Genomic DNA, 144,179 nt, shown 5'->3' on the forward strand with positions numbered 1-144,179 from the left:
CGACACCAACAACCTGGTTCTATAAGAGTTTGAGCATAGAATGACAGTTCCTACCAGGTGGAGTACAGTGCCACACAACACAGTGCAGATGTAGGCCTCAGGACAACCTGTCCACTATTTTATAGAAAGCATCTCAGAATATAACCCACCACAAAGCAATTTACTTGCTCTTTGCTTTCAGCCTCTTTACGGTGCTGCCTTGTAGAATCCATATCAAGCAGCATTGTACAGGGCTATGACAGCAGGGAGACCCACTCCTCTGTGATGTCATTCTTGAGGCCTGTCCCCTCTGTGACATCATCATTGATGATCATGATTTACCTTTGTAAAACCAGAGCCGCAGCCGAGTACGTTTTCCACGTATAAAAATGCCAAGTTACTAACACAGACAAACCACTATCTATAAGTCATTACTTCAAATCTAGGCCTGCCATTAAAAGTTTTGATATCAAAATTGTGCCAGGTTACATGAAACAATATTGGCTATTTTAGCTCACAAACATTAAACAAGCTGTATTCCACAGCGATGCTGCCAATGTTTCCTAAATTCTTTCAAGTAATTTCACCCAGTGTTTTCTTAATCTTACCATTTCAACACAATGGGCATCATTCACCAACCGTTCTTAAGAAGAATTTTCTTCTTAAAACCCACTTACGCAGTTTTCACGAAGATTTTGACATTCACCAATGTTTTCTTATTTGGGATTTGTTCTTAGGTAAGAACAGAATCTACGCACACTGAAGAGCACACTTACGCACATTTGAGTGCTGACATGTTTGTGCAAAATAATTGGTTATTGCGTTTTCTTCACAGTTGTATAATATAGGATTTTAATTACAATCATATTTTTATAATTTATAATATTTTTTAATAATTATTTTCATTATTTTACAAAGCATTAAGGTGCCAGGTTCCGCCTCAGAGGGTGGTTGCCTCAGCAGGAGTTAATCTGTAAATAAATCATAAAAATCAAACCATTGTAGTGACCTTTTATTTTTGGGGTTTCAATTATACAATGTTTGGTCTATACTGCAAAAGCAAATGTTTAAATTTTGAATACAAACTAAGCACTTAGGTAACACTTTTTAAACACATGGACATGTTGAAGAAGAGAACACCGCACCGGGTGACACCATCAGAGGGGGGTGACAGCAAAATGACTGGCAATAAATTTTTTGTTCAGCGACGAGTTGAAACAGCTAGTTTCTCCGATGCAGTTTACTGCCGGTTGATTTAATTAGCGGTATTAATGTGAGGAGAAGCGCTTTGTCGTTTGAATGCATAACACGCAATTCCTTGCGCCCAATCCCACCTTTTTTTTTGCCTCAGATTTGACATAAAACCTTTTTTTTTTTTTACTTCATCAGTTGTGCGCCCTTCTCTGGATACAGCGTTCACTGAATGAGTAATAGCATCCCATGCATCTTTTTTTGGTGTTATTTTATATCCACTACTGACGCTACTAAATATGACAGGTCGTTTGCTGTTCACTTCCTGCAGCAGTACCTCCACTTCAGAACTACTGAAGTTTTTCTTACATTTGGAATCCGGTGCTCCGCCATCTTTAGATTTTTGTTTGGGCATTCTTGACTTCTCTTTTAGGAGGACAATGGGATTCATCATTATAAGAACACGGGTGCGAACAATTCTGCGGTTTAAGAACACGTCATGAATCTGACGTAGACTTTTCTTAGGACCTTACGCAAGAACAAATTTAAGAAAAAACTTAGGAAGATATTGGTGAATGAGGCCCACTGTTCTCATTCAAACTTTGTGTCACATCAAATTGTCTAATAACAAAAGTTGCCTCATGCATGACACTTACATGACTATATGAAACTTCTGGCCAATACCTATAGAAGGGATATTCCTCCAGAAAGATATGTTTATACTTTGTTGTCAAGTTCATTTTACAAAATGTATGAGTCCTTGTATGCTTGTGATTTCAAATAAATACTGAATTTATATTCTAATCTTAATTCATCACATCAACAGAAGAGATTACTGCTCGCGGGTCTAAAAAGATGCTTGTAAATTGGTGGAATCCCCCACACTCTGTGTCCCGACAACAGTGGATCCTCACTTATCTTGATATTATTTCTATGGAGGTATCAACAGCTCGCATTCATGGAGCTAAAGGGAATACAATTGAGGCTTGGAAGGAAGCCTATCTAGCTGTCAAATCATTGGTACAACCTACAGAGTGAGACGGTTATATATTTAGCAATGCACCTTTGTTCATGTATACTAATGTACACCACTCTATACTGTTTATTGTATGCATTTAGTTTTATTATCATTGTTTTATATGCCACCATTTCAGGAGGAGGGGGCTTGTCCTCCTCTTTTTATTTTTTTTTGTTTGGGGTGTTACGGGGTGGGGGAGAGGCACAGACATGTTATCCTATTATGAACGATTTTCTCTGTAATGTATGCCCTACCCACTCATACATATATACACACATATTCAATACACTGGCGGACTGGGGGGGGGGGTTGCCCCCCTTGCTGCCCCCATGGTTGAAAAAGCGTCGCAAGAAAATTTGATAACGTGTCTTAATGAGTGCCCTTCTAATGGAGAAAACGTGATGCAGTGCCCTATAACGGGCCATTACAATGGTCTACACTTGACGTTCCCTATGGGTACCCTGCCAAAGGAAAAGGGTGCCGTTATAAAGTGCCCTCTATGCCGCCCCTACATGACAGTGTCCCAAAGGGTGCCCTTTCCAGTAGAGAAAATGGGATGCAGTGATGTATAGGGTACTCCTCAGGTGAGAAAACATCATGAAGTGCCCAATTAGGTGCTCCTCTAATGGAGAAGTGCCCCTCCAGTGGATAAAATGTGATGCAGTGCTGTAAAGGGTGTCCCTACATGCGTGAGAATGTGGGGAAGTTTCCTAATGGATGCCCCTCCAGTGGAGAAAACGTGATGTGGTGGCATATAGGTGCCCTTACAATGGGATAAACTTGAGGTTCCCTACAGGTGCCTTTTTGATGAAAAAAACTCATAAAGTGCCCTCTTAGATGCCCTTCCAAGTGAGAAAACATGATTCATCATAGATTTTTGCACGCTGGTGGGCCCCATGTCGTGCAGTAGGTGCCCTTTTTATTTTTTCGCCCCTGCCCTTCAAACGGCCAGAGTCAGCCACTGATTCAATACTTAATTATCCCCCTGGGGACATTTCCCTAGCAGCACGTAACGTTCACATTTATAAACAGACTTTTATACCAATACACATACGATCATTCTTAAATTACATGAAAGAATTTAGGAAACATTGGGCAGCATCACTTTGGAATACAGTTTGTTTAATGTGTTTGATGCTAAGATAGCCAACATTGTTTTATGTAACTTGGCACAATTTTGATATCAATTCTTTTAATGGCAGGCCTTTAACTTAACTGGGCATTTTTGTATGTTGAAAACGGGGTTTTATGTGTTTTACTCAGCGTTGCCTGTCGCTACCGTTGCTAAATATATCGCTTGGCTGGTTGTATGGCGTGTTTTGTTGGCTCAATTAATCACAGGACACATAAAAGCGCGTTACAGTCATACGTATTATCTACTATTCAGTAACGTGTTTGCTGTAAGTGGGGAGTGGGTAGTTACATGCCAGGGTCTGAAATCGTGTGGCGCACCGCTGTACACAGTTTGGTTAGCCGAAAGGCATCGGTCAGAACAACCACAGATGAAACCAGTGGCTACTTTAAAGGGACCCCGACGAGTAGCAGTTGCACGTTAAGGCTATACATTCAAGGATCATTTCAATAGTTCATAACTGAGAAATGCGTTGCGAAAGCGTTTGGTCTCGCTACTCATGAAGATTAAATAATACATCCCCTTCTGAGCGCGAAATGGAGAGAGGATGTTGATACATATCAACAGTTCTCTGTCATTGATGATAGTTTCGCTACTGAAAATAATGCGCAGGTTGAGGTACGCGTTCTGAGTCATTTATCCTTTTTATGGTTACAATAAAAATTGTAATACGGAATTATACTGCTAAAGACGATATTATTCTACAGAACGAGCGCACGGCCTTCCGGATTCATCACAAGATTATGAATGGGTTCGTTTTTTCACGAGTATCCAACAGACTTTAATGTCGGATGTTTATTTACACTGTGAAGGTTGTGTGCAGTACGGTGATATAAATTAATACGTATCAGTGTTGGGAAGATCATGTTATAAATTATTTTATATGTTGAATAGTTCTAGACATGCTGCCCTGTGAAATAGGCGTGCCACATTAAACGCAGTTCCGCTCTTCTGCTACAGCGGTGCGTAAAAGACACTGAGACAGTAATTTGCAACGAGAAGAATATTTCTTCGGTACATGCACATTCATTCATAATTCTTTTGGTGAAGCCGAAGTACAAGCAGGGCAACCATAGATTAAATCAGTTCTTAGTTTAATGCGATGTACACAAGTACAAGCTGTGATGAATGGAGTGTACCTGCCACGCCCACGTAGTTTACCTGCCATGCCCACATAGCCTAATTTAGCGCACCTGGATGGACGCCTAACTGAGTGCACCTGACTGGACGAATTGCCCTGCAAGAGAACAGGACTGAATTAATAAAAGAGGGACTCTTTCATGAGGTGAGGGTGCGCTAAAACTGAAGAAAGCTAGGGGCTCTGCCGTTTTTGAAAAGGGGTTGCAAAGATCGTAGACTTGCACGGAGACCAAATTCCTCGAACTGCACAGATAAGTGTTCTGCGTTACCTGCCTTGAGTCGCTCAGATTGCTCTCTTCTGTTTTAATCTATTATTATGATGTTTTAGCTTAATAAACTGTATTAGCAATATCCTTATTTTAGCATTTTATTGGTCATGGTACAGCTTAGCCCTTTGGCCAGGGTTAACGGCCAGTCCCCACCCCTAGCTGCTCAACGAGGCCCATAGTTGAGGCAAAGAGGAGGAATAATTTAAACCACCTTGATCTGCGTGTTGTGTGTGTACCAAGTTGCCATCTTATAATAATACATTATTTTGTGTATTTACTAAACTGATTGCCTGGACCTTGTATTGTTGTTCGCATCTCTCCATTGTCATAAAAGAAACGGCTCGTTGCAAAGCTTAACATTAGGACTATATACTTTCAGGGATCGTTTCTTTCGACTAGCTTATAGTTTATTACTGAGAAATGCAATTCGAAAGTGTTTGGTCTCGCTATGTGCGATGACTAAATTATGCATCCCCTTCTGAGCGCGAAGCGGATGGAGAATATGAATATATAGGCTATCAATCGTTCTCCATCATTGATGAAGGTTCCGCTTCTGTGAAGTAGGCGGAGGAAGATGATGCGTTTTGATTGGTCAGCTTATTTATGGTTACAATGAGAAAATCATAATAGGAATAAACGAACAGATCTTTTAACAAACCGTGTTTATGAGAAAAACATACTGACTGTCAAGGCCCTTTGATTCGACTACATGGGATACATTTTTTGTGTAAATCTACTACAGCTGTGTATCGAAATCAATGTCACCTCCCCAAGTTATGATATTTACCTACAGAATATTAATTCCAAATTAATCATAAGATTATGAATGGATACTCGTGGGGAAAAAACGAGCCAAGAGACTTCGGAGTGTAGGTAGCCAATGTCCGTTATAAAATATTTAGGCTAGATTATGGACGTTGTGTGTAGTACGGTGATACCAGCTAATAAGTACCAGCGCTGGGAAGATCGTGTTTTGAATTACTTTATATGTTAAATAGAGTTTTAGATATGCTCTGTGAAATAGGCCTGTCGAATTGCATGCAGTCTCTCTTCTACCACGGAGGTGCGTAAAAGGCACTGAGCTTTGCAACGGGAAGAATATTTCTGCGGTACATTCACATTAATTCAAAATTCGTCGAAGTCCATCGTGCAGGGCAACCATAAATTAAATCTGTTCTGAGATTAATGGCGGGACGTACACAAGTACAAGCTTAACATTAAGATTATGCTTTCGGGGATCGTTTCTATAGTTTGTAACTGAGAAATGCGTTTTGAAAGCGTTTTGCCTCGCTACCCACGACGACGAGGTCAAGCATCTCCTGTGCGCGATGTGGGTGGAGAATATTGATTTTTTTCAGCGGTTTTCTATCATTGATGACCGTTCCGCTTCTGTAAAAGAATGCGGAAGAATGGGATGCGTCCTGAGTGGTTAGGCTGTTCACGATTTAAATTAAAAAGCGAACAAGACGGGGAATATATGATCTGATGAAAAACACATTTTCAACGTACAAAAATGCCAAGTTACTAACACATACAAACCACTATCTTTAAGTCATTACTTCAAATCTAGACCTGCCATTAAAAGTGTTCATATCAAAATTGTTCCAAATTACATGAAACAATCGTGCTGGTTTATCCAGGCCTTGAACTTCCCAGGTAGCCCTGATTTGTCCACTCCCGTCAGCCATGACTCCAACTCCTTGCTGGTTCTCTAGAGTGATGTGGTGTCCTTCATGGTGCAGTCAAAGACCTTGCATAGGCTCTTGATCTCGTTTACAACCTCATCACATCAACTGGAGCCACTCTCTCTCCTTGTTAGCTGCAGGACATCGTAGATAGAATCTACGCACACTAAAGAGCACACTTACGCACATTTGAGTCCTGACATGTTTGTGCAAAATAATTGGTTATTGCGTTTTATTCAATTCTACAGTTGTATAATATTATAGGTTTTAATTACAATAATATTTTGTATCATTTATAATAATTTTCATTATTTTACAGAGCATTAAGGTGCCAGGTTCTGCCTCAGAGGGTGGTTGCCTCAGCGGGAGTAAATGATAAAAATCAAACCATTGTAGTGACCTTTTATTTTGGGGGGTTTCAATTATGAAATGTTTGGTCTATACTGCAAAAGCAAATGTTTAAATTTTGAATACAAACTAAGCACTTAAGTAACACTTTTTAAACACATGGACATGTTGAAGAAGGGAACGTCACTAGGGGGTGACACCAAAATGACTGGCAAAATGCAGCGACGGGTGTACTCCGATGCAGTTTACTGCCGGTTGATTTAATTAGCGGTATTAGTGTGACGAGAAGCGCTTTGTCGTTTGAATGCATAACACGCAATCCCTTGCGCCCACTCCCACCAGTATTTTTTTTTTTTTTTTTTTGCCTCCGATTTGACATCAAACCATTTTTTTTTACTTCATCAGTTGTGCGCCCTTCTCCGGATACAGCGTTCACTGAACGAGTAATATCATCCCATGCATTTTTTTGTGTTATTTTATATCCACTACTGACGCTACTAAATATGACGGGTCGTTTGTTCACTTCCCGCAGCAAAACCTCCACTTCAGAACTACTGAAGTTTTTCTTACGTTTGGAGTCTGGTGCTCCACCGTCTTTAGATTTTCGTTTGAGCATTATTGACTTCGTTCGCTCAACTTTTCTTTTCGATTGATGTGTGTGCACACGGCCTGCAGTCCAATGCCCTTTTATGGGGATTGGCGGGGCGTTTACCTATGCTAATTAGGAACAACTGGCACACGCTTTACACTTACGAGGACAATGGGATTCATAATTTTAAGAACACGTGCGAACAATTCTGCGGTTTAAGAACACGTCGTGAATCTGACGTAGACTTTTCTTAGGAATTTTATCAAGAACAAATTTAAGAAAAAACTTAGGAAGATATTGGTGAATGAGGCCCAATGTTCTGACTCTGTGCTTGGGGTGGAGCCTGAGGTTCCCGGCACTGTGAGGTGACTCCAGGTCTGGCTCCTCCTGCATCTCACCAGGTATTGCTCCTGTGCGTTGCACCACTTTCTCTCCACTCAAGCATCTCATCTTGTCCAGGTGGATCTTCAGATCACGTGGGTTTTTTTCAAACTATGCCACATAAACATACGGCACTCATGGTCCATACTCTGTTATCTTGGGTCGTTGCCTGAGTGTCTGTCCAGTTGGGATGCTCATCCTCCCCCCCTCTCAGGCACCCCTGGGGGCATTTCTCTAAGGGTTTCCATAGCTTGTTTGTTGTCCTTCTCGGGAGCTGTAGTTTCTGATGCTAACCCTCCCTGCCCCGGGTGCCGTCTCTCCGAGCTGTCCGCTGTCACTCCAGCTGTCACCACATTATTCGTGGTAGTCAACCAGCCTGTTCCTGGACATCACTGGCTAAGCCAGACTGGACTAGTTCATTTCACACATCTTGCAATGCACTTGGACACATCATCAGTGATGCAACCTGGGGTCATGGGGTGTTTCAGGTCTTTCAACAATTATGCACCCTCACCCAGGTGACCCAGCCAGAGTTGATCAGGCCCAAGCTTGTGTCCATGTAGCATGTATTGTCCACGAATCCCCCCTCTTGATCCACAGCCATTTGACGCCCTCTCTGCGGCCTCAGTGGTGTTCTTGATGGCTTTCCTGCTGTGCAGTCCTGTAATGCTAAAGTGTTTGAGGGCCCTGTGGAGAGACTGGCCTGCAAAGCCTCTGCAGCCCACCTCTATGGAAACACATTGTGCCCTCCATCCCTTCCTCCGGCACACGCCAACCAGGTCCTCATACTTGGCCCTTTTCCTCTCATAGACCTCCTCCATCCGGTCTGCCCAGGGAACAGTCAGCTCCAGCAGGACCACATGTCTTGATATTTCAGACATCAGGACCATGTCTGGCCTGAGTGTGGTCACTGCGATGGTGTCTGGGAATAAGTGCACTGATATGTCATTTTGCATGTGCATCCGATGTATTGATTGGCTGATGTACCTGAAATGTTCAATGGGGGGACATGTGGGCTTGAAGCATTGATGATATAATCAGGCAGGAAAATAAGAATAAAATGCGAAATCCCCTAAGTTTGCATCTTTATTGTGTGGACGTGTGAAGGAGTTTGTGAATTCTGTCTGTTGAAATGCGGTCAGAAGGTACAGACATTCATGTTCTTAAGGGCTGAGTGTCTGTGGCTGTTGCAGTTATTTCTGTGGGGAACCCTGAGAAGGGCCAAATTATCGGTGCTGTATGGGGCATGCTGTCCCACCAAGGTATAACTTAGCGGGATGGCTTACCTGCCACCCCAATCTATGGCTCTGGGTAAAACAACATGGAAAACAGCACCCCTCAGTGATGTCATAAGTAATCAAGCCCCGTTGTGTAGGATGATTTAGCTTGGAAATCTTTCACATTAGTTATGTTTCTAATGTAGCATTGTATCAGGCTATGATTTGTCAATACAGTGGTCTATCCTCCATATAACTTCACCATTAGTCAAGAACAGTTATTGTTTTTACAGACAGGACCAATGGAACGCAGCGCTTGATGTAAGGACAGGATGTGAAAGTTACATTGAAGCTGCTTGGATGCCTAGACACGCATTCACCTCATTGTCTTCTGCTTGTATTCCCCTCCACGATTCTGCTTTCCAGCTCCACATCTCTGACCATAGGTGAAATCATGCCTGAAAATTATTTTATTGATATGTATTGTATTATAGAAACTATTTTCTCATTCGGTTAGCAAGCGCATACGGATTCTGTTAATAATCAAGGCTGAGCAGGAAAAACGGATTGTCAGAAGGTCCACTCCGGGATCTTCACTTCACCTTATTCACTTTAAATTCCCCTAGAGGGCGATGCAAGCACAGCCCTCACTTCAAGGGTGTGGGCATTGTGACATACGACAATTAATGCTAATTTATCTAAAACGTATGCTACATCTGCAAACATATGGTCAAAGAAATGCATTTTGAATTGGATGATGAAGCTGCTGAACGATTTTTATTTTATTTATTGTGCATACGAATGGTTTTATCAATTATTGGAACAATAAATGTAAGAACAAATGTGACCATTTATTTCTCAGGCAAATTAAGTTATGCATCAAATTGCGGCTACGAGAAAAAAAACTGTTGGGAATGTCGCAGAGGTTCACCCACACGATGAAAAGGGTAGTGTTCCTCCGGAATGCCTGCCCTTTTTATAAATCGTGCAGAAGTGTACGCATCCAGTTCCGCACCCGACGCACTGAAACACCAGAGGAATTCCTTTCCAGTTGGAGCTGAATCCACGCTGCATAGCGGGTCGTCCTAGGGAGATTCGCACATCAATAAGCTACCTCAACTCCAACAACCAGTCTGAAAATTACTCGACATATGCACCGTGTTTTTATTTTATTTATTTTATTTTATTTTTTTGCTAGGTCATTGAATTTTTTTCCCCCAGAAATCTTAAGAAGAAAGAATCCGTCGTGACGGTAAGTGTTTTAGTGGTCATACAATAAACAATTGGCATAGGCTAATATGATAAAAGTGTAGGCTACTTTAAAGTAGCCTCGTTTAGTCTAAAGAAAGTCTTGTTACGAAAAGGTAATAATTAAATGTAATACGTTTAATGGCAAGACCGCTGCACCACAATGTTACGGAATGACACACGTGACAAATTAGTTTTCGAGAAATTATTCTCAGTTATACACGATAAATTTCTTTCTCGCTATGCAAAACTCGCTGCTATACACAGGCGACTAAACTTTGGGAAGTTTAACAGACGGTCTTAATTATTTTGCCACAATCTGGTAAAGTTGTTCAAGTTTAGTGTGCACTTCTTGCTTAGGGCGTCGTAAGCTCTAATTACTTTTAATTACGTTGAACATCGTTCTCAAGTAACACGTATCACGTTTGGCTATTGTGCTTGAAATTATGATTGGGAGGTCACGTTCCTGCACTTCCTGGTATCTAGTAGTGTTCATTATTAGTACCACATGTTATAGGCCTACTTACAATATTCTCACTGTTCTCCCATTCTACTTACATAGGCTACAGTTCGACGGAAAATGTGCCAGTTTTTCTCTAGCTTTAACACACGTTATTTCTGAAATTTCAGCGTGCATAAGTGCGTTTGGTTTTGAGAAGCATTTTCCCCCAAACAACTTTACTAAAAAAATTCTTAATCTGATTCAGCTTAAATACTTAATGCTATTATGATCTAGAAGGGAAAAAAAATGTTCTAATGTTGACATTATAATCTTTGAAGAAGCCTTAAACAGGAATTCATTGATCAAACAGATCATCCCAGAGTTGATTTCAGCACATAATACAACCACAATTTGCCTTTGAGACCTTGCATGAACAGTATATTTGGGCCATATCAAATTACATCTGGAGGAGGCTTGAGGTTTATGAGCTCAAATATGAGGCATATTTGAGGCATCAAAAATTCTCTCTTGTTTCCGATTACTTTTTTGTTGCCATTGTTTTTGTAATGTTGAAGAATTAAATTCTTTTGTTCTGGAAAAGTGAGACATTTGCCAGGGGTAATTGTATTAAATTTAGATTACTGCATGGATTCCATATGGAGCTATAGTCAAAGGTGACAAATGATTCTTTGTTTCAGCTGGATAGCATAATGCTTATGGTATTCCATAAGATCCAGAGATTCCAAAAATCATCAGACTATGTTTCCCACCTCCCAATATGGCCCAATTCCACTGTAGGATTAAATCCACACTAGCTTTCTTATGCCCCCTTTTCTCTGGTAGTCTGTAAACAGATTAATTCATTATACCCTTTTTTCACTATAGATCTGGAACCAGGCTGACTCATTATCAACAATTTCAATAGTAAAAACTGAACTAGACCAAAATCAATGTACCATTTTTTTTTTACTGCATTTCTATTACAGCCGAGTTAATTCCTTTTACACCTGTTCCATTATAGAGCTATTTTGCATTGAACTACATACTTGATTCCCTCTCTTGTACTTCTGCTGTACAATCATACTATTTATATACCACTACAATGTACACCTATGTTTTAATTATTAATTTTTCACATACAAGTATGTGCTGTCAGAATTTTGTTTTATATCAGTTATGGCATTTAAATATGTTTCCTCATATGTAATTATGAGAGATTACTGTTCTTATTTGGGGAAGAAGTAGCTCTGATATAGACTTATATTGATTATTATTGCCAGACAGCTGATGTCACTTCTCCATAGCGGTTATTGCTCTTCCCAGTCTTAATCAGCTGCTGATGTTCTCCTGGTACCAAGGGATGCATGTGATTCGACCTCTGTGGCATGGTGGTACAGGGGTGTAAATTAAACCCTCCTCCATTGAATCCTGCCAAAGTAGCATCGTGCTCCAGCTCAATTCAGCTATCCAACACTAATTTCCAGTTGAAACATTACATTCTCACAATTGCAGTAACACTGTTGTGGAGCCATGTTTATGGGCACATCATCATCACATCATAATATTGGTCAAGTATTTTGTCTCATTTGTCTTATTTTTAAATTAAAGCCAAGCTGCTTGGTATACACACGGTCTGTTTTTTATTTTTAGTATTAATATGTGAATAACAGACATCAGTAAGCTGCTCATTTCTATGTACAGTGGTCTTGATATATACATTTTTATCATCACTGGTCCATCCGCTGTATCAAAAGTCCCTCATGGCTGATCTTCATATGCACTGTGGTCTTTAAGACACGATGCACATTCCTTCAAGTTTTTTTTTGTAGGCCTAAAAAAAAATTAAGTTGTTTTAGTTCCACGTAGGTGTTCTAAAAGGTCAGTGTGGTCTCCAGGTCATCTCAGGAGAGTATCTTCACATTAGTTTGTGGTTGTGTTGTGAGCAGGTATTACCATCCTCGGAATGTCCAGTGTCAACCTTTCTCTGCCAAGAAGTACGGGCAGTGGAAATTCTTCTTTGAAGATACCCTGGAAAAAATAATAATTCATGAGTTGTACACAAATAATGTCCAGTACACATTTTACTTGTGCAGAGAGAAATTTAAACTAACAAAGTAAAATAATTACTAATTCAGCTAAAGTGAGTTAATTTTATCATTTCAGTTAATAGAGACAGTATTTCACTGTTGTGTACATTTTTATTTCCAGCTTGAAATTAATGTAAAAAAAAAAAAAGATATTAGTATATATGATCAAAAAATGTGACAGACCACCTCTCATGTAACCTAAATGTGGAATCCCAGCAGACACAGTTTCAATAGGTTTTTCAAGTTCACCAAGTCTCTCATAATCACATTGGGCTCATTCACAAAACCTTTCTTAAATTATTCTTACTTTTGTTCTTAAAAATGTTCCAATAAAAACACAATATGAGATTAACGAGACATGTGCAGACCTTTGTTTTTGTGGTGTCAGCAAGGTGAGGATTAATTGAAAAATGTTTTTTCGGAACTAAGCAGTTTTAACCATTAACACCCTCATTTGACGTTCAGCACTTGGCATACCAAACACAAGTGCATCAACAGTTTAAACACTTGACTTATCTAACATGTAAAATATATTTATTTGATTTCATCTGGTAATTATTATCTAAGATATCAATTACCAAATGCCCACTTCCAACTGTTACAAACTTCTTCTTTCCAAGTTGCCCCCCAAAAAACTGACTGACTAAAAAAAAGGCTTCATATTTTATGTATTGAAAAAGAGATGGGGCAGGGGCATGGACACCCCTCTGACACACAGACTCACACACACATGCAGACACACATTCACACCTCAGATGACCCCCCAGTCCCTGCCCTGTCTTATCTTCAGGTTATGCTGGCCAGGTGTTTTTGAGCTTCCTATGGCTGAGAATGGCCAAATGGTGAATTATGTGTCTGACAGTGCATATCCCAGGTGTATGAGATGATGAATGCTGGCTGTTTGTAAATTCTATACGCAATCCTGTTCATGTGATTTGTGAAACAGCCATGAACAAATACAGATGAGAAAAACATTATGAATGCTGAAATGTTCTGGGAGAAGTTCTTACACACAGTTTATGATCAAATGTGATACACATGTTTTGTGAATGAGGCCCATTGTCTGTCCACTGTCCCACTGTTCCAGGGCTGTGCACACTCAAAAGCATGGACACGAGGAGCTTGGTGTGGTGGCAGTGGTGGAATGTGGCTGTGGTGCTGTATTTATGGGTTTGGGTACCTATGTGCCTGAGCCAGGCCACCCCCTCCCCCCAACAGCAAGGTGAGAAGCTGAAGTTCCGGCTGGCAGGCTACCCCCGCAAACACAACGAAGGCCGTGTGGAGATCTTCTACAAGGGCGAGTGGGGTACCATCTGTGATGATGATTTTACCCTGGAGAATGCACGTGTGCTATGCCGACAGATGGGCTTTGTTGGTGCTACCGGTTGGAGGCACAGTGCTAAGTATGGCCCAGGGACAGGTGAGTGGGAAATGTTGGTGGGGGTTGTTGCATGTGAAAAGAGACATGCCTGATGGTGTAAGTGGAGGGATGCTGGGTGGAGGTGTAGATGGGGATGGTGTAGGTATAGTTTGCTGGACAATGGAGGGAGGAGAATGCTCGGAGGTGTAAGCAATTTACAAATGAACCATGTAACCAACATTTTGAACCAAAATACCCAAGCATCAGGATTCTGGAAGATGTAAGCAGAGGGAATACTGGGAAGTGTTGGCAGAGAGAGGAGACTAGCTTTAGGTTCATCCAATCCCACCCCTTCCCAGGGAAGATCTGGCTGGATAATGTCCAGTGCAGCGGCACTGAGAAGAGCATTGAGTTCTGCCAGTCCCGAGGGTGGGGCAACAGTGACTGCACCCACGATGAGGACGCAGGTGTGATCTGCAAGGATGAAAGACTGCCAGGCTTCATCGAGTCCAACATCATTGAGGTAAGAGAAGCAGAGTGCTGGATGATGTTTGGGCTTTTGGTGGGTGTCAGCTCCTCAAGCAGTGTTTTGCTAAAACATCCTAGGCTGAGTAACCGCTCTGTTTCACATAGCCTCAGTTTGGTTTTGATTATGGCTGGAGTCTGTAATAGTCCAAAGCTTGGTGCATGTTGTTCTGCTAAACACTTTACTGTAAAAAGTTTTTTTTTTTTTTACGGTGTACTTGTGTTCTGTGGATAAGTATGAACAAGACTAAAACTGCAGTTCTAGGCAGTAGCGCACCAAATGTCCTGAAACAGGTAGTGTCCACTGGCTCTGATTCTGGTTCAGCTTGAGCTTTGTCACAACATGGTTTATCTCCGGGCAGGTTGATTATGTTCTGGCTCAAGAGGCATCCTATCTGAAAAATATACAGAAATTAAGAAACAAAATCCTGGCCAAAATTCTCAATATATTTGGTTGGCCAGAAAAGATAAAAGTTGTCAAAGAATGAAAAGCTATCTGGGAAAAGCAACTGCACTGAATTGCAACATCTGAGGTAAATTACTCCCTGTCTGCTCTTTGGAAGACCATTAAGACAATACAGACTGCTACAGTATATGCTGACTTCTGGAGTCTTCAGTGTTGTGACAACCTTTGAAGAAATCAAGGGCAAGAGTATAAACTGCAATGATTTCTCTGCCCTTCAAAATGGATTTTGGTTAAAGAAGAAATCATCCAGCTAGTGAATATCGCAATGTTATTATTGTGATTTATCAATTTCCTGCTTGGATTTATGGTCATATAAACAACATGGCCAAAAGTATGTGGACACTTGACATCCAACATCTCATCCAAAATTATGGGCATTAATATGGAATTGGTCCACCTTTTGCTGCTATAGCAACTCTTCTGGTAAGGCTTTATAATAGATGTTGGATTATTGTTGCAGAGATTTGCTTCTATTCAGCCAAAAGAACATTAGTGAGGTCGGGCACTGATTGGGAAATTACGCCTGGCTCGCAGTTGGCTTTCCCATTGATCCCAAAGGTGTTGGATGTGGTTGAGGTCAGGGCTCTGTGCAGGCCAGTCAAGTTCTTCCTCACTGTTCTCAACAAAACAATTTCTATATGGACCTCGCTGTGTGCCCGGGGCATTATTTTACTGAAACATGAAAAGGCCTTCCCAAAAGTACAGGATCTTCTAGAATGTGATTGTATGCTGTAGCATTATGATTTGCCTTCACTGGAACTAAGGGGCCTGGCCCAAACTATGAAAAACAGCCCCAGACGAAGGGGTGTCTAGATACTTTGGTCCTATAGTGTATGTACGGAGAAATTACGTACATAGCCGAGAAATCCTGTGCAGACTGAACCAGTTGCTTGCCATTGGGTGGTGTCGCCTTCATTTAGTCAACATGGATCACAAGGTATGATCTAGCAGTGTTAGGACAACACGTACGTACATCAGAAAAACATACCTCGTCAGAAAAACTGATGAAGTTATACATTTTCTGATATATATATTTTGGATATTGTCTGAAGCAATTCATCTTAAATACTTTACCTTACACATGAGTACAGTGGCAGTGACAAGCCCTGAAATTAAACATTTGGCCCTTGGAATGCGACCTTGAGGTCCTGAAGTGGTATGTCACTTTATATGCAAATGCACATTAGAAATCACATGTTACGTGTGCTATATTTTATAATTGGCATTTGCGTTGTATCACTAGGGATCACAATTCATTTCTGTACTATTTCCAGGCAATGGTATGATGTCCATGTCCATTCTTAAGAATGCTTCAATACTAATATGAAGAGATGAACAAGGCTGAAGGCTGAGAATCACTAAGCAGACAGTTTTCCAGACCACCCAACAGAAGCATCAGTGTTAGTGTCAGGAATTCAAAAGTGCAATATCACCTAGAAGGCACAGAAGGCCTATTTATAATTAATGTGTCTAATATATAGCATTTTATATTTGTACTATATAACACTTGTACTGTTATTCCATTCTCCATTTGACTGCCTTGTACCCATTGACCAAGCTTTCATGAGAAGCAGTGAATGGGGAAAAAAATAGAAGCAAGGAATTCCTTTGATTCAATTCAAGCAGCCTGCGGTCTTTTTTTGAAGGGGGGGGGGGGCATGGGTAGGATAGTCCTGTAAGATTAACTCCTCATAAATAGACAGGGCATGGGCTTGTAGGGCAAGTGTCAGACAGCACTGGGAAGATTTGATGACTAGGTAAACAGTCTGCTTCCGTGAATCAGATTTATGCTTGCCTTGGCGCAACTGCTGTGGTCAGGGCTTCCACCCTGAAAACTCTAGGAGGAGCTTGCACAGTACCTACTTATGCACTACCAACATTTGGGAATAAATTCCCTGCATTTATGTTATTTTCAAGCCATTGGCTGTGAAAACTGACTATAAAAACATGACATTTTTAGTTTCAAGTTAGTTGTACTTTGTGGCTTACAGTAAGTTTCACTTTGTAGAAGGTAATCACAAATCAATATGAAGGCTTTTAGCTAAAAGCTTCTATTCCAGTTACAGAACTTAGAGCTTGTGATATGGTTTGCTTCTGTAAAACGTTTCTACACTCGTCTACACAAAATGCGAATTTAATAGTTAGATTTTGCGAACTTATGATTTTGCTTTTTTTTTCTTGTTTTATTGTGTTTGTTAGGAGGCTCAAGTCAAACTATGATCATTCGTGATACCTGGTGAACTGGTTACAACCTCTGATTAACCCCATTGAGAGCTGGCACAGGCAGGGCTAATGGTTAAGACTGACATTGTCCACACTGTAATTGACTGGCTCCTCCTTCTCAGATGCAGGTGGATGAGAATCGCCTGGAGGAGATTCGGCTGCGCCCTCTGTTAGACGGAACAGCAAAGAGGCTGCCCATAACAGAGGGCATTGTGGAAGTGAAGTACAAGGAGGGCTGGGCCCAGATCTGTGATGTGGGCTGGACGTCTAAGAACTCCAGAGTCATCTGTGGCATGATGGGATTCCCCAGTGAAAAGAAAACCAAGAAGAATCTGTACAAGTGAGTGGAAGAGCTGGGCATCAGAGGGGGTACATTGCAGAACATTCTGTTAACCTACCACAAACTCAGCTCTGCATTCCTTCTGTCTTGTAGGTAGAGTGTTGTTATAAGTGCATTGTAGCACTGGTATTCTATTATTTCTGTCAGTTTGGAGTATTTTTGTACTCTACCCCATGCCATGTAAGGAGAAGTGGCACTGCTGTGTGAAACACAGTTATAGGAATGCAGTGGATGGGCCTGAAGAGCATTCAAATGTGAATGGCAAGATAAACCTTGGCTTGTGATTGGTCAACTCCTTTAGTGACTGTGGTGGTCAGCTCAGGAGGAAGTCCTGACCATCTTCTGTGGAACCTGGATGCTGATATGCATATACTTTTTATGTTAAACATGCAGGAGTTTTTCCCAACTATGTAATTAGGTGTCATTTGTATAGCTTTTAAGCAGGGTTTTGCATTTGTTGTACTTTGGGTATCCATGATAGCAAATACATTTAAATATTTTAAGTGTGTTTTCGTGTTTTTCCTCATTGGGTTGTCTTGTTTTCCTTGGCCTGTGAATTCTATTGCATGCCCTTTGCTATCCATTTCTATTTTCAGTGTTAAATAAATAGGGCTAGGCTAGCTCAGATATTCTTGAGGATGTGTGCTTCTGGTAGAATATTCAGATCCAGACAGCAAACTTGATTTCTTTCTCTTCTATTTGGCAGCCAGGCAGTTATTCCCTTACATGAACTGATATGTCTAATTTGCTTCTAACCACAATGGCATTGTTTGTCTGTCTGCAAATGTCATAAATGTTTTAGTTTTCCTGGTTTTTTTGGGTAATGAAAAGGATTATTTATATAACTGTCATCACTTAAATGGTCTTTTCTAGTGAACTAGGGAAAGTGGGGAAAGCTATGTATATGAAAACCAAGATCTTGGCGCGCATGATTCATTTGCTGAATTTAGGGCCAAGAGGGAGAGCTTTCACACTGAAAAAACTTAATGAATCATTTCATCATATGTAAGTAGAGATCTACTGACCTAACTTTTGAATATTCTTCCCTAAATAGTGAAAACAAATGTACTGTTATTGAAATTTCTCGATTTCTCTCAATTTCTTTTTACTTTTGAAAATAAAAATAATAATTAATTAATCAATCAATTCTCAATTCCCAAATAATATGCTCAGCTTTCTTAGCATTATTATTTTTTAATTATTTTGTTCTAATCCCTTAAAATGTTAATGGTGGTTGGAGTACATTTTCTGTGTATTGACCAAATACACACACCCAGCACCCCCTTTTCCATGTCTGCGCATTTGACAACAGGAAGGAAGTGTGTATCCTGGAAGTGTGTGCATTTGTTAAAACTTTCAAGAACTTTATTTTGGTAGTGTGAAATATTTAAGACTTAAGGAAATCAAATGTTTGGACTCACAAACGTTTCTGTATGTGACCAGGTGCTTTTAATTTTTAACACACCAGTATAGCATTCAAGTGATATATGGTGTGTCATGATGAAATTGGTGCTCAGGCCAAAAGAGACTTTCATAAAAGGCTTCTTATGCAATCAGGAATAGTCAGATGTGAAACTCAGACTTATGTAACTATGGAGCTGAAAACCTTATGTGGGCTTAAAAATGGAGGCTATATACAGAACTACGAAGACTGCAGACATGCAAGCCCCCAATTCATACACTTCGTATTCTTGATCTTCTTCATCTCTATTAGAAATAAATGCTATAATATAGTGAATGAAGGTATATTCTGTTTTGTCATAGCTATGTTAGCAGACAGCCTTCCATCAGGCTTTAAATCTTTTCCATATGCTGCTGTTGATCCAGGTGCCAAAAGTAAGGAACTGAGGAACTAGTGTGAAACTGAGATGGTGTCCGGGGCTGCAGAACTGTGGTCATTTTGGTCAGACATCACATTTTTGTTTTTTTTTCATTAAGATTCAAGTATTTTAGAAATGCAGTCTTTTTAACATGCACGTGAAAATTACTTGTAAACACAAATGTAATGAAACAGGGCTTGAGGAAAGGGGGGAGGCATCTAAATGTGAGGGCTTTGAATAGTAGCATGTGACTGAGCTGTGCTTCAAACTTTGTGCATTTATTCAAGAGTATCAGACTGCCGGTAACATACACCCCTTAATATTCTATTCAAAAGCTATACAGAAGACATGATCTGTTTTTGATTTATTCATATTATATATTTCATGTTTTTTGGTTATGACAGAATCCAGACATTAATAGTATTTTTAAAAATAGTAGAAAACGGTTATACTTAAGTTATACTTAAGGCCTGAATATATTTTGTCTTTTGCATGGGAGGGCGTTCGTCCCTCCAGTAACTCCCAGCAGTTCTGTCGCTTTATTGTGGAGTATATTTATTTTTTATCATAATTTTCTCAAACCCAAAAGTTTAAATAATCCAGTTACCGTATTGCAGTTCTGTTTGTGACATTTATAGTTCATTCACAGCAGAATGAGTCACCCTAGAGACTCTTCTTATGGTTTATTTTACAGCGGTTCACAGAAATTCTATATTCAGGTAGTGTTGCAATACCCTGCAGTTTACTCTGTGGCATAAAAAAAAGTTCTCTGGAAGAAGTCAAAATATTTGTCATAGTCAAGCCTAGTGAATGTGTTTAGTTGCACATTATAAGCACTCATGCAGATAAAATGAAATAGGTGCCTACATCTGAAAACATTGTTATATAGCCTGTTCATTGAAAACATTTTTCATGAAGCTTATTCATTCTTTTCTGTCGTGACAGTAATAAGGAGAAGTATTTGAATATGTTTCAGATGCCTAATTCAAAACAGATCTGTCAAAACAAAGAAGGGACCATCTGTTCAAATTCTCAGATGAAAGTATAAATATTTTTGAATGTGTTAAATACATATGGATAGGGACCTTTCATACAATTTCACAATTATAAGACTAGACTGTAAGTCGGTGATGCAGAGCAACAATGGGATTACCTATTAAACACTTTCTTGCTCAGCAACATACCAAGTTCTGGAAATGCAGTACAGTTATTACCATAATTAATACATTTGTGTGAGTAGGTAGTAGTGTTTGGCTGCTTGACTAAAAAAAAAAAAAATAAAAATAAACAATTTTATTATTTCTTATTAATAGTCATTTAGAAGAATCCAATAATCCCAGCTGTATGTAACTGATGTAAAAGAAAAATAGTCTCATCCAAGGCTTTTGGAACCAGGGTTCTTGTTATGTGATGCTGTTGGGAGTGATATAAAATATGAAATGAATAGAAGTACAGGTCCATACAACATAGAACATGGAAGTGACCTAACAGATGTACTTCAGAGGCCGTCTCAGACAAGGATCTGGTTTTGTAAATGTCCTGTCTTTTGGAGAGGCTCTCACTAAATGGAAAAACTTGACAGAGGGCCTGCATCTAGTACATAATGGCTAGACTGAGAGCCATGTAATTAACATTTTTACGCATCTTAAAACTCAGCAGTACCTCTGGGAAAATTGAGCAATAACCTTAGCAAACATATCCAAATGGGGGGTCCCAAATGGAAAGCCTATTTTATAGTTTAGTTATTGTTCTTTTTGTCACACCATCTTATCTTTTAAATAATTTGTCTAAATAAGTTAAAAGCCAGCACTTAACATCAGGGGGTGTATAAAGAATGCTGCTGTGACACTCTTTCAGGATTTGTGGATTTTACATATTTGTCCTTTAACCTGGATATTGGGAAATGATCTGTGTGGGAAATAAAAAAGCAATATCATAAACACTATAGAACTGCAAAGATCTGAACTCCCTTCTTGAGACACCTACTACAGCTTGAGATGGTAGAGAATGATGGGGTTATCTCAGCTGAATATTAAACATTGCTACCAACCTGAATAAAATTGTTCCAGTGAATAGGGTTGTTTCAGTGAATGAATAATTTCAATTTTAGACATTTAAACCACTGCTGCCAGCTTCAATAATCTAAAAATTTAATAGTTTGCACTATCCCGTTATTAATTCAAAGTCATCTGATGTTCTGAATTTCTGTTACAGGAATTATGCCTTTTACAGAATATCCCTAAGTGCTCATGTATAGCCTCTGCCAGATCCAACAGTTTTCATCGAAACTCATCTGAGGTGATCGTACAGCAAGCCAAAATATGCAAGTCCTCCAGTGTGACCCAAACAACTGTTTCTGAATGAACATCTGAAAGTAGACCACACAGAGATAAAGAAGTCTCAATTACAAACAGAGAGGTGTGACCAGGGACAGAGAAATACAGAAGGCATGGGAGAAGTAAGACATAGGTGGAGAAAGACAGAGAGGAACAGAAGCATACACTACAGAGATAAATAAAGGACAGCTGAGAAATGGAGTGCAATAGAGAGAAAGGAGTGTGCATCATAGATATCATCCTTGGCTCTGTTAGTCGTGTAATTGTGTGCAATACCTTCTGCACTGCTCAACAGAAATACATACGCAGTCTGTAAACTCAATAGCAATTTGTCAATTCTAACAAGGCTCGCTGTCTATAACATAGTGGTTGCTAAGCAAAATTGTATTAAAATCCAATAAAATAGAATCAAATAACTATCTATTTGGCAAACCAAACATAAATCAAACAGTAATTAAATATTTTCCTGTTGTTCTATAAAGCAAGTAGCTCTAATGCCATTAACCATGGTATGAAACATCCGACAGATTAAAGCTGAAACAGCTTGATACATGCTGTTATTGTAGCCAGTTGGCACTATTTTTCTTTATTGAATCCTTATTGCTAGAAGGGAAATGACCTCATTTTGCTAATCAGTAGAGGATGCTATACAATTCCATGCTTTCATGTCTCTGGAGTACTTTAATCTAAATTTTAGAGAGGGTAACCGAGGGTTACCCTGCTGTTGTGAGTCTACTAATTTGTGTGCAGGATGCAATAAACCAACTAGTATCATCCAGGTTTACATGGTATTACACAGTCAAGAAGGCTTTTTGGGCCTTGCTGTGAACACACTGTTCTTGTGCATAGATGGGCCTGGTTTCAAATCCAGACCACATCAGTGCTGTGCAGGCTGATACACAATTGTTGTTTTTTCCCGCTTTGTACTCCGGTACATTGGATTTGAAATTAAACAGTGAATATGAGGTTAAATGCAACTTTAATTTAAGGGTATTTATGTCCATATTCACCGATCCATGTAGGAATTACAGCCCTTTTCATACATAGTACCCCATTTTAGGGGACCAAAGGTACTTGGTCAAATGAACACATTCATCATTTTTAGGACTTTTTTTTTTAGGTTGTAAATCATTTGTATTTGATGACTGCATGAAGTCTGCAACTCATGGACATCACCAGATGTTGGGTATCTTCTCTGGTGATGCTCTGCCGGGCATGTACTGCAACCATCTTCAATTCCTGTTTGTTTTGGGAGATTTTTACCTGTCCTCTTGCTTTCAGCAAGTGAAATACATGTTCAGTTGGCTTCAGGCTGGGTGATTGACTTGGCCAGTCAAGGTCATTTGGCTTGTTGGCCTTGAAAAACTCCTTGGTTGCATTAGCAGTGTGTTAGGGCTATTTGTACTGTTGCAAGGTGATGCGCTTTCTGGTGATTTTTGAGGCATTTGGTTGGAACTGAGCAGATAAGATGTTTCTGTTTCAGATTTAATCATGCTGCTGCTTTCAACTGTCACATCATCAGTAAAGACATGCCAAGCCATAACACTACATTCACCATGTTTTACAGATATGGGGCAATGCTTTGGCTTGTGCAGTTCCTTTCTTTCTCCACAATTCCCGCATACCATCACTTTGGCAGGTTAATACTGATCTCATCTGTCTATAAGAGTTTGTTCCAGAACTCTACTGTTGTTAATGAACTTTTCAGGGATCCCTACTGGGATCACCAGATATGGATGTAAATGTCCTGTAGTACATAGCCAAAACAAAAGAAACAAAAACTGTCCCAATACTTTTGCATTTAAATATGTATTTGTGTACAGAAATATACTGTGAACTTCATAATATTTGGGGCAATGACATTTTTTTTTCTTCTTGATTTGGCTCTGTACTCCACAGTTTCAGATTTGTAATCAAGGAATCCACATTTGGTGAAAGTGCAGATTCTTTGCTTTTATTAAAGATAATTTTTATACACATTGGTTTCACTGTGAAGAAATTACAGAACTTTTTATATATAACCTCCGCATTTCAGGGCAATATTCTGTTTGGGATAAATTACTTCACAGGGGTTTCAGATTAGACAGGTGTGTTCAGTTGCTTCCTTAGTGTAGGTATAAATGAGATTTTAATATCTAGTCTCAATTCTAGGCTTTTTATTGCCTGTTATTGGCGTTTGTCAACAGGTGGACCAGAGTTGTTCCAATGAAAGTCAAGGAAGTCATTATGACGCTGAGAAATAAGTGAAGTCCGTCAGAGACACTGGCCAAACCTTAGGCTCACCAAAATCAACTGTTTGGAACATCATTAAGAAGAAAGAGAGCACTGGTGAGTGCAGTAATCACAAAGTTCCTGGTAGGCTAAGGAAGATCTCTGGTTAAGTTGATGACCGATGACCCTTACTATAACCCCTGAACATCTGGCTGACAGATCTGAAACACTCATCAGGAGGCAGGCGTGAATGTGTCAGTCACTACTGTCTACAGGGTATTTCACGAGCAAAGGCAAGATGCAAAACACTAGTTAACTGCAAAAACAGGATGGCAAGGTTACAGTTTACTAAGAAGTACCTAGAAGAGCATTTATAGTTCTGGAAAATAATTATTTTTGACAGATGAGACCAAGATTCACTTGTATCAGAGTGATAGCATGAGCAAAGTGTGGAGCCCAAAAGGAACTTCCCAAGATTCAAAGCATCACCCTCATCTGTGAAACATGGTGGTGGTGGTGGTGTTATGGTTTGGGCATGAATGGCTACCACAGGTACTGGCTCACTTTCCTTCATTGATGATGCAACTTCTGATAGCAGCAGCAGAATGAATTCTGAAGAGTACAGATGTACCTTATCTGCTGAAGTTCAAGCAAATGCCTCCTGTAGCATCCTATAGCAAGATGATCCTAAACATACTGCTAAAGCAACAAAGGAGTTTTTCAAAGCCAAAAACTGGGAAATTATTGATTGGCCTGGTCATTCAGCAAGTCTGAATCAAATTGAACATGCATTTCATATGCTGAAGAGAAAACGTAAGTCAACCAGCCCCCGAAACAAGCTGGAGCTAAAGATGGTTGCAGTACAAGCCTGACAGGACATCACCAGAGTAGATACTCACCACCTGGTGATGTCTGTGTGTCACATATTTCTAGCAGTCATTTCATGCAATTCATTGCATTATTCCTGCTGTTCAGCATGTATCTTTTGCTACTTGTATATCAAGCCAGCTGGCATTAACATTACAAAAATAGTGAATTCATTTGTTGTATGTTTGTTCTTGTCCCTGGTGTGATTGGTCCATCACTGCATGGAAATTCCTGGATGGAATGCATGGAAACTACTTTGCCATTGGTTCACACTATTGTGAGAGGGAAATGCCCTCTCTCTCAGCGGACTGTGAAAACTCTGTCTCTCAGGTGGAGGGGTGGAAGTTGAGGGCAGCAGACATAGCACACAGACTTTACACTGTAATTTCACTGCAGCAGTAGAGGTCTCTATAGCAGTGGTTCTCAAACGCGGTCCTGGGGGACCCCTGTGTATGCTGGTTTCCATTCCAACCTCAACAGCAATCCCAGCATTTTAGCAAGCTGTGAATTTTTTTAATTAGGTTCTTTTCATGTTTTAGAGCTGGGGTTCCAGAATGGGCCAGTGTGGCTGCACACACCTGATTCTGCTAATCAATCACTAGAGTCATTGCTAAGCACCTTGATTAGTAGAATCAGGATCAGGTGACCCACACTGGCCCTTTCTAGATAAGACTGGGGACCCCAGGACCGAGTTTGAGAACCACTGCTCTATAGGAACTACTGTACAGGAAGACTCCAGGGTGTAAACCCATGTGTACCAGAAAACAGTCCAGTCAGGAGTTCAGGGAAAACATACAGATCTGTGCTCTATTTATCATGTCTGGCCTGGGTTGCTTGCTTTTTATAGCACTAGTATTTGTCTCAGTATGAATCTTCTGTCTGCAGCATTTTCTGGTGTGCAGAAGCACATACAGTATATGTGACTCCTATGGGAGACAAAGGAAACCTCAATATGTTTGATAGACATAACATTTATACATACACACAAAGCAGACCCTCAGAGATACAAACCTCAGAGCATTCAACCTAACATGAATGAAATGAGAAATACCATATTTATGTCATATCAGTCTCCTTATTATCCACCAAGCAAAAATGTGATCTGTAAACAGTGTCACTTATTCCTTTGACATCTATTCACCCATCCATCCATTCTCTAACCTTATCCTGGTCAGGGTAGCAGGAAATGCTGGAGCCTATCCCAGCAGGCATTGGGCAAGGGACAGGAATACACCATGGACAGGTTGCCAATCTATTGCAGGGCACAACACACTATTCGCCCACACACTCATACCTATGAGCAGTTTAGAGTCTCCAATTAATCTACCTGCATGTCTTTGGACTGTGGGGGGAATCGGAGTAAGCACAGGAAACCCATGCGGATACATAAACTGCACACCAACTGGCTTCCACATGTAATAGGAATTATTATTAATTAGCAATTTTCCTTATAATTATCTATGGTTTTCTTCTAGGTTCCCTCTAACCTGTAAAACACTTTTTGTTTAGCATTTTTGCTTACCCACTGCTCATTTTGAGCATGTTAAATCCAATGTAGGATCATTTCTATGGCTTTTATTTTGGGGACAAGAGAAACTATGGCTATTCATAGAGATTTCCTTTTAGCAAAATCAGACAGACGTAAGTTGAATGGGTGAATACTGTTTAATGATGTTGTATTATACCCTGTCACAGAGGGATATACTGAAATTGCTGATAGACTCCAAAGAATTAAGGTGACCTTTGGATAGTTTATTGGGCTCTGTGTTGTTCATGGTCGACCGTATTATTACTGCTATCGTATATACTAGGTGTTCTGAAAAACTTCTATTCAGGCTGCCAGACTTACAGAGCAAAAAGTTCATTCTCTTCTCCTGTATATTTCCTGATTCATCGGGGTATGCTTATCATTGCCTCTTAGCAGGACTCCCTGTACCGCTGCAAGGTTTGCCTGCCTTCAGATCACTCTCAAAGAACAGCTGAATTTTCTAGAGGCCAGGAATCCAAACAGGATTAAATGGAGGGCATTCTTTGATGAGTTTCACAAACAGGGCAAGAATCTCTTTCATGAGTGTGCCATGTAACGACATGGCGTGAATGCTACATTCCTAGTTTCCTAATTAGGTTGAGGCATTTTTGCAAAAGTGCTGTTTGACATCAATGTGTGTAGAGACCACATTACATTGTTTGTCAGGCTGAGGTGAACGAGACCAAGCTTAGAACATCTGAGAATTTTCTGAATATGGCTACAGACCTCCAGGATAATGAGTTTTAAATGATGCAACTCCAGTGTTTTCCTTGGAAAATAACTTGAAACAACATGCCAACTATTTTTTATTTTCTGTACAACTGCAGGAAATGGATGTCTAGAGCATTTTAAACAGTTATGTTTATATCTTAAGCTGTAAATGTACTGTGGAGACAGATAGCACCCAAAGAACTTCAACTAAGTGATCCACTAAAATAAATTACTGCATAGGGGTTATCTCACCAGCTACAGTAACTTTACATGCACAAGATGTTTTTAATTTTATTATTAATAAAGGCAGCATATAATGCTATTTTATTGCCTTTAACTAGAGGAATCCATGACACTTTTCTAGGTGACGTGTCAACTTGAACAAAAAGATACAAAACTAAAATATAACGATTGATAGCTTTTCCACGGTGTCTTTAGTGCTGTTTTATTTCACTTTTAATCATTAGAATGTCCCTTGAAAATTTACTCACAGTAATTATTCTGGTACTTTGGCCACAGTCTTGTGAAGTGATTGCCAAACTCCTGTTTGAGCCAAAAAATCTGTTATGTCTCTAAAGACTCACAAATGTGAATATTTTTGTGGATTAACGGTGGACCATCTGCTGCATTCTTTTATCCTGAGACCTTCCAACTTTAATTTTATTTTAAAGCATTGCCATTATTTACACTGTCCATTTACGTTAAATACTACCAAATTTAGAACACAAATAGAGGGTCCTGGCTAATTTGTTGCCACATTGGGAATTAGTGTTGTTCACAACACAAAGACCTATTTCCAACTCGTTTGCGGGTGCTTTTCTGATAATGTTTCTGTCTCTTTTTTGGTTGATTTTGTTTTTGGTTTCAACCAGTAACTCTGAGTGAGGTGTGGCTTACATTAGAGTGAATAATGTATACACTGACTCATTCTAATAAAATAATCACTGGCAGTCTGATGGGATCCCATTGCACACTTGCCATCCAGCCATCTGTCCTCTCAACCACCAGACAACCACACCATTAGAAATCATTTTGACGCATATTGCTGACCGTTCTTTTCTGAGGTCGCTTCATAGGAAGCATATTTGTTATTTTTTTCCATTCTAAATTCTAAATGTTCATTTGAATCATCTGCCCCTGATCTTGACATTGTCTTTGCTAAAACTGGTGAGCAGGTGCTGCACATGAAGGTAGCCTTTAAATTTTATAGTTTGACTCTTCTGGGTAAATGCTCTGCCAGGTTACAGATTACTTACAGATTAAGGTGAGCCTGCGATATGTAGTGGTATGTCAAGCTTTTATGAATGTAGACTGTGCTTGTACTGACTGTACCCTGGAGTTCCAAAGACCAACAGTCAGCAGGAAACCCTCAGCTCATTTCTCTCAAGTGATTTTCTGTTGGGCTCCTGCAGTCTGCTTTTACACATTGATGGAACATTTTAAAATTGTATGATAAATTAGAGTAAAATAATAATTATATTAATAATGACAAAAATTCAAGACTTATGTTCTGAACATATCCTACTTGAGGTCCTGTGTGGATTTATCCCACAAGATCTGAAATATCATATTTCTCCTTAACTGAATTAATTGGAATGAGCTGCATTGTGCTTCAGATTTTTTCTTGCATTGAGGTCAATGTCTAAGATTTTTCTTGAATGGTTTTAAGAGTTTTCTCATTTAAACAAAAAAGAATGTTTTCATAGATGTTTTTGGCAGAACATTTATAAGATTTTACACTTGCCTTCTTTCATTTCTGTCTGTAATCATTCATATTCTCATTGTCATGCCTGTGTGGTTTATTATTATATTTATCTGTTTAGTCATTGTCATAGTAAATAAGATGCGGTTAGTTTCATGTCCAAATCTCTATACAATGTTTACAGTGTGGGCTCACAAAGTTTCACTGTTTCACTTCTGCAGACAAATCAAAATGAGGGCTACAAAGACAAAACCCAAAGTTATTGGTTCTTCTGCTACCAGGTACTTTCTGAGGGGGAAAACTGAGACCTGTTTTCCCACTAGAGAATGTGTGTGCGTTTCTCTGCGCATGCTTGTGATTTCTGCTTTAGTCTTAACATGACTATTAGTACTAACATTGCTGACACTTTTAGTTGCATGTTTTCTCTACAATGATCTGTGTGTCCAGCATATCAGACAGAGATTTTCATTCCTCTTTCATGGCTCATTATGAATGGCAGATGCAGGCAGCAAAGAGAATGCTTTCATCTGATGCCAACTAAATCTGTGCTTTGGAATGCTTCCAAACATCATGGACAGAATATCCCAGTTGTAACTTTTGTGTGGTGAGCAAATCGACAGAAAAATGTTGAACACCACCTTTCAAAAGGAGATATTGTATGTCTAGTCCCAACCAAAATTATTCACATTATTGATAAAGAGTGTATAAAATAAACAATACAGGCACTGAGCAAATGTCATATAATATAACAAGTTATCATTTTAGAATACCTTTGTTATACTAAACAGAGAAAAAGATTATAGTCACACTTGAAAAATAAAATTTGGCTAGCACACATCCTTTACCCAGGGCATGCTAAAAAAAATGCATTTGCATATCTCCTTTTAAAGTGGACATTTGCAAAAGTTATTCACATAGGTGCCATGCTCAAGGAAACAAAAACCTACAGACCTATACCTACAGCCTTCTATCATGGCTGTTTATCTAAATGTTCCTCCTCACATTTCATAGAGGGTGGTCTGAAGGAGTGCAATGAATGTTAATGTCAACAGTTTAATATGGCAAATATAGCACATACTTTCAAAATATATCATCAAACCAAATACCTGTGCTTTGCTGTGGATGAGTGCCCTACGTGCATCAGTCTGGTTTCGTCTTGTAAGTTTATTAACCAGAGAATAAATTGCTTACTGATTGCATATAATGCATGTTGACTAGGTACGGTGTCTTTATCCACTACAGCAGACTGATGGGCAAGTTCCATATGATGAGTTAAAAAATGGAACATTTGCATGTTGCATGTTGCATGTTTGGGTATGTTGGAATGTTCTTTCCGAGCTATAATGGCCAGATGAAAATCAGGGCCTTAGTTTAATGCATGTCAAAAAGCTATATTGTATGTGTACTTGCAACAGCTTCCATTTCTGACTTTTCCTCAAGGAAAATTATTTTGTTATTTTAAAGAACGTTTGTCTTGACATTGACTGTTACACAAGGCAATCATGTTCCCTACCTACATGCAGTAAAGCTTTGTTGAAATGGGAATTCTAATTTTCTGTATGTCGGTGTGTGTTTGAAACACAGATGTTATACACATTTCTATTTGCTGGATGCCTCCCCATTAACTCTTCACTTTAGCTGTCTTCATCAGGAAATGTTTCCTTAGTATTGTGACAGCACTTTCATATATTGCCTTTATTTTTGCTACTTTAGTATGATAAACTTGTAAAAAGCAATTTTATTGATTACTTGTTTTGGAAAATAATACATGTAAAGTAAAACATGTCTTGTCTGTAAACATATCAGTGAAATTGTTCTCTAAATATGCCAATAATTTAGAAACTTTATGGATAAATGTAGTTTGAATTGTTCTCTTGCGAGGACAAACACACAGATTCTGTCCCCATCCAAATTTCCTAATAATTTTTTACCTTTCAGGGAAAGCCCCAAACCTAACGATAGAGCTAAATCTAAGGCCCAAAAGAGAGAGTTGGGGGCAGGCAAAAGGTAATCTGCAATTATGAGACATCAGTTTACCTTGGCAGATCTCCCAGAGCACATGGCGTACTTCTGTTGGCCACTGCTTGCTTTTCCTTTTTCTTTGCTTTGGCCTTTGACCCTTCCCACAACCCCTTGTCTTTTCACCAGAGGACCCTAGAAGATTCAGGCTGGATCCCAATAATTGTTTCTTGTCTGTCCTTTTCCTTGGCCCTTACCCTCATCTACATAAAATACAAATTAAGTTAGAGGATTTGATATGCCTGTATGGATTCAAAAATATAAATAACATCAAAAACATAAATACCTGTTTCATGCATAACTTTGTGTTTTTACAAGGTATATGCTAGCACTGTTTTACATGTTGTTTGTTGCAAAAGACCATAATTTCACATCAGTTCCTGATTTGATAAATAAGATTTATAAATAAATAAATAAGCAGGACTACAAAATGAGGAGGCATACCAGGGGTGCGGGAAGATCTTTTAAAGTGGGGGTGCTGCCACAGAAGTGGTACCGGAATCTTGAATCATTCATCGTTATTTTTATATTAGTTATTTTTATTGTATTTAAATTACATTAAATAATGAAGGAAGCACTGGGTACCATTGCTTTGGATTAGAGCTTGTTTAATTTGTGTGAGTTAAGATAGACAATATTGTTTGTTGTGACTTTTGAAATCAATACTTTTAATGGCAGGCCTAAATTTATCTATTTTTAAGTAATTACTTATAGGCCTTGCATTGTATGTGAGAGTAACTTGGCATTTTTGTACATTGAAAACATGTTTTTGATGAGATTTACTTAAATGGCTATGAATGGTCAAATTGACCTTCATTTATCTTGTCTATATGATTGTACATTTTGATGGCTGCGTGTAATGTTGCAGAAGGACTCCAATATTACATAGCTGCAGACCTGCAGAACAAGCTTGTGGCTGGGTGAAGCCTGCAATTGTAGTACAAGGTTTTAGGGTCTATCTTGTAGTCATGTAGTTGTGTGAGTCGTAGTGAAACCCAGTAGCATTATGTCACCAGTTTCCATACACCTGGCAGGCTACCTGCAGGACCGAATCGCAACAGAGATTTTGGTTCTTCATTTCAGTACGATCTTTGTTTACATCAGCATTGTACAACACTATAGACCCTGTTAGTTTTCCTCTAGAAATGGAAAACTATGGTAAGAAGGGTAGAATAAATTGGTGGAAATAAACAGGGAAATGGTGATGGACAATTTGTATTGATTAGCATTTATAGTAGTTGCAAATATTTAATAAAGGATTTTATGCAGTATAATTGTGCAATTGCTCTTAATTATTGCTTAGCAGGTAATTAATAACTTACAGCCTGAAGTATGAGAAAAAACCAATTGTACTGCTGGTTTCATTGGGCTGTGCTCTTATCGCCTCTTCTCATCTCCCTCTGATGTTTTTTTTTAATTCGTGAAAAAAGCAAACAGTGGTAGAGAATGAGTGAACAAGGATATAAAGAAAGGCATTATGTATTCATATATTACAGGTTTTATTTACACAGGATTAGTAATAAGAGTTACACTTAAACTAAATCCAGGAGGAATAGTTCTGTACACTGAGACAATCTTTCATTATTTTTTAGGAATGAGAATTTGTAGCACATGAACCACAATGTGCTGCTACAAGTGAATTTAGGCTAAATGTGTTGGTCACATGGCAGCACAGTACACTCAACTGAAGCATACAATGAATTAATCTTCTTTCCACTTCAATTATTCAAGAATGTAGCTTGTGTTTTTACATTGCCTACTCAGTCAGAGGTGGACAGACCTGGTCTTTTTGAGCCACTGAGGTTTGTTATTACTTTGTGCTTTAGTTGATTACTCAACTGACTCACTTGACCTGGCTTCCTGAGTCTAAATTGATTTTCAAGAGAAAACAAAAACATGGTTTTCCATGTCCTCCAGGCCTGACCATCAGGCTCTAAATGTATGCCAAAAGATGGTAATCTCCATTGCCGTCACAACAGTTTTTATAATAATAATAATTATTATTATTATTATCATTATTATTATTATTATTATTATTATTATTATTATTATTATTATAACAGCAACAGCAGCAACAACAACAACAGTCCGTTTTTAACAGTTGGCCCTCCTTTCATATTTTAACCGAACAGAGAGTATAACAGATAATGAAGGGATCTCAGAATGTGCCATGGTGATGGATCATACTCCCTTCCTCCTATATGGCTCGAGCGTAGGCCAAGCTACAGACTGTGCCACAAGTCTTGCAGTCTGACTTCTAAACCTGCCAACTTACAGAAGTACAATTTGCAATCTAATAGAATCATTAGAAAAATAAGCATTACTTTTATTTTGTCCAAAACCATTTGTAAAATTAAAGTGTCTTTGCCACAGCCTTTGAATTGATAGTAATGCTTTAAAGACCCTGTGCAATCAAAAACATTGTTTTTAACTGTTGTATTGCAGACAAAAAATACAATATTAAGCATGTTTTATTTAGTTGATATTTAAAATACATTTTGTACTGTTCAGTAAACATAGCAGTTATGCCTACATTTTAACCCATCAGCAGTAAAAGTGTTTTTGTCTTTTCCTGTTTGTACATATGAAAATGTAAGTATAAAAAGTTTTGTAGCTTCATCAACACGTGCAGGAAAAAAAGTATTTGCACTGGGTCTTTAAGAATGCAGGCCTGCAGCTCTGCTTTTCCTAACACGTCACAAATAAATGCCACTTTCATGACCTGCTTGCTGCTTGACATTAAAATATTATGTATAGAAGTAGTACATTTCTTAGTGTTGGCAACTAAAATCTGGTACTTATCACTTATAGATATTCATATAAGTTGGTGATAATCTTCAATAAAGAAATTATTTAAGTGTCAGAATGGCACAGCTGTTATAGAGATCCAAATACAGTGGTAATTTACCTTGAAAATTGTGAATAAAGAAGCTTTATCATTTTATTTTATGCTTCCTTCTTGTTTTTATCCATATATTTTCTTTAATAGACTCAAGAATTCCAGACAGAATTAATCAATCACTTTATGTTATGTTGTTGTCCAAACTGAATCTGATTCAGTCATAGGACATTTTATGTAGCTTAGCAGTAAATGTAGCATAAAGCATAGAAAATGCCCTGTAACAAATGAACTTATAGACCCACGTAAAGCACTATGCTTGTTATAGCTGGAGGTAAGTCATAATAAGAATCCAGTACATTTGGAATTACATCACTTAAATTTTCACTAACTGTGCAATAAGGGTGAACCAGAAGCCCCTTCTCCAGCATTGTGCCATTCGGAAACAGCCTGTTGGTGCTCTTTATAAACTCTGAACTCCTCTCCCCTATGTCCAGGATGCTCGGTGACCGAGGGCAGGTAAACTACCGCATCCACTCTGTGGCCTGCACAGGAAACGAGGTGCACCTGTCTGTCTGTTCCATGGAGTTCAGCAAAGCCAATGTCAGCGTGCCCTGTCAGGGGGGCAGGCCTGTCGTGGTCAGCTGCGTCGCAGGGCCACAGTTCTCACAGATCTCTGGAAAGAAGCCAAAGATCAAGGTATGCTACATTACATTGCATTACATTTATTTATCCAAAGCGACGTACAATAAGTGCATACCGAAGTTCATTGGAACAACTACAAAACACAGGTCCAATGAAGTACAATAATCATTATGTAACAGTTATTCATTACCATGAACACATTAAGTTCAGTTTATGCAGTAAGGCCCAGTCAGAAAGTTATGGTAAGTCAAACTGGGAGGCATGCCACAACATCAAGATAATGATACAGGTGCAATATAAGTGCTGGATGGAGGTACAAGCGTAACATGAAAGTGCTACAGGAACAAATTAGAAGGGTACAAGTGATAAGAGCGATTCTAGATTGGGAGTGCCCTGCGGAGTAGTGATAGTCCAGGTACAGTCTGAAGAGATGTGGCGGAAGTTTGGCAATGATCGAGTGGTTCGTGGAGGAACAGAGAGTTTGTTCCACCACTGGGGAGCCAGGGTGGAGAAACTCCGTAGTTGGGACGAGCAAGAACCATTCACCTGGCTGGCAGGGAGTGCAAGTCCCCCTGCTGCAGCAGAACGGAGTGATAAAGTTGGCGTGTAGGATTGAATCATGTCCTGTAGGTAGGCGGAGGCTGTCCTGTTGGCTGCAGTATAGGCGAGGGTCAGAAGTATGAACCTGATGCTACACCTACACTAGTTACAGTTCAGGTCAAAAGTTTAATACACCTAGACTAAAGATATTCAAACTCAGTTTTTCACAACTCCACACGTTTCATGTTACCATACATTTCTTTTGGCAAGTCAATTAGGGCATCTACTTTGTTTACGTCAGAGGTCATTTTAAAACAATCGATTGGAAACAGATTTATTTCAGCTTTAATTCACTATATCAGAATTCCAGTGGGTCAAAAGTTTACATACACCAAGTTGACTGTCTCTTTAAACAATCTGGAAGAGTCCAGAAATTGATGTAATTTCTAGAAGCTTCTGATTGGCTAATTGTCGTAATTAGGAGTTAATTGGAAGTTAATTGGCACATGTGGCTGTATTTAAGGGCCTGCCTTTAGAGCCACTGCCTTTTTGCCCTTGATACCATGGGAAAACCCAAGCAACTCAGCCAAGACCTCCAAAAAACATTGTGGACCTCCACAAGTCCGGTTTCTCCTTAGGAGCGATTTCCAAACAACTAAATGTACCACGAGTATCTGTACAAACAATTGTATGCAAATATTAAAATCTTGGAACCACACAGACACTGCATTCAGGAAGGTGGCACAAATTAACTCCTAGGGCTGAACAAACTTTAGTCCAAAAGGTTCAACTGAACCCCAAGACAACAACAAAGGAACTGGTGAAGGAGTTGGAGGTATCATGTACCAAAGTAACTACATCCACCATTAAGAGAATCATACATCATCATGGCCTGAAAGGCTGTCGCGTAAGGAAGAAGCCCCTACTCCAAGACTGGCATAAAATATTCAGAATGAAGTTTGCAGGTGATCACCAGGACGAAGACCTAGCCTTTTGGAGGAGTGTTCTCTGGTCTGATGAAACAATAATTGAACTTTTTAGCCATAATGATCAGTGCTATGTATGGTGGAGGAAGGGTGAGGCTTTTAATCCGAAGAACACCATACCAACTGTGAAGCCTGGGGGTGGCAGCATCATGTTGTGGGGGTGTTTTGCTGGAAAAGCGACTGGAGAACTTCAGAAAATAGATGGCATCATGAGGAAGGAGGATTATCTAGAAAAACTGAAGCAGCACCTCAAGACACCAGCTAGAAAGTTAAACCTTGGTCACAACTGGGTCTTCCAGCAGGACAATGATCCTAAGCATACCTGCAAAGTTGTAACAAAATGGCTTAAAGACAACAAAGTGAAAGTGTTGGAGTGGCCATCATAAGGCCCTGGCCTGAATCCCTTAGAAAATTTGTGGACTGAACTGAAAAAGCGTGTCCAAGCAAGGGGGCCCACAAACCTGACTGAGTTACACCAGTTCTTTCAGGAGGAATGGCAACGAACTCCGGCAAAGTAATGTGGAAGGCTACCCCAGGTGTTTGATTCAAGTAAAGCAATTGAAAGGCAATGCCACCAAATACAAACAAAGTGTATGTAAACTTTTGACCCACTGAAAATCTGATATAGTACATAAAAGCTGAAATAAATCTGTCCCTTAGTTATTATTTTGAAATGACCTCTTATGGAAATAAAGTAAGATGCCCAAATTGACTTAACACAGGAAATGTATGGTAACATTTGGAATTGTGTGGAGTTGTGAAAAATTGAGTGTCTTTAGCCTAAGTGTATGTAAACATTTGGCCTCAACTGTATAGTAATAAGTACTGAGTGTTACAGTAGAGCAACTTGTTGGATTTTTACAATTTGGTAAAGTTCAAATTTGAAAGTTCTTATTTGCAGTGCTGATAAGAGCATGAATTGAATTTATTAGAGTATAGTCCCTTTGTGTGTAGTCATCAGAAAATGCACCTTCAAACCCACTGCCCTGCATCTGTCAGTCAGACCCATTGATATTTCATATTTTCTGTATATATTTATTTGGCTGTGTTTCGGACAGGGGCACTGTACAAATAGTCATTGTGCATTCAGGAGCAAAGTAGCCGTTTGGGGATTGTTGCATTCAAGTTTACGGTATGTTTTTAAGCATGTGTGACTATAACTGCATTCTGCTATAACAGCAGGTCACAGTGAGGCTGAAGGGGGGCTGGAAGGTGGGAGAAGGACGTGTGGAGGTTCTGAAGAACAACGAGTGGGGCACGGTGTGCGATGACCGCTGGAACCTGCAGTCGGCCAGCGTTGTGTGCAGGGAGCTTGGCTTCGGCACTGCCAAGGAGGCCCTGACGGGGGCACGCATGGGGCAGGGTGAGCAGGACCTGCCGTTTAAAAACTGCATCTGGAGAACTCTGTACTTACTGCACAAGTTACAGCATGTTTTAGACTTCTTTAATGGTCTCTGAAGGGTTGTTCAGAATGACTGACTTCAGTATCAGTACTTATAGTTTTTGATGCTGAATGAAGAGATTGATTATTATTATTATTATTGTTGTTGTTGTTGTTAGCTAATGAGAATGCAGTATGTCTATTCTCTAACTGATCTTGATAACCAGTCAAGTAGCCTATAAATGTAATCATTTAGCACCTCTTAAAGTTCTATAAAGCTCATAATTATCAGACTCTTTGCTAACATTTAGTTTGAGCATGTTTATAACATGCTCTTATTTGTAACTTTTAGCTAATGATTGTTTTAGCTGTAAAATATCTTGTATTGTGTTTCATAGGCCTAGTACTTTATCTTTAGTAACTTTATAGAAACTGTGTCCATATGTATAAAGAAGGCACAATGTCTTAGGATAAAATGGAAAGGGACTTGTCATTCACAAGTACAGACTTCAAATGGCACAGTGAGTAGGGGTGGAGAAATCTTCATTGTACTTTGAGATGCCTTCAATTTGTTTTACAAAAAAAAGTTTCCTGGGTGAAATGCTCTTTGTCCTTTGTTTGTAATATTAGTTTAAATTCTATTTAGATATAAATGTGAGATGACAGCTGTGAGGTAGAGTAGACTGAAAATAATTTTTCACAGGGCAAGTGGCAGGTGCCCATTATCTGAACCTCAGTGACATTTTGCCCCTACTTGGATTTGACTCTTGGTCCTTTGGTCCATTGGCTCCACACTGTGAATCAACCACACAGCTGGGCACAGGTGGCAGGCTTCTCCAGGTGTCAGAGAGCAGAGAACAAGTCCCGTCCCTATACCTCTTTGATTTGTGCCTCAGCAGCTGTTGGAATACCATGGATATGAGAATGTGAAATACCTCACTATACGCACAGACTGGTGAGTCAGCAGTGCAAGAGGAACACGTGGTGAAATAAAGGGGTGAATGTTACCTCAACATTACCCCATTGGACAAGGAGACAGACAGGACAAATGTGTCGATACAATTCTCAAGTTCAGGAAAGGCAGGCCGCCAGGGTCTACAGAGCTAACCATGGCTGCACAAACACTCTCAGCTACCCGTGAACAGAAGTGAAATATACAGGTATGAGTCAGAGGAGTACAGTCAAAGGTCAAACTGTTTGAAATCAGTTGTAGTTCAGTGTGTGCATTGTTTAATTTGTATATGTAAAAATGCACAATTTTGCTTGGCTTTCTTCTCACCACTTTGAATTATCAGTTGTGCCTGTGAAGTCACTGATGTACTGTCTGCGTCCTCCCAATAACATAGCAGCTCAAGCACTCATCTGTGAGCCAGTAAGCAATTTACTTACTACTGGCCACACAGTACTACACAAGAACTATGGCCAATCAGAGCAGAGGGAAATATATTACTGATTATAAGGGGTAGCCTGATGTTAATTGAGGAACTAATATAGTGTTAACCTGAGGACCACAATATATGCACAAATTATTAATCCATCCAAACCAATATCCATGTGAAGCAAACCGATATACATGACAATCAAACAAATATGTGCAAATTACAAACCGATGTATGCGTAAATGACAAATCAATAAACGCACCGGTGACAAACGAATATAGGCGTAAATGACAAACCAACAGAAGCGTCAATGAAAGACCAATACATATGCATATCAAACCAATACATATGCCAAGCAACCAATACGTTTGTACAGTATATGGATTATTTATTTCCTAAACGGCCCCCCATAACTGCGGGCAGTATAAAACAGAGCCTAGTCCATACTCCAGCTTGACATCAGGGCTATAGAGCCCAGCTTATGGTTGGAGCAAGCATTTATACTGATCAAGATATTTGGGAGCCCCTGGTTTCACTTTTTACTCTTCGGGTGACTAACAAACACTCTTAATGAAAAAGAATTATGAAGTACAGTGTGCAGTGTCTTACTGCATTGGCAGTCCTGATTCTGGGGCTCAAATTCAAGAATGAGAGTGATTGCAGTAAACAGTCTGAAAATATAAAATATAGTCAGTCAGTGCTCACCTTACAACTGTCTATCTTTAGTAAAAATCACATGTCCCTGGCCAAACATCGACATGTACATCACATATAAGTTTTCTTCCGTCAGGCAAACACTAAGTGGGTCCTGAGGTGCTGTGGGCTGTAGGTTCATCCAGGCCATTCTGAGAACCATGTTTAAAGAACATGACCTTTATGCTTTACAAAAAACATTACTGTTTCTTCCACAAGTGGAGACACTTCTCATGGAAAGCTAACCCCCAGAAACGGCATATTTCAGCTTCCTTAACCCGAGGACCGAACAAGGGGACTATTCTAAATTAAGCAGCAGCACAGAACTGGTCTGTTTTCTGCTTCCATTTATACAGACCTCTGTTTATTTGTGTGAGCATGGGGAATGGGGTCATAGATTGCAAAATGCAAAACATGAATTTTATTTTCACATAACCGTTTCTGTGCTGATACACACGCAGTGAGTACGTACTGTACATTACCTTCACTGGCTAACCCCTGTCTACATGGTCCCTTTTCCTAGTAAGAGCACCTCCCAGTAGTGAAATTAAATTCTCACAGTGGTCTGGATAGCAGAATCATCACTGGCATAGCACACACCCCTGCAGCCCTTGCTGTGTATGTGTGTGTGTGTGTGTGTGGGGGGGTGGGGGGGACGACACAGATAGGCCTATAACCGTGAGCTTAGTCATGTTGCATCCAACAGCTGCATCCAAGGTTAGAAATTAGCTAAATATTTACGATATTTAAATATTTAACCAAGATATTTGAGAAAATAAATAATAAGTTCAATGTTTAATCTGGGTTTTAATAAAAACCAAGATTTAAGATATAAACTTTTTCACATGGGTGAAGTGGGTGTTTGATCAAATATAATAATTATTTAAAAAATGTCTTGTTTTTCTCAGGTTCCTTGTGTGTAATATTACATCTCATAAAAAACACATTTTCAACGTAGAAAAATGCCAAGTTACTCACACATACAATACATACACCATCTATAACTCATTCATTCAGACTGCCAAAATCCAGGCCTGCCATTAAAAGTATTGATATCAAAATGACGCCAAGTTACGGTACTTACGACAAACAATATAGGCTATTTTGCCTCACCGAAATTAAATAAGCAATGCAATGCTACTCAATATTTCCTCAATTCTTTCAGGCCATTTTGGTTATAATCTCTGTTCCATAACCATTATGTTACACTGCTGCCCTTGCATTAAAGGGGTGTGTCACCCAAGCTTGGTTCACATGACTCCAGATGATTCCAGATGACCTCTGTATAATCTTATTACTTTTTCAGATGATATTTCACGTGCCTAGCCTAGTGTGTTGGGTGGGTATCAGTTCAGGGCTACTTACTCTGGATAAGCATGTACTCGTTGCAGGAAGCACAAACATTGATGGAATGCAGGTTATGGTGGGCCCACCTACTCAGAAAATAGCCTTCTCCTGAACCTTTGTCTGCTTTCCCCTGCTTCAGGTCTTAATGTCTGTGTACGTTTATCAGTCTTCATATTCAGTTTAGCTCAGTCTTTAGTCTCAGGCTTAGCTCAGTGATCTTCCAAAACAGACAAAGCTATGCAGAGTTGCTCAGTTCATCTTTGGTTACAATTTTGGGACAGAGGTGTGCACTTGCCAAAGCACATTTGCTTTCCCTTTCAAGTTCTATCCAATATAACTTTGCTAATGTGTTTTCAATTAAATGTACTTTTTCAAGTGTGCTGTTACTGTTCTGGGTACTAGCACTAATAACAATCTGATTCACTGATTTGCTTGAAAATAGTTTGATTAAGAACTCGAACTGCCCCCACCCCCCTAACAATGCACCAATTCCGGCTCAGCAGTGCTGACATCTGGGTTTCATCTAGCAACATTGAAGTAAATATTTAGTCTGATTGCAGCAATTAAAATCTCTGCAGATTTCTCAATGCATTTTGAACCAAATACATTATTGTTAGATAAGGAATAATGCATTCTGACAGATATCTTAAAATGCATTAAGATTTTTTAAAAACAGTAAAAACAGCACTATTTCAAATACCAGATCTTTGGTGTGCCATTTTTGTCATTTCTGTGTTTGTATATGGTAATGCAGCCTACCCTTCCACTATATAGCTTTTTGGGCATGGTGTTTATTGATCATGTTCCATGCAGAGAGTTTACAGTTTTGGTTGTGTTGTGGCGGGGATGAAGTCCTGTGGAGGAATGTCTTATTTGGGTCATGTCTTAACATCTGCAGGACTGGGTCCTATCCACATGAATGAAGTCCTGTGTTCCGGGCAGGAGAAATCCCTGTGGAACTGCCCTTTCAAGAACATCACGTCTGAGAACTGCCACCATTTAGAAGACGCCTCTGTCAAGTGCAACGTGCCTTATATTGGCTTCGAGAAAACGGTCAGAGAGCCACGTCTTGCTCGTTCAGTCTCGCTGAGACTTTGACTGTTAATAGGAGTATTTAAAATGTAGAAATATAGTAGAACTTCATAAATATGAACGAATTGGGAAATTTGTCATTTCGAAATCTGAAATGTTTGTAATTTTGAAAGTTAAAATCATTTCAGTCATTTGTCAGTATGCTACTGTCATTTGAAGTAATGGACCTTAGTTTAAACTAACAGATAATCAACCAGGTAGTAACTCTCATTAGAATGTTCATTATTTTTTATTTTGCATGGTTTTCAAAATCATGTGTCTCCTTTTCAGTGACTGGCTATCTTTGGCTTCCTTTGCAAACTATATAATCTTGTTCTGAACCTTCTGTTGGCTTTTTAAAATAGTATTTCCGGGTTGATAAGATGAATGCTACTTTCAGTTTTTTACCATATGCAATTGAACAGACAGTCTGTATCTCAGAGGTTCTTACCAAGAAAGAAAGTGGGATGTATGCACTGAAGAACAATCTTTGCTTTATTGTGTTTAGCCATTTATATAATTACAAAATTTAAATTGTTTGAAAACAAGTGCATCCTGATGTTAAACCTAGAACAGTGCTAATGGCACTTCACTGCTCGTTGCTAACCTAACAGGATATCTGCAGACAGATATCATACAATAACTGAATCTCAAATGAAAGGAGTCATTTGAGTAAAGTAATCATTAGCATTTTTATATATTCATGTCAACTGGCACCAAAGATATTTGGTCTGAGCCATTCTCCAACTGTCTATATTATTGCTTATTACTGCCACTGTTTTAAAAAGCAAGCTATAGCATATGGTAACTGCATCATATATTTTCAGGGAAACTATTTTTGTTGCTTCATTTGATTGAATGACTAGAAATGTTCTTCGTTGGACACATCAATCACATTATATACCATTGGCTTTTACATTTAGTAATAGATTACAGTCGACCATCATCCCATGAAATAACCCTGGATCTGTTTCAATTGCTTTTGGAAGCAAAGGTGGCTTTTAAATATATTTATAATGTATGACAGTGGATGTAAGTTGCTGGTTGACATGAAACTCATCTAGGATACTAGAAACGTAAAGGATCTGCATGTCATCTGTCACAGTAGTACTGACAACATGCTCAATGTACTTTTATTAACTGATTAGAGAAAACTAATACTTTGTGGCAATTGAATGGAGAAGGAGGTAACACCTGTAAGAGATGAAAGCTGGCAGTCCTCTGTAACTGTTATAGACTGCAACTGAGCCCTATTTCTCTTTCTTTGACTGTTGGTAATCATTTTCACACAGGCAAAGGTTGTTGTCAGTGCTTCTTCTAAGCTTAACTGTGCTGCATTGTGATATCCTGAGAGATTGCTCCAGTTGCCCCGTCAGTCATTGATCAACTTCATTTGATCAATTAAAAATCTGGAAGTAATGTGTAAAACCATACTGTACAAAATGCATTTTACTCAATTTTAAAAACACTGAATAACTTGATGATGATGATGGGTCACTGGAACTTTCTCCAGGAAATGAAATCAGCACCTGTAATGCATTTGGCTACCCTTCAGTCGTCAAACTGTCAAAATGTTCAGTACCATTTCCGGCTTTCCAGCTGCCTATCCAATATCAAAGTCTTATTGGATAGGCAGTCACCAAACAGCCTACATTTGAATAACATGCTTACTGATGGTTTGATGGCACCCGTGGCTAACTCCTTCAACCCCCCCGACAGATAAACATCACAGGGGGGCGTACACGCTTTGAGGGGCGAGTGGAACTTCTGAATCCTGACGCAAACGGAACTGAAGGTTGGGGGTTGATCTGTGGAGAGGGCTGGACCACACGGGAGGCCATGGTGGTCTGCAGACAGCTGGGGCTAGGCTACGCTAACGGTGCCCTGAAAGTAGGTAGCCAGGAGTTATCCCCCAGATATTCATACTGCAGAGATTAGCGAGCCTACAGTTACAATACAATTCGGCATAACAGATTGGTACAAAGAAAATGAACCAAAATTAGTCAATATAAATTGGCCATAAATAAATTAAATAATAACTTTCACTTGAAATATCAAAAAAGTTATTTTATATAATAAAATGTGAGCCACGTAAGCCCCCAGGAAAGTGATGGCTGTAGGAGTTCGTCACATGATGTAGTGTGTAATACTTCACCTAAGACCTCAAACCTCATAAGCAGGTAGATACTAACACCTTTTCCCTGTTGGTGAGATGGAAGATCTTTCTCTCAGAGAAATAGAGAGCACATTAATGTTTTCCAGTCTTAGATGTTACAAATGCCTCCCTCAGTGAAGGCATTTTGATGACTGCTTGGCACTCATCCTGTAACTGAACAAGAAGAACTGTTTCTCCTCTGCCTTTACGATCATTACGGACTGCACCTCAGAGTGCACCTCCAAGGCTTTAAGTGAGGCTTCTCAGGTGACCGGCTGGCCAAAGTGAATGTGGGGGGGGTGAGAAAGGGATGGGAGGGCTCAGGTCTTTGACACTGACGCCCCGCAGGGCCTCTCAACAGGTCCGGATTGTGGGTGGACGGACGGATTATGAGGGTCGATTGGAGGTTAAGGTGGGGTCCGGGTGGGGCACAATCTGCAGCGAGGGCTGGACCACGCGAGAGGCTATGGTAGCCTGCAGACAGCTGGGGCTTGGCTACTCCCTGCATGCAATCACTGTGAGTAATTTGTGCCCCGCATGCTATCATTGTGAGTAATCTATGTACGGAAAACCAGAAGCATTGCATTTGAATGTTGTGTATCATCACTGCATATAAAGTAGCATGACATCACTGAAAATATCAGAACATGAAATCATTGTGAATAACATACCATCTCCATACTAACATATTTTCCGTACCTGATATCACTGTGTGTACTATACTCACTGCATGACATCACTGCTATTAAAATATTACCTGCATGCCACAATACTGTATACTTCTAGCATGATGTCACTGTGTAACATACTCCCTGCATGATATCATTGTGTAACATGGTCTCTGCATGAGGTCACTGAGTAATTTGTTGCATGCTGCATGTCATCAACACGAGTTATCATACTCCCTGTAAAAAAAAATACTCTTCACATGCTATGACCAGAGGAAGAAGTGTTTCTTTTGCGCCTCTACATCATGAAACCTATGCACTTGTTGTACGTCGCTCTGGATAAGAGCGTCTGCTAAATGCCTATAATGTAATGTAATGTAAAGTATACTGCCCTCATGCCAAAATAACCAATGGGAACTGCTGATCTCACTGTACTCACCCCCTCTCCAGCCCAACCCCCACGTCCCTAAAAAAATAAATATTGATAAAATTATGTATATATCAGAGTTTGCGGTCGGTTTTTAGCTGGAAAATGTATCAAGGTCTGGCAAATTCCAGTGATTTTGACAAAAGTATACAGCTAAAGAAAAGCTTAAGCTGCACTGAACCTTATAAACCATTTGATTTCAAGTCAGCAGCTGCCTACCCTGATCGACATGTCCACCTTGGTGAATAGCAAAATTGCTTTTATTAGCCATTAGATTTTTCATCTTTATTCAGTATGGGGCGATTCATCTTAATTCAGAAGAAGAATGCTTCAATGATGCAAGATCTGACAGCTGCTTCTGTTGAGAAAGGCACACACACTGCACACACATGGAATGCACGGATACAAATAGTATTTTTTTGACCTAATGCATCCTGTTGTGCAAGGCACAAGCATATTTGTATATTTATATATATTAATGACAATTTTTGTTTCCAAAGACGCAAGATTATTTTGCCAGCGAATAAAAATCACGAACTCTGGTATATATCCATCATTGGGTTTGTCATGTTCCCATCCATGTCAAAACCACGATTTCTTACCATGACCTTATAGTGTAATGTCAAGGTAAAGCAATATTTGATAACATTGTGGTTTTTGTTAGATTTCATTGAGTATGTCCTTAGACTCTTAATATCAGAAATTACCTGTCAAAGATTAATCCCCTCTGACCCCCCAGTGCTTATGGTTGTCTCCAAGGAAACGTGGTACTGGGACAGCAGCAACGTGACGGATGTGGTGATGAGCGGGGTCAAGTGTGCCGGGGACGAGATGAGGATCAGCGACTGCCAGCATCACAAGAGCGTGAGCTGCAAAAAGGCTGGAACGCGCTTCGCTGCTGGTGTCATCTGCTCAGAGAGTGAGTGACCAGCCTTCGTGTTTCCATTTTCTTGGTGAAAACTGAAAAATGTCAGGGAAACACTGGGAAAACGTCACATCCGTGTGACATTTTGGTCAGAACTAATTGTGACCTCTTTCCTCTTTCTTTCTTTTCACTGCATCCCAGTCATGGTACTTGAGGGCTGCGGAGTAAGCACATTTAGCATTTTGTATATTAGAATTTTCTGTCATTGTTATGGAGGGTTTTGATTTTAGTTTTAATAAGACATCAGAGGCTAGTAGAAGACTTGAGAACCAAAATGATCTGTTCATTGCAAAAATGAATAGTTCATAGTCGATTTCATAGTTTTGCCCTATTTCTCATTGCTTTGAACTTTGATCCTGTAAGTTTTTAAAACCACAAGTAATTTAGGAATGAGGGAAGGTTACAAGGAATTTGTTTACTGTGTTCAGCTGTCCTGTCTTATTTTCCCGACTTTTTACCAGGAACTTTTGACTTGAATCATTGCTGCGAGTTTTCATTTTTACAGGTGCTTCCAGATGATAATGGATTAATTCAGCAAACATTTCCACTATTCCTGGATCATTGTGTGTTGGTGCTTTGGTGCTTCATTGTAAAAGAGAATCAACACAATTGCCCTCAGCCCCAGGATTGCCATGATTCCTATTTTACATTACATTACGTTACATTACATTACAGGCATTTAGCAGACGCTCTTATCCAGAGCGACGTACAACAAGTGCATCAGTTCAAAGTGCAGAGGTGCAGAAAAACACACTAGAGTGAAGTAAAGATCGTAGTGCCAGAAGTGAGCACATAGATCAGGACTCCAACCCTGTAGGGTAACCTGTTCAGCAAATAAACAAAACAATCCTGCCAAGTAGAAAACTAACGAGATTTCATTAGCCTAACTAGGTACATTGAGGTAAATAGAGTAGAGCTAAACTAGAGACTAGGGAGGGGTGGGGAGAGGTGCAGCCTGAAGAGATGAGTCTTTAGTCTGCGCTTGAAGGTAGTCAGATTCTCTGCTGTTCTGACCTGCACGGGAAGGTCATTCCACCAGCGAGGGGCCAGGACAGACAGCAGACGCGAATGGGAAGTACAGACACGAAGAGGGGGAGTTGCCAAGTGTCCAGAGGTGGCAGAACGGAGAGGTCTGGCTGGTGTGTCGGGTCTGATGATCCTCTGGATGTATCCTGGTGCTGACCCCTTAGCCGCCTGGTATGCAAGCACCAAAGTCTTAAATTTGATGCGAGCCATAACAGGCAGCCAGTGGAGGTCAGTGAGCAGGGTGGTGACATGGGAATATCTGGGGAAGTTGTAGACCAGACAAGCTGCAGCATTCTGGATGAGCTGCAGGGGATATTTCAAATCAGAATTAATTTTCTCTCCTTGTCTCTTTCTCTATCCCCCCCCCCCCCGTCGTTCTGACAGCGGCCTCTGACCTGATTCTCCATGCCCCTCTGGTGGAGCAGACAGTGTACATCGAGGACCGACCCCTGCACATGCTCTACTGTGCCGCGGAAGAGGACTGCCTCTCCAAATCCGCCGCCAAGGCCAACTGGCCCTACGGCCATCGCCGCCTGCTGCGCTTCTCTTCACAGATCCACAACATCGGCCGCGCCGACTTTCGCCCCAAGGCTGGGCGCCACTCCTGGGTGTGGCACGAATGCCATAGGTAAATACGGGGCTCGGCGGTGGCTTGCGAGGGGAGCCAGGGAGGGGTGGCTAGCTTGCCTGTCCCAGCTGCCTGTTTGTGGAGGAGCACTGCATAACTCAACAGCATGACTCGCTCAAAGCATGGTCCGTCCTCTGTCCTCTTTCTGTGGCTGTGAATGTGGTTGCCAGTCAAGCATGTCAGTGAGCTGGAAAAATATCATTTTTATTGTTGTTGTTGTTGCTGTGCTAGCACTGGTGTTGCATTTCTCACTGTGTCTTGAACAGAATCTTCCCTTTGCCCCACCCCTCTTACAGTGGGAAGGGCCAGTTGCAAGAACTGTATTCACCCCCCCCCCCCATACCTACACAAACAAAAAATATCAAAATAATATCAAAAATTTACTCATATTATTATTTAATACAATACAACAGGTAAAGAGCTGCAATTAGAAAAATTGCATGCCTGCATCAGAGTGACTACATATTAGAACTGTATATTCTGGACTGCTGGGCATTCCAAATTTAGTGGGGGAAAAAAAATATTGGTTAAAAAATAAAGAAATATATTCACTAATGTTAAAGAAAATCTAAGATGCTGAGTTGATTTCACAAGAATGAAGAGTACACTACATGGCCAAATGTGTGTGGACACCTGACTAAACTATGGCCAATAATATGGAGTTTGTCTACCCCTTGCTGCTATAACAGCCTCCACTCTTCTGGGAAGGCTTTACACTAGATATTGGAGTATTGCAGGGATTTTCTTCCATTCAGCCAGAAGCGCATTTGTGAGGATGGGTGCTGATTGGGCAATTAGGCCTGGTCTCAGTTGGCTTTCCAGTTGATCACAAAGGTGGTGGATGGGATTGAGGCCAGGTCTCTGTTCAGGCCAGTGAAGTTCTTCCACACCAATCTCGACAACCATTTTTATATGGACCTCGCTGTGTGCCCGGGGGAATTGTCAAGCTGAAACAGGAAAGGGCCTTCCTCAAACTGTTGCTAAAAAGTTGGAAGCACAAAATTGTCTAGAATGTCATTGCATTAAGATTAACCATCATTGGAATTAAGGGGCCTAGCCCAAACCATGGAAAACAGCCCCAGACCTAGGTGTGTCCAGATAGTGTATATACAATCATTTGAAAGATTTTGACACTTTTTTGTGAGTACAAAACACACCCAAAAGAGTCATTAGCACAGCTTTACTTTGGCAGTATCTTACCATTTGGCATTGCTGTCTTTTGTCACTCTCCCCAGGGGTCTTGTTGAGCATGCACAGTGTCTTTCTCGTCAGTGTTTTTCCCTATAGCATCTGCTGTGGTTGTCTTTCAGTGGCTCGTGTGCTTTTAATTTGCCATATCTGACTCCCCATTGTCTGTTAATGTTTCTTGGGTTTAAAATTTTGTACCTATGAGTCATTTAGACAGCTAAACAGCTTCACGTACATCATTATTGAAATTATTTGAAATGTATTTTATATAAGTAAGAACTTTTGAGTAGCTACAGAAAAATAATACTAGTACTATTGCTGATTGTGTCCAAGGTCAATGCTGTTGAATTATGTTGAAAGCTTCACCTCAACACATCAGGTCATCATAACATTTCTATAATGTTGCGAAACATCACAGCGATGTTATGAGAACACTGTCAGCTGGACTTCCTCGAGACCCATCTGGTTTCCACTGTCAGCCAAAGTCGGCTCTTTATTTACACCATGCTTTCGGTTCACATCCTGCCTTTAATCTCATTTCATACACGTAGTCACGCTATACGCATATTGCTTATACATCAGATTTATACATTTGAAAAAGTTAATATTTGGGGACAGCATTGATTCAGTGGAACTGATTCCAAAGAAAAGATACTGGGAGGGGCTAGTCAACCTTCCTATGTTTAAGGTTTGTCCTTGTGACTAACTGAAGTTTTTATTTATTTATTTATTTATTTATTTACATAACCATCAAGTACGTTTTCCTTTACATTTTAGCATTTATCAGAAATGCTGATAAATGCTAAATATGCTCTTAAATATGAATGTCACCACTTAAGTCATCATGTATATTTAACTGGGAAACACATTTATTTGTAACGTAAGGACAATGGTTTAAATGCAGAACCACAAAATGGCGTCTTTGTCCCTTGCCACACTTTGCAAAGACTGTCTTGATTTGATGCATCTGAAGTTACATTTCACCACACCATTATTGTGCAGTTCGTAAATTAAGAAGACTCTTGGGTACAAACTGGTCTTATTTCTCTTCTATGATTAGTCTGGCAAGATAACATGAAAAGGCATTAGATTTTGCTGGCTTTTCAACAGTGCACAGTAGCAAAAACATATAGATCAATATCAATCAGGACATTTAATTTAAAATGCAGGTTTGCCGCCTTTAAAAAAGCCTATGTTAAGTTATTATAAGTTATAATGTTGACAGATTACTGAATGGCTTCATGAAATGATTCAGGTAGAATCTGAAAAATGTAAGAGATCACCCTTTTTTTAGTCTTTGTGACCAGTTTTTCCGACATGCCAACCATTAATTAATTAGTTTTACTAAGGAAATATAAAGTACCAGTAATTATGTTTGCACAAATTATACAAACAGGTTACAGTATAGTCATATCCCAAAAACCTCATTGACGCAGTAGTCCATTGCCTGTCATTCTAAATCACTGCCCCCTTCTGCTCCTTGAAATGTCTTACAGGCTACATAATATTGTCACTATATTCATGGAAATCATTACAGAAACATTATTAGAAAATGACACGCTAACACATTCATAGGAGTAGGCCCTACTTGTAACTTCCTGTGGAATGTTTCACTGTTTGTGCATGTGTGTTTGCATGTGCGTGCGTGGATGTGTGTGTGTATGTGTGTGTGTGCGTGTGTGTACACGTTTGGTCCCTTAGGCACTATCACAGCATGGACATCTTCACCCACTATGACCTGCTGTCCATCAATGGCACTAAAGTGGCAGATGGCCACAAGGCCAGTTTCTGTCTGGAGGACACAGACTGCCATGAAGGTACTGTAGGATCCTAAGGTTGCAGTGGGGCAGAGGGGGATGTCTTGTTTCTGGAATCCTTCACAGATTGACTTGTCTTTAAATCCCATTTATAGCCCATCCCACCCACTAACGTGACCACTATAATTACATCATTATTAAACAATTCAAGATCAGTCAGTCTGTACAGAATCTACACACTAGCCTGTTGCCCAACCATTCTGTGTATTTTAGGCAGATTCACCAGTATTTATAGTATATGGATTGGCTGGCATGGTTTACTCACTAAAATACAAGCATATTATTTTTATATCAGTATATCTGCACAGCCTTAGCAAAACAAAACAGCTAACTTCATAAAAAGCCCTTCAGTCAAAGTTGGAGCTGGGTAGCCTGTCAGTAAAAGTGGGATCGGTGGGACAAAATAGTTGGAGCGCCCTCTGTTGGTAAACCTATCGGAAGTGCCTGAAGTGTGCTGGTAACCAAGAACTATTGCACATTTAAGCTGCACGGAGAGAAAAAGATTTGTTACTTACACTGGGTGTAATTACATGTAAATTATATGTGCTCTGATGCCCTAGAATTGGTCCTCAAACAATTGTATTTTCTGCAATGTCTGTCGAGGCTTGACATTATAAAATCATTATTACTGATTCTGTACTTTACTCAAGCTTGCTGCAATTGGATAGGTCTGTATTGATAATGAAATGTAATATCGAGTGCTTGCTTATATAGCATGGATGTAGATACATGTGTCTAAAGTGTATTGTGCCCATGTCACAGGAATTTCGAAACGCTATGAGTGCGCAAACTTTGGTGAGCAAGGCATCACAGTGGGCTGCTGGGATCAGTACCGACATGATATCGACTGCCAGTGGATCGATATTACTGATGTCAAACCAGGAAACTACATATTACAAGTAAGCACTGAGCCCAGAAATCTGATAATGGTGCAGCAGAAAGTTTGGGGGAAAATTATATTTATACATTCTTCATATGAATACATACTAATAATTTTAATGACATCATTTGTATAGCACATTTTTAACATAAGATGCATCTCAAACTGCTTCAGTGAACATAAGTATAAAACAAATGGAGCAAATGGCAGTGTAATAACAGTAAAATAATTATTCCAAAGTAATAGAATGTCAGTGCATCATTTTGTGAATGAAAATGCTGCTGAAAATTCCATCTTAAGCCTGCTTAAATAAAATTTCACTTTTATAAATGAAAGTGGCAGAAAGGCAGTGGAGTACAGCTATTGCAGTGGACTCATGGGCTTGAATCCCATGATTCCATGATCCTCTGAGTGACATTTTTACTGTGACTGGGATAACTAAAGTTACACTGACACAAACTTATCTGTGTTGATAGACTAAAGAGTGTAAATTATTACAGTCAAGGGAAAGTATAGGAGAGGAGGTATGAGATCTAGACTCAAGTACGAGATCACAGTGAGCAGAGTGTTTTTTTGCCTGGGTGTTTGCTGGTTCCCCTCACAATGCCCCTTGATTCCCCATGCTCAGGTGGTGATAAACCCCAACTTTGAAGTAGCGGAGAGTGACTTCACCAACAATGCCATGAAATGCAACTGCAAATATGATGGCCATCGTGTTTGGCTGCACAAATGCCATCTTGGTGAGTAACTTTACAGTGATGGCCAGGGAAAAAAGGGTATACAAGTCTGATTGAAATGTATACCATGTTAACCACCACAATGGCAATTTGCAAAGACACCGTAGACATAGAAATAGTCTTTAGGGGAAAAAAACATTTAAGAATAGCATACAGGTGCCATTACATTTGTGTTGTGTCTTTTTGCAAAAATGTAAGCTGTGAAACTAATTGACCAAATTGAAACATGACAGGGCTGGCTGGAACAAAAGCAAATTTACTTGCCTACCAAATCTGCAGCTTAAGACACCAAGTTTTATTAAGCTCTGTCCAAATATTGTGAGGTTGCTTGTAAGAAAAGGGGGCCATTTCTTCTCCAGAAAATTCTGCTTGGAAGCATTGTTGATAGAAGAATCGTGTGATCATAATTACTGGCGGATGTTTTATGGGTCAAACCAGTGCAAGCCCATCTAAAACTCAATTAAATTTAGTTTAGATCAGTGTAATTCATAGAAGGGGTTCAGTGTATAGGATAATGCTTGTGTTTCACTGGACTGATCACTTGGTAAAACTGGTTCAGCGTAAAGCACACATTTAGTTGCAGCTAAAAGCTGACACTGAGTGGTCTCTTCTTTATCCGCAGGTGACTCATTCAGTGAAGAGGCAGAGAAGAAGTTTGAAAAGTATCCTGGGCAGCTAAATAACCAGATCTCTTAATTCAGCTGGACGTCTTCCTGAGTTATTCTATAGCTCGGAAGTCCGGAGTGGGCGTATTTAAGACCCAGATATGTAGTTTGTGTGGTCTGTGATAGTGCCCAACACTTATCAACTGAATTCAGTTGCACCTCCGACCTGGGACTAACAACCATCAGTCATTCAGAAGTTCAAACACAGAGCGATATAAGACTAGCTGATGTGAAATTATAGTTTATTTTTTTATTTTTCTCGCTAAACATGACCCATCACAAATGCTGTGCAATTATTTCACAGTAACCATGTCAGTTATCCAAGTAGTAGTGCGACACTTTGGAATATAAAGTTTTTTTATTTTATTTTTTATATAATTGCCATGCAGCTTTGTATATTCTGAACTAGCTATGAAAAAAACCTGATTTCATAGAGTATGTTCTTATTTTTTATGAATATTAATGCACAACCAAAATGAAGAATGTTTGTGTGTGAGTTTTATATGAGGATTTTAACCTGTTTTGATTTACAGCTGGGATTGCAATACATCCCTTGGGATACTGCAATGTATTGGAATTTACAGGGTGCATATAAGCACCTCAAGATACCCAACCAGACTGGTGCTGTTTTGTTCCTCATACATATTTAGTTTCAACAGAGGTACCATTACTATCACGTCTTGGTATTCTGTGGTATATATGTAAACATCTATCAGAAGCTATGAGTAGATAATAAATAATCAATTCATAAATGAAGACAGCTAGTTCATTTAAAAATTTGAATGTTGGACTCAGTAGAAGCAAGACTCTGATGTTGCATTGTGAAACTTATATTCAAACTTCAAATTTGACAGCAGTTGCATTTGTAGTCATGAACACAATGAGGAAAATTACTCATGGCAATAAGGGTAAATTTTGAGACCTCGCTATTACCTTCAGATTCTGACAACACATTTTACATCAATACAGCCCTAATCTGAGCCTTGTATTAATGCTCACAAAAATGAACACACATGCACTTACACATGCACGTGCACACACACACACACACACACACGTTTCCTTGATTTGGCTCTGTACTCCAATTTTAGATTTCACATTCACATGCGGTTAAAGTGCAGATTCTCAGCTTTTATGAAAGGGTATACATTTTGGTTTCACTGAGTAGAAATTGCAGCACTTAGCACATAACACCCTCCCATTTCCAGGGACCATAATGTTTGGGACATATTAAGGTTATGCAAATGAAAGTAGTCGTGTTTACTAATTTGCCACATATCCTTTGCATACATTGACTGCTTGAAGTCTGTGACACATAGTCATCACTAGATGTTGTGTATCTTCTCTGGTGATGCTCTGCCAGACCTGTATTGCAGCCACCTATAGCTCCTGCTTGCTTTGCGGCTAGTTGCCTTAAGTTTTCTCTTCAGCATACCTGCATATGAAGCACATGCTCAGTTATATTCAGATTGGGTGAATGAGTTGACCAGAGAAGAATTTCCAGTTTTTAGCTGCTAAATCTTTAGTTGATTTTGCAGTATGTTTGGGATCATTGTTTCGCTATATCGGATGATGCACCATCCAATGAGTTTGGAGGCATTTGCTTGAACCTGAGAAGACAAGATGATTCTACACACTGTACACATTCTAATACTGTTATCAGCAGTTACATCATCAATAAAGAGGAGTGAGCCAGGACCTGTGGCAGCCATGCATGCCCAATCTAAATACTCCCACCACCATGTTTCACAGATGAGGGGAGAGGTGCTTTTGAACTTGGGCAGTTTCTTTTGGCTTGAATACTTTGCTCTTGCCATCACTCTGATTCAAGCTAATCTTGGTCCTTTTGTCCTCAAGACCTTTTTCCATCCTGTTTTACAGCTAATTAGGGGTTTGCAGCATACAGTGTAGCCTCTGTAGTTCTGTTCATGAAGTCTTCTGCTGACAGTAGTCACTGACACATCCATGCCTGATTCCTGAAGTTTTTTCTGATCTGTCAGACAGTTGTCTGGAAGTTTTTCATCATAATGGTGAGAATTCTTCGGTCATCACCTGTAGAGGACTTTCTTGATCTACCAGGCCCTGAGCTCACCAGTACTCTCATTCTTCTTAACGACAATCCAAACATTAATTTTGGTAAACCTAAGGTTTAGCCTATGTCTCTGGTTATTTATTTTTTATTTCTCAGCCTTATAATGGCTTCCTTAACTTTCATTGGCACAATAACTCTGATCCTCATGTTGACAAATGCCAATAAGTCTCCAAAGGCAATCAAAAGTCTAGAATCAAGGCTAGATACCAAAAGCTGTCTTATACCTGCACTAAGGAATCAATTGTACCGACTTAACTAAGCAGAAACACGTGAATCCATTTGTCCCAAACATTATGATGCCTTAAAATGGGGGGCTGTGTACAGTAAAAAAAAACATGCTGTAATTTCTACATAGTGAAAGCAAAATGTATAAATGCACTTCATTAAATTCTGAGAATCTGCATTTTAATCATATGTGAATTGATTGATCACAAATCTAAAATTGTGTATCCTCCTGAGACCCATAGTAGAATATTTGTTTTTTGAAATTAAGACCAGAGACTCATATCCCCTACAGGGTACAAAAAATGAATTGCTGGGTCTTATGTAAATTTTGATTATCCAACAGATTCATTGAATGAGTAGCGTACACTTTACATTCTATTGCTCTCTCTAAATGTAGTTTGATGTCATTTTACCTCATTTTCTGTAGTAGTGTTCCTTTTTGAACTTGAATATCAGTCTTGAATGTCATCCTGTGATTAGTTTCATATCACATTTTGACACACAATACTTGTTTTGGTGTCTTGAGGAAATGTCTCCCATGCAGATGGGAGAACTACCATGGGTGACAAAAGCATCCTACCTTATTTTGTTTGAAAGAGAAAAACAAAACAAAATGATTTGATGAGAATTGTAGCATAGCAGGCCTTTGTACTGTGGAAAAGTCCACTCTGAAATAGTCCATGGTCATTGTATACTTAAGCAGGAATTAAGCTAAATAGCTTCAGTATGTTATATATCCAATAGAACAGGTTAATGTGGAGAGAAAGGTAAGCATTGTTAAGCACACTATGATATTTTAAGAAAATAATATGAAAAAAATCTTGTGATTATGCCATTGCTCATGTTTACCATGAAGTGACTGGTGCTGAGTGGTCTCTGATTACAATAATGTTGTCAGGATTCACTACAAGGAAACTGGGTTGTAAAGAATAATATAATTATATTTTGTAATATTTCCATTTTCATTAATGAATGTGGCTAAAGAATCCATTTTTATGCTACTTTTTCTGTGTACGACTTTCAACTTTGTGAGACCTTAGCATTTATATGAAGTTGATCATTCAGGAAGATGCTAATTCCTTGTCTAAATGTGCATTAAGGCAAATGGAAACAGCTGCAATTTGCACAAAACCTAACTTGGATCTTAGCTGCATTAAAAAGCAATCATTTGGAGTGTCCTGCTGTGTGTCCTTGCTCAGTTTATGTGACATTTTTCAAACAAAAGCAATTTGGATACCCAGTCTTGATGGGTCTTTTGCACTGTTAACATAAATGTGTTTAGCACCACAATGTTAAGTAAATTCACTGCAATATTCTAATGGAAGCATAACCACTCACAACAAAATTCTGAGTGGTATTCAAGCTTCATTATTGCTTTGCCTTACATTTTGGTCAGAAAAGGTGGTGCTATGCTATTGTAATCTCAGGTGATCCCAAGCAGAGAGACGTGTGCCCTGTGTAATGTGGAATATCAGTAACTCGGTAATAAATTGTTCAGTTTGTTCCCCTGGAGAGGTTTACTTCTTTTTACTTTAAAAATCAACAAAACATGCGGTTTGACCACAAGTGCCCAAATGTTTGCATACTACTGTATGTGCTTGAACAGAAAATGAGCAGATTGAGCAAATATGACATTAAACATAAGCCTTTTTGTTTAAAGAACAAGCTTTATTTGAGATTTCAGTATTTTATTTTTCAATCTATATATCTAGTTTTGCATTGCACCAGTGTGTACAAGGACAGTACAATAAAGCGATACAGGTTAAAGATATGTGCAGTAGCAGATCAATTTAGCATGGAGTGAAAGGAGAAGTCAAAAAAGTGGCTCACATGATCACTTATTCTGTAAGCATAAGAGATGCCTAACTGGGGCACATCAAATAGGATTTTATGGATATTGTGCACTATCAGGTTTAAGCAATACATTGTGGGAAAGAAATGTATTTAAGATGACAAGCCATCACCACCGTGATGGATCATGTTATTAACAGAGGAAGTACGTGTAGAACTAACAAAGGCCTGACCTTGGCCAAAGTATTAATAATCTGTAGAAGTGTGCACTAAATATAAAACACAAGCAGTAAAAATCTATACACAATGTAAACACAGCTTCTGCCATGCAAACTAGGCCTTTCACAGACGTGTCGCTAAGAATAAAATCCAGCAGGAATTTGGGGAGTTGAATACATGTTTCGTGGCAAAGAAGGGGCGGGACTTAGATGGGAGAAGGGAGTACCTATTTTAATTAAAGAAAGGAAGGGGCTAGGAAATAATGGTTTCTGAGAGTTGGGAGATAATGGTGTCAAGAATAGAACCTAAGAAACCAAAGCGAACAGGTGGGAAGTACCTAAGTTAAGCTCCACAACAGGAGGAGCTGTCAAAAATGGATAAAAAGGAGATGGAAACCCCCGGGGTTTTCAGAGTGTTTGGGGAATGATTGGATGTCTTGTCTTTGAGTTATGAACGATTGTTGTTTGTATTGATCTGTGCAGATCAGCCCAGGTTCCTGTATGTAATCTTTGATTCACCTACAATAAATCCAGTTGCATCAGACTCTGTGGATTGTGCATAATTTTTAAGAAGCATTCAACAGTGTGGAAGAGAGCGACCCCGGCGTTTTTGGCCCAGGGCGAGGCCTGTTTTTCTCCCCCACAACATGCCTACCAATAAGATCTGATGTGATGTGCAGCTAGTGACAGCTAAAGTGTGTGTAGACAGCATCAGTTCCATGAACTGCCAATGGCCATGCTACAGCACATAAAAAAGATCTGCAAACCCATGTAAAAACCACAGCATTTCACTGAGGTAAGCAGATTTCTGCACTAACGTACCCACAGTGACAAAAAACATCAAATATGAATATCAAAATGTTTATAGTTCACACATAATGCATTTGTAATACATTGTTTCACAAGCATGCAAATGAGGGGTAAAAAGGCAGCCTTTTTAGGTACAGAATATAAAATTTTACTGTGACTCATACCAGCATCACTTAAAATGTGCAATCTGTTTCAAAATTATTTATATTCTACATTTATGTATATTCATGTATTTATTTTATTTACAAGTCCATTAGTGTTTAAATTTTTATCCAGTACAAAAAGCCACATTTGCAAAATATTAAAAATGTCAATATATTTAAATGTTTTTAGTCAATCAAAAGCTTACAAATCTCCAGTTTCCACACCAATTAATATTAAAGCAATTAGTAGCTGATTATCACACCAATGTTAGAATAGTGCATTGAAACTGAGTAACGAAAATTCCTGAGGTGCCTAGGTTTAACGGTCAGATTCATCTCAAGCATCTCACTTGAGGAATGTCTCAATACAAGGCCTGATAGTAGTCATTGACAGCAAACTCAAGGCCCACAGCTGGGGCTCATTCAAGAAGCCACAGTAAGTAAATGTATATAAATATCAACAAATATATAAATATCCAGAATCCACTTCCCCTCAGCCTTTTTGATCCACCCTTGTGGAAAGAACATGGTAGAGACAAGTGGCTCAGATATTTGCAGATACTATTTATCATGCCATTGTCGTTATCCTGTCACTTGATTACAACCCCTATGCATCTGAAGAGGTAGGAAATTGCGTTTCCACTGGAAATACATGAAAACTAAGAAACCAGATAATTTTCAGAAATTTGGTATTGTTAGGCAAGGTCACAGATAAGATACAGAAATGTCAATATCGTCTGTCTTGGTTGCTAATAATATCTGTGAATTAGCACATGCTGTTACTTTTTAAATTATTTGGTAGCTCACTAGTTTGCTGGGAAAATTAGAATAATTTTACAATTAAATGAAACAGGATAAGTAGTTAAAAATCCAGTACTTGACAACCAAATCTGCTTATTCATCCCACAGAATTGCAAATTATACCTCAGAACCGAAGAATGTGTTGTTATGGAATTGGTCACCCTTAATAGACACCGAAAATGGACTGCATACAGACACTACTTCTGTAATACATCTTTTCAGTAAATGAACGCCCAGCACAGATATCAATGCCCACATGGAACACACATCATCTCCAAGATGATTTTTTTGTGTGTAAAGTACTCTTAACGAAAAACACTGGCTGCCTTGATATCTCTGTTATTCTCTGGCCCACTGGCTTCTCTTTTGCCCCATCTTTTTCCCACATTCTTGTCATCTCTCGTGTCACTCAGTCAACTCTGGGGTCATGTGCAGCCTGAGTAGCTCGCGACCTCTCCTCACCACCATGCCAAGGCTGTCGCTGCTTCGCACTGCGCGGTAGACCTCCTCTGCCGTCCGCACCACCGCGTTGTTGATCTCCACCACGACATCACCCGGTTTCATCCCCGCCCTGAAACAAAGGTTCAACACACAGGAGTAATTTCTGAAGTTACAAATATGAGTCATTCTATAGGTCAGACCTCATATACAGGGGTGGCAGGTGTGATGCATCAGACATACTTCCATAAAAGGAGGAGATGTGTCTCCTCCTGTTGACATAACCCCATTCAGTAGTGCTAGCTTAGCATTTTATGATATGTTGCGCGTTACGGTTCAGGTCCTAACTCAGAGATAAGTTTTTTTAAGCAAAGATTTTGTCTTAGTTTAGTTTACGATAATAACCGTGGTTGTAGCTAATGCTAACACCTGATCAGCCTCTGCTAGAACTGTCTCTGGATGCACCAAATTCACACACGGCCCAAAAGAGGAATGCCACAAAAAACAGACCATGAACTAAACAATACTGATAAACTGTATCCTGAAAATGTAAACACCTGAAAAAACAACACCGTATTGACAACAAAACAGAGGGAACAATGAGGTCTGGAAAATGTAGTAGTCCAGTCCTGCTTGAATTGAACAGAAAAGATACAAGTTGGCACTTTATCTGTCCAATACAAGCGCTGACACTGTAACGCACCGATCGGCCGGGGAGCCCATGATGATCCGGTGGATGAGAATCCCATGGAGGATGTCTGGAAAGGCGGGGTCACGCAGTTTCAGCTCCGAAATGATGCTGGGGAGAAGCAATGGGAAACAAATGGTCACTTCACTGTCTAAACATTGCCCAGATGTCTGGATACCAGATCACAATGGAAGACCGCAATGTCACCCCCAGGAGGCATGAGTGTACTTCAAAACTGTGACGTGTCTGACCAATGTTTAGTTGTCAAAACAGAAGCAGAGATGGGAGAAATACATTTTGTGAATGCCAAAATAGGTGGAGCTACCATGCGTTATCTGTGACTCACTGATTTGAACCAATCACTGCTTGCGTAAGAAAGACAAACTCTTTTGAATAGAAAAAGTAGAAAACAGTCAGCATACAGTTGCTTGAACTGCTTTGGGCTTAATGACGCTTTATTCTCCCATCCTCCATCCCTCATTCTACACAGGTCTGCTGCACAAGGGAACTGAACATGACAAACTCCAGCGGGCACCTGTGTCGTTCATAGCAGCTCTTTCTCTTTCTCTCTCTCTCTTTCTCTCTCTCTCTCTCTCTCACACACACACACACACACGCACACAAAGACTAAACAAAATGAGATCCACCTGGGTGTAAGCGTCAGCATCATCACTCCAATGTACCGTCGCTTTGCTGCAGACTCTCCCAAGTGAGACTCTAGGTGGTAGTGCGGTGGGGAGGAAAGACAAAAAAATCTTAGTCGACTTTACAAACACAAACAGCATACAATTTAATCCTGCCACACTTCTCTGAACAGATTCCTATTGGAGAATAAAGTATGCTATTCAACAGCAGTATTCCTGACTCCTCTCATGGGGCAGGTAATAATTATATTAAACCCTACCCGCTGTGGGCCCCTTGTGCTGGGATGTCAACATCTCAATTTTCTATAGCAGTGCAACTGAACACCAGGTGCTGCTGACTGCATGTTCTGCAAGTATTTGCTCCGTCCTTGCACTACACCACCAGATTTCACAAATGAGATTACTTCCTGAGTGGCGGTTGCTGAGCAGAAAATAGACAGGGCAGAAGCTCTCCCTTTAAACTGATCATTGGTCTCAACCTGTTTTCATTCATTTTCATTGATTAACAAGTGTGCCACTGATAAATTAAATTCAGGAAAATCAGTTTTAATCACTAAGTACATGTAAGAAAAAAATATACCAACTCTTAAAGACCGTGTTTGCTTTCAATACAACCTTCAATAAAGGATACAAAACCAGCACTTCAAGATTTAAATGACAAAACATTTCATAAATAGTCTCCGAGTGAGGGTGCAGAGAATGAAGAAAACATGCATTCGCAATCTTGAATAATGTCAATAAAATGTGCACAATTTTGCAAAGCAAATAAAAATTATTTTATCATTCACCTAATACAAGACTATAAAAAGTTACATTTTATTTGTTTATTCTTTTACAGCAGCAGGAAACAAGACAGAAACATTTCACACAAATGTTCCCCTGCTGCTGTAAGAGAATAAATACGTGTGGGAACCATGTATTCTGGACAAAATGATGGTATCAGTTTCTCAGTTTATTACCTGCCTAATAGCCTAATTCAGGAGAACTGGCTATATCTGATGATATTGAGTATTTTGGGAATAAATTGCTGTATTGTTAAGGAAATGGAACGGAAAAGACTGAAAACAGATTGAGACCACTGCTTCCTGGACGAAGGTGGTAAAATAATGAAGAAAGAAATTAGGTGGTGTAGTGCATGGCTGAAGTAAATACGACACTCTGGCCCACAGGACCTGGAGTTGAGTTGCACTGTTTTACATTATTCATATTTCACTGAAGTGGGCCAAAGTAAATAGGGTTAAACAATAAATGATATTCCATAATCTGACAGTCACTGGGGAAATTAAAAAGTATTAAATCTTTACTGTATTTCCTTACAATTTCTATACATAACATAAAGGGCCTTTCTACATCTAATATTGTTATTTTGTTATTATAATATCATTACAAAAACAACTAAAATAAGTACTTAGTAAACAGCATAAATCTAGAGCATTAGTAAAAAGATTCATTGTTGTAAACTTTGTTTTAGTTTGAGCAAGTTTACCTGACTTTTTAAAGACTTTATCTGACTATTTTCTATGGCTTTCAAGGATACAGTCACAAAAGCTTTTTGTTCTGCTGTCTACATGAGGGCTATATCCAGGGGTTAAAATTGGGATTTGGGAGGTGGGTGGACCCTGAGATCCGGTGGGAGGTGGGTGAAAAAAGGTACAAACCAATGAATGCCTCAGCTCAAAATAGTTGTATCTTTAATGTATTGTGCACATAATTGTAATTAAGGAAAACAATGTTTTAAAAAGAATGTATACTATTGATGCAAGCTTTTACATAATATATTTCAAGTTTACTGAGTGTCATTAATGCTGAGAATTTTTTTTTACCCACGAAAATAATCGGTCATCCTCCTCTTGTCCTCACTTTTTTCCTCCTTTATCCATCTTTCTTAAACTGGTGAGGCGCAAAACTTTCCTTTAAACTAATCATTGGTCTCAAACTGTTTCAATTAATTTTCAGTCATTAACAAGCATGCAAACATCTGACTAATCAATTGGAAAGGGACACCGCTTCTTCGCATTGTGTTAGGGAGATTAAATGAAAAATGCGATTTAGAAAAATCCGTTTTAATCGCTAAGCCGTGGCGGAATCGTCCCGATTGTCCTTGAGTATCAATACAATTAAACCACAAAATAGGCTACTCAATACTATCATATATAGCCAGCTCTCCCCAAATAGGCAGTTTTAGCGAGTAGCCTAGGCCGTATAGCCTACATTTATTTTAACTTGCAGTACGAAATTGTGCACATTTTTAATCAACATTATTTGCGGATAAATGCACTTATTTCTCCGCAGTCGTATTCATGGCAAATATCTGAAATGCGTAGGCTAGATTGTAAACAAAATTGAAGTGCAGGCTTTGTTTTTGCTGGTTATTCTGAGAGCTAACACGGTAGATAACAGACTGGTGTAACTTGTTTGTTAAGTGTAGACTACTTGGTGATTAAAATGGATTTTTAACAGATAAATTGAATTTATGACTTAATCCCCCTAACATGGTATGAAGACGCTGTGTGTTAGGCTACTTGCCATTTGATTAATCCGATCGTCGGCACGTTTGATTATAAAGGAAAATTACTAATGAAAACAGGTTGAGATCAATGATTAGTTTTAAGGAAAGATTTGCGCCCCACCTATTTTCAGCTCACCAGTCGCCGCTGAATAAAACGTTATGTATGTGGGAAATATTCAATCCTAGCTTAGCTGCTGACCAGCAACCTGCTGATTTTGCTTAAGCAATCAAAGTTGCCGTTAATAATAGGCGGCGTTCGTGGGGGCTATTTATTCACCTTTCTTTAAAATGTTGCATAGATGAAATTACATGTTAATGAAACTACCTACCGCGTCCGCTTCCAATCAATCAAGAAATCAACGATATTTTTCTTTCTTTGCCTGTCTATATAAACGACTGTTCCTCCTGAGTTTTTTGTCTTCTGATTTTGGATTGGTTGAGCGAATAACTGGCTAGAGGGAACACATGGGCTGGAGCCTAAATGGACGGGATTGTCATAGTTATTTGTAAAACTGCCAGTAAAAATTATTTATTTATTTACCAAAGGTGGGTGGACGCCATCCACCCGCGTCCACCCCCAATTTAACCCCTGGCTATATCAGGAAAAGTGACTGTGATGGTTAGACCAAAAACAATCATAACGGAGGAATGATTGATAAGATAATGAAATGGGGGAATGTTGAAGGAAGACCTCTGGGGGTCAGAGAACAAGCACTCACTCTTCCTCTCGGTAGCCCGAGCGAGGAAGTGTCGAAGGTGGTCTGAGGGAATGGCAAAGGAGATGCCTGCTGTCACCTTCATCGTGTTGATGCCAATAACCTCACCATCCTGCAACCCAGATCACACTGTCAGTTTGAGCAGGGGCTAGTGACTCCATGACTAGAGCACTGCCATTCTATGTTTTTATATTTTTAAATGGTTAAAAGATAAAAGCAGTTATTTAGGGCTACAACTATCCTTTTGGACTTTGGTCAAATCAGCCCTGGACTTCAACTAATAAACCTAAAATCACAAGGTGTATAATTTATGGTATCAGTATTCCTAGTCTATTTAAACAGCTGAATTGATAAATTATGGCATATTTATCACTGGAACTGTGACATAAAACTTAATCATATTTTTGTGTATCCCTATTAAGAATTGTGTGAATACATGGTGCTTACCAAGTTAATGAGTGGTCCACCTGAGTTCCCAAACTGCAAAATAACACAACCAGCCATCAATTCTCTGGCGCAAACACAAACAATAAAAAAGAAGAAGAAAAACACAATTTCAGACTAACACAGAGCGTGTCAGAGGATTGGGAACATTCTTTTATTTGGTTAAAAGTTTTATTAAACTTTCACCAAAAAATGTGGTATAAAGGAAGCACTCCAACATGAGGAGAGAGGCAATTGTTTGATGAATGAATAGTGGATGAGTTTACACCATAGACATGCATATGTAACTAGACAAGAGCACATGCCATCGGATAACCTAAGCTTGTGAAGCCCCGGAAGTAGGCCTGTACTGTGCATGTTATGGGAAAAACATTGAAGCTTGAATTAAAGTGAAATCACAGTTTTGAAGGCAAAATAAAACTTCCCCGATGGTAATTTGGGATTCATTTAACAGTCATTATGTTTCAAATGAAAAGCGGATTGTTAAAATATGTCATATGTGATAACGTACATTTTAATAAATATTTTCCCAAAACTTCTGGACTAAAACAACCATTGTTTCACAAATAACAAAATTTACACACTGAAATTTATGATCAGAAAAAATAGAGAAATGGTTGTTAAGAAATGTATATATTAAAGTATTCATGTACTTTAGTTCCATGGAGTCTTTCAACATCACAGTGAGTGAGTTTTATCACTCTGTTTAAGCTCAGGAACAGATTGATGAATTCACTAATTGCACACGTCTCTACGCTTTTATTTCTTTGGAAAGCAACCTCTTCTGCAGGCTTAATGTTGTAGTTTAAATCTACTACAGTATCCAGTATGAGGACATACTTGTTATGCCTTAGTTAAATGATATGACACTCACGTCAATGGCAGCATCAGTCTGGATGTAGTCCATATTGGAATTGGACAGTCCCAGCTCGCGGCTGCCCCTCTGTGTAGAACTGACAATGCCTGACGTGATGGTGTTCCGCAGGGCGAATGGGCTTCCCATGGCAACCACAAATTCACCCTGTCGCACATCTGCTGATGCTCCCAGGGGAAGTGTGGGGAGGGGGTGCTGGAATATGAGTGCATATCACCTGTTATTCAGTCTCCTCTCTGGTTCATTTTTTTCTGGTATGAAAATGTTTACCGCTTAAATCCCTGGTTACAAAACAGGCTTGCATAGCATGGGGAATTCCAGACACTATGATGTCAACCGAGGCAACACACAGGCAGTGTGAGAGTCATTCCTGCTGAGTCACTGCTTTGTGCCACAACTCAAGCAGATTCACTGTGACATTAGAGGGTTACCTAAACATCTAATCAAAATACAGTTTGTCCTGAACTTTAATTAAGAAATTTAAGCAAGGAATTTTCATTCTGATGACTGTGTAGAATAAATGTTAAATTTTTGTTTGCAACAACTTTAAATACAGAGAGTACTGCAAAGACTAAACCCGATTCCATATTTTAAGATGACACTATAAACAATCCAAACATACAGCAATAACAGTCCAAGTCAAAAATAAATTAATTTGGCTAAAAAGAGAATGAACATTCAAAAATATAAGCTACATTTATGTTAAATAGCTGAACACATTTTTTTTGCATACTTTTTTGTAATTAAATTCCTTCTCTGTTTTAAGTGAAATCTCTACTATAGGCATTCATTGAAGGAAACTATAGTCAAATATGTTTGGCAGAGTGGCACATTCAGAGTAACAGAAAGTGAAGCATTGCCTACCTGGGCACTGATTTTGATGGTGGCAATGTCTGCAACCTGGTCTACGTCCTGTACGGTGGCATTATATGCCTCCCCATTGGCCAGCCTAACCCGAACTCCCCGTTTATTGGCCACTACATGGGCATTGGTCACAATTAGCCCATCTCTAGTGACAATGAACCCAGAGCCATTTGAGATGGGGACTTCCCGGCCAGAGAAGGGATGCCTAGCATGCAAGAACAACACCAATGCATCAATCAAATTATCTGCAATAGCATTCTTAACAGCATGAGGTAAAGTCTGCCTGATCACTTGCTGATGCTACACAACACCAACAATTACTGGGAACAGACTCATATTTAACCATACAGTCATATAGATAGGAATCTATAAAGCAGGGTTCCTATAACCTCTTCCTGGTTTCAGTGTAACCCAGAGACTGTAAAAAATAGGTGTAACCCCTACACTGAAACGTCACAATATGAACACTATTGAGGATTGAGTGCATTTTAAGTAAGATCCTATGTAGCTTAAACATTCTATAACTACAATGTCACAGAAATTAAACAATAAACGAAAAAGCATGAAAGAATGTCGTTTTCGTGTTTACTAAAGCCGGTGTTCACTGAAATTATGTTTTGAATGCGCTTTTATTTTGAAACCCGCCCGGAAGTTACGAGTCACGTTTCACATTGCCGTTTTCTTTGTTATGGTGCTGCATCAACGTGTGTAAGATATCTATCATACATAGAAAGGAAGCCAATCGACGTGAAAAGGAGTGAACTTTCAGTTAGGTAGACTATACTCCTACCATAGAAACGATATATAGTTGAAAGCATCACAACCCTTGGGATGGAAGTTTAATGTTGCAGCTTAGTGGCGACGCTGTCATAATTTTTTTCCCGACCGTGAAAACTGGCTGACTTGTTTACATTTTGGACAGATGTGGCTACGGAGTAAATCTGTCGTTGTTTCCGTGGCAGCACTTTCGACACAAGTAATATCGGAAAAATCCTGACATTTCTTCTTACCGTGAAGAGTGCCTGACCCTCAACCGTCGCGTTTTTTCCCCAAAGATGGTATTTCTAGATAAATAGCCTAAGTTCGCCGCTGTGTTAACACATTTCTACGGTTGCCGGTCAGGCACTCTTCACCGTAAGAAGAAATTTTAGGATTTTTCCGATATTACTTGTGTCGAAAGTGCTGCGACTGAACAATGATAGATTTACTCAGTAGCCACATCTCTCCAAAATGTAAACAAGTCGGCCAGTTTTCACGGTCGGGAAAATTTTTATGACAACGCAATGTAGACTGAAAAATTATAAAATATTAACAGCCCATCAAAAACATTTATCTATGTTATCTAACGTTAAGCTTACAACAGTAGTCAACTAGCTGCACTAGATGTGCACGCAGCAGCAAAATAAACCAATGGTAATATTATCGTAATGTTCTAGCTAACTTTACTTTCATATTGAATGGCCAATGTTGTTAGTCAACGTTATATTTTGTACATATTTTGGTGTACGAGATGGCGAGTCTTACCGTCCTATTATTTCGATGTACACAACTGCAGGTGCAGACTTCTCTACAGCATCTGCTATGAAGTTGTATTTGTAACGTGGACCATCGAGTTTAGCTGGGGAAGCGCACTGCGCGGTTGACAGAACCGCTCCAAGAGCAGAACTCTGAGCAGTGAACCTGGGTAGAGTTCTCCAAGTACCAGATGCGGTAGACTGTTCCCGGTCTCGTTGGGAATTTAGTAACAAAGCACCACCAATTCCAATCCCAATAGCGCATGCTGTCGTGAACAACCTGGTCCGACTTGAGCCATTATCACTATCACTTGCTGAAATCACTGGATGTAAACTGTCGTTAATTCCACCAGCTGCGATTTTACTCTCCTGATCACCATGTCCCTGAGTTCGCTGGGGGATCTGAAGCCTCCGATTCCGCGTACATGTCCTCAACAACAGACGATACGTAGAACCCGACATATTCAAAATTGTATGCAGGCTAATAGCTTGGCGCCGCATTCTCTCACTCCGCAACAGACCAGACTGTATGATGAAACCTTCTTGTGATTGGTGGTCCCGTAACGCCTCGACCAATAGCCTCGACACTGACGGTTAATAATAATTATGAGGCAGTGTTACACCCTTCTTTCGTCATGCACGAGGCAGCCAAGGGGAAAACAACGGGAAATCCGCGAAAGTCCTATTAGGGCTGGCTTTAGGCTACTCCCGTTTTCCATTTTGAGTGGAAAGCACCCAAATTTATAAAATAGCGAACCTTCTGTAAACCTCGCCTTGAGAATGGTCTTAAAACGAAAATGTAATTGTGGTGTCTTTCACGTTCACAAGTAAACGTTATTACTTCGAAGATAAAAAATAAATAAAAAACATCCGTGAGTAGGCTATAGGCTTAATTACCCGATTTCCTAAACTCCCAACTTTCTTCGACGACTTAAACCTATTGATGAACCCGCTGCTAGGAACGTCGGAGGCATAGGCCGAAGTAAAGGATCAAGGCTAAGTACTGAGTAACAAACATTGATTCCTTGTGTAGAAATAGCTTAATGCGAGCTCATAAAAAGGGGTTTTAGGCAAATTTAATACATTGGCCAACCTAGGCTACTCGACGCTGAAAGGCTGATATCGTGTATGATACTTCCAAGCCAGGAAACTAAATGTTTATATTCCATTAGATAATAGTCTCTTTCCACCATAAAACCTTAAAACAAAACTGTGGAAAGAACTTTTCCTTACAGACAACAGAAATGTCATCACCTTTATGAAGAAAACCAGGAGCATACTTGGTATCCAATCTCATAACCTGCAGAACACAGGAAAACTACAAAAAATAAATACGCAGGCACTATGAAATGTATAGTTTTTATTGGACATCAATACTAGTAGCCTACAGCGTGACAGCTGGTGCAACAGTGACATTGAAATAGCATAGAGGACAGTGCAAAACAACAATATTTCATGAGTGGATTGTTGGAAGTGACAGTAAGACACTGGGCGGCTTATGCCAGCTCCTCTTCACCCTCTTCGAACTCCCCTTCCTCCTCAGCTGTGGCATCTTGGTACTGCTGGTACTCAGACACAAGGTCGTTCATGTTGCTCTCAGCCTCTGTGAACTCCATCTCATCCATACCTTCTCCAGTATACCAGTGCAGGAAGGCCTTACGCCTGAACATGGCGGTGAACTGCTCTGAGATGCGCTTGAACAGCTCCTGGATGGCAGTGCTATTGCCAATGAAGGTGGCAGCCATCTTAAGCCCACGAGGTGGGATGTCACAGACAGCGGTCTTCACATTATTGGGGATCCACTCCACAAAGTAACTGCTGTTCTTGTTCTGCACATTCAGCATCTGCTCGTCCACCTCCTTCATGGACATCCTGCCACGAAACACAGCAGCTACCGTGAGGTACCGCCCATGGCGTGGGTCGCACGCTGCCATCATGTTCTTGGCATCGAACATCTGTTGGGTAAGCTCGGGTACAGTGAGGGAGCGATACTGCTGGCTGCCCCTGCTTGTGAGTGGGGCGAAGCCGGGCATGAAGAAGTGCAGGCGAGGGAAGGGCACCATGTTGACGGCCAGTTTGCGCAGGTCAGCGTTCAGCTGTCCGGGGAATCGCAGGCAGGTCGTGACCCCACTCATGGTGGCGGAAACCAGGTGGTTGAGGTCCCCGTAGGTGGGCGTTGTGAGCTTTAGTGTGCGGAAGCAGATGTCATAGAGTGCCTCGTTGTCGATGCAGTAGGTTTCATCTGTGTTCTCAACCAGCTGGTGCACTGAGAGTGTGGCATTGTAGGGCTCCACCACCGTGTCTGAGACCTTGGGTGAGGGCACTACGCTGAACGTGTTCATGATGCGGTCGGGGTACTCCTCCCGGATCTTGCTGATGAGCAGGGTGCCCATGCCGGACCCTGTGCCGCCACCCAGAGAGTGGGTGAGCTGGAAGCCCTGCAGGCAATCACAGCTCTCTGCCTCCTTCCTCACCACATCCAGCACAGAGTCGACCAGCTCTGCCCCCTCAGTGTAGTGTCCCTTGGCCCAGTTGTTCCCGGCACCACTCTGGCCTGTAAATAGGTCATTTTATGGTAAGTAATTATACTGACTGTGTGAACTGTTAATTTTACAAGTACATACATTTATTGCAGAGTCAGGACTCTGAATATTTCTGAGCTGTTACTATGTAGACTAGGAGTGCTTAGAATAGGGTTTTTTTCCTTCTGGAACAAAGGTTACTTAAACTTCTCTGTCAGGCCCCAATTTATGAAACACCTACATTAGAGATGTACAGTCTACTTGTGCCTTTCATAGAAATATTTCAGAATTCTAAAATTTTCAATTTATGACATGTAATTAATTACAATTTGCATTTAGTTTCCTCTGTATTTTTCTTTGTCCATTTTGTTTTACATTTTGTGTATTTGCAAGTTAAATTGTGGGAAGTGCTCTAGATGTTGTTCTGAAAAGCATGTAATGCACTTAAGTGATCTAGTATCCAGAACACAGTATATTCATTAAAATGATACAAACATTTCACAATTTGCCAAAAGGGCAAAAGCTACTATACTTCATATAGCTTTTCTGAAATTAAATAAGCACTTCGAAGAGGCGTCCAAGGATTGCTTGTAGCACAATGGGGTCAGTAGACCATGGTAAAAGTACTAAATCAATTTAAAAATTAGCACATTAACCATTTCCTTTAACGCAATCAAATGCCCAACAATGTCCTGGAAACAAAAGCCTAGGCAGGTGCAAAATTAATATAATTGTCTAAACCTGCTTTACAGCATTAACCCCACTCACTGGAACTGACTTTAATGCGACTCATTCCACATCCTAATCTGGCCAAATAAAGCCTTGGGGAAATCACTTACCAAAGACAAAGTTGTCTGGCCTGAAGATCTGTCCGAAGGGACCGGATCTCACAGAGTCCATGGTGCCAGGCTCCAGATCGACCAGAACTGCACGTGGCACATACTTTCCACCTACCAGGGCATACAAAGCATCAGAAATCATTCATAGTTAATACTTAAGCAGACATTTTTCGAATACATGCATACAGTACATGACAGTGCCTTAAAATAATTCATCAGTAACATCAAAACAGTTTTTTTTTATGGAATAATCGTATCCAATCTAAAAATGCTTATTGAAACTGGTGTAACTGGTCAGTCTTACGTGGAATAATTTCAAGAGCTTTAATTTGAGAAGCTGATATGGGATGAAAAACAGATCAATTTAGCAGACCCATCATTACCAAAGGTAAATTTCCCCACCTGAGGCTTCGTTGTAATACACATTGATCCTGTCCAGCTGGAGATCACTGTCGCCATGGTAACTCCCAGTGGGGTCGATACCATGCTCATCACTGATCACCTCCCAGAACTGAAACGATATGACTGGATAATTAGCATGCTGGTTACATCTAGCTATAAATCTGCAAGTCAAAAGAACAAGCTTGCAAATCATAGAATGTCAAGTAACCACAACCCCTCATTCACAGCCAGACTGGGCATGATGATTCCAGACATAGCTAGTTTCAACATTCCAGACGGAACAATATCCTGCGAAACCGATATCAATGCGCCATCTAGTATCCAAAAAAGGCAACGGTTTAATTAATCCAACCACTAAACACCAATAGGCACACGCAAATAGGTTACGTCAAATTTTTATATTTGAATTAATTACAAAATTCCAATTGACTTAGGTTTTTTATTTTTTATTATTTTTAAAAAAACATTTCTTTCGTAATCTGAATGGGACTACTTTCGCCTACGGCTAATTTAACAATGTCTTCAAGATTTTATATTCATTCATCAACTAATAAAGTATACCTACTTCCAGAATAGTAAACTGGGTAATTATTAATGTCTAGTGTCGCACTGACAAAACCCGAAGGACTATCGTATCACGGGCCCACCAGATAGTGCACCCTTCGCTGGAGAACCAGCGGCATCCAGCCGTATCACAACTCAGCGCGCGATTGTTCCAGCGCGGCCAACACCCTTGGATTTGCAGATCGCGGCGTTTCAACATTTTCACGCACTTTAAGAACTTGATACAAAGACTCGGAACGACGTGGCTGCATGAATGAAGTAAATTACCCTGCGGTGTTATTTCATTTTTTAATGATAATTTAAACACCTAATTTATACTGTCATTAACTACAAAATTGACCTACAAAAACCACACAATACATATATACGCATTTCAATTGGCATCTAAAGCAGAAGAAATAGAACTTTCTGGACATATAACCAGGTCAATGTTTCAATGGATTACGGTCTTCATACGTGTGATTTGAATAAACACGTTCAACAAATGTCATTTTTTAAAGATTTATAAGTACAAACCTTGGCACCAATCTGGTTTCCGCACTGGCCAGCTTGTAAATGAACGATCTCCCTCATTTTTGTTCTTTACTGTGAAAAGCGATCAAATTGTAACGAGATGTATCACCCTTTCACCGCAGCGGTCCCGGGTTTCAACTAGCCTGTAGAGCCACGCTCTTAAAAAAATCCGTTACAATGTATTTCACTAAATCTCCTGACCTCAAGAGGGGTCCCATTGGCCCACAGTTCACTGTGCCCGGTTTATCTTCATTTTAATTGGTATCTGATGCAAGTTCCTCCCCCACATCTACAACAGGGACGATTCATTGGTTGGCGTTTCGGCAAGACCAAATGGAAGGATGTTATTGGTAGAACGTAGTCCACAAGAAATGCCGGGCCTGACATCGATCTTGAAAGTAAATTCGTGGCCAGACACGTTTAATGTTCGGCTATAGGGGCCTACTTACGTTCATTCTGGCCAGCTAGTCAGTGCGGAGATCTGCATAGTCTTGCTTGCTGTAACGATAGTTTGTTGAGCCCATTGTGAATGTACGCTAAATTAGGCTAGCTATCGGTAAACCCATCTCATTCAGTGCTGACATGACATTGCGATGATATCCCTTTAATGTTAAGGTAGCCTAATATTTCGGTCTTATTTTGTCGCTGCGAGGCAACATACACATGGCTTATTAAGAGGAGCTAGTCTTTGACAGTTTTTGGTGTAAGATCACAAATGAGTGATTAGATTGTTCTTAAATTAACAATCTAATAATGCTGGTATAGGCCTAACAATCACTACTGGCTGTTGAAAGCAACGGAGTTTGAGAATGCTTAGAATTTTGAAAAACATTCCAAAAACTACTTCCTGTAGCTATATCCGTCCTCCACCGATTAGGCAACGTTTCGTGAATATAATTGTATGCAGGTAGGCTAGCCTACAAAGGGCAACATGTCTGTCACATTTTTACCCATGACCGTAAGGGACATCTATTTATATATTAACAGCTATAGCCTACTGCAGTTCGTAAGTGCTCGAGTTTCAGTCCCGCATCCCTGCAAAAGGTGCAGCTTTACATGCACTGTAAACTGAGTTATGATCAAGGAAGTCTGAATGGTTCCGCCCACTGTTGCAAGTGTACCATGTTCAAAGATAAAGTGGTACTACAGCCACAAAAATACGATACGGTTGTCTAACCAGGCCCTTACTGCGGCTACTGCAGTTATTCTGTAGTTCAACGGAAGCATAATGCAGTTAAACTGCAACACAAGAGTATACTTAATGAGTAGTGCATATGAAGTGAATGTGATTTGTAACTACAGTAATACTGCAATTGAAAAAAACACGTGTACAATATTGCATAATACTGGAGTAATACGATAATAATTACAATCATTACAACTACAGATGGACTGCAGTTATTTTTTGTAAGGGGAGGTCTAAAAGACACTGAATCGCATGGGAAACTATTAAGGTACCTTGCAGTAAAACGCAGGCTCCTGGCCAATTTTAATATTGTATTTATGAATAGCTGTATTGTATGGCCAATCAGCTTCTTTGTCAACGACTTGGCAATAATAAAAGTGCGTTCAGACGCAAAAAAAAAAAAAATCGCAAAGAATAAACAAAGGAATTAAATGTATGTGGAAATATATTAATGGCATATTGATTTACTTGAAATTCTTTATTCACCTGAGATAATGTCCATGGGTATTTAATTAAGCAGCATAGTATTTGAAACGGGCAGAGAATGAACACTTGGTTGTAAAAATGAGAGAGTCAGTTTCATGCATTTACAAATGGTTGGCTTTAATGTCTTAAAAGCTGATACTGTACTTATTCACACCCATCTTTATGACAATAAGGAACCTCAAGCTGTACTCCATTCAAGATCGGCCAGGCTGAACCCTGCACATCGGTTTCACACCACTTTTGGACATTGTAAAAAATAACAAGTTTCACGGTCACTGCGTCTTAATACAAACTTACCAAAATAATCTTATTTATAGAGAGAAATGCTTAAAAAGATGCATGCATGGTAACCATGCAAGATATGAAAAAAAAGCCACTGAATTTTCCAGTAGTACAGTATCTCCCACGCACGCGCACACACACCTAACTGAGGTTTAGACGAGCATTTCTGTTTGCAGGAATCTGGTCTCTCTCTCTCTCTGCACAGGGGAATGCGAATACAATTCATATCTGTGGCCGTCTTTCTGGAGAAATCCTCTTGTCCGTGCTTGCTGCAGATTCATAGGGCATTTTCCTGATTCAGTCCATGTTTCTCAATGTAACGTCTGGAAAAGATGTGGGGGAAGAACAGTGCTAGTTGAGTACAGTGTTATGGTTTCTTAGTGAGCTGCGGGCAAAATAATGTACCCATCTCTCATCATACATCATCTCAGTGGTCTCAGTGATTTAATGAGCAATTCAATATACAGTCATTGTATTTTAATTGCTTGTATTAAAAAAAAATCATTGGCACGATTGAGTGTGATTGGCACACTAATTCCCTGGAACAGGGTATTCCCGATTTCTGACCCCCCTTCCTTTCCCAGAGTGACCCTTTTTAAACGTTCTAAAACTTGAATAAGTCTGTTCCATACCGTCGTGCATACTCATACAAGGCCTCTTTCCTCTCCTTCAGGGACATGTGTCTGTCAATGGGAGACTTCCCAAAGGTTTTAGCAGCTGGCTGTGTATAAAAACAAAGCAAAATTACTTTGTTAAACGGAGTAGAGTCAGTTCAGAGCATAGTTAACCTGGAGTAAATTAAAAAAAAAAAAAAAATTCTGTGTGCAATGACGGATAGTTTAGATATTACAGAGGTGTCTGATGACGTGTCAGCTTTATAATGGCTGGTATAGGAGCTTTTGGGAGATCACTGTTTTGGGATCTCATAGTTTAAAGCAAAAAAAAAAAAAAAAAAGCTTGAAGCAACTCCAAAGCAGCTTGTACAGCAATATTCAACTATAATCAAACTCACGCAAGTATCCTGGGGATTGTGTAATGGTGACCCATTAAAAACTGCCTTATAGATTTCTCTACATACACTACATGGCCAAAAGTATGTGGACACCTGACATCCAACATCTAATCCAAAATGATGGCATTAATATGGAGTTGGTCCACTCTTTGCCGCTATAACAAGCTCCACTCTTCTAAGAAGGCTTTATACTAATTATTGGAGCACTGCTGCAGGGATTTGCTTCCATTCAGCCAGAAGAGCATTAGTGAGGTTGGGTGATTAGGCCTGGCTTGCAGTTGGCTTTCCAATTGATCCCAAATGTGTTGGATGGGGTTGAAGTCAGGGTACTGTGCAGGCCAGTCAAGTTCTTCCAGGCTGATCTCGACAAAACCATTTCTGTATGGGCCGTGCTGTATGCCTAGGGTCATTGCCATGCTGAAACAGGAAAGGGCCTTCCCCAAACTGGTGGGGCACCATAGAAATGTCTATAATGTGATTGTATGCTGTAGCATTAAGCTTTGCCTTCACCGGATCTAAGGGGCCAAGCCCAAACCATAAAAGACCAAGGGGTGTCCACATACTTTTAGTCATATAGCATATACCATGTCTTTCAAGAGAATACAGCTTTCAGAGTACGTGCCAGTATGTGATTTTGCTGAACTAGAAAATGTATTACACAAAACTTTGATCAGTAACTCATGGTCCTTCTACCTAATGGGAAATGTTACAGCATTGGGAATTTCTTTAATATTTAATATCATCCATCCAGTACAGCAATTAAAAGTGTGAAGTATCATCAGTTTCAGTCAGCTATGGAAACTGATAAGCAAAATACAAAAATGGATTTCTTTCTCAAGGAACTTTAACAGTCATTAGTAAACTACTGCAATGCAAGGTAAACCTCACCACACATTTTGCAGATGAAAAATGTATTACAATTAGTGTTGTCCAAGGAGATGGGATATTTGACAGCTGGTAAAAGGACTGTAGGCCAAGCATACGTGAGTCACCTTTATGATGGAAACAGGTGGGGCAGCAGGGGATTGAGGGCCCCAGGATAATCCTGATGGGTCCCCAGTGGAGGCTTCTTCCAGGGCCTCCTCACTGCACTCCAGCAGGTTGGTGATGGTGGTGTCGACACAATTTGTCCGAACTGCACAAAAATACAAAAACAAAAGAAGGGAATAATTTGAAGGAGCCTCCGTAGCCACCTTCCTCCAATGTTAAAGAAAACACAGTAGGACCCACAGAGCCCAACTGTAAAAAAAAAAAAAAAAAAAAAAAAAAAGCCAAGCACATAGTGAATCACTAAAGCGTGGATTCTGCACATACATCTAGTACTTGGTTTACCCGGAACCTGAGAAGAAACTGACCAAACTACCAAACCATTTACCCCTCTTTCACACATGAGAACTTACAAAACATTCCCTCACCCACTGATTGATATGGACACGTCACTGAAGGCTCAGTTAATGGGCATGGGTCTTAGATCAACACTGCTGTGAATGAGGAAAGCAAGGGGCTGGCTGTTTTTTTGGGTTTATTTTCAGTTGTATTTTAGGTTTAACATGCGATTATTCCGCTACTGAACCGTCCCAAATGACTGGCCTGAAAGTGAACTTTGAGTCACAAACAGGAAGCAGCAGTGAAAAACGGGAAACGACAAACAAATTGTATAGAGATGAAGAAACAAAGCCGTTAATACTCAGGTCCCCGACAGTGACTCTGGATCAGTTCAATGATTTTCTCAAAATGTTTAGAATTCAGCTCAAGGTTAGTCTGTTTCAACCTGACTCCAATGGAGAGCCTGAGCAAGTTTTCAATGTACATAATATTAAATTTAGTGCAGACGACCAATCACAATTACTAATCAAGTACACAGCGCACATTCTAGGGGAGCAGATCCTAGATCAGTTCAAGGATCAGAACTGGAAAAAACTGACAGGAAATGACATACCCAGGTCCCTTGTGATGATGCTGAGTGGGATATCAGGGAGCACCTCCTTCACCTGCCGAGCCATCCCGGCAATTTGGCGGTCCTCTGTCCCAGAACTGGGACCCACTGAACCCACAGGAGAGGTCCGAGGTCTAGCACCAAGATCTGGCAACCCAAGCCCACAATTAAACTCTGTCCAACAACTCTGGTAACATTTTTGTCAATGCTGGATCCAACGAAAAATGCACCTGATTAATTTAATTCAGTGATTTATCATGTATATTTCCCGAAATGGATAAAATTCCAAATGTGAGATTTAAAAAATGTAACTTTATTAAAGCATTTTCTTGGGTTGGTGGTTATAACTAACGGGTATCCTGGGAGAAAATTTTCTGAGAAAAACTAAGTTATGTTCATATTATTACTGACCACATATTCCCATTTGAATCATGACAACACTAAGTCCAAAGGAAAAGTGCACAAAGAGTGACAAATGTATCAGTTATGTGTATGTGTAACTACACAGATTTACTAATGCAACCGATTGAAACGGCGATAGATTCAGCTTAAGACTATGTTGGATGTATAAAATACTCATAGCCCCCCTCATTGATCCTCAACTTGGTGTAACTAAGCTGATGGTTTTTCTTCGCCACTTACTCGAGTTTGCTGCCCGAGGCATGACATGTCTTTTCCTTTTGATGTGTTCAGCTTTGTCTGCTTTGGTAAACTGTGTAGACACCACACCCAGCTCAATAGCCAGGAGCTGAAAACAAAGATATAGAGGGGAAAAAATAAAGAAAGACCACAAACCTTTTACATTTCTATAGAGTTCAAAATATAGAGCACAACAGGTGTAAACATGGTCTTCAGATGACGATAGCAAAGGGAAATTGTACAGCTATCACACTCTTGTTAAGTTAGCTATTTAAGGGTATAACCAGGAAGCCCCCTCCGCCCCAGGCACAAAGGCAGAAATGCTGCCGGAATATTCAACAAGGACATACCTCCTGAACTCTATCGGCAAACTCTTCTGGCGACTCTGGTCGAGACACTGTAGGAAGCCATCTGCAGAGTGGTAGGACAGGGATTGAGAGAGAAAGAGGGAGAGAGAGAAGACCCTTCACCAAACGTACCATCCCCTCCACTGTCTCCCTCAATTGGCACAACAACACTACAGTATTCTCTCAACTGTCCACACTGGAACAAATGCAGGAAAAACTATGGTGTGTGCGTGTGCAGCTAAACCAGAGCACTTCCAGTTCAGACCGCTAACTGGGAGTTGGAGTTAACTGGTACCAACACTTCCTGGACATATTGATGATTAGAGGCCAGTAAGCGCTCTGCAATCTGACTGCTATGCTGCCTTGCATTTCAGCTTTGCTGTTCAATTTGACCTTTTAGAAGCTGCACAAAAAGAGCACAGCTGAAATTTCACCATGGGAGAAACAGATTACCAACTTCTAGACGGCTATAAATTACTAGCCTGATTTTTCTTTACAAATATGGGACTGGTCAGCCAATCAGCCAGGCAATTGTTTTAGGATAAAGCTGAAATCCATAAATTAATAAAGAATAACTTAAAACAAGAGGTTTAAATGTACAATGAAGTGATTAGAGCCCAGAGAGAAGTCTTTAGTCGGTCTGCGCTTGATGTGTCCAACCAGACATTTTCTCTAGGTTTAATTTTCTAGCACTTAAATTGTTCCAGGGAACAATGACACAAACTTGTGTCATACAAGTTGAAAACAACATGGTGACCTACTGACATATTAACAGTGTACCTTTGGTGCAATTTAAGGGACATTATAAATAATGAGAACTGTCACCAGGAAAAAAAGCCATGTATTAAAAACATTGATTGCCTTTCCAAAATGTGCTAAGGACAACTTTTTTTTGGCTGTGTCACATGTTGGAAAATGTTCACTTCCAAACAGTTTAATGAGTGACTGAGCTGATAGGATTCCTGTTTCATTCCATAAGAAAATAGACGTGAAATGTAGGAGAATGAGGGAAGTCACCACATTAGAAAGTCATACATAAAGCAAACTACAGTGCCGTAAAAAAGTATTTGCCCTCATCCTGACTTCCTTTATTACTGCATATATGTCACACTGAATAGTTTTAGATCTTTAGACAAAATGTAATATCAGATAGAGGTTAACCTAAATAAACATAACAAATTTTGAAAATTATAATTTAATTTATTTAATGAATAAAGTAATTAAACACCCATATGCCCCTGCGTGAAAAATGCATTGCCCACCTTTGTACAAAATCAACCAATTAAACTAATTTAATTAAAAAGTAGATTCAGCCGATTGCAGTTGAATCTAAATCTCCCTCACATTGAACCTTACCATCAGAGCAAAGTAATCAGCACAAAGTTTCTACAAGCACACTAAGCCTCAATGAAAGTATGAGGAAAAAACATTTTGAAATCTATATAAATATCAGTGCGGAAAGGGCTACAATGCAATTTCTAAGGCTCTCGGGCTCCCCGAACCACAAAGAGCCATTATCTCCAAATGGAGAACACTTGGAACAGTGGTGAATCTTACCAGGAGTGGCCAGCTAGCCAAAATGTCTCTAACGGCACAGCAACAACTCATCCAGGAAGTCACAAAATATCCCACAACATCATCCAAAGAAGTGCATGCCTCTCTAGCGTCAGCGTAAGTTAAAAGTGGAACTTTTTGGATGACAGTGGTCCCATTTTGTCTGGTGTTAAGCAAATACAGCATTTCACAGTATGAACTTCATACCACCAGTCAAATATGGTGGTGGTAGTGTGATGGTGTGGGGATGCTTTGCTGTCACAGGACCGGGAAGACTTGCTATTATTGAAAGAACCATGGATTTTGATCTGTACCAGAACATTCTTAAGAAGAATGTTGAGTCATCTGTCTGTGAGCTGAAGCATAATTGGGTTACGCAGCAAATCAATGATCCAAAACACTAAAAGCAAGTCCACACTCAAATGGGTGAAAAGAAAAAAAAAGAAAAAATTAATGAAATTTCAGTGGCCTAGTCAAAGTCCTGACTTGAACCCAATACAGATGATGTGGCAGGACCTGGAACAGTTCATGTTTAAAAACCTACCAATTTGCCTGAATTAAAGCAGTTCTGCCAAGAGTGGGTAAAAAGTTTATCCACCGCGATTTTTTGCAGTTATTGCTGCTAAAGGTGGTACAATCAGTTTGTAAGCTTCAGGAGGCAATTACTTGTTCACATGAGTGATACGATTGTTTGATAACTTTTTCATTAAATAAATGAAATAAATTTAAAAATGTGTTTTGTGTTTACTCAGGTAACTTTTGATCTGAAACCCTCAGTGCACCAATATGCAATAATAGAGGAAATCAAGAAGGAATCAGGAATACTTTTTCATAGCTGTACTTCAGAGGTGGAAATTATAATAGGTTTCTTCATCAATCCCCCCCTTTTTAACATTTCCTTCCAACCCAATTCCCAACAAGAGGCAGTAATAGCTAGTACCTTACTTGGTACACTGTAAACGGCACGAACAGGGTCCATAACAGTTCTGCCACCCAAGATGATTCGACTGTATTCTGCAGGAGGGAAAGACGGTTCAGACAATGTTAGAATGTCAGAAATAAAGCTAAATCTCAAACATTCTCACTAGAAGGTCTTTGGGTTTATTAAAACATCTCAGCGTGCTCATTTTCAGACCTTTGAGAAGCTGAATGCAGTATTTCTGATTTTAAAAATAAAACTACTAGTTTTACTAGTCCTGCTCCACACACACACACACACACACACGTATTCAACACCTGTGAGCCTATGGAATTTGTATAGAATCTGAAATACGACATTCTATATTTTTTTCTTCTTTTTTTTTTTACATAGTTTTTTCAACGATTCAAAACTACCTCAAGGACAAGTCTTTATTTGTCTGGTCAAATTACCAACAACAGCGCACAGCATGCAGCACCCACCCAAAAATTGCAGAAGAACAACTTAAAATTTAATGAGTGAGAACATGCACAATGTAGCCACTGTACAAGTGTAAAAACAAAAACCTGTACAAACTTAACGCATCTGCTGAACGGCAAAGCCACCGTGTTGCAAAGTTAAATATTACCACGGCGAGAAGCGGCCGCTTCACAAACAAGGCCACAGGCTGTACAGATTCGGTCAGGGAGAAGGCCCAGGTGCTGTGGGGACAAGAGAGAACAGGAACAACGTTCATTAGATATTCAGAAGCTTATATGAGCTCTACCTAGGCTCTACTTTGCGCTTTAATTATCTGAGCTGATTGCCTTAGTAAATGATAAGATATAGGCCCACTTTAAACACACACAGGCACACTTGCATATACACACACAAACACATATAAGTAGTGTAATAGCCCTGTATTGATACCAACAAGATTTTTCCCTGGTGCTGGTATGGACTGTCAGCGTTCAAAACCTGTTTTAATTCTGTCAAAAGGTCACATTCCCAAATCTGAGGCTGTGTACATTACAACAGGCTGTACTACAAGGATAGCAAACGCACAATGAAGGAAAATAAAAATGGTGTTAATATGCGTGATGTGAGCTCAATGAACCCAGTATGAATTCATATACAGCAAGTCCATTATTTTCTAAATGATCACCAAAATATTTCAATGGACTATTGAAGCCCCTAAATTGTTTCTTGATGTTCTTTTTCTCGTCTGTATGATTTTCAAGAATGGAAACGATGATCATCTGAAATAGGAAAATGGAAGACCAGCACAGCTATCCACAACAAAACATGTATTTAAGTTGGCCAATAATAGTCTGAGCATGGTAGATCCACCACAGTCTCATGAATATGAAATGTACAAAGGGATGGACGTTCCACAGTATGGCCACAGTAGGATCTGCATGATCTGAGCTCCACATGTCAGACTTCTGCACTCAGGGCTGTTAAACAAAGACATTACCTGGACTGTGAAAGACACCCACAGGGGTGGCCGTGGTCATTCCTAGTAGTCTGAATATATTTACGTGCCTGTGGCTGTTGGTAGTTAAGTTACCTCAATATATGAGGAGGTGGGCATCATTACAGTCGGTTACACCACTTTACAATCAAGCACCTTCTCAGCCTCCAGAAAAACTGTGCAAGGGGGCATTTGATTTTCGGTTTAATAGTTTGGCTCACACTGAACACAGCCCAGAATTACAGAAGATGGGTGAGGTGGCAGGTAGTTATCTGAATTTGAGGGAGTCATCTCGACTGTTGGCGGTTACCTGAATTTGAGGAGGCCGACACGGCCGTTGGTAGTGTCCTCCTCAGGGAAGAGTAGAAGGGGTGGAACACCAGGGGTGGAACAGTACCTCTGCAAGGCTTCTACCAGCTCTGCCCGTCCTGTCACAGCTGCCATCTCCATGTACCCCCGTGCCCAGCACTCAAAGCCCCGCAAGCCTTCAAGCATGGGCTGGAGATGAGAAACCAAAACAAGAGGACTCCTTAGCCACAGCAATCATTTCCTCTATGCTATCATACCCATAGTTAAGTGTTGATACAATGTCTATCTGAAATGTGGACAACGCCATGCTTGCAATAGGTTCAAGGTTACGGCGGTGCTTCTCAAAATCTTTAATAACCTGCAATAAGACTAAAACTGGTCCACTCCTCAAAAACGTTCATAGCCTGTAACACACTAATCTGATCCTAACATCATAGCAATGAATAGGATTATTGATCATAAAACTGACAAAGTTTCCAATAATGCCCCACCAAACCCAAACTCACAGTGTTACAGGAAGTCAGGAGGTTGAGAATGTTGTGGTCGAACCGTGTGACATGGTTGCAGATGTAGAGTTTGACATTTCCATCCCGTAACCGGGGGTCATTCTGTTTGACGTACATACCCAGCATGGAACACATGATTCGCACGATGAATCTAAAACAAAACCAGATGAAAACTTGAGACCCCAAAATATAAAGTCCAGAAACATACATAATTACATACATATAAGGTTTTCTGAATTTACGCAGTACAACTTTAGATTTCAAAGTTTAAAAAAAACAGATAGCAGCTGCACGCACATGGTTTAATTGAGGAACACTGGAAAGCACTTCGCATTAATGGATTACATATTTTACTGTAATGTAATGATGAACACCCATCAAAAAGTAAAAGGGAAAAGAGCAGGGAAAGGTGGCTAGATTTCTTTTGAGCTATGATTTAACAGAATCATCAGACAGCGCAAATATTCCACTTGCAAAAGTTAATACACCTACAATTAGGGCCAGTTTTAGTTGTTCATGCAGGAAAATATGGCATATGGAACAACTGAGACACGCATTCACACTGTCAGGTGACTCTTTATGATAAAACCACCTTCTGAGCCATGTAAAACCAGAAGGGAAATTGAGTATTCTCCTGCATTCAAAATATGTCTGGCTATATTCAGGTTTGTATGAATGGATATTACACCCAGTACAATTGCACTGAAGGTGCAAAGAACAATGTTTTAAGACATGGGTTTTGATATAGGGATCTCTCTTGCAGTGTGCAAAATGGCAATCACCTTGCTGACCACCTGGTTGTCAGAGTTTACAATACCTATTAAAAAAACTAGCTTCTGGAACAACAATTTCATCACACAGACAGAACAACAGGTGCTCAATATATGTAAAACATTCAGTCAAGTAAACAAAAAAATGTTGATGTTCTTAGTGGAGCTTTTATTTTTTCCCAGTCTAATACACTAGTCAGACACAGGGCAAGTGTGAAAGGACAAACGGTCTGTCCGTCTTCTCATACACTTGAATAAGTGTTGATTGGATGATAACCAAAATGTCTGATACAGCAAACTGAATGACTGCTTTAAATCGATGATACCAATGTCTTGGTGACAGACTGAAATACATTTTATACAACTATGGAGGGTGATGACATTTTTTTTTTTTTTTTTTTACAATCTGTACACATTGACGTCAATGAACGTGGAAACTTGGTTGCAATTTGCATTGATCAAATATGTAAAACGGGGAGGTACGGGCACCAGCTAATAAGCAATAATATGTCCAGTGTTAATTCAGCTCAGAGTCTCATGAGTCCAACAGTGACCATATGTACTCTGTAAGAGTTGATATTTTAACACTTAAGTGTGGCTAGAAAAACAAGTTGTCACAGAATTTCCATATCGTGTACCGCTTGAAAAAAAAAACAAGATTTTCTCCAGGGCCTAATCATGAAGAGCACTGCAGTGAACAACACTATTTTGTAGATCTAAAGCTAAATTCAGAACTTTCTTTCAGGAAACGATGCCTGAATGACCAGTCATTCAGCCATGACTAGAACTTGAAATGGAAACGCTGCATTCTCCAAATAATCCATTTGAGTTACTCAAGTCTCCTCACGTAAAACTAAGACAAAGATTACGTTTCTCAGTCACCCTAGGGAAATTAATCAATACTAGAGCGTATTTGTAGAGATGTATAGTGCATTCGCTCTCAACTAAAATAAAATGGAGAATGTTATACATGTCATGGCGAGGCACAGAGCATTTTAATCAACAGCCTGGTATGTTGAATTTCATCTGCCTTCATCAACTGAATTGGCTAACAGGCACCGCAATTACTCAATTCCCTACAAGGGAGTGCCTTTCTGTCACTGTGCAATGTGGAGGGGAATCACCTAGGGCCTAAATGGTATTCAGAGTTTACCCTTGGGTTCTTCAGCCACGTGGGCTGCCTTGACTGAAGCAAGACCTGCCTCTGCAACAGATCTAGGGGATTTTCAGACAGGTCACATTGGTCCTGAGTTTGTCCCAGAACGTAGTTTATTTCCCTGTCACAGTTCATTCTGCCAAGTGTGAAAGCACAATCACCCTGGATTCCAAAACCTTAAACCAGGACTAAATCCACTTGGAGATAGTAGTATTGGCTCGACCGTTATCAAAACGTGTCATGGATCAGTATGAAAACAATTGCTCAGGAAACAAAGAATTCCAGAATTTTTGATTCCAAACTGAAATGGGCTGGAGTTATCCTAATAAGTGTATCAATGTTAAACGAAAAAGAAGAACCTTCAAAATGGGACAGGGTTCAGAACTGATCTCCAAACGTGACCAATCTCTGAACACCATTCATTTAACAGGGTTTTGGACTTAAACCCTTGGGTCCAAGCCAACAAATCTCAGCTGTCTCAGCAGTGCTCCCTCCACAACAGGCTTGTATTTAACCATCCGTTTTGTGGGACGGACTGAATTTTCTTGTCCAAGATCTTGTCTGTTTCTGTATACACCCAGCTGAACAGAATAGGAATGTCAAATATAAGCTATGTCCTGTAGGTTGTCTTGGATAAAGCATCTGCTGTGTAAAAAAAGGTAACAAAAAGAGTGGCAGTATTCGCACTGGTCACAAGCTAGTCTGAGCCAATTTCTCCCGGATTCCAAATAAACAACAGAGGCCAATGCGTGAGCTATAAGGGATAAAGAGTACCTGAAAAACTACAATGGAAGCCCAAGGATATTCTCTATATTTGCACTGAGAGCACATTACTTAATACCTGCACAGCTGCTGCCTTAAGAAAAAAAGAAAAGAAAAAAGAAAAAAAAAAAAAAAACACGTACACATACATGTTCAAGGGTTTATTTTCAAACAAGCCAGTGTGCTTTTCATACTGTGCAGCAGAAGCACAAAGGAAGAAGCACTTAAAAGCACTGTGCCTTATAATAAATGCAAGAGGCCACTAGGTATGGAGTATGAAGAGCATAACTGATGCTGATAAAGGGAAACACAGGCCATTTGGCAATCATTAACACTGAGACCTAGCATTGCAAATGCCCTGCTGAGGCAAATTTACTGAGGACGATGACACTTGATCATGAATAGAATTCCCCATATCACATTTTATAAGTAGACTGTTCTTTGTGTACCTGTGTGCCCAAAACTTTGCACTGCAGCGGTAACACAATGCAGAACGTACTGCCCATGCTCTACATTTCTGAACAGTCGGATGTCAAATCTTATGCCAACTCTTCAGCCTCACAAGCACTCAATATCTATTATGCATTACGTCACGTATATTATGTATTTTATTATGATCATATTTCTGGGGGGCTGGCTGCGAACCAGAGACGCCATCAGTTTGTAGTTTGATGTTGTTTGTGCTACATGTTGGTAAAGTATTGTGTGTAAAATGAAGATTGCGGTTGGATGTATTGTCTTCGTTTGAATTTATTTCATTTGTGTTTTAAAAAAAAGTTTTTATATTTAATTGTATTCAGATGTATTTCTTTGTAATGTCTTTTGTAGTACCATGCTTGTCTCTTGTGATTATATATTATATGGAACTGTTGGCACTACGACACAAGACAACTTGCTGAGTAATCAGACAAAGTATTGTATCGTATGTTATTATAGTACATTACTCTCAACACGAGTACAACACAACACATATAGAACAAAACAACATTAAGGCTCTAGGCTGGAACAAGTCTGCTTACATTTAGTGCTTTATTAATATTGCACTTAGACTCACTGGTATGGGAATGTTTTTAGCCAGGTCTGGTACTGTTTCTTATCTGTTGGATTCACTTATGTTATCTTTCATTGTAAGTCATTTTGGATTATACCACCTGCTAAATGAAAACAATGTAATGTTGATATGACAGTTCCACAACTGTATCAGATGATCAGAGCAAAGCTTCTAAATGAACTCTAAGCATGTTTTTACTGATCTAAGTTTGTAGGCCGGAAACCACACTTTTAATAGACAAGGTTGCAGAACCAGTTGTTGCATGTGATCATTAATAGTCAACACATATATGCCAATAAAAGACCCAAGTTACAGTAATAAATGAACTGAGATGCCCCTATCAGATGAGATATTTGCTTTAGAACACAACATTACCGTACTACCATTCACCAATACCATTGCCGGGATTGAAATAGCCCTTTTGCAATCAACGTCACTTAAATGGCATGAGACGTCAAGTGACATGAAACTAATATCAACTAGCATTAGACAGCGCTAGTATCACAACACTGTCACTGCGTTGGCATGTGCAGATTCGCATTTCACTTGGCGCTCAACAAGTTCCGTGGGGGGAACCTACATTATACATGTCTATCGTGTGGGTTTTTCTGTCATGTCTACGCTTGTGCCATTGAGATCATTTCAGATGCACCAGCATGAGCGCAGCGTCCCTTACCTTCTTATTAAACTGTCTGGAAGGGCGCAGCTCACTAAAAACACGTGTACGCCGATAAAAATTCTCAACAACATCAAAGCCAGGCCAACAGGGGCGTACAACAGCAGTAGTACCAGGAGGAGTCCTTCATTTGGAAACCTGTAAATTGAAAGCAAAGGTTTCTGCATATACCACAACCATAACGATTTTTTCTTATTTCGTAAACACAGGTCGTTAGTTCAGTAAAGATCATTCCATCAGACTAGGCAACAAAATCTTTGTTGCAAACTAGCTAACGTTAATAACGATAACATTAATTACGTGGTGGATTTCAATGAAATGTATTCCCTAGCCAATTAACGTTAACGTTAACGACGTTCGATACCTTGTTGATTAGCTAGCAATATCGTTAATGTCCGTGAATTTACCTGCTTTTTAAGCCTAATTTACGCTCGCTGTCGTTAACGTTAGGCGTTAAGTTAGCTAACGTAAGCTAATGTCACGAACGTACTATTCGCATTTTGTACAAGGTATTAACTGCCCTACCATTAGCCTTAAAGTACAATGTAAAGACCAACGTTTAGAAAATAACAACCATGAGTGAGATAGTACTGTGCGGTAGTCTATAAGGCCATGTTTAACAACACAGACGAGTAACAAGTCACCTCTATCAATAGACAGTCGCTAAGTAGCTAACGTAAAACGTATTAGTCGGCTAAGTAGCTAGCTAGGTATCTAGCTAAGTGAAAGAAAGCTCGGCTTATTTTGGAAACAGAAGGAATGTGTCGTATTTACCTCTGGAAGTCAAAAAGGTGCTCTATTCCTCGCGTTTCCATAATTTGTATTTCAGATTAATTCGGAGGTTGTAGACTGATTTCCAGCATGCTATTTTTATATTTTTGTTAACCTGTTACTAGCTTCTACACAAGTCTCCATACCCACTGCACTTCGACCGCCATCTTGAACAATCGTATCAGCCTGTCATTGGTTGAAAACGAGGACCTTCATTCTGTATTTGATAGCTTGCGTGTCGTGTACGTGACTGACATCTACCGCTTGGAGGACACAGCGCGTTTAAAACGGGAAAAATGTATGTAAAATCTTTGGTCTTGGAGAAATTGCACCTGGCATATTGGGCAGTCAACCCGGGGCTCAATATGCGACCGCTACCACGCGCAGATCGCATCATTTTATTTATTTATTTATTTATTTATTTATTTATTTATTTATATAAGACACTTCATGAAAAGTGCACAATTTGCAAAAAATAAACAATTAACATAACAAAATATGCTACAACGTAAGCATTCCGCTAACCCTCGTACAATGAAGCGTGCTGCATGTAAAGAGAAAACCACGGCTCATTTTAACCACAGAGAATCTTTCATGATTGCACGTATCTATTTGATTTTTTTTTTTTTAATATTAATTTTAATATAAAGACAAAAAAGTTTAGTTGTGTGAAATGGTTATGATACCAAATTCCTTTAGATCTATTTGAGAACTGAGAATCTTATTTCAAATCTCCCCTTCCTATTGTAAAAGTGAAAGATGTTGTTAAGCAACTCAGTGCCTATATCTTCGTTCAATCTATATCCTTAAAACATTCCACAAGGATTTATATGAATAGTATTGATACGACATTTACAAGGTTGTAAATTATATACTACTGTCATCAGACTGCAACTCTAGCTATACTAGTGTGTCTTGACCTAAATGCAGCTTTTGACACTTTGACCATTATATCCTATTGGACATATTCCATAGCTGTATTGGACTTTGTGGACAGACAATCTTTGTTTAAACCATGCTTATGAAGTAGGACTAAATTGTTTTAACTATATCCAAAATGTATGATCTCTCAAGGGTGAAATATGATGTTCCACAGTGTCAATGCTAGGACCACTTCTCATTTCATGGCATATGTTGCCCCCTGGGAATATAGTATGGAGCTTAATTACTGTGTGGATGACACTGTTTTAAGCTTACACTTCAGTGAGTTAGTTAGCGGCATGTATTGCTGATATAAAGACCTGGATGCACTAAATTGTCTTCTCATGCTCTCAAACTTGGATTAAATGTATATGTTGGTTTTAGATCCAATAAAACAAAAAGATTAATTAAAAAAAAAAAAGATAATTTCATCTAACCATTATTTACACCTTGATATTTCTTAGTTGTACCAAATGTGACAAAAAAAATTAACATTTTATCATTGACCCTGGTCTCACTTTTTATGTCCATACTAAAAGCATCTCCAGACTGGATTTCTTTTGCTTGCAGAATATTGCTAAAATCAGATACTTCTTATCGTTAGAGAATACAGGGAACATTTTTGTCATGCCCAGGCTGGATTACTGCAAATACCTGTGATATAGTTACTCAACAGTCACTAAAGAATCTCTAGCTGGAATGAAATGTAGCTGCTCATATTTTGACCACAACAAAGAAGTATGTACACATTACCCCTTTGTTAGCATTACTATGCTGGCTACCAAGTAAATAGGCTGACTTCAAGGTTGTGCTTCTAACCTTTAAAGTGTTACATGGAATAGAACGGATATACTTCTACATTAAAAGTCTGCAAGGTTACTTTGTTTCTAATTTGCAGGTTATGCAGTAGTCGCAAGAATAAAAAAAAAAACTTGACAGATGGTAGAACCTTTCCTTATAGAGTGCCCCTACTATGGAATAACCTTCAAAAACATACAAGGAAATGAGACACAGTTGCAATATTTAGCTTGATTCAAGTACATAAAAAATCTATTACAACTATACAGCAAAGCCTGTAATCAGTTGCTGAAGAATCGGATGGGTATAGTCTATTAGGGGGTGATAAACATTACTGTCACCTCTCAACAGCTGGTTCCCCATTTTCACAGGTAAGCTCTCAGTGGGTGGGTAGGTTTAGTGCCTTTTTCATGCCTGTGTGGATTCTCTGTTTCTGTCCTAATACTTATGCTGGGGTGAAACTCCTGGGGTGGGTTATGTGTAGCCAGCTCTAACTGGTATCCTTGTTTTCTGCCCATAGAACTTCCCATCAAAGTAGCACCTGCCCCATTTTCCGAGCTACTTCTGAACCTGCTGTCTGCCGCCTGCCTCTTCAGCACTTCAGCTTTCCACCCCACTGGAGGACCACTACCTCATACAGCCTGTCCTCAACTGATCAGATCGACTGACAATCAACCTGATCCGGTCTCATTTCTGTAAACTCACACCTGAGCTGGCCAGAGGAGGATGGGTTCCCCTATTGAGTCTGGTTCCTCTCAAGGTTTCTTCCAACATGCCATCTAGTGACTTTGTTCTTGCCATTGTCTTTCCAACTTGATTTGTGGGATTTTGGACCAGGGTATACTGTGAAGCGTATTGTGGGAAATTCTTTGTATAATTTGCAATATAAATAACATTTGATTGATTTTAAAATATCAGCTCAATCATGCTGATTGGATGCTACATCCAACCTACACTTCACTTTTCTGTATCCCAAATGTTTACTACAGAAGAACAAATTAAGCTTACTTTTCTTTTTAAGCTCCTAGTCTGTGGAACCACCTGCTTCCACAGACAGAGATGCACCAACAATAGCTGCTTTTAAAAGTCAACTGAAATCAGTTTTTAGTTGATTTGGGTTGTGTATTTTCTTACCTTCTTTTCTTTTATCCTTCTTCAGACTGTTTAAGTAATCTGAGTACTTTATGTATTTTCATTTTTTATTTTACTGTTTTTTTTCTTTGGAACTATTTTTCACAAGGTTATATCGTCTTTGTATAATTTTCTGTTAAGCACCTTGGAATACAAATAACCTGCATGGAAGATGCTACATACCAGTGCTAGTGCTGAGTACAGTTGAAAGCCTTGCAGAACAGCACATACATGGTCATAATGACACCAAAGGCAGGTCTCAGGCAGCTGGGTGGTCCCCACTTCATTGTCAAGGGTGATTTTGTAAATTAATTTGGCACTTGTAAAGTAACTTTGCCAGCTGTGCATGAACTGCTCCTCTGATGTTGTCACTGTACAGTTCAACTGGTGTATTGCAGAATATAGAAGCGCCGGTGGCCAGGGGTGTGTGCTTTCCATGATTGACAGTGAATGTGGCAGCAATAAGACATAGCATTAGAATAGGGCACTCAAAATGGGAAGATATGAAATAAAAATACTAATAAAAAAGATTTAATAGATACAACCTTTCAGATTAAGAAATGAATACAATTTGGATTAACTCTACTTTATTATGCATCAGTTAACATGGCAGTGCATGTTTGACGATAAATGTAATTGCTTTGACAATAATAAACACATTTCAGGTTTTATTTGCAAAACACAAACCATTTTCAATATAGCTTTGCAAAGACAACAGAAGCAACAGAAGTTCTGGACTCAAGTGTTCTCAAAGAGACAAAAAATATGAAATGGAAAAAAATGCAACTTCTGGACATCTGCTCACTGTTGTTAAGATTCAGAATGGCTGAAATGCTGTGAAACAAGAGTCCCTTTTTTACTGGGCAATTTCCCCCAAACAGTCAGCATTTGTGGGAACTTTGTCAAGTTTGGTTGAGCTCTCCTTGCTCACTGTAGCACTGTTCGTTTCACCACTCGTCCCTCTTTGTCAATAGCAAAGTTGTAGTTAATCGGATTGTCCAGGGCTTCCTCTATGCGGTGGTCCAAGTTCTCCATGGTGATGAATGTCTTTGCATCCTCCTGTGAACAGTTTAGGCATTGCATGTTAAAACCAATCATTGTGCAGATGTTGCATGTTCAGTGGCATCAAGACAGGTGAATAATGGGCTGCCTTGCAAAATAGTGGTTATGGGACACACAGGCAAGTTCACTTTCTGAGGAATCCCTATAGGTAATTCATGAAATAAATGTAAATGTATCTGAATACAAGGAGGATATACAAGAGCTTCAGCTTTATAAACATATGAGGAAAATATAGCCATATGCTGACAGTTGTCCTGGATATGACCATCTTCCAACCAAATAATCCTATGCAATGTTCAGAGTACTACAAGATAAACTGATAAGAACAGCTGACCACAAATGTTGATGGCAGCAAATGATGGGTATTCTAATCAGAACTTCCCAACTCTGTTCCTGAAGATCTGACATCCTGTACGGTTTCATTTCAACCCTAATTTGGCATACCTGATTCTATGAATTTGTAGCTCAAGAAGGTCTCTAGCTATTGAACACTGTGCTTTGTTAGGGTTGGAAACCTGCAGGACAACAGATCTCCATGAACAGGGTTGGGCAGCCCTGCTCTAAATGAAATGTTCTCGTACCTCAAGTTGCAAAATCTCTTGTTCTTTCTCTTTCACAAAACTCTCCATCTTATTTTCTCTGAGGATGGCAAGCTCTGCCTCCTTCTGCTTCGCCTCTTCCTGCTCCTTCAGGACCCGGATCTCCCTGCATATTTAACAGAAGAATTAAAAACGTGAACAAAAAACAAAAACAAAAACCGCTGACATACAATGCAAAAATTATTTTTTTTACCCCTGTAAGAGACATCTACAAAAACCATTTCCCCATTATTCAAGAAACAATTGTAATTGCTTTGATATTACTCTCCTTACTAAGATTATGGCTAATACAGTGGGCCAATATGACGATGCAACATACTGTATGTTGTAAATTAATTAAAGCTGCAGCAGTTAACTTTTTTTAGAAAGCCATCAAGGAATGGTCATCCTTAATTGGCAGCAATCACGGAAAGAGCCCCTGTGAGAGAAATCCAGCATCATATATCATGTTTATAACCTCAAAATATGTGTTCTAAAACCAGGGAATTTGGGCCAAATTTTTGTTTACAAAATAAAGTGGTTTACAAAGCAAGCTAATAAAAGAGATGGGCAAGTTCACATGATGAAACAAACAACAAGATTGAACTTGCGCATTCAGATAACAGTACACTACATGCGTTGAGAAAGAAGTTTTAACAAATAATAGACAACGACTTCCTCCGGTGCTATATAATGGCAAAAGGAGGAAAACCAAAAATGGATAGAGCTTTCTCTAAAACTATAAGAAACATTTGAATACAATTTGGAAGGTGGCAGGAGCTTCGTGACCGGGTGGTGTTGATGATAGGGAGCTTGCATTGTTTCTGCTGGACAGAATCTAAATTTCAACTCTAATTTACTTGGACTTGGACCAATTAAGTAAATTACCTTAAATTACCTAATGAATTTAGCCACCGTAATTTGGTAGGTATTGTTAATACTGGTACTTAATTTCATGGATAGTTCTTCTAAGAAAGAAATGTTTTCCAAATTATCTGGGTGGTAGGTTAAAGTTAGGCAGCGGTAGGTAGGTGGTCTTCAAAGTAAAATTTGCACTCAATGCTCTCCTAGTAATAGCTTAGTTTTGAATGGCACTCTGATGAGTGTGAAAATGAACTTTTGTGACTAGCAATCATCACAAATGTCTCAAAATCCACCAAAACAAAAAGGATAGCCACCTTAAAAAGTAGCCAATTTAGTCATCTGAACCTATTTTATTTCCTTTAATTTGTTATTTTTATTCATCAAACACCAAGCTCCCTGCTCAATAAAGTAAGCAAGTCAAAATATGTTATGATACAATTTGTTAAATTCTTCCATCATAAACTGATGTCTGTGCTCCCCAACTCCTTCCAGGAACGTGGAACCTTGGTTGTAGTTTGCATTTGTGCCCTACTTTAAACAGGGAGGCATTGTCTAATGTGGCTAGTCATATATATATTTTTTAATCAGCCACAGAACTGCCAAACTGCACATCTCCAGTCTTTTTGCGCATACTAGTGTTCAAGGAGGGTGAAGGCTCAAACACTTGAGGGGAGTCTCACCGGAGCTTCCTCATCCGCAGGTTCTCCGCATCATTCCAGGCCATGAGGGCACGGTGTCTGTCCGCCTCCTGTTTGGCCCGTTCTTCCGCCTGTGAACCCACCTCCTGCTCATATTTCTGTTGCAGCACTTCTTCCTTAAACTCGAAACTGCAGGGAGACAAACAAACGCCAACATGTGGCAACCTCAACACCTTGCCAAGCCAAAATTAAAAACACATTAAACCCTGACATGATGCATCTACTACAGCTCTGTTACTAATTTATGTGGAGGAACCCATTTTTAAAAAATTGACTTTCAGAGAAAAATTACCTAGTGAGAATTAGTCATAGTGGTGTTTCGTTACTTCCTAGGTTGTTCTCTTTGGGTTTTGGTTGGAGAGCTATTGCTGAGGGCACCGAATTTAATTCTAGCTATGTGACAAAGGTGTTTGCGTCTTTGCAAACAGATAAGATTTTAAAATGCAACCCTTTTCTCCACAAAACATGTCCTGAATTGTTGGAAACTGTTTTCTACTTACAAGACAAAATATTAATTCAAAAGAAACATGTTTCCTGGATCAGTTGATATATGCTAGAGGTGCACAACAAGAGTCGATCTGTTTCATAATTTTGTGCCAACCCCTGCTATTAATTATTAAATTTGTTCAATCATATCTTGATCTGACATTTGTACAAGTACCAACTACAGACTGTAAGTGTATCCCATAGATTGTACTGTGCATCAGTACAGCATAATTTAACAGTCAGAAAAATAAATGATTGGAACAAAAACCAGCAGGCAAGTGACCCTCCAGCACCGGAGTTGTAAACCCCATACATTTTCCAGGATTATAGGTTCAGCCTTCTAACATGGATACTCAAATCTGGCCCTAGAGCCAGTAGTAATGCTGGTTTTCTTTTCTACCTGATAGTTAATCGATCGGTTAATACCACTGATAAGTTAGAGATTTAACTCACATGGCGCCCAGGTTTAGCTAAATCAGTCCCAATTAGAGGGGAAGAATGAAAACCAGCAGTACTACTAGCCTCGAACGCCTTTGGCACATTACAGAGAATATTCACGCCCCCTGTACAATATTTAAGTTACCCTGATCTAATTAATTTACACTACAGAATACACCCATTTCACGCAACAAATAATGAACTATATCGATTGTAATTTGATGAGCTATTCACATAAGCACTTAACACAATTAAGTTAGCAGCAAAAATAACTAAATACTACTACTAATAATAATTTGATCCAAAAAGAAAACAATTAATTTCGAACTTAAACTAAAGTCGATCTCAAAGTTTGCCCTGCAGACCTAATCATCTTAACGTTAACTGACCGGAGCGCTCGCACGATCATGCCATACTGAGCGAATCTCTCCTTGAGGACGACCATCTCCACCGGATCGACGGGAGGTGGAACCTTCACTCTTCCAGCTTTCGACTTGGCCTTCGGGTCGGTACGAGATTTTCTTCCTCTCACCGCCATTACCAGCAGGCTAGTCCTGGGATTAAGCAGCCGACATGTCGATGTCGGGAGTCTGGAAGGAATATGAAACATAACGCCCGCAGAATCAAGATTTTCAGACTCACTGCATGTTACAAGGAAGACGCCATATTATTTCATATGAAGAGTGAGAGAAAATTGGCAAAGTACTTCCGGTTGAGAGCGGGGACCACATTCAAAATAAAAGAAATACTCTTGCCAAAGGTCTTGGCGGGACAAACCAGTTTAATTGCTGGACGAAGACAAATATGTTTTCATAGTCACATATGGTTTACAATGATGCCTTTTGCAATTATATAATCACATCTAATGTACATGTTCAATGCATTTTGTTATTGGCTAAAAGTGGCCATAATGTACACTGCTTACACTTACACTGCTTATAAGCTACTGGTTTGCTTCATGCCTACAATGCGCAGCAATTTAACATGAAATGTAAAATTCAGAATTGTCAAATGACCCCATCCTACAAAGCAGACTGACAGTAGTCTACCCTTATAAATGCATAACTTGAGCTTAATTTGATCGTAAGTAATTTCAAGTTCAATATTTTCTAAACTTGAAAGCTCTGAATGTCAATCGTTTAGTCCGTACACATATTTTTAGAAAATGTGTTTTTCACAGGTGTACAGAGTGCATCGTTTTGTCTTTCACAATGTAACGAGTCACACTCCGACACAATAGGTGGCGATAAGCGTTGTTCTCTAGCTGTAAGCGGCCAGTAAATCACCAGAAAGAACTGCGCGCAGGCGCTCGTGTGTGCAAAGCACAGCGAACGCAAAGGAGCAGCATGAAGTTACTGTTATTTTCTTCAAAATACTATAACTTAGTGTAGTTATGGTTAAAATTTTTAATGGGTAAATAGTTTATACTTTCAGTTCTTAAAATATATCTATTGCATTTTACCAAAAGGCGAAATGTCTCAGCAAAAAGGCATTGTCAGTAAAGATTTTGTACCGGGTAAGAACACAAGCTATCCTTTCTGCGAGTCAGTTTTCTAACGTTAGCTCTGCTGCATTTTGGCTTTTTGTGTGATGGGCTTTTGAAAACTGAACGCCACACCACTTTTTGGTTTCACTAGCCATTCTGTGGGTTTTTCTACAGCTAAGCCCTTGATTAAGATCTTATTATTGAAATGACATCCGGTTTATCTGGAAGAACGGTACTCCAGAATGGTTATGGCTTCTTGCAGTCCAGTGTAGCAACTAACAGCCTTCGTTAAACTGCAGTCTACCATTAATTTGTGCAGCTCGCTAAATACTGGTATCAGTGGTTTTAGAAATGCCGCCAGCTAACTAGCATAATTGCTGTTAATCTACACAACTGACTGTGTAGATTGCAGATGTTCTGTATGTGTATATTACCCGATTATTATTCAAAAATTATGTTCAATCTGATTTTTGGTTGCAACCTTTTTCTGTTATGCATGCAACCTCAGATCGCTGCACTCGAGGAAATAAGTACCAGCTCAATAATGAAAAGTGAAGTCACTTTTCAGAAAGTAAAACCTGTTGAACAAGAGTTAAATTTGTATGATGTAGGCTAAGTGCTAAATAACAACCAAATCCTGTAGGCTATACCCCATGGCGTTCTGGAACCAGTGATGATACGGCTGTCTTTGTAGAAATTTTAGTGATCCAATACCATGGTTGTAAAAGAGAACCAACCACAAATGTGATTTATAAAAAAAAATGATAATAAACTTGCATAGCTTGCTTGTATAGTCACAGGTTAAATGGAGCCTAACTGCTGTAGCCTATATAAGTTGGCATAGGCTATTTAACTTTTTAAATGTCTACATTGACGGCCTAGATACATCTTTCATGCTGCTTCTTTTTTAAAGTCTCTAATCGTTGTCCAGTTCACCCTCTTATCACTGTTGTTTAAAGACAGCTACCACCAATTTAAGCAATGAGAGGTGCTGAGCATGTCTGGCAGATTGATGCTTATGCTTAGAGTTCCTGCTGCCCCCAGTTTTTTATAGTGGTGAGTTGACCCTAGCAGGTGACAATCCTAAGCCTTTATAAATTTCTCTGTCTCTACCAGGTCTGGATGATACTGCAGAAGTATACGACCCACATATCATGCAGGCCTATGTGAGTCTTTGCTCGTCCTTCCGTTGTCTGCTGCTTGAATGTGTAGGGGCATGGTCTGTAGATGTGTCATTTTGTGGTTTTTCCATGTACCGTGTTCACCCAAAAAAGGGACTACAAACCCTTTAAGTGATTAGTATTTCCCCAATGTTTAAATGTTAATGAACCTTTTTTGGAGCCTTTCAATTATTTCAACTTTAAAAGGGGAGTTAAAAGGGAAGATTTTCTGGTTTTAATCAGTGTTAACCAACCATGTTCTTGCTTCAAGCTTCTCCTTTGAAACACATGGTGTCACCAGCCTGCTTCGGTTCACATTGCAGCCCACTGCCAAGCTTGCGTAGAGTTTAGTCAGTGGAATACATCTTGTATACGGCTTCAGCATGTGGTTGACCATCACAGGTCAATAGAGAGTGAGGAAACTATGACCCCTGACCAACTGAACCCATCTGTACCCTGGAGGACACAATCTCCAATTGCGCATCTCCCTATGGAGCTACCCACCCCAGTTGGCATTGGCACGGTCCTAATCTGATCTGTGACCATGAGGATCACCCATGCACCACAGAGTGGTGCCTTAAAATCGGCCACCCAGCAGCTGTCACCTTGTACCTTTTGAATGTGGCAAAGTGAATAATAGAAAGCCCTTTAAATCAGCCAGCCACTGGATCACATTGGTCCATTTTAGTCATTACATTGCAGTGGAATGATGTAATTTGTTTCAGGTGTAATTTGCATTAGTAGTACTGTTGGGTCATTTTCAAAATGAATGTCAATAGTCAGTCCAAAAGAATTGAATCTGAGCAGCAAATCGGAATTGAGCATTAAGGTGTCCAGGCTGAATGTGGACTAAATAATAGTGTAGTTTAATAACACACCCAAGCAGAACTGTGTACATTCTGAAGTCCTGGATTTTACTCTAACTGTGGGTGATGCATAGTTGACACATTTATTCAATGTATTTGGGTTGCATTCTTTCTCCTGCATCATTAACATTCAAAAATGTGAAATATCTTTGATGTCAGTGCCTGGCTTGTTCAAATTTTAAAAATTCTTCTGTTCCTGTAGGAGAAGATGATGGATATATTAAAGGCACAAGCTACTGGATTTAATCCTTTGCAAAGTGGATTTTTTGGTAAGTGTTCTTTAAAAACTATTCCTAATGCATTGATTTAAATCGGTTGCTGTGCAATACAAGCTGCCTTTAATTAATTTTAATAATTTGTTTCACTAGTGTCGCTGTAGCATTGTGCATGATAAGTTGCTGTAGGAATTTCATCCTTTGTTAAGTAAGATGTAGGCCTAGTAGTTCCAAAGTTTAGATCAATAACAATTTATTAAGAAAGCAAAATGGTCTCCTTTACAGTATGTCACATACAGGGTAAAAGCAAAGCAGGTCAGTACAGCATTATTCAAGCACCAGCTTTATACCCTTTTCCCAAAACAAAATGTACTAATAAGGTGACAGGAAATATTTCAGAACTGGAAAGAAAATAAGTTGTTTTTGCCTACTCATGCAGAACCTAGTGTTTTTTTGCTTGTCCTTTGAGATGGCAGCTTTCAGCTCATTTTGTAGGAGTCTTCTTTCCTCTTATTGCCCCTCATATCTCTTTGAAGGTAACATGGCAGGGTAGTAGTTAAGGATCTGGGTTTGTACAAGTTGTAGCTCAAGGGGTATTCTGAATAAAAATAGCATTCATCATGGGCTTGATGCAGGTTGTAGGTTTAAGCATTCTTAGTTGTTAGACAAAGAGAGAGCCACTACGTGGAATTTGGTCTCGGGGTACATGTCCTCTGTGGCAAGACTAGGGCCGTGTCCAAAATGGCTTACTTGCCTACTGTTGAGAATGTAAAATTGTATAGAACTTGTATACAACTTGTATACTCAATAGTAATCAAGTAAGCAGATTCTGGCATGGTATTAGTCTTAGTCAGCCTGTGGCAGCAGATGATTTTAGGCGACAGCTGGTATAACTCCCTGCCTCCTCCCCCCACCCAGCCACTTCTACAGTAAACTGTGATAACTATGTTGGCGTATGCACAAGGGTTGAGTGTGATCAGAAACGGCCAGTATGTTCACCCACCCAGTCGGCATGAGCGTCTTTTTTTCATACTTACAAGCTATTTTGAGCACATGGCTGAAGGAGGCTGACCCCACGCACAGCTGGTATGCAAGTGTGATTTACTTCCTGACCGAATGTGTGAGAAGTAGGGCTGCGCAATATGGCGAAAATATTGTATCGTGTTTAGTTTTCCAACACAAGTTACACAAGAAGTAAACTGAATACTGTAACTGTAGAAAAATAAGGATCAATTCAATGCGAGAATAAATCTATTTCATTATTTTTATAAGGAACGTGGACACTGAAAGGTGTGAGAAAAAAAAGTAAACCCTAATGTGCAACCTGCAGATGTTGGGCTACAATACAGAATATTCAAGCAAAAAACTAAAATCCAAGCGTTGAGATTTGTAATTAAATAAAAAATGTACTTCTTGGTACGGTCATATCTAGGATTATGAAATGTTTTTTTAAGATGTTAGTGTGATGCTAATCATAACGTGGCTCGTTTGAGTGTTTCTGGAAACTTCTCCGTCCCTGTTGTTCGCAACATCATGTCACATTTTTTGATGAAATGGTGCAAGATGTGGCCCTAAGGCTGAACGAGCCTTTGGCAGAATTAACGGGTGCAAGATTCAGCTTGTGAGAGCTTTTGGCTTGGGGAACTGGAAACATTGCAAAACATTTTGAAATACCCAAATCAATTCAAAAACCCAAATTTTGTTTGCATAGATCCAGTCCTCAGGTATATACGATTGTGGGAAAATACTCTGTCTCCCTACCCTAAATGCTTATAAGACTGGAAAAGAATCAAGTTCACCTTCAGCATTTAAAGCATGTGTTTTGGGCCTTATTTGAAACTACATTGAAGCCAACTCCCCCCAAATTTCCTTACAGATTTAGATTTTCCCAATGAATACTACATCGATGATGATGACTATATTGACGATGTCATCGATTATGAAGACCCGAGTGAAAGGAAAGCATATTGTGGATTCTCTCGGAATTTTCTTGACCAGACCTTGGTGAAAACCAGGAGCCCTCACCTGCCTTGTCCACCCCACCTTCCGTATGTGCCTTACTCACCAGGATTTAGAATAATTAGGCCTACAGCTGAGGTAAGCATCTATGCCAGTGGTGTCAAACTTGTTGCCATGGAGGGCCGTGTGTATGCAGGTTTTCATTCCAGCCTCAGATCTTGATTATATAATTAGTTAAATTATATAATCATTGTCTAAATAAAAATTTTCTTATATTCTGTGCTTCAATGCAGTTAAACGCATATGGCTGAATGAGTAATTGGACTCAATTAAGGCAGCATTAATTGGTTGGAATGAAAACCTGCATACACACAGCCCTCCATGGCAACGAGTTTGACACCACTGATCTATGCTATCTTTAAACTGCTTATTTGTAGCCATTGTGGTTTTCACACATTGAATTTAGTGCTAAAAAAAAAGATCAACACACCAACTTACCACGGCTCGTGAAAGAGAAAAATATGACTGGTTGGTTCATGTAACTAGAATTCATTTTTGTTTTAAATATCCACTTTTAAATATCCCATCCCATTTTATTTGGCTCAAGGTCTAAACAACATAGAAATGGGGCTCCTCTGAAGGAAGCTTACATTGATAAAACCTTGACAAGATATCCAGTGATATGACCTTTCTAAGGTGCAGTGAATAAGGTCCATAACTTGACTGCAATTTCTCATAAAGAAGGCAAATGTAGCTGAGTTATAATTTGCAGCTTCACTGAATTCTTCAAAAATCTATGCAGTAGCCATGCGCCTGGAGTTGCTCATGCCATTCTGCTGTCGGGGATAGCAGCTTGCTTCAGTCTACGTTTGGCTCCGTTTCCATCGACCTGTCTCATCGGAATTTTAATTTAAACCTATGCAGGCCCAGGCCTATGCAACTAGAATGCAGGTTATTCACTGTGCTCCTTGCCTATTGCCATCTATTTCCTGTATGAAGCGTGAAGGTTCCTCAGGCAGTGACGTGAGAATACAAACACATTCTCCTGTTTATCCAGGAAGCTGAGAGGAATGCCCAGGAACTATTAGAAGAAGAAGAACGAAATAAAGAAAAGGCTGAGAAGAAAAGGCTTAAAAAAATGGTGAGCTACATGAATGGAGGAGCCGCCTCTGTATGTGGGCCCCATACCTTAAAATATTTTAACCTAATGTGTGAAATCACCAATAGATGATTAAAATGTTCTCAACTGAACATTCTAATGTTGATGTAACAATCAGTACTAGTCATTGAAAGCAATGGCGTTCTAGAACACTGGCTTTTAATTAAAATAAAAAATAAATAAAAAACACTCAAAAAAACCTACGCCTCAAAAATCGTGTGAATACATCCAGACTTCTAGTTTATATTTTCATTAATCAGTGTTTGTGGAAATTACAGTATTTCTATGGTGTCAGTATATTCATGATGAGCAACCTCAAAATTAGTTGAGCCATCTTGTGTTACTGTAACAGCAACAGTGGGAAGAAGTTATGCTAGAGTTTAGGTTTTCTTGTATGATTACTTTGCTTAAAACGATTCCAATAAAAGAATTTTTAAAACCCCAATTTTTAACAAATTAAGAATTAAGAAGTATCTGCTTTAAAATGTACTTTAACTCTTTGAGCCCTCAGGAGATTTTGATAAATTTCCTGATGTGATGTCAGTGGGCTTATAGAGTACTATTTGATGGTAATTATAACTGAATTGTTGTCCTAACAAGCTCATGTATAAGCAGTTGTTTCTTTAACTTTAAGCTAAACTGGGCACCAATATTTTCATTAGTTTTAAACTAGACTGAGCTCCAATTCTGTGATTCGTTTAAACTAAACGCCAAACCTTACATTAGCATAAGATGAGCACAAAAAAAGCACAAATCCTTGTTTATGTTATGTTACTTATTCATTTGTTTTAATCATGTCAACGGGGTTGTGTAGAGCCTGGAGCCTATTCCAGCAGACATTGAGCACAGGGGTGTAGCACGAAATTCGGGGCCCTGTGCGAATGCAGTCTCTGTGAAACCCTTAAAATTGTAGAGCAAAGTAAACTTTTTTTTAGTCCAGGCCTTTTGAGACCTCCTCCAAATATGCATTTGGGATTGGCCCAACATCTAAACACGATAGTGAAACCTTTGTTGTGAATCTTAGAACTTGGCCTCATCCAGAACACAAGTAACTGTTTAAACACCCTCTTCTGTCATGTGTTCTTTGACCTACAGAAACAGAAAGAAAGAAAGCGACAAGAAAAATGTAAAAAAGAAAATGTCATTAAAAATAAAGATGTAAAGGTAAGTGTATGACCATAAATGTTATTCAGGCAGTTTAGGAACATTGTTTTTCAAGTCAGTACTACAACTATGCATGTAAGAATGCAAACTGAAATAAGTCCAGCTGAATTTTGACTTGCAGTTTCTGCTTGCTATGAGCCATATTCAGTTAAAGTTATTTTAAGCTTTTTATGTTACTTAGTTGACCTTTTTTCAGGCATTATGAAGGGGCCATTGGACGTGTAGTGCAATGCACATTTAGGTGGCTATGTTCTCCTTAGGTTTAGAAGTGTCTAACCTATAATTTATTCATTATATAACTTAATTGTATAACTTCATAGTTAATAAGTGCAACATATGTGAATGTGCAATTAATTTCAGCCCCCAAGTTTTACAATTGATTACATATTTATTGCAAGCTAAAGCTCTAAAGGCATAATCCGGCCGTTCAAGCAGTTTTAGCCAAACTGCAAAATATTATATATCTTGTGTGGTGTATTTTATTTTTTTGTATTTTTAAAAAATATTTATATATCACTGCACTATGTTTGTGCAGGAGGATCCTAAAGTGGAGGATTCCAGTATGAAGCCTGTGGATGGTGTAAATCTTAAATTTAATAAGCAGGATATTAATCGGCCTGTGGATTCATGTCCCCAGTTACAGAAGAGTGAAGCCCCGCCCATAGAGAATCAGGACAACAGTAAGGACCCCAGTGAGGAAGAGGAGAGCGAAGCGGAGAGCATTCCTAGCCAACCAGAGGCACGTGCCACCAAGACCGCAAGGAAATGAATTCTGACTAAAGTGTTTTGCTGAACACAAGTGTGTATGAACTCACTGAACACCAGCTATGCACCTTCTCTAGATTTCAAGTTCTAATGTCTCTCAGCTCTTGTTCAGGAAAATTCATTAGAAGTTTCACTAAAGTATATAGCATGTGCTAAATTACAGTTACATGTACAGAAATGGGGCTTTTTGGAATGCTTTCAGTTGACTGTTAGGTCCTGCCATTCTGTTAGCATTATCATCACTCAATATGAGTGGATTTCATTGTTTTCCTATAGGAGCTGGACATGACCAGCTGCTTTGTTTCCAAAGCTGCCTTCATTGCAAAACGTAAACTAGAGCTCAGAAGTAAACCGGAGAAAAAAGAGAAGAAGAAATCTACTGTGGATCAGTCAAAGGAGAAGCCCAAAGTGGCACAGGAGGACCAGCTGCAGGTGAGGAAATCTGAACTACCGATTGGGCAGCAAGGCATGATGAACAGTGGTTGGAGCCATTGTGACCACAGATGGTATTTCCACCCAAATGGGATTGATGAATTTCTAGACCCCTGGTACTCAAATCACAACCCTTGGGGTCCGAGACCTGCTGATTCTCCACCCTCCCTTTACCGGGGAGTCAGGTGTGAATACAGTCTGGCCAATCAGTAGCACTAATTGTTTAGTTAATTAACTGGGGGGAAAGAAAACCAGGACCGGATTCAGATTTGAGGTCCAGATTTGGGTATCGATGTTCTAGACCGTAAATATGGCCAATGTTGATCCTGGAGAGCTGCTGCGTTTGCAGATTAGTTTTCCCCTTAAAAATCAGTAACTAGTTTAGACTCAGGTTCATTTAATAACTGCTGTAGTTAATCAATGAATGACAATGAAATGCAAAAACAGGCATTCCGTGACCCTTCTCCAGGATCCAATTGTGGACATCTGAGAACAAGACTTATGTCCAGATCAGACCTGGGTCAAATAGGTATTTGTTTTGGATTCAAATACTTTTCTACGCTTTACTGATCTTGTCTGGTGTACTGGAACCAATGAAGTACTCTCAAAAATGGCAAACCCCACCTTCTGGTCATATTGTCAGGCTCTATTACACCAGGCAAGATCAATAGAGCGCAGAAAAGTATTTGAATCCAAAACAAATACGTATTTGACCCAGGTCTGGTCCAGATTGAGTCAGTTCGCAGACAATGTACTGAGTTAGTACAGAATTGTGTACATTAAAGCACACCGTTAGTGCATAAACGGCAGAAACAGTAACTGAGTATGTGAGAATGGGCCTTTCAGCCTACCTAGGCTCAAAATTTTTCCTTGTACTATCTAATTAGTATCCCAGCACCCTATCCTGGTCTGGGAATACCTCCAGTCTAATGGCACTGTATTTTCCTGGAAATAAACAACGCTAATACCATAATTCAGAATCATAGACAAAGTGGTGTAATGCACCTGGTCATCATTTGGCAAGAGAAGTCTTTGTCTCCTAAAATATACTGGTATCCTGTCCATAGCCTCTGGACAGGACAATAGTAAGACTTGCACTGGAACAGAACTCTTTGTTGAATCTTTTCACAGAATGGTGCTGTGCGTAAGGTTGAGGATGCTATTCTGAAGAGCATTGAGCTGGCTGGTGAGTGTTCATTCCTGCTTGTAATAACATCCTTCCCCATGTGATAGCAGTACTAATGCAGTACTAGTGCTGATTATGGAAACGCTGCTTAAATAAGTTTAGTACTCCTAAAACTTACCTGTGCCCTTTCTTCTGTTGTTTTTCTGAGCCATTTCTCTCTGAAAAGGTGTATGAATTGGTCTTCTTGACCATGAGTGGTAACTACATTATGTGACTCAGTAATTTTAAATGAAGTATATAAGCAAAAAAAAAAAAGAGGTTTTTTTGCATGAATCTTATTTTATGTAGACAAATCCTGGACAAATAAATTAATGTTCAAGCTGATTATAAGATTTCTAACAGTAAGATACATTAGCCTGCTTAGTTATGTAGCTATGAGCTTATACATACAGTGGTTGTGTTAGCCAATGGAATGCTGCTTTTTTGAAACACAGGAAATTTAAAAATCTGTTTTTTACACTAATTCACTTGTTCTGATAAAAATATTTATTTTTACCATAATATGCCAATTCAAAATCATAACAATAATTTTAAAAACCGCACATCCTGACCCTGACCAAGATACCAAGGGATCAAAACGTTGTCTGTTTGTAATGGGGCTCATGAGTATTGCGAGCTTACTTGCATAACTCACAATAATAATGCGATAAATGTATGTCATTCATCATTTTATTATGACACCTGTAACTGGAGTCGGATGGAATAACCTACAAATAATGTTGTTGCATTCTGATCAAAAATTTTTTTTTGCCACACAGGCCAAGTAAAATTTTAAAAACCTTAGGAGCAATATCTGTTTGAATGTAATCCTGATGAGCAAGCTACATATAGTGACATCTCATTTTCTACTTTTCATTCAAATTAAGCATTTTCTACTTTAGAATCAAATTAAGCACTCTCACAATGCTAGCGATGACTGTGTATGTATTTATGATCAATAAAAAAACACGATGTCAGGCATCGGAAGAAGCAGCAGTTTTCAGCTTTAGGTCTGGGTTGTCTCCCGTTATAATAAAAAAATATAAAAAGACCTTGGAATATCTGTGTTTATAGAATACAGTGCATTTTTCCCCCTGCATTTCGGTTTTTTAATCTGAATAAAAATGCAGAATCATCCTGCGTTTACGTGGCCACTGATATTGGAAGGTGTAAGGATTATAATTTGTTTAACTTGAATGCTCATTATTAATTCATTTTTGTTTTATGTTGATCTTACATTTATTATGTAAAAAGAGATATTGTTGCAAAATATTGCATTAATTGTCAAATTATTTATATATGAAGTGTTTCCATAATTTGTGCCAGTACTGTTATGTACAATACAGTTGGGTGTATGTGTCTCCTGAAGTTTTCAGTTTCTCTGGGGAAAATGGCGGTACCGTAATTAATTTATGAATACGAAAAAAAAGCAGACTAAATCTCCATATGCCATTGCAACACAGTGTCTGATGAGGAGCATTTAAAATACAATACGCCACAGAACCAAAAGTGGCTTCTGGCTTGGGGAGCCAGAACTTCAAATTGGGAAGGAGATACTATGTAGTGAAGAATTTGTCTAACAATGTCTGGTAATGTTTAAATATTTATGGAGGATTCTAAAGTCTAACTAAATTCTTGTCATTCATGTGTATAAACAATTGTCATTTCTGAAGTATGTGCTACCTGTTATTTTCAGTTTTTAGGATATGCACTAAATGTCCTGCCATGATAGCCTTTTAAGCCAAAAAGAAGAATGTGCCATTTTCCTCTGGGAGGTCTAGAAGTGTAACTATTTGCGAAGTTAGTTGTGAGGAACCATTAGTCACAAAGTGAAGTCTTTTCTTTATGTCTTTACCTCTTTGATATTGATATTTCTCTTCACAGTTATCGGTAATAAGTTGGCAAGCACTGGATGTTTTGAACTGGCCGTGCGGTATTTTACGGACGCAATCAAGTGCAACCCTAAAGAATTTCGGTAGGAAACCACCTTTGCTGTTATTGGGATATGGCTGCACCCTGGATGTTGGGTTCTTGTGTACATCTTTGCATAGCTTGCATCAGATACCCCATAAAACCTTTATACATTTGGGTTGCATTCAAACCCATATGCTCTATTCAGAAATGCACAAATAATTGGTCCTAGACAGATATTTCTTATTCGTGATGTTGACCAATGGTATTCAAAGATAAGATTTGCAGAAAATGAGCGTTAAACAGAAAATTAAACAAAAGTATGTTTTTTGTGTTGTCTTGTGCACAATAGAATGCATTTTAATGGATGTTTAAACACACTGGCAGATGCATTTATGAAATGACTGCAAGACCAAAAGTTACCACTGTGATCAATATCCAGCAGTCTATGAAAAGGTGAAAGCTTTTTGTGTAGCCCTAATTATTCCATAGAATGAAAGTCTGTGTATAACTATTTAAAATTCAGTGTCAGCTGTCTGTTTCTGTTTTCCCAATCCCTGTCATAAATTTACATTGTAAAAGCTGGATTTTCAGTAGAAAATGTCTTGTACTCAAGTGTTAGTAGAACACTGCTGTACAGATAATTAGAAATTTCAATAGCATCTCTCTCTCTCTCTCTCTCTTTCTTTCTCAGGCTGTTTGGAAATCGTTCCTTCTGTTATGAAAAGATGCAGATGTATGATAAGTCATTAACAGATGCTGAGATTTCGCTCTCCATGTGCCCTAACTGGATCAAAGGCCTATACAGGAAAGGGAGGGCGCTGGCTGGCTTGAAGGTAACCCTGCACTGTATCGCTCTAACATTGGAGCCATGCTGCTGCCCTCAAAATGCTAGGTCATTCGAAGTGTTCAGCCAAGTATTCCATAGTTTGTTATTTATTTGTTTTTCCTTAATTAATAAAGAATATTCCAACAAACACCAATATTCACTCCTTGTCAAAGAATACTGCCATATTATGAATTATTACCTGGAAGAATCAGTAAAAGCAGGGTTCAGTTATTTGGATATTGAATCTTGGGTATGCCTTCAGTTTCCAATATTTATGTATCTAAATGTTGCAACCTTCCAACATGGCAGGGAAGATAGAATGTATTACTGTCATATACTGATAGTTGACACTGGTAGCAATGGTTTAACTGGAGCTGGTGTTGTCAATGAATATTGTGAAGCAATGAGGTAGTAAATGAGTGCCTTACATTACATGCATTTAGCAGACGCTCTTATCCAGAGCAACTTGCACAATTTTTTACATAGCATTTACATTGTATCCAATTATATCTTTGGTTACAAGACCAACTCCTTACCCCTTATACTACACCTTCCCTCCCTCTCTCTGGCTCTCTCTCACTCTCTCTGGTGTTCTTATTCCCTGTCCAATTTTTCAGAGATACCGTGAGGCTGCCACAGCATTTAGAGAGTTGTTAAAAGTTGACAGTACCTGCATAGATGCTGCCCAGGAGCTGATGGCGGTGCAGATCATACAGCTCATGGTACGTGAGTCTTAGAGTCTTCTCCTGCTGCAATTCCACTGCTTTTAGCTCATTTGTATTTTATCTCATTACCTTTAGACTTTGCCTCTTTTGTGTAGTATTTTATTGTTCTTATCTGTGCATCATGTTCGTAATTTGCATTGCCCAATGGGGTACACCTTAATGTAGCTCTTCTCAGTTTTTTTTGTCTAGACTGTGCTGTTCAGTGACTTGAGCTTGGGCAAATGTTTGCTTGGTAAAATCTTTTTCCATTCTGTCGTGAAAATGATCCTGTGTTCAGAGCATGTATATTAGGGCTGTTGGGTCTCAGATGACCTCAGCCGGTCAGATGAGTCTGTGCACCCAATTCAATCGTGCAAGCGGTTTTATTTTGTGTGCAAGTGGGAGCACCGGCACCGCACTCACAGAACATTCAGTAAAACATTCCTTTATAAGTTTAATATGGGTCATGTGACCTTTTGATAAGGAGGTTATGCCAGTGGTCATTGCTTGTGTGTGCCCTTAGATAAAACAGCTTGGAATGATAATTAAGCATACGACACGTTTTTCTCATTAACGTTGTTCACGATCAGATCATTCTCAACTTAATAATTAAGCATCAACACACTGCTGTAACAAAACACACTACAATCAACTAACACACACTTATTGCATAATTAGTTGCACACTCTTACCCATCAGGTTCCATCTATGACTTAGTTGGAACTACTTACTCCTCTTGTTGCAGGACCTGGGACTTACCAGAGAACAAAGCTCAAATGCGTTAATAATCCATGGGACAGTGGAGAAAGCCCTGGAAGCTCTGTCTAATATTCCGGGTAAGATTTGGGCCTAGATGTGCATCTTTTCTTCATTGACTACTTTTGAATTTATTGATAAATTGTAATGTTGTTTTTAATGGTAATTCATTGGTAGTTTAATTAGTCAGTCCCAGAATCACTGTTGGCAGATCCTTCTCCCAGTTCTTTTGCTGAGCAGAACTGCGTCTCTATGCATCTCTTGTTAAAGCCAAACTTGACATCCATTTCTAACCCAGACTCTTTTGTCCTTATAGATATGAAGCTCCTCGGTCACAGTCTCCTTGCTGTTAGTGCCAGCCAGTCAGCAGCTATGGAGAAGAAGGACCCACCCAAACCCAGCACCCTCATGAAGTCCAGCCCCCCAAAAACTGAACCACAACTGTGAGTGACACTAAAGGCTTCCACATGCTTTATACAATCTGGTTTGTAGGACGTGTTGTTACGACTATGTCGGGCAGTGTTACTTTTCCAAAATACCTTTTTTCGAAGGTGGGGTGAGAAAATGTCCATCATAGTGAGGGATGCGATTTTATTGAAGAATTCAGTGACTTATGTCGCTTTAGAATCACCATGTGAAGAGTCATACAAATTGACAAACACAGTCACATTTTTTCTTTGAAGGTGTTCATGTTAGCGGTGTAGTTCAGCTTCTTCTTCAGGCCTGTTTAGTTGGTTGGCAGCATACGGAAACATTGTCATTGTCTTTATCAAACTCTCAACAAATGTGTGGTCTTCCATTTTATTTATTTTAAGGTTAGGTAAATGAGTAAGGTAAGGTTAGTTGAAGGTGATGGAGGCAAATTGTCCGGTCGTTGCAACTGACCATTAAATGTGATAATCTCCAGTGGCAACGATCATATATTGGCAAACTGTAAACTGCTCTTTCTTCTTATACAACGTGCTAACTAACTTGCTAACTAGCTATCTAAAACTAAAAGGGTTGCCAAACAACATTTCAAAATACGTAAACAAAATTTGAGAATTTTCTGACCTCCTGAAACCCTACCTAGTGCACAATGCCCAATTGCTGCAGAAAGTGGGCTTGTACTTTGGAATGTCAGTTTCGGAAAGTTACAAAAAAGTTTGGACACAGAACCCCCTTACCGAACGTCAGAAAGGAGAACAAATTCTGCTTTGTATGTTCAAAGTCCCAGATGATTAGCCAATGATTTATATGATTTCAGATTTTGTGCTCAAATCATAAATGGTAAGCCTGTTTACTGTATACTACTGAGATTACTGCTCAGTTACATACAGTGCCCACTATATAGACCACGGGCTGATTTTGTTTAACTCATATCCATGTGCCCACTTAGGCATGCTTTGCTAACATTAGTGAAGAAACAAGTGTTACTGTTTTTTTTTCTTTTTTAAAATAAAATAATATAAAAGCCAAATGGTGGCTCAAAAATCAAGTTTTGAACTGAACCTTGGATTTGGAGAACAGATACACCCCTAGTAGTTAATGCCAGTTGGTTCAAAGGTCTGTCCCCATTTATGTAAAGAACATGCAAATCTTTTTTAAATTTTACTGCTGATACGTGTATGCTTAAGTAGCGTTATTATTTTTAACATTTTAAAATGGTTCTCTGTATTGTTTAGTACTCTGTATTGTTTGTAAATAGCTTTTTGTTAACCTATTTCTAACCAAAAACTAAAAAATAAATAGATAAATATCCAGCAGCCTTCCACTGAATGTGAACTATGATTTTACACCGACAGAGTGCTGTACCCTGTCTGGGTGGGAAATCTGGCTCCTACTATTTCGGAGAAGATGATTCGCAACATATTCAGCGCGTGAGTGGCCCCAGCACATCCTCTTAAGCATTGGTTGGTATAGCAGTCTGGTGTTGGGTGGTGTGTATAGAGAAGTCTAATAGACTAGTGTTTTTCCATCTTATTTCATATATATTTGGATATCATGAAAAGTCATTTTAATACAAGTTAGTATGAAGTGATAATATATGGTCTCTCCTGTCCTGTCTTGCTCCTCTCCATACAGTGCTGGAGAAATATACAGTTTTAAAGTGTTGCGGGCCAGACGATGTGCCTTTATCAACTACACCAGGGACGAGTATTGCCAGAAGGCCATCACTGACATACATGTAAGTGTGTAGTGTGCGTGATTTGAAGCTCATCTCTGTTTTATTTCAGTCATATAACTAACGGGAATGAATAGAATGCTTGTTCAGATAGGCATTTTGACCAGCTGCTTATGTAGAATTTGTTTCCAGTCAGTTTGTGAGCTCAGACTGACTTAAAACTAAATTCTGATCTTGAGCAAGGCTAAATTAGATTGTGTAAGAGAAACCAGAAGTGCTGTAGCTAAGTCTGTTTGTGGAAATGGAAAATACATCCAGAAGACAAAGAAAGCAAAACACTCATTTATCATTATGAGAAATAAATCTGTCAGAATAGAATAGTCAAATAAAACTCTAAAACCAAATCTGGCTGCTCTATGGACCTGATTTACTAAGACCCTTAGTATGTGCAAAACATTTTAGCACATACGAAACTAATAGAAAAACCAGTGATTGGTTCAAAACGAATACCATGACCAATCATTGGACACATTACTGGTTTTGCGTGTGCTAGAAGGTTTTGCGCATGCTGAAGGTTTTAGGAAATCAAGCCGTTTTCTGGACTTTTCCTGTAGGGAATGGAGGTGGAGGGGGCCAGTCTCATAGTGCGCTACCCCGACCGCCTGCACACGCACCTGGGAATGTCGCGGTCCGCCCACCAGGCCGCCGAGCCGCCCAAGACCGCGTGAGTAGCAGCCGCACGCAGACACCCAGGATGCACTGGGCTCGGACTGCCTCCAGGAGGGGTTCTTTCACTGCTCTCTTAGGACACTAGGGTTCAAATCCCTCCACTGCCTCCTTTATGTTGCGGCCTGTCAGTCACAGCCTCAGCATAGTGGAGACACACAACAAGTTTCATAAAAAACTAATACCAGTTTATTAAGAATATAAGGAAAAAGATTTGCAGTAAAAAAGGGGGTGGGGGGTGGAAGGAACATTTAACGAGTGTCAGCCCGGCGATTTAACCTTGTCCTGGAGGAAGAAATTACTCCTGTATTTTTATTTTTTATTACATTTTTAAGTGACCTTGGGGTCTGGAAATGTGCTATATAAATGTAATTTATTATTGTTGTTACTATTATAATATTGCAGCATTTTTGTATTGCGCATGTGTTTTTCTCATAACTGTGCTTGTATTTGATTTTTTTTTTTTTTTGCATTGGCTCACTTTCATTGTGAGAAATGCTTGCAAGGTCCAACTGCCAGCAGTGCATGCTTGTGTAATTTCTGAATATTTTGTGCAATCGTTAAAGACAGTGTGTAGGCATAAATGGGTGCCTTCCTCATAAATGTGGTCATCTTTCTGTTTTGGTTTTCACTCATTCGTCCTTCTGTTTGTCCACAGACAAAAGTCAACAGGGGAGTGTTTCTTCTGGAGGAACAACGGGTGCGTTAAAAAGAACTGCATCTACAGGCATGTCCCGGAGCATAAGGGCATCGACAAGAGGAAGGGTCAAACTTCAGCCCCCTGTCTTTCCCCACCCCATCCCACCACAGGAGATTCTGAATAACCACTCCGTATTCACCTGCGCACTGGGGCCTCCTCCTGGCTCCGATAGATCATGGTTCCCCTGTACCAAGGACCGCAGAAATGAAAGGATGGGTCAGACGGCTACTGGAAGAATGTCTGGTATTTAAAGTCCGGCTTTGTTTTTTTTTTTAAGATAAATTTGGTGGCCAACGTGGGACTGAGCATGTCCAGTTCCCGCCACAATTTGGCCAATGGTCTGCAGCCCCAGACATATTCTTGCGTGAACCCTACTGCCAGTTTGGGCTGTAGACTACCACAGTTCTCTGAAAAACTTGTGGCCAGCTGCTTCTTTTCACACCATAGGTCACAGCTAAGCTCGCACAGGGAGAAGTCGGATGAAGACCTTGCGTTTGCGGCTTTAGCGTGCACTAAGTCACTAAGTAGCGATGAACGCAGACCCCTAACCGTCGGAAATCCCCAACATCCTGGGCGATGCAGTCGGCCAGTGAGCACTGGCATGGTCCGGATTTGATTTCTTCCACAGAGACCTCCAGCTTTCTGGCCCATTCTTTCATTATAGTTCCTGTGGTGTATTATTTTTAAGTGCTGTGTCCTGCCAACACCTCTGAATGCAGAAATTCCAGTAGTTGTAATGTTGCATTACAAAATTAATCCATGGTTACACAGACCGCAAGCAGATAAAGCAACAGTCTCCTTTGGAGTAGGATTTTACTTATTTGATTTAATAGTATTTTGGTTGAATAAGCATATAAGCAATAAGTATTAAGTTTATCCTACCACAGAAATGCTTTACATAGGCATGGTGTTTTATGAACAGAGTATTGAAATCTATGCGTGTTGTTTCAGTTGCTGGATGCCATAACTTTGAATTCATTTTCAAAACTCAGCATAGTCACCTCACCTTCTGAGCATAAGAATGCCAGTGCAAGAAAAACAAATAAGCTTTAAGGTTAGTTCAAGGATTTGAAGGGAAATTATTTAAGAAGTGTCCCTATTTTAAAAAAACTAGTGTGAAATTAGAGCAGTTTATGGTACCTTTTAGCTTTTTAAAAAACATTTTCATGAAAAATGCCAAATTGCTTTACCTTAGTAAATTAGTAGTTTTACAAAAAAAAAATGAAATGGTAGGTATGTTTCCACTTACCCGGAATACTATCTATCTATCCAGATACTTTCACTGAGATTTGGCAAGTTTTCTAGATATCTGCTGCAGCTCACCCTGATACAATGGACCTCAATTTTTGTTCATGCAAACCCAAGCAAGCCAGAATTCTGGGGCAGAGTGCCAACAATGTTAAAACAGATATGGCATCTTTTTGTTGGCCAGCCTGGAAGTTTCTTCCATCATGGATTTCCTCGGCAGATTTGAAATGTAATTAATTTCGTAGAGGAAAAACCGCAAAACTCCCTTTGGCTTATGTTAACTACAGACGTTATTTTCTGTATAAATAAACCATATGGGAAAATAGCATTGGAAATCTGCCAGGGTAGCCCATAGGTCAAAAAGGCTAACTCACTTCTGGGTTTTAGGACTACAAACTAACATTATATTGGCATGCTTTTAAATATGAAAAGGAAATATGCGCTGCTTAGCACAAAAATGCATGTGCACACTAATGAATGTAACTTTCTATTATAATCATTTTCCATTTAGCAGAAAAGGTAACTGGAGTTATTCACTAGTTTGCTAGCATGCTACACAACCCCCAGTGAAATGCTGCCAACGAGTTGGCATGAAGGCATATGCCTAGCTGTTCCTCACTAAGAAATTGTGCATGCACATTTGCTAGCCTTATAAACAAGCTATTGGGCATAGCGTACACATTTTTACGCATTACGTAACATTCACACATTTTATGGGGAGAAATCGCTGGTGATTTGAAGGCTTCATTAACCTCCTGGGCAAGGTCGGAGATCTCCTGTCATCAGTAACGGATTTGAACCAGCCATGTAAAGTTTTATTGTGGGGACAAATATTTTTTGACTGGGGGGGAGTGGGTAGCCAACTTTAGTTAACGGACACACCTTAGCTCCTTGGGAATCTTGGATATTCAAACCTTGGCATACTTGTGGGCTGCCATTATTGTTTTAAAGTGATTGGCGTTCAATTGATGCTGGCCAAATTTAGAGGGAGTTTACTACTTGTAGTCAACTTGAAATTTATATGCATTTCTTTTCATATAGTTTTGATTTCAGTAGCCACATTAAATCCATTTCTCTACAAAATCTAAAGTAATTGAAAATATTAAAATGGTAGGATCTTTAAAAATGTCCACTGCACATAAAGGAAGACTTGAATATAAAATACCCTATGGTTTCAGCAATGTGGAACCTTGGTCAATTTTGTTCCCCTTCATTTGGCTGAGACTCCCTAGACCAGCAAATGGAAAACACTTTAGTGCAGTGGTAACCAGTCTTGCCCCTGGAGATCAGTGGTCCTATAGGTTTTCACTGCAACCCTAAGAAAGCGCACCTCATTCATCAGCTAGAGATCTTGAGCTGCTAATTAGTTGAGTTAGGTGTGCCAAATTAGCGTCGAAGTGAAAACCTTCAGGATAGTGGATTTCCAGGAACAGGGTTTAGGGGATGGTGCCGGTACTGAAATATGCTCACCATATGAGGATATGTAGAAGCCAAAATATGTAGTTTTAATATAGGTTGTTAAGCTTGCACTGTGTGTAGAGAAAAATATACCTAGGAATACTGTAGGTCTAACTGCAAATTTTGTGTTTATTGTTCACGTGCAAATATCAGCCTGTCGTGAGCTGCATTTACAGGCAATGAAAGTGCAACTAAGCCTTTTGGTAAGGACATGAAATAGTGTTTCAGGTATAACAAGTTGTGCCTGGGATGGTGATGAGTTATCATCTTTGGATAATTGATAATGTTATTCAAAGAAACAGAATCTTTCCTTTAGCCAGTTCCAGAGACTTCCTGTTGTATTTTATTTATGGTATATCAGTGAGCCTAAAGTATGTTCCCATACCAAAAAGTGTTCTTTCTTGCCAATAAATTGCATAATAAAAGAAAAGCTTCTGAATGACTTTGTTATACTTCTCTATGGTTATAATTATTAATCTAATTTAATCATTTTTTAATCATTTTACAATTTTTGGTTTTGGAGTTCTCCCATCAGCATTGGGATGGGTTTTATATTGATCATTCACACACACTGAAATATTCAAAGGGTTATTGACTTGTATGAATGTTTGAAAAGTAATGAGAATGGACCATTTTGTTTCAGTTCTCCAACAGATGGCACTGTTGTCCCAGTTTATCATTTCAGAACCTTCAACTCCACACATTCTAGACCATCTCATTTTCATCATTATTCAGTTTGACTCAAAGCTGTAATCTAAAGTTTTATAGCTCATGTAATAACTTTGTTTTGGTTTGAGTTGCAGATATTAACAAAATGATCATTTCAGGCTGGCCGGATACTTGGTGAAGGAACTAGGCATCTAGATAGATAGTAACTGGTTTGATTTTTAGGTGGAGCATTACTGTTGTGTCGCTGTTGCGTATTGATACTGTAAATACCCATTCAGTGCCAGTCAGTGTCTTCTTTGTCTTGCTGTTGAGTGTTACTGTATGACATGAATGACTTGTGTTTCAACCTCATATTGATATTTCTGTATCATTGTATTGCCTCACAGATTACAATGGCCTTGATTGCATGCATGAAATCATACATTTGAAATAGTGTAGTTGCACAATGGTATTATGGGGGGAGAGGGGAGGGGGGGATTGCTGGAGCCCTATCCCAGGATATATTAGGCTAGGCAGGAATGCACTCTGGACAGATCGCCAGTTCATTGCAGGGCATGCACACACTCACGCACTCATACCTATGGGAAACTTGGACTGTCCAATTATTGTCTTTGTTGGAGGAAGCCAGAGTCCCCAGAGGAGACCCACATGGATGCAGGGACAATATACACACACCAAACTTCCAAATATAATCATTGCTGTTTAAATTGCCATTCAGTGGAATGTGGTCACCTCTAGCGCATCTGTTTTAGGACATATTCTGGTGACTTGTCTCTTGGCCACCTTATCATGGGTGCTGGACTGAAAACACAAACAATAAGAAGGAATAAAGTTCTAATGCAAGCATTTTCCTGATAAATTCCTGTGCAAACACTGGACAGTGTGATGACTTGATTCGAGGCATCCAAGTTTGTGAAAATAAAAATAAGCCATAAGTGAACAGAGCCTTTCCATGGGGCAGGCATCTCTAAGGCCACGATGACATGTCCACCTCCACTATATACATCTCACTGTAGTCAGGTGAGGTTACAATTATGGTTAATTTGTTGTGTGTGTTTAGATTGGGATTGCGCTCTGACGTAATGTGCCTGTACAAATGATTAAGACCCAGACAGGCTCAGCAAAAAAAGCTATGAAGACATCTAGCTGATTCAGCGTGCATAGCTATTGTAGTTTATTCACTATATGAGTGAAAGTATCTGGACACCCTTTGCTCTGAGGCTGTTTTTCATGATTTGGGCTGAGCCCCTTAGTTCCATTGAAGACAAGTCTTAATGCTACAGCATACAGTCACATTCTAGAAGATTCTGTACATTCCCAACAGTTTTGGGAAGGCCCTTTGTTGTTTCAGAATGACAATCCCCCCGGGCACACAGAAATATAGAAATGGTTTTGTCAAGAACGGTGTGGAAGAACTTGACTTGCCTGGACAGAGCCCTGTCCTCAACCGCATCCAACACCTTTGGGGTCATTTGGAAAGCCAACTGTGAACCTGCAGCAAGAAAGCCTTCCCAGAAGAGTGGAGGTTGTTACAACAGCAAAGGCTGGACCCACTCCATATTAATGCCCATACTTTTGGATGAGATGTAGGATGTCAGGTGCCATGTAGTGTATGTCAGTTTATGCTTTGTGTAATGAAATGTATACCCTGGTATGGTGCCGTTTGGTGTCTCAAAATTATTTTGTGGAACATTTGAGGTGGATAAAATATGAAAATTCTGAGGTTTGTATTGTATGAAAAACACTGACTGCCTTCTGTAAGCTCATTCTTTCAGCTTTGATAAACATACTGTGTGGAGTAATCAAGGGCTCTGATTCGAATGACTGAAAATCACCAGAAACAAACCCAAGTTCCCCAGTATCACTCTCCTAAAGATTTCGAAATTTCTGGAAAAATACAAAGTGTTTTCCTTGATAATGGACACTTTGGTTACATGTGGGGAAAGGATAGCTGCCTGTAGCACCAGAAGTTCAACTGATAACCCTCTTGCGCTCTGAAAACTAAAATGCAAAGCTCCCCAAAATAAAAATGTATAAAAAACTGATGGACTATGAAATAAATGACCAGAAATGGTATTGTGGTATGTTAAACTGATCACTGAGTATTCTAGTATTGGCTCTGTGTTCACGCCTCTGCTGCTCCCTGGTTACTCAACCTCAAAAATCCAATTTTACATCGCACTACTCATTTCTGAGTCTTTCTGCTGCAGCAGATTAAAGAGCACAGTGAATTATTCATTTTGGAGATCGTTATAAAAATCTGATCAGAGGTACGAGGTAAGGCAATAAAATCCAGCCAGTGAAGTTTTTGGTTAGAAACCTCACTTAGTTCCTCTCAGTTCCACACTGCACATAGGGACTGTCACTTTAAAAAGGTTGCTATCCATTCAATGTAGGGTCATGTGGACTACAGCCTGTGAAACGATACACTGGAGGTTATAGTGGGGTAATGTCTGCAGCCTAGCACAGGTCAGGGACACAGACCAATATGACAGTGTGTCAGTCAAGTATTCCAATGGGATGAGGCATGGAATAAGTTTAGGACATGGCGGATGAACTGCAAGTTTCTCCAAAACTATTTAATGTTTCGGACCATGAACAATACAGAGATTCTCAAAGGCACTTCATTTTATGAGAAGCAGCATCTGAATTGTGGGGGGATTTGTGCCTTGATTTAGACCAGGGGCACTAACCGACTTGACCCGACTCAATTACTGCCAAGCCCTCCAGGACCATAGTAACCCACACACCAGAAAAAAGGGGCCTTTGTTGATAAAAGTTGTGGGAAGCCCCGCAGGCTCGAGGAGTGCACTTCTGTCATGCAGCTGTCTGAGTCTCTCCGGTGGGCAACGTGTGCTGGGTTCGCCAGTGTTTCCTCACAAGCGTTTCCCATAAACCAACTCCCCTGAGTCTTCTTGATGGGAACTGAGGTCTGTTTTCATGACGAGCCTGGATACTCTGCTCCAGTATGACCTTGTTGACAAAATACAGCACTGGTGAGCTCTTACTCTTTCCCTAACACACACATGCACATGCACACATACAGTAAAATGCAAAAAATATTGGTACAATGATACCATTTTTTGTTGGTTTGACTCCAGCACATTGGATTTGAAATAAAACAATAAATATGAGGATAAATTGCAGACTCTCAGCTTTAATTTGACTGTATTTACATCCATATTGTATGATCCGTGTAGGAATTGCAGCCTTTCTGTACAGTCTCCCCATTTCTGTGTATCACAATGGGGGGACAGATGTTCGTAGCGTGTGCACTCGAGTGTGACCATGTCCGCATCTGGCGGAATGAGATTTGCTGTTCTCACACACGCACATCCACATTTAGCTGATTGGCAACAGGCTTGGATATCTTTGCATGTGCATTCGACTGTGAGAAAAGCCATGCACGTGTCAAAATAGCATACGAGTTCTCTGTACCAGCTTCTATTGACAAAATGGAGAAAGGAGGAGGTGGGGGGAATGAAGAAATCTGTAGATAAAAATCAAATCTTCAGCAAAGGATTGTGGGAGCTTTATTTATTTATTGGCATCAGGGAATCAGAGGCAGGTTACTGGATACAGATGGCAATAACATAACATCTGTGCACTGGGGAATAGACAGAACAAAGAAATGGGGCAAAGTGTTCTGTTCTGTATTATTTTCAATTGTATTCTATTCTAGCTTATTTCTGTTTTTCTAATTTTTTTCTGAGGAACCTTGGGTTGAAAAGTTTTACGTATGTATTTATTTGCTTGCTACCTAACTATGAACTTACTCACTTTGTAAGTCATACTTAAACTCAAGTTCCCAGAATAAGGGAGACACTATAACATAATTATATTTGTACCAGTAACCTGAGAGTTGCTAGTTAAAATCTTTAAAAGTTTAACTCTGCTGCTGTACCATTGTACGAAGTACTGTGTAACTTCACAGTGTCAAATGAGCCAATTTCAATCACAGTGTCAATTTCTCATTTTCTCAGGATAAATTAGCATATGCCAATCAGATGATGATTATGATGATGATGACAATAATAATCATAATTGCGTAAGCATAAATAGTTTCAGACATTGATTATGTGGGCAAAACTCTGAAGGCCATAAAATGAGCAGGAAATATTTACAAAACACTCAGTATTTATACATTTTAGTGGCACCATGTAAATTACAGCACTTTCTAAACAGTCTCCCCCATTTCAGGGCCCCCTAATATTTGGGACAAGTGGCTTCATAGGTGGTACTGATTAGTCAGGTGTGTTCAATTGCTTCCTTAATGCAGGTATAAAAGAGCCAATGAAATTCAAGGTAGCCATTATGAGGCAGAAAAAAGAACAATCAAGAGACATAGTGCAAACCTTAGGCTTACCAAAATCAACTGTTTAGAGCATCTTTAAGAAGAAAGAGAGCACTGATGAGCCCAGTAATTGGGCCTAGTAGGCCAAGGACGACCTCTACAGTTGATGACCAAAAAATTCTCACCATAATGAAGAAAACGTTCCAAGCACTTGTCTGACAGATCAGACACTCTACACTCTACAGGCAGTCATGGAAGTGTCAGTGACTACTATCTTCAGAAGACTTCATGAACAGAACTACAGAGGCTACACTGCAAGATGCAAAGCACTTGTATGTACTTCTTAGTTACAGTTTGCTAAGAAGTACATACAAGAGCCTGCAGAGTTCTGGAAAAATTCTTGTGGACAGATGAAACCAAGGTTCTCTTGTATCAGTGATGGCAAGAGCAAAGTGTGGAGGCCGAAAGGAACCGCCCAAGGACCAAAGCACCCCCTTCCTCATCTGTGACTGAATGGCTGCCACAGGTACTGTCTCCTACTTGTCTTCATTGCTGATGTAACTGCTGGTACCAGCAGCAGAATGAATTATGAAGTGTAAAGAAGCATCTTATGTGCTCAGGTTCAACCAACTGCCTCCAAACTCATTGGATCCTGGTGATGCCTATGGGTCACAGACTTGAAGCAGTCATTGCATGCAAAGGATATGCGGCAAAGTGCAAAACATGACTATGTTCAGTTACATAACATTACTATGTCCCAAACATAATGGTGCCCTGAAATAGGGGGGCTATGTATAAAGTGCTGTGATTTCTTTATGGTGAATCCAAAGTGTATAGAATCACCCTTAAATTAATGTGCACTTTAACCACATGCGAACTGTTTGATTACAAATCTAAAATTGTGGAGTGCAGCAAAGTAAACAAAAAATATATCTTTGTCCCAAACATTAGTTCACTGTATATTGGTCTTATGCCAAGTACATTAAGGGAACATCTCCAAAAATCTGCAAACGACACTCCTGGCTCTGTCATTTGGGCATACTCGTGTCTGGACACCCGCTCCCCCCCCCCCACACCTTGTCATGCCCCCGCCATGCATCTTCACTCCTTTTTTGCACCTTATAACGGCCCCTCAATGCAACAACGCTTCCTTCCACTGCTTTCACTCACGTGTCTAACCCACAGCAGTCATGATTTATAGTCCTATAAAGAAGGCTGGGGGCCCAGAGAGTGATTACGAATAGGCAGCTTGGAGTGGTAGGGAGCATTTGGAGTGTGCTGACTGCTACACCTTTGGCATTGATCCCTTAAGTGGGGAGGGACGAGCCACGTCCTGATGCTTGTCAGCTCCCTGAGCGATGAGGCTGTTGAACAGAGTTCTCGCCATTCATCCGCAGCCCTGGAAACTCTACAGAAAGCGAACTCCTTTCTTTACGCGGAACTTCATAGAATTACCCGGTGCTTTCAGCTGTGTCAATGGGTTCAGCTCACATTTTTTGAAAGCATGACTTGGGCAAGGTTTGCAATTGCTGGTTTTTCATTATCAGGACTTCTTTCTTGTTTAAAGTGGACAGTCCACCCTCCTTATCTGGCATGTGCACAGATAGACACCAACATATGCAGCAGCATATGACCCCCAACCCCACCACCCCAGCCCACAAATGCTATCAGCCCATAAAGGCTTCACTTGCGCCTGATTTTGTAAACAGCCTATGCACGGCCCTGATCCTTATGCTCTTCTATCACTTTTATTCAGATGGGAGGAGCGCAGAGAGGTTTCCAGGTAGAAATGGGATCACAGCGCAGAATGCTCCATCTCCAGGTATCAAACCCCCGCAAAGTAAAATGTTCAGTGTTAAATCAACTCTTACAGAGTACATGTGGTCCCTATTGGACTGATATGTATTCCATTAGAGTTGAATTAACACTGCACATTCTAAAGTGCAGCTGCAAGGGGTCATTTGTATATGGGTTGATAGTCAGCCCAACAGACTCCACCCCATTGCCAGTAATTGGGAAGTTTAAAGGCACTTCATACCTTGGCATTGGAATCCAATGAGTTAGTTATGGCATTGAATCTATGGAAATGATTAATTCAATTTAAAACTACTTACTGATAGCTGCCATCAAGACTTTGAAATGTCCATTTAGCCCTTCATTAAAACAAGAAACCAAAAAGTTACTGCTGCTACTTGTACTACAACAATAAAGGTTATCTCTGCAATGTATGCCTAAGCTCTTGACTCAGATACCAACACGTACACATGTGCACACATTTACAAATGCACACAAAGGTAGTTAATTTCATGAACAGGTTGTACAGATTCATAAAAAATTGAAAGGAGGGCTACTTTTAAAAGCTTGATTTGTTATTCATTGCCTTGGGTCAGATCCAGCCAGTTATAGGAAGAAATGATTAAGCTCAGGCTTTGGGTGTGTTAGAAGACTTAACTGGGTTAGGGTGAGGTTCTCCAGATTTCCAGGAGATGGATTCCACAATATTTTATTGTGGAATCCACCTTCCTTTGGCACATTGTATGAGGAAGCTCAGTACTGGAATCTCAATCTCATCTCTCCATCTCAGTACTGGAATCTCCATCTCGTCTTTTCCATTCCCACTCAAGGGAATGAAGCTTCATTCCCTACTTTTTATTTATTTATTTATTGACAAGTATTTCAAAATCCTAGAGCAACTGACACTCTCTTGAATAAATCTCTTCTGTGAGAATGTATACTTATTTTCCAGTATTTCTGGCTGGCTGAAGCCTGGAAATTGTACAGCTGTGAAGAAAATTTCACAGAACATTTATCTGCAGTTTTCACACTGTCACTAATACCTATTTTAAATTTCAGCAATTAATTACAGTAAATTAAAAATACTACAGCTCAGAAAATCGCAGACATTTGGTCTAAATGAACACTAAGGCAAACTGAAACAGTTGCAATTCTCAGGGGCCAATGAAGAAGTATACTGACCACAGTATGTGGGGATTTTTTTTATTGTGACCATGTAATTTGATCCTGCTCAGAAAAAAAGGAATTTGGAAAAATACTTTTCTTTGTGGCTGTTTCACTCACAAGCAATGTTGACTATTTGTAGTCTGTATGGTTTATTCACTAAAATGGAAATGGAAAAATACAGCAGAAAAAATACTATATATTAAAATGAAAATGTAGTGAGAAAGGTAAGGCACAATCTGACATAATTCATCATGGCAGAAGCAGAAAAACATTAGCCTATGTGAACCATAGCACATTGTGTGCCTTGCTCTTGGTAATATGATATGAGCGATTAGGCTTTGGAAAAAAATCTATACAGTAAACAGTGCTCAGAAGTAATGAATGCTTGGGTGCACCTTGAAGAGTGGGTACACAAAGACTTTTTTCTTTTGAGCTGTAGAATTAAATTATACGAATGTGCTTTTTGTCTGCCTTCAATACTCTGATCAAAAGGATAAAGGTCAGGCTGTTTCCAGAGCAGAAACCAGCAGCCTTATGAAATTGCAGAGGTTGCAGGCTTGGCCTCTGGGGATTTGAAATAGCACCAGCCAAAGATGAAATCCAATAAAAAAATATATATATATTTTCTCACAATCTTGAGGTATTTGTACATTTGTATGGAAACAAACGGGACTAATGCAAGGTATAAAATATAGAAAAAATTGTAATGATGGAAGTTGATGGTTGAAACTTAAAGTAGACTAGATTTTGTCAGCATATTGCCAAAAGATAGATTAAAAACAATCTTTGAAGGTTTTATTTCAGTTTATTGTCTCACCAGCTCACTAAAAATCCAGCTGTTAACCTAAGCATACAGTCATGCAATTTCCCAGTTGAATACAATATATGGGAATATGTCAAATAATAAGAGCATATTTCAAAAGGGGAATACTCACAGTCTAAACACAATAGGAAAGTGTACTCAGATATGAGATATTCCCTAAACTGTGAAATTTAATAACTCTATTTCTGTTTGCTAAATTTGCAGGGTTGGGGGAAAATACCACTGCTCCAGTCTAGTACGTGGCATGCTTACCATTGTGCTTGCTCAGAGAACCCCTGAACAAATAGGATTTACTGTACTTGGATCAGATTGGAATGAAAATTAACTGCAACAGCCAAAGAAGGGGATTTTTCCTGACAGTCAGAGGGAGAGTGGGAGAGTGGAAAGCAATCACTGAAACTATGCAGCTCTGCTAGTTCTTAGCAAGGCCACAGTTCAACACAATGGTCGATTTCAAGCGATCGGTGTGTCCTGAGGAATTTAATTAAAGTAATTTCCACAGTGCATGCAGTGCATGACTGGTCTGATAAAGAAAGGAAAGGGTTCAACAATGGACCTACACTAAGCCAGTGCAATAAGGAGTCACTTATTTATTGTTATACTTAAGGCCTCTTCTGCAGTTACCATTTGGAACAAATGAACATCTTGAGCTGCCAAAAGACCTGACCTCTCTCGTGTAGAATTCCAACACTTAATTTTATTTGATTCACTGCCCTCTTTGCTTAAATAGTTTAGGTTCACAAACCTTGCTTTGTTTTTTAATTTTTTATTTATTAGACTCTTTTTTTAGCTTAGCTAGTATAGCTAAAAGTATTTTTCTTGATAGAACAATATAAGATCATGATTTTATCTCTTCTATTAATAATAGCTAAGTCATTTCTAGGGCACAGCAAAACTAGTGCTAGAAAAACAGCTTGCTCACTGATGGTCAAAATAATTGAAATAGTTATATTAGTTAATCTGAAGTCTATGTAGCTAAGTTATTTATTTATTTATTTTTGTTGGGATGATACAAGACTGTTATTAATTTGTAACTATCATCTCTTATTGTGATTCATTAGCTGGTGACAGAATAATGGCAATTCTTGCTAGCTAGCTTGCAATTTCCATTATTTTTCCTTTTCAGTGAAATGTTTGAGCTATTGTGAAGAGAGCTCTGAAATAGAAATAGAGCTGATGTTAGCCTTAAACCAAACAGAAAATAATAGGTTGAAAATAAATTGTGAAATCTCATTCTGAATCACTTTATACATAGTGGGATATACTTTGTTCTTCAACTAGTGTCTTTAAACTTGCCAGGTTCCCAACCCAGGAATTACCAACACTAAAAGATAGTTACTGTTTCCTAGGGCCTTGATAGCTTGTGACGCAACATGGGAAATTGAGGGCCACTGCCTGATGAATAATTGGCATTGGGAAGCATATTGCATCACCATAGCTAACTCATCAAAGTGCAAGTCTCTCTGTATGAAAACTTATACACAATACAATGAAATACAGGTCTACAAAAGGGAAACACATTTTGACATGCATTTTCACTCCACAATCATCCACCACCATTCATATCAAGCAAGTGGTTCTTTACCACATGCTGGAAGTGCCCAAAGTGCCCTATTATTGACTGTTAAGGAAATATTTCTTTTCAATGTGCTCTCCATCTGACAAAGGTGCACAGGAGCTTTTACTCAAGTACCATGGTGAGTACTGATGGAGCAGCTATTAAATAAGCAGTTACTCGGGTGGCATGGGCCACACAAGCTGGTTTGACGCATCATGGGTAAGGAAGCTCTCTCAGTTTAAGGATTATATACTGTAAGAATAATTAAGACCTGCACTGTCGGCCATAATTGCATTGTGTGCAATGAAATACGCAAGTCAAAATGGTTAGGAGTGTAAGGACAATGAGATGTACTGTGTATCAACACATTGAACTGAGCCTCAAGCTGTACAAGGGCAGTGTTGCTCAGGTCCTGGGGAGCACTGTGTGCTGGTTTTACTTCTGACAAGTCTCAATTAATTAATTTTGATTTAGAATTTATTTCAATACAATTGGACATCAATTTGACAGTTGTCTACTTTGATGGTTATTTGAGGGAAATCGGTGGCGTGGGATATGGAAACAGACCGTCGGTAATCTTACTCGTCAATGCATGATTACTCTGGACCTGTTTCCATTTACATTTCTTGATTGTAAGCAATATAGCAATAATATAGCCATTAACTGAATAACAAATATTAATAAATATAGCTATATATTTTTTTTCTGTTAGCATTTTCTTTGTGTCATAAAATCATGTAGCATTTACCGTTTTTCTCAACTGCTTAAATGTAATCCTCAATTGACTACCTACATTCTTGAAACAGTGTGTCAAAACCCCATAGCAATAACTCATTTGCCCAGAACACAATATAATTTATAATTGCTGCCACACAAAATGTTAATGTAAAGCAAATCTTTGCAAACTAGTAGCCACACATGTCAAAAATTGACATCAATCACAAATTCATGATTTCCTTATGAAAATACAAATGCCTGCAATGGACCCAAAATTCAGGGGAATCTTGTAATCCACTTAATTTGCTTGCACTTCAAAGCAACCAATCACACAGGTACAATTCTTGAACAATAAGTTCAATCAGCACACATATTCGCCTTGTCACTCTCCCATGAATCCAATTTTTGCCCAGTCTCTTTCTTATTGTGGAGTCATGAACACTGACCATAGCTGAGGTTAGAGTGGCCTGCAGTTCTTTGAATGTTCTTTTGGGATCTTTTGTGACTTCCTGGATAAGTTGCCACTGTGCCCTTGGAGAAATGTTGGCAGGCTGGCTACTCCTGGAGATTCCCCACTCTTCTAAGTGGCTCTCAATAACTCTTCCAAGACTGATATACTATTTCTGGAGTTTCCTTTGATCATGGCATAGTGGTCTTGCAGAAACTTTGTGGGGAATATTTCAGTATGATGGTAAGGTTCAATATGAGTGAATTTTAGGTTCAACAGGGCTGGCTGCAATGAAGCCTGGCTGTGTTCAATCAGCTGAATCTACACTTGAATTAAATTTGATTAATGAATTGACTGAGTAACTAAGGGGGCAATTAATTATTCACGTGTGCTATGGGTGTGAATAGGTAAAAAATGTGTTTTGTGTTCACTCAATTTTCCTTAGTCTAATATTACATTTTGTCTAAGGATCTGAAACCATTCAGTATGACAAATAAGCAATAATAGAGGAAATCCGGCAAATAGGTTTTCATGGCACTGTACAGCAGCAGTATTTGGTAAAGTTAAAGCAACATTAATTCAGGGTTTATCCTGCTATATTAATGCTGAAACTTAGTATATTGTGTGCCTTTGCTTATGCATTGAAAGAGATATATTAGTTTGGTGTAATTTTTGTATGCATTGACAGAATTATTAACTTTCAAAATGAGTTAAACATTTTGAATGTTTGGTGCAGGTGAAATATAGTCCTGTGGGGCTAGCACTTACAGTTTTGAGAATGCAGTTAATGTTTCAGGAGTTGTGTTTAAGAAATTGAGAAAGAGCTATAAATATATTAAACCAATTTTTTATCATGATAAAATATAAAAATAAAGGTATTTTACAGTATAAAACAAACTAGTGAATGCAGAGGCCCTTCAAACATATAAAGAATGTGAACATTAGAATGGTTTAAGGGTCCACAATACACAGATGAGTCATAGTTCATGTGGTCATCAACACTGATAGTGACAAAAAGTGCAGCCAAAAGGAACAGTTTCAGAACAGTTGAAGAAACTGTGTTAAAAGGCGGCGAGCAAAAGGCGAAGCCAGCGCGCCACTTTCCAAATATAGAAACCCGCAGACCCTCAGGACAGCACTCAAAGGGCACTGTTCAACAACAGTACATGCTGTGGGAAATTTATGAGATGGGAAATTCAGCAATTACACAACTCTGAGGGAGAGGGGCTCAGTTAACGGCAGCTGCCACTAACAAAAACACATCGCAGATGCATCCAGTCCCAGAGCACCCAGTTTAACCCTGAGGCTAATCCAAACCCTGGCTGCAATGCAGAAATACCACAAAGACAGGAGATGGAACTTCTACAGGAACTGTAGTCAATAAAATTGTATTTCATGTATTTATGGGAAAGCCCCTGCCAACTTTGCAAGTTACACAATCAATAGTCCAATCGGAGCAGAGGGGGAAAACAAATTCCTCTCACCAGACATTACAGGATGCAGGAGATGAGTTATAGATTACCTCCATCACAGTTAAAGGATTCATGTCAGCAAGACATTAAGGAGTGTTGGCTTAAGATTTTACCATGATACGTGTGACAGAATCAATCAGGCCTCAGTTGTTACTGATTGTCAATGGCTGCTGGCTTCAGCTGATATTTGACTATTGGACAGTCTTTGACCACTAGTAAAGGATGAAGGCAGCTAATTTCCTCAGAGGTGGCTGCCTTTGGATTTGACAGTCAACTGTCTGTCACTGGGAACATCAATGAATGAGATTAATGTGAAGGCATCCATCAATTGCCCAGAATAACCACCATCTCTCCGCAACATGGTAAATGGACTGCATTTATATAGCGCTTTTATCCAAAGCGCTTTACAATAGATGCCGCTCATTCACCCATTCACACGCACACTCACACACCAACGGTGAGAGGCTGCCATGCAAGGTACCACTCAGCTTGTTGGGAGTTTTTTGATTCCAATTTGGTTTGAATGTTTTTATGTCACAGTGCATGTGCATGCTTACATGGACACCTGGGGAACATCAGTGTGTGAACAAACATAATGACGGCTGTAATGCTGACTACATGAAAGGGGTTGACCCAAGACAGTAGCCTGCACAGAACCGATGTGTCAGAATACGTTGAGCTTTCCACCCAGGAGGATTGAATGCAACTGCCTTCAGTGTCTTCATTGTTTTGGTTATATTGTTATTTAGATATTATTACTATTATTATGAATAATAATAATGTGATGTGCAGTGATGTCATCTTCTTGTTGTTGTCCATTGTTCTTGATGATGAATTGTATTGAGTAAATGAATGATAATATGTTGTGTTTAAATTAAGATGCTAAGATGCTATTATGATTTCATATTTTTTGACTACATTGTTATTTTGATATTGCAATAAAAATGTTATCGTAGTAGGCCTATTTCTGTCTTTGTGTAATGATGATAATACCTTGAAAACATTCTAAGATAACCACACTAAGACATATCTGGAAATCTGTTTTTATGCATATCTTGTCAAGTTTGTGTACCTTTACTTGTATTTGTTATTCTAATATGTGTTTGGGACGTTTCTGGGCGCGGCGCTCTTTTCTGTGAGAGGAGGGGTGGGTGTGACAGACATGTTTCGGCCTAAGCCGTCCTCACTGAGGGCGGCTTAGGCCGAAACATGTCTGTCTCTTTGTCCAAATAGGAATAAAAATGAAAATGATTTTGTTGCGTAGACATTCATAATCTATATCTATTCATTAAGAGTGCGGGCTCCCGTCTTTCCTTTCTATGATTATCTGTGAGAAGCCAACGCACCATTTATTTATATAGCCTAGTTTGTTAAAAACTTCTTTGAGCGCATGGGTTGGTAATTCTTTTTTTGTATATTGCAAAGATGACAATTATATAAATAGTATAAGCACAAAAATGTGTAGGGAAAAGGGGTGACCATTAAATCGGCATGAAATCCAGCAGAGTCCGTGGCATCCACTGAAAAATTATTGACTTTGTATTTTTACTGTATTGTTACTACTGATTTACATTGAAACAGATGGCTGAAACACCTGTCCTGGAGCCAACTGCACTGGCACCAGTAAAAGTGGAAGTGACCAAGAACACTGTGCTTCAAGAACAAAGTCTGGCTTTGGCCGCTTGCTTGTAAGATTTGTCTCTCTATTGAGTGTGCCTCTCAGTGACATCTCTGCACTACATTTACCGGTTCACCATGATGCTTCATGTTTAGGTACCCAGTGCATGCTCTGGTGCCAAAAAAGCCCCATAGTAAAACACGGCAGCCTCCATGAACTGGCTTTTTGTGCCATTGAGCAGCTCCCATAGGAATCAATGGAACCGAAAGCTGTCTATAGTTTTTGTATATCTCAATGGGCTGAACAGAGGAAAGAAGGTATGGCAGGGAGAGGTAACAGATAATGCAAGTGATGTTTAAAAACAAACTAACAAGAAATACATTCAGTAAATCAATTCCAAAAAAAATTAGTTTAAGAGCTAAGTTATTGCTTGTAGGCCTCCTGACAAATACTCAGCAGCGACAGGAAAACAAGCAAAATAACACAACAGCCATCTAAGCAATTTACAGACACCTCTAATTGATGACAAAATGTAATATAATAGAGAATGACTGTGAATGCAGGTGTCTATATAGGTGTGCCTGGGAGTATTATACTACAGGATGGAGTAGCCCCATGACAGAATGCATCAAGACCTGAGCTGACTTTTCAGAAAGGGTGCTTGGGAGAGGAAGGTGCCCAGTGGAAGTGATTAATCTGGGGCACTTAAACAGTATGGTAAAATGGCAATAACTGTTTAACAACAGTAAGTGCACAGGGTGAAGGAGGGTCTGAGGAGTGTTCCATTTGAGCTGGGACATAAGTGTTGCATTAGGGAAACATTAATGGGCAGTGGGGGGGCCATGAACACAGCTTAGCAACCTTGCAAGTGTTTTTAAATTGCCATCTTTAGTTGGCATGTAGACTGATAAATTCAATATACATGTACTGGGTGGGGGATGGAGGGCCGTGGAAAGGTTTTATAGTCTTTCCAGAAGATACTGACAAACACCAGTTCTAAAACTGAGCTGCCTAATTTTCCAAATATTATTCATTATTTGGCCTATAAAGCAGTGGCAGCAATTTACCAATCACAGTAGAGTAGTTATGTGCACATCCAACCTGTTTTGAGGCCAGGTGCAGGATAAAAGTACATGTGAAGATTGAAGGAAAATGGATATATAATTCACTTGGACAGTGACAGTGGTGACAAACATTCTAATGTACTTTCTTTTGCCTTTCAACCATTGCAAACTTTAAAGAACACGTTATCTGTGAGTATTTAGACACAATACACTAGACCACTTTCACCCTATTATCACCCCATTTCGAGTACCAGGAATGACTATTTCTGATATTAAATTACAGTGTTCCACCTTTGGAGTTGACTGAAAAGACTGTTGTTAGTACATTGCTGATTGAAGGAAAATGGATATCCGCACACTGGATTACAGCTCCCAATACTTTATTGACTAAAAAAGTATTGGGAGCTGTAATCATTACATTACATTACAGGCATTTAGCAGACGCTCTTATCCAGAGCGACTTACACAACTTTTTACATAGCACTTTACATTGTATCCATTTATACAGCTGGATATATACTGAAGCAATGCAGGTTAAGTACCTTGCTCAAGGGTACAACGGCAGTGTCCTTACCCGGGATTCGAACCTGCGACCTTTCGGTTACAAGCGCAGTTCCTTACCCACTGTGCCACACTCCGTCCTAATCCAGCGCGCGGATATCATTTTCCTTCAATCTTCACAGATTAGTAGCCCCAATCCCATTTGAGACTACAAGTCATGGTCTTCCTCTCTGTAGTATTCCACCACACATGCATACTCCTTCCAATCAGTTAACAGAGTGAAATGCCAAGAAAACCAATATTTCCTCCAGAGATATTAGATTAATTTGTAGTCAGCAAATTTAGATGAGCTTGTTAGCACAGGTGTATGTGAGTGTGTGCATGTGTGTGTGTTTAGTGCTTACATTATGCTTAATTTTAAACCAAATGTATGGGAATATATATGGCCAAATTTGAAACAGGAGATAATTCAGCATGTCACCCCAGGGTTTCAGGACATAGTTTCCTGTTGCCCACTAGAGGGCACTGCCTCATTAGTTTACAGCCTTAGATAGTGAAAACACCTCTATTGTTCTGTACTGCCAGTGGTTTATAGTAGCCCTACTTATTCTGAGGAGCTTTTTGTTTTGTTTCTGTTGTGTAAGATTTCTAATTCAGTTAAATATTTCAATGACCACAATAATAAAAAGACAAAATAAAATGCATAGCATTTATTTACAAGATAAATGCATTTAAAAGAACTTACACATATTCCACTGGAAATATGAATACCATATTTTCAAACAAAAGTAATGTGGAGCTTGTAACTGTAAGCATTCTGGATGGAAGGATAACTAAATCTACGACCTGAAGATCACAATTTTTCATTTTCTTTGATCACAAACAGTACATGGTTCAACTGTAGGCATTGAAGACACTCCCATGTTACACTATTAAGTCCTCATCACTTTTCCTCATTCTTTCCCTTCTCTCATTCCCGTTCTAAATCTCCTCCCTTTTCCAGCTTTCTCAGTCTCTTACCTTCTCCATCCCCTGCTGCTCACTCTCACCCTTTTCTCTCTGTCTTTCTCTCATAACCTTGCTTCTTTCAAATTCAAATTTGAAATTCAAATTTGCTTTAGTGGCATGACAAATACACACAGTATGTCGCTGAAGCACATTATGAAATAACAAATAGCAAATGGAACAAAATAGAAAGATATATTTACATAAAGATAATAATGTAAAATGAATGAATTGGGCCTTCGTGTGCGTGTTTTTTTTTTTTTAACTTGCATTACTTTCCTTCAAATTGTGCTGCCATGTCACACATTCCCTTCTTTATCTGTAAAAGAATGGCAGCCTTTCTACCCCTGAGATGCTCTCAAAACTGGGGCATATGTTCTTTATTTTGAAGACGTGTATGCTCTTACGCCCAAGACATGCTCAATGCATATGCACCTACAAATATTTGCTAATGCTCAATGTGCTTCAATGAATCTTCTTAATTAATATTATGTGAAAACATAATTTTACCTTGCAATTTTCCCCCCATGTTTATTTCAGCTATTTCCTTTTTTTAAACCACAATTCTGATTTGTATTTTTTTCAACACTATTAAAAATGAAACTAGGGGCCTACCCTATAATATAAACTTTAAATATACACAGATAACTTCTGTGAGATAGAAATCTAACTTCAGAGATTTTTTATTGTTTCTTTTGGTTTCCTTTATGCCAAATACCACTTTAACTACAGCAATGCAGTGCAATGCACACCACAATTTTACCTCTCAATTGCATAATTACTAAATCTGAACACACTATTTCTCAGTGTGCATGATGACCCTGTAAGAGTTCACTGTATTCTCTAATGGTTTCATGAAATGCTTGCACTGACTGTGTATCAGCCTTTACACAGAATATTTTTTCATGGATTGTTCCTGTTGCCAGGGCCTGATTCTGACAGTAGCCCTCCAGCAGATACAAACTCCTTGGAAAATATTTTTCAATGGGAAAGACTAGAACCAGGTAATCTGCAGTAAAAATATGAATTCTTCTTCAATTACAGTGAGCCCAGGAACAGCAGACTATTGCATACACTATTACCAATTGATAGATATATACTTTGAAAACTGTCAGACTGGTACAGCCTGGTCATTCTGTCTCACCTCTGCTTTTCCTCTCTGTCCCTTTCTATTTCACTGAGTAGCCTGCTTTATCCTGCTTAAGCTCGGTCATCTTTTTTGTGCAGTACAGTTCTTTGTTTGCCATTAAAGGACCAAAGGGAAATTCTCTACTTTTTCCACAAGAGAGGGTATTTTTGTAGCTTTTCTGTCTCTAAAAAACAAATCTAATATTTGATATGAAGATTAAATAGGAAGGAGCTCTGCTGGAGTGGGTGCCACATTATGAGAGAGGTGTTGAAGGTGCCCTTTGGAAAGGGTCCATTCAATTAGTTAATCTTGAAATATATCACCAAGGCATTCATTTCAAAAAGAAAAAAAATGCATTCATTTATACTACATATTCAATGAAGAGACATATAACTGTTCAACAAATGAATTGGTGCAACTTTTTTTTTTAGTAATACTTCCTCAGTAAAAATACTGATGAAGGTATTTCTAAGTGTTTGAACTATACAGAGTGTCTTGTCAACAAAGCGTCTTGACTTTTTAAAGATTAACTAATTTATGATACCGAGGTAAGGACACGTCTCTTCCCGAAGATCTACTTAAAGAGCAGTTGATCCACACAGGTGTGGTTACAGAGTTAAGCGATTAATATCCCAGCATGTTTACAGTTGTGTACAAATATACTGGACAGGCCTGGTTACCTATGATTATGGTTAGCATGATAAGAAGACGAGACTATGAGAAAGAAAGACAGCTTCACGTCAGACTCTGTATTCTTAATATTTGTACCTGACAAACTTCACACTAAGACTTTGGAGATGTGCTGTTAATACAATGGAGTGTCAATACTTATGATGAATCATGATATTGTGTGAAGTGGTAGTCTAACAGGAGGCAGTGATTCAAAGCTGGAACATTCTCTGGAGGTACTCTCTTTGTCCTTACTTGCAACTTGCAGCTGCTTCCAGATTGATAAGGGTACTAAAAACATTATGCATACAGTAAATGTTATCAATTTAGGAAATATGATGAAACACACAGGGAGAATGGTTGTTTTGTAGACTGCTGCAGTTACACAGAGCCCAATGACATCATCACACTTTGCCTTCAATCAGTGGTCAGAATATAGGCGAACAGACTTTTAGAGAAAAAAAGGTAGCTTGCTAGCTTGCTGCAAGGAATTGATAGCATACAGTTCTTGTAGCTGCTTTGCATTTTATATTTCATACAGGTTTACATACAACAAGCAGCAATGTACATAGGTACTGTATATAATAACATTAGATGGCTAGATACATGCGTGGCAAATCAGCCTTTTTGACAAAAAATAATTCACAGCAATTGGCTGAAATTGAAATTTTAATAACTATAAATAGATACTGCAATTCAACTAATGTATTGGGGTGACACTGGTTGATTTTAAGACCCAAGAAAAAAGCAATACATTCTGTAATTCACAGCCACTTCTAGACTAAGCAAGTTAAACACCACTGAGGTCGATGTCACTAATCCTATGATATTAAAAGGCGAAACAAATTAATTCATAAATACAATTTAACGGTGACTGTGAGGAATTTGATTCATCCATTTCTCAGCGTTGAAGTGGAAGAAGTGTTAGCTAGCTAGATCCAGGGCCGTCGTTTAGGGGTGAAAGGTGATGACAATTCTAGGGGCCCACAGCCCTTGGGGGGTCCCACAAAAACCCCAGTAGCCTATTATGTAGGCCCCCCTTTCTATGACTAAATTATTATGCATAGGCCTAACTAATACTCATAATAATGCATCAGAGTTAAAACAAAGCCACAAAATCATGCAGTATTGATGAAAGAAGTTTCTATTTTCCTAGCATTAACCCCCTTCTTTAAAAAAATGGATTGGTCCATGGTTCGCTCCTCTTTTGAGAATTTGCGCATAACATTATTGCTCCTGAACTGCAGCAGCAGCCAGCAGGTTATCAATAGAGAAGCGCAATGCCGAAACAGAAACATAAATCGGGATGCTAAAAAAGAGTGGAGAAGAAGGAAAGAGAGGCCAGGAGCAGATCAGGAGCCCAGAATATAACAGATATTTTTTTGAAGAAAGTATAAAGCTAGCTGTACAGGCGCCCTGTGACTGCCTGGGGCTTAGCCAGCTACTAACGTTACTACGTTAACCGAATGACACTAACGCTTAACATTGCGTGCGATCAGCGGTGTAAAATAATCGCCTGACAAGGCTGACATTACTAAATTATCCACTAAATATCATCCACAGAAAAGATCAGTAAGGTTATAATTCGCCAAATTATATGCTGTCAAAAAAAATCCAGTAGCAGCAGGACACATTTTTCCATTCTTACATGAGTGTTTACTAAAACTGAACTGCTACGTTAGCCTGTTGACATGGGTCTTGTCATCGTTAAGCAGGGACTAATCTTACAGCTTGCCCTCCTCATACAATAATAAAGTGAAGCTTCTTGCATAGAGCTATGGCATTGATAAGCCAAATTAAATTTTTTTGATGTTAATGCCAAGACTAGGTAGGTTAGTCCTTCATCAGTTGTTCCATAAAACATAACCATAAATGTGTACAAAAGCAAGATGAAATTGAACAATTAAACCTTTATGTGCTGCTACTCTAGATCGTTCACTTGTCAAGCACCATGACAGCTGTATAGCTTATAATGATAATATACTGACTCTTTAAAAAACTAGATTGCTTGGCTAGCTAACTTGCAGCAGAAGTTGGACGATAAATTGCCAGATCATTAGCTAGCCAACCAACTAGATAGAAAGCATGCTTTACAAGTGAGTCCATAAGCCAGTCATGCATGGCTGATCCACAAAAGCATCTGATCATTGAGGCACATTTTCAGTGAATAGTTCAATTATTATTAGCTTCCTGAGGAATGATGCTTACAGTGATGTCAGAATGGACCTTTGAAAGACATCATAAACAAAGAGTAACTGGTTGAAAATGCACATTCCTGGATTGTGATGTTTGTGCATTAGTTTGAGGTGCTAAACTATAGTAAAAAGGAAAGGTACTCTAAAAAAAAGTAAAAGCAAATCTACATAGGGAGTGGGCAGTTTAATCAAGAGCACTCCATAGAAGTCCACACAGAACAGTATACCATAATTGAGTTGCAGTGCACAAAGCACTCATTCCATATAGAAATGCATGTTTGAAAGTGCAGTGGTGCAAAGAGCACAGGTGGTGGAATAACAGGTTGAGAACTGTGATACGGTCAGACGAAACATCCCTCTCCATGTTCTTGACAAACAGACAAGGGCATGTGTGGCGCACTCCTAAAGAAGCCTGCAGGCCTGAGTGCTTGGATCCAACAGTGAAGGGTTCTGGCAGATCTGTAATGGGTGCATTTTCCTGGCATAGCTTGGGTATATTTATCCCCGTAGAATGTAAGGTCAATGATAATTTTCATTCCAAATTACATGTCTTTCCTGCCAGGAGGAGTGTTATCCAGGATGCTAATAGACCCATCCGCTGAGCATGTGTAATCACCAAGTGGTTTGATGATCATGACAACGATGTGATCCAAATACCTCGACCTTCTCAGTCATCAGATCGAAACCAATCAAGCATTTTCTGGTGATTCTGGAATTACCGAGAAAGCAGTTCTCTACCTCCATAAACAAGGCATGTGCAAATTGATTTTGCCTTGGAATAATTGTGCTGCATCCCTCCTGCAGCATTCCAGATGCTGGCAGATTATATGCCATGGTGGACATGTGCTGTTCTGGTGGTAGTGGCCCAATGCCCTACTTCATACTGGTGGTTCCCTACCTGTGTGTTTGTGTGCTGTACAGACTGGCCAACCAGACTTGAAACTTGTTGGGCAGTCTGTAAATTATATCCTAGTAGCTCTGTACAGTTTTTAATGTACAATTAACTTAAATAGACTGAAGCTAATAAAACTCACCTGAGCTAGAAATGAGCAATTTAGCTACTCCATGGTTGAGCCTGGGAAATGTTTGCCCAAAAGAAGGGCTGTATATGTGTGCAATACTAACTGGTCTGTCTGTGTGGTTAGCTGGGCTGAAAAGGCTTGAGGTTGGTCTAATTTGCTAGCCAGAAAAAGTCCCACCCCCCTTCATGTGAGTCTGTTGTGATATAAATATTTTTGTATCAGTTGCTTCAGCAACAAGGTCATGATAAATCACTGCCAAACATCATGACCATTTACAAATGTAGCTGGATCCACAAAATATGAGTCCCAAATGTAATTCTACTTGCAAAAACAGATTTGACAGCTGTTGTGAAATATGCATGCCAAATGTTTTATTTAAAAACCCATGCGGCATTTCCTTGCTAATTATCATTTTGCATCATTTTGACTGTGATATAAAATTTGAAAGTTGTATATATTTACAGCGTATTATAGCTATTTTGGCAGTGTAGATGCAGTAAATCTCCAAAAATGCCAAAAATGACTTTCTCAAATATCTGCATCCAAAAAATGAGTAGAATGTCTGTGTGTACATATATATATGGTAAGTACATAGAATAACTACATCCCTTCACATGACACAAATGATCAAGAAATAAAAGGTGTGTCCCTACTTGCCTTCCACACTTGCATTGTTCTGAGTGAAGACCAAATAACTGGTTTGTTACAGCCGGTAAACATCAACTAAAACTTCACACCCATTGACTATTGAGCTAGATGCTGAGTCCTAATCGATGGGTAACTGATAAAGAAGTGCAATCTGAATGTTCATGTTTTACAGTGCAGTGGCTGCGAGCTGTCGTCTTCTAATGCCCACGTGAAACTGCCCGTGTTATTTTATTCAAAGATCAATTTCCCCACTACGTGATGGGTTATCACAATAGAATGGAGCTATCGATTAGCACGTAAAACCTGGGCACAGAGGCGAATTGGTTCGCCACACGCACACAACCTCTTCTTTTAGAGGAACAGATATCGGTTGCCATGGAAAAATATTACATAATGACTTGCATTTTTTATTGTTTATTCGTCCATTTATTTACCCATGGAATGAACAGTTGCATGGAAAATTTCAAATGAATAAAGGCCCTTAGTGGCTGCAGTTCTCCATTTAAAGGATTTTAAAAACTAGATCACATCTCCCATTTAGTTTGTGTGGAAAAAGTAATGATTTTATTTTAACAAGGACATAACTCTCACAGCATGTTGAAGGGGGAACAGGTTATGGAACAGCAGTGATTATTTCCCCTGGGTATATAATTACTGAAACTGCAACAGCCATATTAGTGTATTAGCTCAGCTGCTTGCAATTCCATACAAGTTTCCTTCCATGATAAAGGAATTAGGGAGATGCACATCACACAAGCATGTACAGATGCTCACTTACATACTGTGCAGTATACCGGACACAGGGTTTCCCCCAGAAAAGTTGTTAGGCCCGGTGGCAAGTATCTTTTGACGGCGGGCCGGCAGCCAAGTGTCTTTTTTGATGGGGGCCAGGCACGGGCCTGCGACAGACTGATGGCAGCATTAAGGTAGGGCCCTATAGTTTCTGTGATAACAGAATCACAGACGGAATCGCGGAATTGAGAATTAAAAAAAGCTATAACACATATTCCATAGGGCTCTACATTAAGTCAGTGCTAAAAGCTGACTGAAGATTTAAAAATATAACTACGTAATGTGAATGTTGTTATAAATAAGTCATTTATTCAACACACATTAAAAAAAACAACAACTATTTACAGCATAGCATAGTCTTACAAATAATCTGACAACAATGTACAGACTTGGAATGCTGTGTTTTCAACAACAACAAAAGAAATTAAATTAAATTAAAATAAATAATATCAAAGTTTTTGAACTCTACAAAAAACTTGAAAAAGTCCTGATTGGCTACTGATTCTTACAGCCTTGGAATGCTGGGCACATTTAAATAGGGATGGGAATCACCAACCGGTTCCAAGTTGTCCAATTCATTGGAATCGTATGACTCCGAGCTTATCGATTCCGCTTATCGAAGCTGGCATGTTTTTACGACAGCTGCGCATTGCAAAACAATGACGTAACGCCTTGGGGGAGGCACGCACGCAGGCGGCCTCTCTCAGGTGTTTGTTTTGGACGGCAGCTGTCACAACAAATTTGATCCGGGCTGCCAGCCTTGATACATTCTGTTGCGATAAAAATTCTAAGACGACTCAGCAATTTCTCCAGATTAACGGGTTATTTTCTAGCCTGAAATGCGATCGTATTACTAAATGGATACACATGTCATGTAACGTGCAAGTAGCTGGCTATCTCCCTGGATATGAAGTAAATGTTTTTATCAATAAATAATAATAATAAATGTGATTTTATCCATGGAAATAGCTATACAAAAAGGCAAAATAAATGTCGTGTTTGCGATTGCCGTTGTAGATGTCAGAAGGAAATGTCACTGACAAAAAAAAAAAAGTTTGCTCTTTGTAGGGGTTTGGGCTGGAAACGAGCTGTAAGAGCGGGATATGCACAACACTGCCTACTTATTGGCTACTAAATCCAGCTAGCCAAGTTAGCTAAATGAGCACGTTGTCGTGCACATCAATGTCACCAAGCTAACGTCATTAATAAACAAGTGAAGTCGTTATTTAGATGGCGATTAATACATCATGTAATGTTACAATGTATCGAACGTTACGTTCATGCTACTAGTTTAACGTTACCTACACACTGCTTAAGTTAATATAAAAATAATGTACTTACCGACAAGATGAAGTGATAACACAGTTTGTAACGAGGTTAGTTAGCCTACTAAAGAAATGGTGCCTTGCTAGGTACCGTTAGCTTGTGATAGTTGGAAGCATCAAGTGTTGAACGTCACTCTGCACAATGAGGGTAAAGAACAGACCTGCTGTTTTCCTATAGTGTGTTCACGTTTTAACCAACAGATGTCGCTGGTGAGCTTTCCAACCAAGCTGCCCCACTGTAACTGTAGTTTAAAAAACATCTTGAAAATACGCTAAAAAAAATCATAATAATAATCTCCGATGCTTAGGCCCGGCGGGGGGTCAATTTAGGCCCGGTGGCCTGCCGGGCTTGCAATACACTGGCGGAAACCCTGCGGACATATCTTCACGTAGGGGTGCATAAGCATATGTATGGTGTAGTGTAAAGTATGTAGTAGTAGTAGTAGTAGTAGTAGTAATTTATTTGGGTCCTTATTAACAATTTTCTAAAAAGAATGCACATAGCAATAAATAAATAACAATAAGGCATTAAGTGACCATGTGTGCATGTTTTTGTTTGTGTGATGTGCTTCTCCCTGATTCCTCCCAAAAATACACTTGCATATGCCGAGCTATACTCATCCATACTCCCACCCCCCCAACATACACAAATGAACATACAGCCACATGCAGTTGTACACACATAACTTTTCATTTGAAAGAAAATTATGATAAAAGAACTGTGGTGTACCTTTAGATGGGCACATCTGAAAGAGGGAAGGCAGCAGCCTTGACACACACAGGCCTTTTTTTTAATGTCTGCCCAGCGACCTTAATGAAAGCTGAAGATTGATGGTCTGGAAATATGAGAGGAAGTCTCTCAAGCCACATCAGAGATGTGCACTCCCCAACCAGGGAACGTTCGCCACGGCTCATTGAGCATTCTCCCAAACGAAAACGAGAGATTGGCTCTCACGTCCACGGCTTTCGCCTCACAAAGCATCCCACGGGGGGTGAAAGAGACCCCGTCCATTAAAAGACAGATTTTCTTCCACAGGATTCTGTTTTGACAGAGTGGATTCTCTTAGCGCTGGTTTTAAGAAGATAGTGGTGAACTGTTGGTGGAACGGCCACCCAATTTAAGGTTCACATTCAAACCAGTATGATGGAGAGTGTGTGTATGTGTGTGTGAGAGAGAGTGTGCAACAGAGTGGAATGATGAAACCACATTTTCATACAAACACAAGTGGCACCTTTATTTATGAATAAATAAAGCACTGTAGTGATACAATGTCACAGACACATTGAGAGATCTTTTCAGTTAGGAGTGGTTTGGAGTACAGTAGCAGAATAGAGAATGATTCTCCTCACGTTCACTTTCCTGTGTCATGGGCAATTCACTCCAGACTATGGCATTCGAGACCACAGCCATATGATTTGTGTTCGAGCCCAAAGCTTATGCAATCTTTTTAAATATGGGATGCCATTACTAAAATCTCTAGATCCTTGGAGGCATTTATTTAATCATAGTTTACATTTAGTGGATAGCTGCATTATGCCTAAGCAGGCTTTCCTGTATGTATTACATGCATACAACGAGCATGTCAAAAATTCAGATTAATCAGAAATGGTTTTATGGAGAGAGGGTTTCAGTGATGCCACCTAGGAAGAAACATAGCACCAGATTTGCCCACTGACTTTAAACATTTGTTACTGTCGCTACATTAATTTCTCACTGGTGCATATGAGATTTATTGTTTTATTTCATAAATTATTATTTTTTTTACACTGCCATTTAAGAATTTTTTTAGTTTTCTGTGATTTTTAACAACTTTGTCGTGACTGATCCGTGACCTTAGCCAATATTGTCTATGACAAACAATTATTTTTACATTTGCAATAACAATTATTATGACAAATAAGTTATTGACTGGCTTCTTAACCTAACCCTTTTATAGTTTCTTGCATGGGGAGTTGAAACTGAGTGATTCTTGTTGTAAAGATTATCTCAGTGCATCTTCAATGCCTAAACCTGTGTCTTAAACTTTTTTGCACCCATATTTAAGCCTGCTCTTCAGAAGTGGATACATTTAATTCAAATATTGACCCTTGTTAATTGCATGAACTTCAAACATGCATGAACAAATTCAACAGAATACATAATCAGCCAGACTTATAATATTTCTGACTGTTATTTGTGTGATCCTCCCTTAAATGCATACGCATGGAGGAGAGGAGCACACCTTGTGATGACTCACATAGATGAAATGCGAACTGTGCTTACAGCACCATGCACATGTTTGATACATAAGATGCATGTTTCTGGAGCAGAATGCATCATATCTGCACCCTAAACTAGTTATGAATGTATATGTAAATCCGGACCATAATGTTTTGTACCATCAAATTTTTCAGGGACAGAATTCTGAAATTAGCATGTTAAGCTAAATGTATGGCAATGAATCTTGGTGTCCTTTTAACACATTTCTGCAGGACAGATAAGGACAACTATTCATATTCTTTTTAAAAAAAATCTATAAGGCAGTTCACAGCACACTAATTATGCTACTTGAAATTAAACATTGCTGAGCCTACCAACACAACTGATCAAAAAATGGAAATGGTCCCAGTATGCACAGTTGAGATTTTTGTTTATGTCGCGTTGTGCTGTGTTCTCTGCGACTTTTTCTCTGTTCCAGAGAGGAATGGAAACCTAGGCCCTAGGAAAGGCCACTGCCACCTCATCTCCTCTGTGCCCTCCCTCTCTCAAATGTCCCAATACTGGAGGAGATGTGTGAAGCGGACTAGCACATTTTGTACATAGATGTGTCAAATGGCTTCACATGTGTTTCTGATTAACCAGGTGTGTTCTATTGCTTCATTAATGCAGGTATAAGACAGCCAATGAAATCAAGGAAGCCATTATGACGTTGAAAACTGAGAAAAAAACAGTCAGAGACAAACTATTTGGAACTTAATTGAGAAGAAAGAGAGCACTGGTGAGCTCACTATTTGCAGAGGGCCTGATAGGCCAATGAAGATCTCTACAGTTGATGACATGCGTACTGAAGAAAAAGGCCTAAACAACTGCCTGGCAGATCAGAAACACTCTTCCAGAAGCAGGTGTGGATGTGTCAGTGCCTACTGTCTGCAGAAGACTTCATGAACAGATCTACAAAGGGTACACTGCAAGATGCAAACCACTAGCTATCTGCAAAAACAGGATAGCCAGGATACATCTTGCTAAGA

The 144,179-nt window shown here is 39.4% G+C and overlaps 6 protein-coding genes, 2 non-coding genes and 1 pseudogene across 16 annotated transcripts; 5 read left to right on the top strand and 4 right to left on the bottom strand.

The window, feature by feature from the left end:
• The first annotated feature begins 3,742 nt into the window (after positions 1-3,742).
• On the top strand, positions 3,743-3,956 carry LOC135260152 (small nucleolar RNA U3). The gene has a single exon (XR_010331489.1). It is a non-coding gene; the product is annotated as a small nucleolar RNA U3 (small nucleolar RNA).
• Positions 3,957-5,092: 1,136 nt separating this feature from the next.
• LOC135260151 (small nucleolar RNA U3) lies at positions 5,093-5,317 on the top strand (annotated as a pseudogene).
• Positions 5,318-5,948: 631 nt separating this feature from the next.
• On the top strand, positions 5,949-6,159 carry LOC135260150 (small nucleolar RNA U3). The gene has a single exon (XR_010331488.1). It is a non-coding gene; the product is annotated as a small nucleolar RNA U3 (small nucleolar RNA).
• Positions 6,160-9,890: 3,731 nt separating this feature from the next.
• Positions 9,891-57,702, top strand: LOC135259622 (lysyl oxidase homolog 3A-like). Of its 6 annotated transcripts, XM_064344188.1 has the most exons (17): positions 9,894-10,201; positions 13,814-14,146; positions 14,446-14,609; positions 17,423-17,640; positions 29,037-29,096; positions 30,754-30,822; positions 34,171-34,372; positions 37,024-37,207; positions 41,544-41,698; positions 43,436-43,606; positions 44,233-44,388; positions 45,726-45,885; positions 47,302-47,545; positions 50,435-50,550; positions 51,313-51,449; positions 52,059-52,170; positions 52,790-57,702. In XM_064344188.1, exons 2-17 carry the CDS (start codon positions 13,834-13,836, stop codon positions 52,861-52,863), a joined length of 2,535 nt encoding a protein of 844 aa, XP_064200258.1. In that variant the 5' UTR covers positions 9,894-10,201; positions 13,814-13,833; the 3' UTR covers positions 52,864-57,702. The 6 variants fall into 6 exon arrangements, with proteins under 6 accessions (XP_064200255.1, XP_064200258.1, XP_064200259.1 ...); XM_064344185.1 differs by lacking the exon at positions 43,436-43,606 and having other exon boundaries at positions 9,891-10,201; XM_064344184.1 differs by lacking the exon at positions 44,233-44,388 and having other exon boundaries at positions 9,904-10,201.
• Positions 57,703-58,003: 301 nt separating this feature from the next.
• On the bottom strand, positions 58,004-68,289 carry LOC135259625 (serine protease HTRA2, mitochondrial-like). Its single transcript, XM_064344193.1, has 8 exons — positions 67,614-68,289; positions 66,090-66,294; positions 65,226-65,420; positions 64,355-64,387; positions 63,911-64,019; positions 60,686-60,755; positions 60,054-60,149; positions 58,004-59,483 (listed from the first exon to the last, which is right to left on the bottom strand). Exons 1-8 carry the CDS (start codon positions 68,102-68,104, stop codon positions 59,318-59,320), a joined length of 1,365 nt encoding a protein of 454 aa, XP_064200263.1. The 5' UTR covers positions 68,105-68,289; the 3' UTR covers positions 58,004-59,317.
• Positions 68,290-68,948: 659 nt separating this feature from the next.
• LOC135259627 (tubulin beta-4 chain-like) lies at positions 68,949-72,614 on the bottom strand. The gene is made up of 4 exons (XM_064344195.1): positions 72,447-72,614; positions 71,367-71,475; positions 70,965-71,075; positions 68,949-70,157 (listed from the first exon to the last, which is right to left on the bottom strand). Exons 1-4 carry the CDS (start codon positions 72,501-72,503, stop codon positions 69,100-69,102), a joined length of 1,335 nt encoding a protein of 444 aa, XP_064200265.1. The 5' UTR covers positions 72,504-72,614; the 3' UTR covers positions 68,949-69,099.
• A 1,592-nt stretch (positions 72,615-74,206) lies between these two features.
• On the bottom strand, positions 74,207-88,456 carry aup1 (AUP1 lipid droplet regulating VLDL assembly factor). 2 transcript variants are annotated; one of them, XM_064344196.1, is made up of 12 exons: positions 88,262-88,456; positions 87,488-87,625; positions 83,073-83,223; positions 82,568-82,755; positions 81,386-81,505; positions 80,831-80,899; positions 78,335-78,395; positions 77,988-78,093; positions 77,349-77,492; positions 76,402-76,544; positions 75,030-75,118; positions 74,207-74,720 (listed from the first exon to the last, which is right to left on the bottom strand). In XM_064344196.1, the coding sequence occupies exons 1-12, from the start codon at positions 88,300-88,302 to the stop codon at positions 74,675-74,677; spliced, it is 1,296 nt and encodes a 431-aa protein (XP_064200266.1). In that variant the 5' UTR covers positions 88,303-88,456; the 3' UTR covers positions 74,207-74,674. The 2 variants fall into 2 exon arrangements, with proteins under 2 accessions (XP_064200266.1, XP_064200267.1); XM_064344197.1 differs by having other exon boundaries at positions 80,826-80,899; positions 81,433-81,505; positions 88,262-88,455.
• Positions 88,457-91,678: 3,222 nt separating this feature from the next.
• mrps26 (mitochondrial ribosomal protein S26) lies at positions 91,679-95,931 on the bottom strand. The gene is made up of 4 exons (XM_064344199.1): positions 95,624-95,931; positions 94,293-94,439; positions 92,752-92,875; positions 91,679-92,167 (listed from the first exon to the last, which is right to left on the bottom strand). The coding sequence occupies exons 1-4, from the start codon at positions 95,842-95,844 to the stop codon at positions 92,036-92,038; spliced, it is 624 nt and encodes a 207-aa protein (XP_064200269.1). The 5' UTR covers positions 95,845-95,931; the 3' UTR covers positions 91,679-92,035.
• A 574-nt stretch (positions 95,932-96,505) lies between these two features.
• On the top strand, positions 96,506-116,483 carry LOC135259624 (uncharacterized). Of its 3 annotated transcripts, none has more exons than XM_064344190.1 (18): positions 96,507-96,750; positions 97,837-97,886; positions 98,949-99,015; positions 100,838-101,058; positions 101,978-102,061; positions 103,175-103,243; positions 103,779-103,982; positions 104,285-104,440; positions 105,572-105,626; positions 107,490-107,580; positions 108,211-108,352; positions 108,963-109,067; positions 109,795-109,885; positions 110,122-110,248; positions 111,590-111,664; positions 111,870-111,972; positions 112,524-112,633; positions 113,294-116,483. In XM_064344190.1, exons 1-18 carry the CDS (start codon positions 96,708-96,710, stop codon positions 113,457-113,459), a joined length of 1,959 nt encoding a protein of 652 aa, XP_064200260.1. In that variant the 5' UTR covers positions 96,507-96,707; the 3' UTR covers positions 113,460-116,483. The 3 variants fall into 3 exon arrangements, 2 of the variants coding, with proteins under 2 accessions (XP_064200260.1, XP_064200262.1); XM_064344192.1 differs by having other exon boundaries at positions 96,509-96,750; positions 103,881-103,982; XR_010331343.1 differs by lacking the exon at positions 113,294-116,483 and having other exon boundaries at positions 96,506-96,750; positions 111,590-111,697.
• Positions 116,484-144,179: the final 27,696 nt, after the last annotated feature.

The sequence above is a fragment of the Anguilla rostrata genome, chromosome 7 (assembly GCF_018555375.3).
Source record: "Anguilla rostrata isolate EN2019 chromosome 7, ASM1855537v3, whole genome shotgun sequence".
Taxonomy (NCBI): Eukaryota; Metazoa; Chordata; class Actinopteri; order Anguilliformes; family Anguillidae; genus Anguilla; species Anguilla rostrata.

Coding starts and splice junctions, on each gene's coding strand:
- LOC135259625 (XM_064344193.1), bottom strand. CDS start 68,104: ATGCGGCGCCAAGCTATTAGCCTGCATACAATTTTGAATATGTCGGGT. Junction 66,295..67,613: donor TACATCGAAATAATAGGACG/GTAAGACTCGCC, acceptor CTTGCATGCTAG/GCATCCCTTCTCTGGCCGGG. Junction 60,756..63,910: donor TCGGGCTACCGAGAGGAAGA/GTGAGTGCTTGT, acceptor ACTACCACCTAG/AGTCTCACTTGGGAGAGTCT.
- LOC135259622 (XM_064344188.1), top strand. CDS start 13,834: ATGGACACGAGGAGCTTGGTGTGGTGGCAGTGGTGGAATGTGGCTGTG. Junction 17,641..29,036: donor ACCAAGAAGAATCTGTACAA/GTGAGTGGAAGA, acceptor TCACTTCTGCAG/ACAAATCAAAATGAGGGCTA. Junction 50,551..51,312: donor GGACACAGACTGCCATGAAG/GTACTGTAGGAT, acceptor CCCATGTCACAG/GAATTTCGAAACGCTATGAG.
- aup1 (XM_064344196.1), bottom strand. CDS start 88,302: ATGGAAACGCGAGGAATAGAGCACCTTTTTGACTTCCAGAG. Junction 87,626..88,261: donor CACCTTTTTGACTTCCAGAG/GTAAATACGACA, acceptor TTCAATTTACAG/GTTTCCAAATGAAGGACTCC. Junction 83,224..87,487: donor CCAGACAGTTTAATAAGAAG/GTAAGGGACGCT, acceptor GTTTTGTTTTAG/ATTCATCGTGCGAATCATGT.
- mrps26 (XM_064344199.1), bottom strand. CDS start 95,844: ATGTTTCATATTCCTTCCAGACTCCCGACATCGACATGTCGGCTGCTT. Junction 94,440..95,623: donor ATGATCGTGCGAGCGCTCCG/GTCAGTTAACGT, acceptor GTCTCCCTGCAG/TTTCGAGTTTAAGGAAGAAG. Junction 92,876..94,292: donor CTGCGGATGAGGAAGCTCCG/GTGAGACTCCCC, acceptor TTAAATATGCAG/GGAGATCCGGGTCCTGAAGG.
- LOC135259627 (XM_064344195.1), bottom strand. CDS start 72,503: ATGAGGGAGATCGTTCATTTACAAGCTGGCCAGTGCGGAAACCAGATT. Junction 71,076..71,366: donor GTATTACAACGAAGCCTCAG/GTGGGGAAATTT, acceptor ATGCCCTGGTAG/GTGGAAAGTATGTGCCACGT. Junction 70,158..70,964: donor GCCAGACAACTTTGTCTTTG/GTAAGTGATTTC, acceptor ACCTATTTACAG/GCCAGAGTGGTGCCGGGAAC.
- LOC135259624 (XM_064344190.1), top strand. CDS start 96,708: ATGTCTCAGCAAAAAGGCATTGTCAGTAAAGATTTTGTACCGG. Junction 103,983..104,284: donor GCATTCCTAGCCAACCAGAG/GCACGTGCCACC, acceptor GTTTTCCTATAG/GAGCTGGACATGACCAGCTG. Junction 111,973..112,523: donor AGGCCATCACTGACATACAT/GTAAGTGTGTAG, acceptor CTTTTCCTGTAG/GGAATGGAGGTGGAGGGGGC.